The sequence below is a fragment of the Macaca fascicularis genome, chromosome 11 (genome assembly GCF_037993035.2).
Source record: "Macaca fascicularis isolate 582-1 chromosome 11, T2T-MFA8v1.1".
Taxonomy (NCBI): domain Eukaryota; kingdom Metazoa; phylum Chordata; class Mammalia; order Primates; family Cercopithecidae; genus Macaca; species Macaca fascicularis.
In genome coordinates, this window is record NC_088385.1 from 72,962,483 (window position 1) to 73,066,976 (window position 104,494).

Genomic DNA, 104,494 nt, shown 5'->3' on the forward strand with positions numbered 1-104,494 from the left:
GAGGGAGATGGTGAAGCTCAGCTGGTGTAGGGGACAAGTGGCAAAGAATGAGGCTGGAGAGATAGAGATAAGCAAAGGCCAGATCATCCTATGCCAGAAGTAGAATACATTGAAGAGGGCCGTGACCAAAGGCAGAGAAAAGGGGATAAAGTTTTATTACTCTTAAGAGAGAGATGATGGTGGCAAATACAATGAATTAGAGTGAGTATTCATGATATTGTTGTCATTCCAATATAAATAGGTGTAGACATACCCAGAGTAGTGTCATCCTAGGGTCCCTTGGAATTGTTTTGGTGAGTTTACTTTGAGCTACCCAAATTGCCCAGTCCTCACCTTAACCACAACCGAACACTGAGCAAGTGGAATTCAGAACAGTTGTGGAACAGTGTATTCTGAAACTAAATCCTTAAACTTGAAGTCCTCAGAAGGCTTTGCCAAAATAACTAACCTCACTTCCATAATGACAAGAAAAACAAAACAAAAATAAAACTTTATCTTTTATGATTTTACATTTTACAAGCACATCATTTTAATTTGTTTTTGTTGGTTTGTTTTGAGATAGAGTCTCAGTCTGTCACCCAGGCTGGAGTGCAGTGGCACTATCTAGGCTCACAGCAGCCTGGACCTCCTGAGGTCAGGTGACCACACCCGAGTAATTTTTTGTGTTTTTTGTAGTGACGGAATTTCGCCATGTTGCCCATACTGGTCTCGAACTTGGGCTCAGGTGATCCCCCCACCTCGGCCTCCCAAAGTGCTGAGATTATAGATATGAGCCACTGTGTCCAGCCCCTCATTTTAGTTTATTGAATGGATAGGTGAGTGGGATATGGCCTCTATCACTTTAGTCACTCTCCAGGTGAGAGGACTTAAAACGCTTGTTGAGAAAAATCTGAGATAAGTTTCACTTCAGATGACACTGGGAATGTAATCCGTTTTCTCTCCCATCCTAACCTGAAGCCATCCCCTCTTTCTCTGCCCTGCCATAATAATGGAATTTTTTTATAGAAGGCAAACTGGAGCTACATTGGGAACTCACCTTTGTATTGACTAAAAACAGCATCAGCAAAGTTTGATCCTCTACCTCTTACCAATTACAAAAAAAATAAATTCCAGATAGATTGTGGATCTAAATGTGAAAGGCAAAACAATAAAACTTAAAGAAAATGATACAGGAGAATATGATTTGGAGGAAGGCAAAGGTTTCTGAAACCAGATACAAAATAGCACTTAACTTCAAAGGAAAAGATTGACAAATTAAATTATATTAAAATTAGGAATTTCTAGTAATCAAAATATACCATAAGAGAGTGAAAAGGAAGCCATAGAGTAGTGGAAGATATCTGCTATACATATAACCTACATAAGGCTTCTTTTCAGAATATGAAAACAATTGTTACAAATCCAGACCAAAAAAAGAGTCAATAGAAAAATAGACAAAAGATTGGAACAGGAACCTAACACACACACACACGCACACACACACATAGCCAAGTGGCTAATAAATATATGAAAGGTTGATCAGAGAAATGTAAATAAATGCCAAAATGAGATATCTCTAAGCACCCACCAAATGATTAAAATTAAGAGGTTGATAATATCAAGCGTTGGCAAGACTGGATTATCTAGAACTCAAATAAGAGCTGACTTAAAAGGTGTGCAACCTATGCTATTGCACAGAGCCCTGGACTCAGAAGGACCCTGCACTTGGTTTAATGCTCAGCTGTCACCATTTTGAAATACTTAATAATTTTGCCTTCGAACATGTGTTTTGTAAGTGAAGTCTGAAAGTACAATGGAATATGAACATGAATAGAAGAGGTATGCACAATGTGGATGTCCACTGTTTCCTGCCAATCATTTGCATTTAATCATTTATCATGCCCCATGAGCACAGAATTCTGTTAGAGCTGCAATGCATGGGAGTTAAGCTAGACTCAAAGCTAGTAAAAGATAAGCATGTCACACCTGCAACTTAGTAAAGGGAAGAGAAGAGAAGGCACTGACAGCCCCAAGAGGCCTAGCTTTCCTTACTGACAAGAACTTACTTTGAATGCAGAAGGAAAGCAATGCCTTTTTTTTTTTTTTTTTTTTTTTTTTTTTGAGACGGAGTCCTGCTCTGTCACCGAGGCCGGAGTGCAGTGGCCAGATCTCAGCTCACTGCAAGCTCCGCCTCCCGGGTTGCCATTCTCCTGCCTCAGCCTCCCCAGTAGCTGGGACTACAGGCGCCCACCACCTCCCCTGGCTAGTTTTTTGTATTTTGTTAGTAGAGACGGGGTTTCACCGCGTTAGCCAGGATGGTCTCGATCTCCTGGCCTCGTGATCCACCCATCTCGGCCTCCCAAAGTGCTGGGATTATAGGCTTGAGCCACCATGCCCAGCCAGCAATGACGTTTTAAGAAACATGAATGACCAAGGAATCTTTGCACATCTTTTTTTTTCTTTTTCTTTTTTTTTCTGTAATACGGTCTTGTTCTGTCACCCAAGTTGGAGGGCAGTGGTGCAATCATAGCTCACTGCAGCCTCAAACTCCTGGGCTCAATGGCTCCCCCCATCTTAGCCTCCTACTACAGATGCATGCCACCATGCCCAACTCATTTTTTTTTTTTTTTTTTTTTTGAAACGGAGTTTCCCTCTTGTTGCCCAGACTGGAGTGGAATGGCGCAGGTCTCAGCTCACTGCGACCTCTGCCTCCTGGGTTCAAGTGATTCTACTGCCTCTGCCTCCCAAGTAGCTGGGATTACAGGCATCAACCACTACGCCCAGCTAACTTTTTTGTATTTTTTGTAGAGATGGGGTTTCACCATGTTGGCCAGGCGGTCTCAAGTTCCTGACCACAGGTGATCCGCCCACCTCGGCCTCCCAAATGCTGGGATTATAGACGTGAGCGACCATGCCCTAATTTTTTAAATTTTTTGAGACAGTGTCTTTCTGTGTTTCCCAGGCTGGTCTTGAGCTCCTGGCCTCAAGCAATCCTCCAGCCTTGGCCTCCCAAAGCGCTGGGATTACAGGCTGTCACATTCTTTTTTTATCTTTTTTTTTTTTTTTTGAGACAGAATCTCACTCTGTTGCCAGGCTGGAGTGCAGTGGCGCGATCTCAGCTCACTGCAACCTCCGCCTCCTGGGTTCAAGCGATTCCTCTGCCTCAGCCTCCCGAATAGCTGGGACTACAAGCACCCGCTACCATGCCCGGCTAATTTTTTTGTATTTTAGTAGAGACGGGGTTTCACCATATTGGCCAGGATGGTCTCGATCTCCTGACCTCGTTATCCACCCGCCTCGGCTCCCAAAGTGCTGGGATTACAGGCGTGAGCCACCGCACCCGGCCCACATCACTTTTTACTTGTGTGCTTTCCCTGTAAATGTCAACCGCTTACACTCAAAATGAAGACACAGAAGGAAAAGGAAAAATATGGCAATCATAGTTCCTTTTCTTTTCAGGCTATCCTTTGCAATAAGCTAAAGTTAGAGAGTGTTGCTATAGTTTGCATGTATCAGGAAGTGAAATAAAAATAATTGATTTAGTTTTGTGTGACTTTTCCACAGTTCTTATAAGAATGAAATAAATACGTACAAGCCATGAAACACAAATTGTGTCATTTTGGTGATTCCACATATGCATTAACCCCCCTTTTAAATTTGTATTTAAAACTAGCATTGCAAAATATAAAGATCAATGGCAAAATTTGTGCTAATAATTTTAAATGATTTTTTATTTACTACATTAAATAGAAAGTAAAAAGCATCATGGCAAGTCAAGAGATTGCAAAAGAAATGAAAAAGCTTTATATTTAAGTATCTTTAATAGGGCTTTTTCCTGCTTTTTAAACAAGAGGTCCAACATTTTTACTTCTTGCTGAGCCCGACAAATTATGCAGATGAAGCAATTCCTTTGGAAAATTGGCAGTATCTACCAAAGTTGAACATACACTGCAAGTTCTATGACTTGGCAGTTCTACTCCTAAATAAAGTATATGTTCAACAGAAAGGCATGCACATGTTTACAAAAGACATAACCAAGAATATACATAGCCAAGTTATTCTTAATAGCCAAAAACTAGAAACAACTCAAATTGTCCACTATTGGAAAAAATGAATAAATTACAGTATATTCATATAATCACATACCCTATATAATTAAAATGAACAAATTGACATGTTCATGGGATGTAGCTTACAAACATAGTGCTAAGCAAAAGAAATCAAATGTAAAGAATATATAGAATAACATAAAGAATAATGTAAAGCTGAAAAGCAAACAAAAGTAATCTGTGGTCTTACACATCAGGAAATTGTTTATCTTTGGGGAGGAGGAAGGGATAATCATAGGGAGAAGGAACTTAGAAGGAATTCCAGGATTCCAGTAATGTTCTGTTTCCTGGCTGATTACATATGTTCACTTATTGATAATGAGGCAAGCTATTTATACTTAGGATTTGTGTGTATTTTATACTTAAATTTGTATATTATACTTAAATTTTAAAAATTGTCATAGAAAAGTGAAAAATTATTTGCTCCCTCTCAGTTTAGATAAGAAAGCTATCTTATGACAATAAAGCATTTACTTATAGACATGAAATCCAATAACTCAGTAATCTAATGCTTCTCTATTTATTTTAAAGCTACAATTTCAAGGAAAGTGCTTTGTAAATAAAATCACTAATCTAAAGGAAATTTTATTGATTTTTAAAGACCTATCTGCATGCTTCCTCTTCCCTCTAACCATCTCTTCATCATTCTCACCTCCTTTTCACCTGTGTTTGCTCTACAAACCCCAAGCTAAAACATCTTCTGGACTATTCTCAAACTACAATTCTGTCCTTATTTCTGGATTGCCTAGAAAACACAAAACATTTTTGTTTTTGGCTTTTGGATAATAACCTACATTCAACATTAAAGGTCGTGGAGATATAAGTTGCAATTATCTTTAAAATTGTTTTATCTTTAAAATTGTATTTACAGCTCAACTTTAGTGGCCAGAATAGTGGAGATTTATAAGGCTCATAGGTTACTTAAAAAGAGCAAGGGCTTTTACAGCCAAATAAACTAGAATCTGAATCTTAGCTCACTCACCCATTTTCGGGCATCTAAGTAATATCTCTAGGCCTAGGTTTTCTCTACTATAAACTTAAAATTGGAATACCTAAACTGCAGGGTTGTTGGAATATTAAATGAGTCAGTATGTAAAGCACATACTGATAGTAAGTGCTCAATAAAGTTTACTTTTCTCTTTCACTGAACCTTAAAGGATAGGCAAGATTTGACAGCTATTAAGGAATGAGGAATGATTTAGTTTTGCGTGACTTTTCCCTTTTTCTTTTCTTTTTTCTTTCTTTTCTTTTTTTTTTTTTTTTTTTTTTTTTTTTTTTTTTTTGAGATAGGATCTGTCTATATTGCCCAGGCTGGTCTCAAACTCCTGGGCTCAGGCAATCCTCCTGTCTCAGCCTCCCAGAGTGTGCTGGGATTACAGGCATGAGCCACCATGCCCAGCCTCCCACAGTGCTTATAAGAATGAAATAAATATGTTCCTCCCTTAGAAGAAGGGAGGAAAATAATGGAATGGGAATGGCCAGAGGTAGGAATGAACACAACCAACTTGACCTGGACTTTAGAGAGCCTTCAATGATAGGACTCGATTGTGTAATGGAGAGCCACCAAAGATTTTTTTGAGGAAGTAGTATGTTGAAAACTCTGTTTAATGTAGACGAATTTGAAGATAAAATGAATTGAGAGAAAGCTGGGCTAGTGAGATAGCATTATTTTGTGGTTAGGTAGGCCTCAGTTTTCTTATCTGTAAAATGCAGATAGCATTGATACCTACTTCCAGCTGGTGTGTGTGTGGTGTGTGGGTGGTATAATAAAAAATCTATCTGGCCATTGTTCAGGCACAAAGACCAAATACATTTCCTGGCACAGAACTTCAAAAACCTTTGGAATTTCTAGAGCCACAAGAATGTCTTCTATTATTCATAATGAGCCCCTTTCATATTTGAATCTATGCTAACTCAGGAGGTGACCCATGGTGGGCCCTTACATAATTTCAAGGAAGGGGATGGCCATATCAGAAAGACCAAGCACATGACCAGGGGACTGGAGTAACAGCCACCCCATCCTGGAGATTGAGTTTAATCACAATGGTCAATAATTTATTCAATCATGCTTATGTAATGAAACCCCAGATAAAAACTGAAATAATGAGGCTCTGGGAGCTTCGTGGTTGTTGAACACATTGATATTCTGGGAGGGTGGAGCATCTGGAGAGGGAATGGAAGCTGTGTCCTGGGTGCCCTTTCAGACCTTGCCGCCCTATGTATCTCTTTACCTTGCTGTTCATTGGTGTCCTTTATAATAAAATGGTAATAATAAGCATAGCACTTTCCGGAATCCCGTGAGTTGTTCTGGTGAGTTATCCAACTTGGAGGGAATCATGGGGACTCTCAAATTTGTATTTAGCTAGGCAGAGATGCAGATAGCTTGGAGGTACCTGAGTCTGGCAGCTGGCGTCTGAAGTGGGGGCTGTTTCATGGGACTGAGACCTTGTGGGGACTGCATTAACTCTGGGTAGTTAGTGTTAGAAATTATGGACCTTGTCCTTAACTTGTGGAATCTGTACTAAGTCAGTAGTTAGTGTTAGAATTGGGATGAATTGCAGGACACTCAGTTGGTGTTGGAGAATTGTTGTCAGAACATAGCATGTAAAGTAATAACACTGTGCCTAGCAAACGGTGAGTGCTCGCTAAATGGTAGTTGTAATTATTATTGTCTGAAGGCAAGGTCATCACTTCTTTCATTGATTAGACATTTATTGGGAAGTTACTCTCTGCCAAGCAGCATGCCAGGTACACAAAGATGACTGACTCCTTTGCTACACACCAATCCTTCACAAGCCCACGGGAAAACAATACCGAAAAATGAGTTCCGATGGAAAGGAGTACTGAATGTTACAGAACCTAGAAAGAAATGGTTAACTCTGGGGAGATTATAAATGGTTTCATGGAGATTATAAAGTGTTTCAGTTTCCTAGGGTTGCTGTAACCAGTTACCACAAAGAGTGACTTGAAACAACAGACGTTTCTTCTCTCACAGTTCTGGAAGCCAGATTTTGAAATCAAGATGTCTGTGTATAGTTTGTTCCTTCTAAAGGCTCTGAGGAAGAATCTATTCCACACCTCTCCCAGCTTCTGGTGGTTGCCAGCAATCTTTGGAGTTCCTTGGCTGTGGCTGCATCATTGCCATCTCTGCCTCAGTTGTTACATGGCCTTTTCCTCCTCTGTGTCTCCAAGTCCAAACTTCTCTCTTCTTATAAAGTCACTAGTCATTGAATTAGGGGCTACCCTAATCCAATATGAGCTTGTCTTAACTTGATTGCATTTGCAACATCCCTATTTCCAATTAAGGTTACAGTCAGAGGTAGTCAGGGTTAGGACTTAAAGATACATTTTGGGGGTACACAATTCAACCTGCAACACAGAAATGGTGACTTTTCAATTGAGTATTAAAGAATAAGTAGGGGTTCACCAAGTAAGAGATATTGCAAAATCTCAAACATGAAGTAATAGACAAATTAGAAAAGACCCAGACACATATCAAAAATACTATAGAAGAACAAGATTTGGTGACTTATTAGATATAGGTATCTAGCACAAGGTGCCCAGTAAATCTTTCTGAATATAGTGTAAATCAGTCAGTCAAAATTACTCAGAGTTACCTTGGCCCATGTGATCAGAAACAAGGAAGTTTATTTTATAGGAAATAATCAGTTTGGGACATGCTGATTTGATGGAGGCAAGAAATTCAAATGGAATTGTTCAATAAATACAGGAGGTGAGACGAGAATCTTCAGGGCAGGTTAGGGCTGATGACACAAATACCAAAGTAGTCGACTTACAGATTGATAGATGAAGAATGAGAGAGATTATATGAAACCTGTAAGACCCCGAATAAGAGGATCAATAAATTCAGCCTGTGGGTACATTATACAGGTCAGAAGAAGAGCTAGTTAAGGAAACAGAAGAAACAGTGTGTAGGAAAAAAATATATTGAGTGTAATCATGGAGGACAAAAAAGGCAAAATTTCAAGAAAGATGGTATGTAATGAGAGGGTAAATGCTATGGAATTGTCAAAATGAGTCTTGAGGACATTTGATCTGAACAATTACTAAGATTTTTAAACCTAAATATGCCGAGTATTTGCACATACAGACCTTTGTTACTGTCTTCTTTATAAAGGCACCAGATTACATCCAAGCTTTACTCTGCTATAAAATTTCAGAACAATGTAATAAATTCTGTACAAGAACAGAAAGAGGAACCATAACTTCTGTGAAAGACCAGAAGATGTGGATAATGTATGACCAAGTGTTGTTAGGATGTATACTCTGAAACTTGATGATGTAACATTATTTCTTGAAATTACGTACAGTTTGTTACCAGCTGAATGTTTCTGACACCCTGCAAGCCCTATCACCTAACCCAAATTCTTATGTGGAAGCCCAAACCCCTGGAGTGGCTGTGTTTGGAGATGGGACACCTATGGAAGTAATTAAGGTTAAATAAGGTCATAAGGATAGGGCCCTGATCCTATAGGATTAGTGTCTTTATATGAAATGTCTTCATAAGAAGAGACATCAGAGTTAGTTCACACTTGCCACATGCATGCATCAAGGAAAGACCTTGTGAGGGTGTAGCAAGAAGGGGGCCATCTACAAGTCAGAAGGAGAGCCCTCCCCAGAAATTGGACCCTGCCAACACCTTGATTTTAGGGTTTCAGTCTCCAGAACCATGAGAAAATAAATTTGTATTTTTTAGGCCATGCAGTCTGTGGGATTTTGTTATGGCAGCCTGAGACTAAGATAGGGTTTATTTGGCGGATTTGTTCAGTGACAAGGAAAAGAAAGTCAAATACTGTTTTTTTTGTTGTTGTTGTTGTTGTTGCTGTTGTTTGTTTGTTTTTGTTTTTGTTTTTTCAGAGGGACTCTGGCTCTGTTCCCCAGGCTGGAGTGCAGTGGCACAAACTTGGCTCACTGCAACCTCCACCTCCCGGGTTCAAGTGATTCTCCTGTCTCAGCCTCCCAAGTAGCTGGGATTACAGGTGCACGCCATCATGCCTGGCCAATGTTTGTATTTTTAGTAGAGACAGGGTTTCACCATATTGGTCAGGCGGGTCTCAAACTCCTGACCTCAGGTGATCCACCTGCCTCAACCTCCCAAAGTGCTGGGATTACAGGTGTGAGCCACCATGCCTGGACAGAAAGTTGGATCCTTCAGAGGAAAAATACACAAGATTTATGTTCATTATATGCCAAAGAAATTTTGGATATCTTAAACAATATTTTTATTGTGTAAACATTTTTGTAAGTCTTTTTCCAATAAATATTGCACCCAGAGTTCTTATGGCCAGCAGCAGTTGTGTCATTTGTAAACTGTAGGAGTTGGACAAGGACCTCTAAGCCCTTTTCCAGTCTCAAATTGTAAGCAATCCGAGTAAATATCTTAATGAAAGAGAAAATGTTTAGCCATAATCTCAGATTTTTTTTTTTCCCACATGTCTGGGGTTCTTCTAGGGGTAAATAAATGTTTGCTTCAAAAACAAAACTTTAGCTGATATTGAAATTATCATAAAAAGCCCTTGGCTGAAAGTTATTCAAACATGAAAATCAGACTTTTAAAAGTCAGTGGTGACTAGGCAAAAGTTATCACAGCAACATACCTAAACTGAAAAATGCCATGAAAATGGTTTAGAAAGAAAACAATCAAATGGGATTAATCACAAAGTGTTGGAAGAAATTATTTTTTATAGTTGAGGATTTTCTAATCACAGAGATGATACATAATAATTGTAGAAAGTTTTGAAAACACAAAAATCTCAAGTAAGAAAATGAAGTACTGAATACTCCTTTCCACCATCAATCCTAAGAGGATAATTGTTAAAATCTTGGTATATATCATGTTGTGACATAATTGATTTTTAGAAAAAATGTTTTTTACTTATTAAATGGGAAAAAATTGAGTTATAAGCGAACACAAACCTAATGTTATTTTAAAATATTATATATTTTCTGTGATATACTATGTAAATACATATATACACACACGCATATAGAACTGGAGGAATAACAAGCACATGTTCTTTTCTTTTCTTCCTTTTTTTTTAAACAAGGTCTCTCTCTGTTACCCAAGCTGGAGTGCACTGGCTTGATCACGGCTCACTGCAGCCTCAAAGTCCTGGGCTCAAGCAATCCTCCCACCTTAACCTCTGAGGTAGTTGGGACTGCAGGCACACATCATCATGCCTGGCCAATTTTTGTATTTTTTTTGGAGAGGCGGGGTTTTGCCATGTGGCCCAGGCTGGTCACGAACTCCTGTGTTCAAGCGATCCTCCCACCTCAGCCTCCCAAATTGCTGGGATTAGAGATGTGAGCCATGGCTCCTGGCTACATGTTATTTTCATGAGGTCATTTTGATGAAAGCCTAAGAAACATTCAATCTTCATTTTTTTTAATTACTAAGTAGCCAGGTGCAGTGGTTTATGCCTATAATCCCAGCACTTTGTGAGGCTAAGGTAGAAGGATCGCTTGAGCCCAGGAGTTTGAGACCAGCTTGAGCAACATAGCAAGACTCCCATCTCTACCAAAACAATTTTTTAAATAAAATAAAATAACCAAGCAATGTACCACAAATGTCTTCACCCCGTTCCTGATCTTTACTCTATCCCTGAACCCCAACGTATATATAACTCTCTAGGGTAAGGTCGTAGGTTATAGGTAAGGGATGAAGCTCAAATATGGGATAGGTTCTTGATCTTTGTTTTGAAATTACTTCCCAAACCACAAAATATCATCAGTCCCACAAACTTGAGAGTCTTTTGAACATCCATCTCTAGGGGTGGCTGTATAAATAGCTACTACCAAGATACTTGTCTCATATATATTAAGAGCTGTTGTCTGCCTCACCTCTTTTCTCCCTCACCTGTTTCTAGATTTCTGAGGATTTGTGCCTGTGCTTAGCTGGGGCTTGGTCACTGATATTACTCTGTATCTGTGCCATTGTCACCATGGCCTTCAGGGTTTCCTTGGCATCTCCATTTTTTCGTCTTTGCAGTTCACTGTTATCTTCTTTCCAGCTGGGATAAAAATACTTTATTCTTCTGGTATCCAAAACTTGGGGGCAGGGGGATGTTGGAGAGGATCCCACAGCAAAGAGCTATGTCACACAGTTTTGTGACTTAACCATAGTCCTCTTTTTTCCAGATAATATGTATACTGGCAGTGGGAAGGTAGGATGGGGTTGAAGTGTCTGGGTCTACATGGGTTCTAGTCCAGTTTCATGCACTTCTAGAACTTCAGACTGCTTCTGCCCATGCTGCCAGAATCATTCTTTCCCAACGTTTATTTTGTCTCAGGGTCTCAGCTGCCTCTCTCTGCAATCTGGTTTTCATACACATCTCACATCCCACCAGATACAGTGTACACATTTGAACTCCAGGTTTAGACAGGGATTAGTTTTCTTCCCATAGGTTTTATAGGTGCTCAACAAACCAGAGAGTATTACCAAGTGCCTGCTTAGTGCGTCAGCTAGGATGCGTTTGGCTTCAAATAACAAGATTCCTGGCTTAAAAAGGAAATTTATCTCATATAGTTATAAGACCACAAGTAGGACACGCTCCAGGCCTAGAATGAATGAACTGTTCAATGACATTAGCAAGGACTTGGTTTTTCCTCTCACTAGGTTTTTCCTCTCATTATTCCCAGGACTTGTTTCATTCTAATATTGATGTCTATGTGGTTGCAAGATGGTTCCCGTCCATGACCAGAGCTGCTACATGTTCTTATTCTGATCCAGAAGAGATATAGCTGAATGAAATATGATTCCCCAAGTCATACATTATTGGACCAATTTCAGTCATATCTCAGCCCCAATCTGAGTGCACGAACCATGGCAATTTTAATTATGGGGGTCTGAGTAGACCTTAGCCATGTGGGAAGAGCATACCAGGCAAGGGAGTGGCAAGTGCAAAGCCTCCAATGTGGGGCTCTCCCTTTTGTGTTCAAAGACCAGCAACGAGATATTGTGGCTAAAGCAGAATGAACAATGAACAAGGAAACAAAATCAGAGGGCAAAGCAGCAGAATGGGAAGGGGAGAAAGAATGCAGATTATATAAAGAGTTTGACTTTTATTGACTGAAATTAGGAGCCATTGCTGGCTTCTGAACAAAGGGGAGACACAGTTAGATAGGATTTAAAAGAATCAATCTCACTGCAGTGTTGGAAGCCAGAGTGGAAGCTATCCTTAGTTCAGAGGCTACTATAACAATCCAGACAATATGTGATGGTGGCTCAAACCAGAATGGCAGCAGTGGAGGTGAGGAAAATTGATTAGATTCTAGATTTTGAATAGCCTTGACAGGATTTGCTGGTAGATTGAACATGGGATTACACTGGTAGCTGGGAACTGGTAGAGGAGTCAAGGATGACTCTATAGATTTTAGTTTAAGCAACTGTAAGGATGGAGTTGCCGGGGGAGCGTTGTTTGGGGTGTGTGTGTGTGTGTGTGTGTGTGTGTGTGTGTGTGTGTGTTTTGAGACAGGGTCTTACTCTGTCACTTAGGCTGGAGTGCAGCAGCACAATCATGGTTCACTGCAGCTTTGGCTTCCTGGGATCAAGTGATCCTCCCACCTCAGCTTCTCAGGTAGCTGGGACTATGGGTGTGCACCACCACACCCAACTACTAATAATTTATTATTATTATTATTATTATTTTGTAGAGACAGGGTTTTGCCATGTTACCCAGGCTGGTCTTGAGCCCCTGGGCTCAAGCAGCTTGCCTGCCTCAGTCTCCCAAAGTGCTGGTATTACAGGCCTGAGCCATTGTGCCCAGCTGGTGGAGTTGCTGTTAATCTAGACATGGAGGAAGGCAGGAAGAGTAGGTTTAAGAGGCATAATCAAGAATTCAATTTTGGGCCGGGCGCGGTGGCTGGCCGGGCGCGGTGGCTCAAGCCTGTAATCCCAGCACTTTGGGAGGCCGAGGCGGGCGGATCACAAGGTCAGGAGATCGAGACCACAGTGAAACCCCGTCTCTACTAAAAATACAAAAAATTAGCCGGGCGCGGTGGCGGGCGCCTGTAGTCCTAGCTACTCAGGAGGCTGAGGCAGGAGAATGGCGTGAACCCAGGAGGCGGAGCTTGCAGTGAGCCGAGATCGCGCCACTGCACTCCAGCCTGGGCAACAGCGTGAGACTCCGTCTCAAAAAAAAAAAAGAATTCAATTTTGGACATGACTCTAGAATTTAAGAGAGAGGTCTGGACTAAAAATAAATTTGGTAGTCTGTGGTATATAGATGGTACCTAAAGCCTTGAAACTGATTAAGATCAGCAAGGCAGTGGGTGTAGATAGAGAAGAGCCATGGATTGAGTCATGGGTTGCTCCAACATTTAGAATTTAGGGAGAAGAGGAGGAACAGCAAAGGAAGCTGAGGGGTGACCAATGAGGTAAGTGAAAAATATAAGAGAATGTGGTATCCTAAAAATCAAATGAAGAAAGTTTCCAAGAAGGAGGGGGTGATCAACTGTATCAAAAATACCGATGGGTCAAGTAAGTGAGGACTGAAAATTAATTATTTTACTTAGCAATGATGTGGACATGTGTGACCCTGAAGGCAGTAGTTTTAGTGGAGTAAGGTGGGAGGGGTGCCTCTAATTAGAGTTGGTTTAAGAGAAGATACGAAGAGGACATCGGACACAATGAGAATATTCGGCTCTACACTGCAAAGGGGAGCAAAGAATTGGGACCAAAGACAGAAGGGGGAAGTGGCATCAAAAATTTTGGTTTAAGTTGATAGAAACAACATCATATTTGTATGCTGATGGAATTGAGGTGGTAAAGAGTGAAAAACTCACAATGTAACAGGGACCAGGGAAAGCAGGTGCCCTTGATGCCTTTGAATTGGTACTAGAGATAAGATCCAGTGCACAAATGAAGTCTAATGATTTACATAGGCGCCTAGATAATTCATCCATGGAAAACAAGAAGAAAGAGTATGTTGGCACAGATGCTAGTAGATAGTTCGATGTTGTGGTGAGATTCCATGGAAGTTTTTTTTCCTGATGCATCGGTATTCTCAATAAATATTCTCAAGATCATTTGTGGAGGACAGGATGATGGGAGTTGAGAAAAAAGAAAGCATAGCATAGCTTTCAAGGAGACCAGAAGACTGCATTGGCTAAAGGTGCATAGTATGCTTGCCCAGTGACATAAAGGACCCACTTGAGAGTCTTGGCCTTGATTTTAAATTGAGTTCAATTAACAGGATTTTGGTTTTCCACCCTGTTCCCCAGCTACACTCAGGTGCATGGGTGCAGAGCCAACTTAGAAAATTGGATTTAATCAGGATTTTAGACTTGCCAAGAGAGCTCAACAAAGTGGGAGAGGAACAAGGGAATGTAGAGCATATGCAAAGGAGTGAATATATTAATTGACCACAGACCTAATGGAGAAGCAGAAAAGTGAGGACGTCAAGAGGGTGGAGCCAGAAAAGAGGCAGCAAGATTTTGGATTGGATATCTGGTGAAGGGAAAGGATTGTTGGGGTCAGAGTACTAGAGGGAATGCGCTAGAAGGACAGGAGGTATGATCAGAGAGTGGATTCATGAAAGAAAGTATAGATGGGATGCAGCTATTGATAATGACAAATTCTAGGGTAGCTCATGGGATTGAGTGGCTGAAATGGAGCATTGGGTGGAGTACAATGTCACTGGAGGAGAGGAGTCAAGGAAATGAGAGGCCAGGCATTGGAAAGATCACCATCTATTCTACATATATATCTGTGTGTGTGTGTGTGTGTGTGTGTGTGCATTTAATTTTGTTTCATCAGCTTTTAAGTTCCGGGGTACATGTGCAGGATGTGCAGTTTGTTACATAGGTAAACATGTGCCATTGTGGTTTGCTCCACAGATGATCCCACCACCTAGGTATTAAGCCCAGCATCTATCAGCTATTCCTTCTGATTCACTGCCTCCCCTACCCCTTCGCCTGACAGGCCCCAGTGTGCATTGTTCCCCCTCCATGTGTTCATGTGTTCTCATGGTTCAGCTCCCACTTATAAGTGAGAACATGCAGTGTTTGATTTTCTGTTCCTGTGTTAGTTTGCTAAGGATAATGGCCTCCAGCTCCATTCATGTCCCTGGAAAGGACATGATCTCATTCCTTTTTATGATTGCATAGTATTCCACGGTGTATATGTACCACGTTTTCTTTATCCAGTCTGTCGTTGATGGGCATTTGGCTTGATTCCATATCTTTGCTATTGTGAATAGTTATTCTACATATATTTTAAATCACTGAGAACTAAGACAGGATTAGTACTGGAGAGAGCAACAATGGGCCAGGAGCTAGAGAGTCTAAAAATGAGGAGAAGGAATTGGAGTCGGGGTGATCAGCAGTTGACAGCAACCATGATGATATAACCTGATGATATAAAAATCAAAACTCAAAGACAGTTTTAGGAATAGGGAGGGAACATGGTCTGAGAACAACTGCCAACCCTGAAAATACAGGAAATTTCACATACTTTAGCTTTCACATAGGATCCTTGCTTCTTGGTAAATTACAAGATCTGGCAAAGCAGGCTGTTCTGATTGCTTCCCTCATCTGCAGTGATTTCCTGGTTCCTCTGAGTGAGTTTGCCTCCCCTGTAGTAGCAACTCAAGAGCTACCAAATAATTAATGACCTCTTGCCTCTGTTGCTCAGAGTGTTCAGGTAGTCCCTTTAAGAGGTGTAGAGTGGGCTGGGTGCGGTGGCTCATGCCTGTAATCCCAGCACCTTGGGAGGCCGAGGTGGGTGGAACACTTGAACCCAGGAGTTTGAGACCAGATTGAGCAACATGACAAAACCCCATCTCTACAAAAAATACAAAGGTTAGCTGGGCATAGTGGCATGCACCTGTAGTCCCAGCTGTGCTGGAGGATGAAGTGGCAGGATCACTTGAGCCCAGGGGTTGGAGGTTGCAGTGAGCCAAGATCACACCACTGCATCCCAACCTGGGCGACAGAGCGACTAAAACAAAATAGAAAGAAAGAGAGAGAGAGAGAAAGAGAGAAAGAAAGAAAGAAAGAAAGAAAGAAAGAAAGAAAGGAAGGAAGGAAGGAAGGAAGGAAGGAAGGAAGGAAGGAAGGAAGGAAGGAAGGAAGGAAGGGGTGTACAGCGTGTACAGATTGACAATAAAACCTTGAACAACGGCATATCGAAATTCCTGCCCACACAGTATGGGCTTTGCCAGTTTTTAGGTATATTGTTATGGAGTATTTTTGCTGACAAGGACCATTCAGGTAGGGCCATGAAATGCTAGTGTTTCATAACTCCTGATCTCTAGGGGAAGATATTTCTAAGACTACAATCTGAGAGGTTTAAAAACACCTCTGGTGTTTTCACTTGATGGTCACTGCCCACTCTTCCAGTCATTAAGGCTAAGCTTTTTCTCACCACTTTGAAAACAACTTTTTGTCACTGGTAACATGCCTTGTGTGACCTAGAGGATTTCGAAACAACAATTTTACTTAAACTCCGTGAAGATTTCAAAACAATAATTTTACTTAAACTCCATGTTGAAGGCAAAAAGGAAGATTATGTGAAGCACTTTGAGGAAGGAAAAAATGATGGAACGATATTTCATCAGGGAAGCCCATGAGGAAGAGAATTTCTTAAAACCAAGTAGGTGTATGGAGGAGGGGCCGCCTCGTGAAGAAAACGAGCATAATTTTACTCTCATTTGGTGTCTCTTCTGTTTTTCTGTTGTTGATATCTACATTCATCTTTTCCAGTAATAATCCCATATATGCACATTTTTATCTGTTTAAATTCAGTAAAAGTTGGGAGGAAAATGTGTCAAAACTTTTAGAGGGTAATGGGCTGAGTGGGGTTGTGAGTGATTATCTTCTTTTTTCAGTTTTTTTTTTTTGTGGGTTTTCCAAGTGTTCCTCGATGAACATGGATAGCTATTCTGACAGGATAAAAAATAAATAGTCCGGGGACAGTGGCTAATACCACCAGTCCCAGCACTTTGGAAAGTCGGAAGTGGGAGGATCGCTTGAGGCCAGGAGTTTGAAGCCAGTCTGGGCAACATAGCGAGACTCCCTCTCTACGAAGAAAGAAAAAATAATAATTAACTGGGAGTGGTGGCGCGCGCCTGTGGTTCCAGCTACTCAGGAGGCTGAGGTGGGAGGATCCCTTAAGCCCAGGAGGTGGAGGCTCCGGCGAGCTGAGATACAGCCACTGCCCTCCAGCCTGGGCGACACAGCGAGAACCTGACTCAAAACAAAGAAAAAAAGGAAGAAAAGAAAGGAAGGAAAGAAGGAAGGGAGAAACTTTCAGAAACAAACTTTTTAAAGAAGTAATGACATCTCTAGCTATCCACACCAGGAGACCGCCTAGCCATGGGGCACGGTGGGCCCCTGGTAGCTCTGAGCTCTGGGCTTTCTCCAGTTCTCACTCTGCTTGTTTCAGCAGCTCCATCCCCAAAGCAGAGGTGTGAAGGGGCGCAAAGCCAGCGAAGGGAGAACCCGGGTTGGGTAACCCCCCAGGCCAGGCCAAGCGGCCGCACGGGCATCTCGGGCTAGGCGCGCCTTGCGTCACGTGGGCACCGCCCCTGCCGGGGCCGGGGAACTGCGTGTTCCTAGGGCTCTGCCGCCGTCGTGGAAGCAGGATTTCCGCGGTTGTGTAACGGCCTGTCGCGGGCCTGCAGGGGCCTGGGCTCCGCCTCGTTCCCGGGGCTCGGGCCACCGAGCCATGGCGGGGAACTGCGGGGCCCGCGGCGCGCTGTCGGCGCACACCCTGCTGTTCGACCTGCCGCCCGCGCTGCTGGGGGAGCTGTGCGCGGTGCTGGACAGCTGCGACGGCGCGCTGGGCTGGCGCGGCCTGGGTGAGTCGGCCAGGACCGGCCGGGGGCGGCGGGGGAGCGGAGCGCGCCGCGGGGCCAGCTCGGCGTAGGCTCCGCGTCGCCCTGCACGGCTGGGGTCGCTCGCGGGGCTGGCGCGGCCTCCGGGAAGTTCCCGCCGGGGAACCGGCCCCTTCCTTTCCCGGGGAGGACGCAGAGACTCCTTGGGACCCAGAAGCCAGCCCTGCCTTCTCTGTTTCAAAGAATTTTGGGTATCGCAGCAATGTCAAGGGAGCCGAGGCCTGGGAAAGACGGATAACCCGCGTGAAAGCATCTTCTGTTCGTCCGCAATGCCACCCTCACTGGGTTCGCAATGTGTGATGTCTTCTGGCCCTTGTGAAATCATCCCAGAATATCATTTTCGTATTAGGACATTTTTAGAACTTTGAGATATTTATCCTTTGGTGTTTTCAATGCATGCCTAAGCCCCTAACTTAATTCCAAGTGAAATGCTAAAGTAAAATACGATTTGCAATGAACGTGGCTCCTAGTTTTCTTAATTAAATCTTATTTAACCAATTTCGTTGAATGAAGGTTTATGCTCGAGTGGCTTTTTATTTTAGTCTAAAAAAATTGGCTTCAGAACTGTATTTTATGCAGACATTGGAAAGTTGAGCAACTGCCTGTTGGAAGTGTTGAGTGTAGCCAGAGATAATTCAGACAAAAATCTTTGTTTTGTTAAGTATAGGCATTTTTGGTTAGATTTGATATTCCACAATGTCATGTTTAATGTTTATTGAAAAGAATCATGATTATGTCAAAATAACTTAGCTTTAATGGTCTGAAGTAGGATTTTTCTTACCAGGACTAGCAGAAGACCTAAATGGAGAGTTTTCTTTGTTACTGATGAACAGTGTGGTCACAGTCTTTGAATTGTAGCAATGGGCTTCTAGTTATACAAAAAATGTTTATATATTTTAAGCTCTGTAATTTTAAGTTATGCCCCCCCCCAAAAAAAAAAGTCTGATTTCTAGAAAACAGAGACTTCCAGTGTGCATATGAGGGATTTTGAGGAATAAGGTCACTTCCCCATCAGATCTTTTTGAGATGGATTTTGGCGTCGGCAGTATTTATACCCCTGGATTTCCTAGAGTTACTAACTGTGAAAGAAAAGTGTTTTTAGTCCAGTTTAATGTTGGTGAATGGGGCCAGGTGGGTATCATAAATTAGTGAGGCAGATTATTCTCTCTGTTGATAGCACTGAAATCCAGATATTCATGCTTTACATGGCTTGTCTCATATAACCCCTCCAGTTACTCTGTGAGCCATTATCATTGCCAGTGTTTTTTAACAGGTCAGGAAACTGTGGTACAAATTGGTTAAGTAACTTGTTCAGGTTCACCAGCTGGTAGTGGAAGAGCCAGGATCTGAACCATGGCAGTCTGGATCCAAGGCTTATGTCCTTAACCCCAGCCACTCTACACTTCTTCCCTTACTGCTGTGCTCTTTTTGGCCACATCTAACAGCCTCCCTAAAGTACAGACATTTCTGGCATCAAAGAACAATTCAGTGATCCATTTCAAGCATGCAGCCCCATTTCCCTAGTGGTGAAAATAAATGAGGACCACCCAAATGAGAACAAACAAAAGCTAATTTTTCAAAGCAAGGGAGCCAGCCACCATTACTTGTGTTTGGCAGAAACTCAAAAGCAGGCAGAGGACAGAGGAGGGTGGGAGAAGGCTGCAGTTATGTCCTGATTGGAGGCTATTGATACAGGGAAGCTGTAGCTGAGCTACCTAAAAGGGGGGTATGCTGTGTGTTTGTTTAGGGGTATATAATTGACTTTCTCTGATTGGCCCTAAGTTGGAAGTAGGAGCAAAAATTGAGGAAGCTGTCAGTAATTATTCAAGTCCTGGCCATTTGAGGCAGGTTGCTACAGGGTTTCTTGTTTGGCTGCCTGGGCTGGTTGCTACAGTTTAACCCAGTTGCTGATAGTTTAACTTGTTAGATACTGTAGATGGTAGGTTGGTTTCTTGGACTGGTTGATGCACATTGTCTGCAGAATTCTGTTTTTATATATAAGCTGGCCATTGTCCGTTTGTGTATTCATTCTCTCATAGGGCAAGGGTCTAAAATGTTTACTCCATGATACTTCAGCCGTAATTCATTGTGCAGGTGGTCATGCCTACTGACTGCCTGGACTACTGAGCTGGCCCTGACCAGGTGCTGCACAAGCTGTTGGCTCAGCAAGAAGGCAAGGCCAGCTCAGTTCAGGGTGTTGAGGCAACTGCCTGTACTAAACGTGCTGAGTTGTCCTGTGGGCACAGTGAAGGGAGAAAGAGGGGAAGAGGTGCAGGGAGGGAAAACTTAACCTTCGAGAGGGGAAGGAGAGTGATGGAGGACTGAATCAAAGAGGCAGTCCCTTGTATGCTCAGGACAGCTGACAGCCCAAGCTTAAATATAGAAAACAACCGTAATATACTAAGTAAAGCTCTCTCAAGCTGATCATGATTCTTGATGATGGTGAGTGTCAGTCTATGTTTACCAAGGCAGCTCATATAGCAGCCTATATGATATGATCAGTGTGTGCAGGATAAGGTAAGCTAATCATTCACAAACCAAAATCATCTATGCAGTCTTTTAAATACACAGATGCAGGTCTCACTCCTAGAGCTGCTGATTCAGTAAGTCTGGGTTGAGGGTCCAGCTTCTTTCATTTTTTGTCAAACCCCAAGAGTGAGTCTGATGCACAACCTGATTGGGAAGCCATTGCTTAGGCCAAATTCTCTTCTTTAATAGTGTCTTCATATAACAGATATTTTACTACATTCTTTCATTACTTCATTTAATTACTTTTATTTTTAAACATTCTACATATTACTCTTCAAATCACTTTTGTCAAGTATTATTATTACAAATAATGTAATAACAAGATAATATATTCTCTGGTTATCATTGATGACTTTATGGCTTTTAGTGAAAGCAAGAGCCCAAAAGCCCAAATGAAAAATGTTGTTTACATTACAGACATGATAACGTAGTACATATAGAACCTCTGGAGACAACTCATCTGATTACATTACCATAGATTGGTATTTAAATTAAATTGTTTGCAGCAGCTGACACCATAAGACCTCTCAACAATTATGATGCACTGAGAAATGCTTTTTGCAGATGATTTATAATAGGCTGTATTCAATTTTTTTCCTCTCAAGAAAGGAAAGGGAAATTATTATATAAATTATTAATAATTACTTTAAAAATTAAATGTAAAATCACACTAAGTGTGTGTTTGTATATTCAATAAAGATTCAAAATAATAGTAGTAATAATAATAAAGCTACCTCCTATCAAGGCTTACTATTGGCCAGTGTGATAAGCATTTTACATGGATTATCTCATTTGCTTATCACAACAATTCTATGAGGTAGATACTCTTCCTATTTCCATTTTATAGATAGGGGAACTGATTCTCAGAGAATTTAAGTAACTTGCCTTGAGTCACAGTCTTCTAAATGGCACACTAAGATTCTAACCAGATGATCAGACATCATAGTCTATGTTTTTTTTTTTCCTTTTCTTTCGAAATTTTAAATAGATGTGGTTTTTTAATGCTATTATTATTATTTTTTGAGATGGAGTTTCGCTCTTGTTGCCCAGGCTGGAGTGCAATGGCGCAGTCTCAGCTTACCACAACCTCCACCTCCCGGGTTCAAATGATTCTCCTATCTCAGCCTCCCGAGTAGCTGGGATTAAAGACATGCACCATCATGCCTGGCTTAATTTAAAAAAAATTTTTTTTGTATTTTTAGTAGAGACAGGGTTTCTTCATGTTGGTCAGGCTGGTCTAGAACTCCCGACCTTAGATGATCCGCCTGCCTCGGCCTCCTAAAGTGCTGGGATTACAGGCGTGAGCCACTGCGCCTGGCCTAGATGTGTTTTTTTATGAACAGTTTTAAATTTATGGAAAAGTTTAGAAGATAGTAGGAAGAGTTCCCGGATACTCTGCGTCCTTCGCATACTCCGCACCCAGTTTCCCGTTATTAACATCTTGCATGAGTGTGCTGCATTCATTACAATACAATATTGACACATTATTATTAACTAAAGTCCATGCTTTATTCAGACTTCCTTCGCTTTTACTTGATGTCCTTTCTCTGTTCCAGGATCCCATTCAGGATACCATATTACATTTAGTTGTTGTATCTTCTGGCTCCTCTTGGCTGTGATGGTTTCTCAGACTTTCCTTGTTTTTGATGACTTTGACAGTTTTGAGGAATATTGGTTGGAACTTATCCACTATTTTGTAGACTGTTTGTCAATTGCGATTTGTCTGATGTTTTTCTCATGATCAGACTGAGGTTTTGGATTTGGGGGAGGAAAACCATAGAGTACCAACCTGTATCCAGGGTCAGTACTATTTACAGGAGTTATCACTGCTTATGTTAACCATGGCTGAGGTGGCGTCTGTCAGATATCTGCCCTGTAAAATTACTTCACTTCCTTCTCTTTCTGTTTCTTACTTTTTGGAAGGAAGTCACCATATGCAGTAGAGCCTGCTTTTTTTGTGTTGCTGTTGTTGTTTTGGAAACGGGATCTCACTCTGTCATCCAGGGTGAAGTGCAGTGGCACAGTCACAACTCACTGCAGCCTCGACCTCCCAGGCTCAAGTGATCCTTCCCACCTCAGACTCCCAAATAGCTGGGACTGCAGGCATGTGCCACCACACCTGGCAAATCTTTTTGTACAGATGGGGTCAGGCTGGTCTCAAACTCCTAGGCTCTAGCAATCCTCCTGCTTCAGCCTCCCAGAGTGCTGGGATTACCGATGTGAGCCACCGCTCCCGGGTAAGCCTGGTCTTTTGACCACTGTGTTATTTCTCTCACATGTTAGCTAGACAATGCTATGTCTAGCTCTCACTTCTCCTCTAAGCTAACACCTCACTGCTCTGTTCCTCTTTATGGTAAAATTCCTCAAAAGGGCTGTTTATACTCCAGGTCCTCCATTCTTCCTTGAACTCCTCCAATCAGGGCTTCACCTCCCACTGCTCCATTGAAATTCCTCTCATCCCAAGTCACCATAGCTAAATTCAATGGTTGGTTCAAAGTTTTGATCTTATTTGATATAGTTGATCACTCCTTTCTCCTTTCTTCTTGAAGCACTTTTTTCCTTTTCTTTCTAAATTTTAAATAGATGTGTTTTTTTATGTTATTATTTTTTGAGATGGAGTTTTGCTCTTGTTGCCCAGGCTGAGTGTGGTGGTTCACGCCTGTAATCATGCCCCTGCTGGGTGCGGTGGTTCACACCTGTAATCCCAGCACTTTGGGAGGCCAAGGCGGGAGGATTGCTTGAGGTCAGGAGTTCAAGACCAGCCTGGACAGCATGGTGAAACCCTGTCTCTACTAAAAATGCAAAAAATTAGCCAGGCATGGTGGCAGGCGCCTGTAATCCCAGCTACTTGGGAGGCTGAGGCAGGAGAATCCTTGAACCTGGGAGGCCAAGGTTTCAGTGAGCCGGGATCACACCACCATACTCCAGCCTAGGTGACAGAGCGAGACTCCTGTCAGAAAAAAAAAATAATAATAATAAAAATTTTATGCTCCTTAATTTCTTCTCTTCTTATAGATTTATCTTGATGTCTTAGAGTGCCCCTGGGCTTAGTCCATGGACCTCGTCTCTTCTGTTTATCTGCTAAATTTACATAAATTCCATCTATATATTAACTCCCAAATTTCTAGCTGGCCCAAGTCTCCCTGTAGAATGTCATCTTCACTTATCTATTTACCTATTTGACAGACATCTCCAACTTAACAGCTCAGAAATGCTCCCCCTAGCCCTCCCAAAGTTTTCCCATTTCAGTAATGGCTGCTCCATTCTTCATTTGTTCAGGCCAGAAATATTAGCCTTTTGTGACTTGTCACTTTCTCTCACAAACCACATCCTATCTCTCAGTAAATGATGCTGCTGACTGTGCCTTCAGGATCTATCTAATAATCTGACCGCTTCTTACCACTGCCACCACAGCCATCTTGGCACCAACCACCATCAGTTCCCACCTCTACTATTTTCGCAGTTGGCTGACTGGGCTCGGACTCCCTGCTACTGCCCTTGACTTCCTCGAGTGTCTTTGCAGCCCAGCAGTCAGCGAGCCTGTGATGCATGTAAAGCATATGCTATCATTGGCCTATTCAGAACCCTCCAGTGGCTTCCCAGGCCACTCAGAGCAAACCCCGAAGTTCTGCATGGCTTTTCTTCTCCCTCTTGTTTGCTTGACTCCAACCACATTAGCTTTCTTGTTCCTTGAACACGCAATGAACATTCTTCCTGCCAGTAACCTTGTAGGCTTGCTTCTTCACTTCCTTCATGTTTTTGTTTAACTATTACCTACTCTGACCACTTTTTTGTTTTGTTTTGTTTTTTGAGATGGAGTTTTGCTTTTGTTGCACAGCCTGGAGTGCAATGGTGCAATCTTGGCTCACTGCAACCTCCACCTCCCGGGTTCAAGCGATTCTCCTGCCTCAGCCTCTCAAGCGGGATTACAGGTGCCTACCACCACACCTGGCTAATTTTTTGTATTTTTAGCAGAGACAGGTTTAACCATATGGGCCAGGCTGGTCTCAAACTTCTGGCCTTAGGTGGTGCTGGGATTACAGGTGTGAGTCACCATGCCTGGCCGTGACCACTTTTTAAAAATTGATTACCCCCTCTAACACTCCCTTATGCCTCTTCTCCAGTTTATTTTTCTCTATATTATTTATCACCTCTTACATACGTCATGTATGTAAGTATCTCTATGTATATATAAAATAAACTATATACATATGTAAACATATATATGTTTATTTGTTTATTCTTCATCTAGAAATAAGCTTCAAGGGGGCAGGGATATTTCCTTCCTTTGTTTCCTGCTGACTCTCTTAGCATTGAAAATTGTACTTGGCACAGAGCAGGCACTCACTAAATATATGTGTTTTGAATAAATTAATGAATCAACAAATGTCTATTAAACATCCAAAACCTTGTTGAGCAGAATCTTTGGCAAAGCACTGTAAATACAATGTCCTAGTCCCTGCTTGTAAGAATTTTCCAATTTAGTGTAGGCAACAGACCTATAAAAGTTTAACAATGGAAGAATGTGTGGGGAAATAGTATTGATATTCACCTGGGAATGAAATTACATAGCTTCTGACTGAAACCTTGGTGTTGAGGGTGAAATCTCTCCCAGAGGTAGTTAATGTTAGGTTCCTACCTGTGTCTAGGATTAAGAGAGCAGGACAGACAGAGGGGCATCTGAGAAATCGCACACAGCCCTCCCCAGTTATGAGTCCTACTCAGGCATGGGGTAAAACATACACATGAGCTTAAGTATGAATAAGAACTATTTCTTCTAAAATATATTAACTAGTGAGTGTTAATGCTCACAGTCTGGTATGAAGAACAGATCTAACTTATAATTTTGACTTTTGTTTTACTTTTTTGGAATTAAAATATCTTTAACCTTAATAGTTCTTTTAAAAAATTGTCTAATTTTTTGCATGCTTTGTAGAAAGAAAGAAACATCTTTCCTTTTTCCATTACAGTATCTAAAAACAAGCTCTGTGAGAATGGAGTCTTAATTTTACAGGGGTTTTGGCATGTGGTTGTATGCAAATACAAAGATTCCAAATACGGATGTGTTGCGTTATTTGAAAAAACCCCTTCAGAGACATATTTGCATATGGAGACGTGATTTCTGCAACTGAAAACCCCAAAGGTTAACACTACTTAGACAGTCCTGCACTCTTAAAACAGCCTTCAAGGACCTTTGAGCATGTGATTTCTGAACTTCTTAGGTTGACTTTTTGGCTTATGTGACTCCAATATGACTTTCAACAAAAGATTTGTGTTCCGAAAAATGGTTTTCAACAATGCTTAACTAACAGCATGTTTTTCTTAATTTGTATTTTCAGTTTAGAATGCTTTTAACTTTATCAACACAATTAATCATTGAGAACTTTTCTCTATATTTTTATTTGATATGTACTATGAGTAAACAAAGTCCTATATTCTGAAAGGGGACAAGTAAGGGAGAGTTGGAGAAAATGATGAATATTGAAGAATGTAATTAACATGTTGATAGTTTGCATTCCTGTTGTATCAGATTGAAACTATTTTATAGAATTGGATCTAAATGAAGTATGCATTTTATGGATGCTAATAATACTCTTTAGCGATGTTTCTATTCAGAATGCATCATCGTTAGAGAAAAGCTATTAAGGTTGCAGTGTGAATCACCAGTTGGAAAAAGAGAAAACATATTTCACTTCCAGTCCAGAAGCAATCCATACATGCAGGCAGTCTGGATCAGTTTTTCACCATGAACTTCTGCTATTAGAAAAAAATGCCTTTGACTAATCTAGCTTTCCTTAGATTTGGTGCAAACTCAGAACTATAAGCCCCTGGTCAATTTAGAGAACTTAAAACCCCAGCTCATTTGACATCTGTTCATTCATATTCCAGCTGAATCTCAGAAATGTGCTTAAGGGAGAGCATCTGATATTAGCAGTTTCTCAGCCAAGTCACAGGACAGGACAGCACAGAGTCATGGCCTGCTGCACTTTTAAAAGGGTAATCAAGGAATTAAAAACAAAACAAAACAAAAAACAAAGAATGGAATTTATGGAAAGTATGGAATGAAAAGCTGACATTCCCTGGGACTTGAAATGTTAACTGTGGATTTCCTTTACAGCTATCAACTGTGCCTTTCCTTCTGTGGCAATTGTTGTGAGCAATTGAAGGTAGCTTCAACCTCCTGGGCTCAAGCTATCCTCCCACCTCAGCCACCTGAGTAGTTAGGATTACAGATGCATGCACACCACCAAGCCTGGCTAATTTTTAAATTTTTTGTAGAGATGGGGTTTTGCCATGTTGCCCAGTCCTGTCTTAAACTCCTGGGCTCAAGCGATTCTCTTGCCTTGGCCTCCCAAAGTGCTGGGTTTACAGGCGTGAGCCACTGCACCCAGCCTTGATTAATTTTCTAATAGAAAACATAGAAACCTAAACTTTCCCTTTGCTGAAATTTGATATTTAGAGTTCTCTTGTTGGAATGTTCATTTTGAGAGTGGGAAGTGTTTTACAGATTAGAGGTGCTATAATTAATTAACAGGCCAGGGAAGAGCAAGAAGATTTATTATATGTTTTAGGTGGGACTACAAGGACATTTGTGAAGAAGTTTGAGATTGTTCAGTGAGGCTATGTTTTGCCTGGAGTTGTGTCATAGGTCGATGGCAGTGCCACCACTAAATACATACGTTCCTGTACTCTCCCAGAGGCCCACGGGAATGCTTTGTTTTGACTAAGAACCTTTTTTCTTGGAAAGCAGGATAGTCTGTGGGGCTCAGACTCATTCATTTGTCTTGTTTTCAATCTGAAACTCTAGTGATTATTTTTTTCCTCCCCAGGATAGTGTACCCTATCCAATACTTCAAGAATTGGCCTCTCTTTAGAAGTACTCAGTTTTAGACATGGCATGGCTCAGGCTTCAGAAACCACCCCTCCAGAAAGGCTTCCCTGCTGTTCTCATCTTTAGGTAGAGGCCTGTCTTCATAGTCAACCCACGCTTGGTGCATGCAATTACTGTATTGCTGACACATAACAGATACTCAACAAGTGTTTGAACTACACTGATTTGCAGTATTTCTCTTAAGAGCTTTTAGAAATAGCTAAATAAAGTGTTTATTAAAAATGTGCCTCAATGAAATAGGCAGATTACCTCATCAGAAAGAAATACATTAAAATAACATTACAACATTTGGCTAATATTTTTGCTTTTTAAGGCTTCCTTTTAAAAATGATAAGCTATCTAAAACATATATTGGCATGTGGATAGTCTTTGCCTCTTTGTGAAACGTCATCTCTTCAAGGAGATGAGGAATGAATATATTCTTCCCAGAACTTGAAATATGGAGGAAGGGCAAAGACATTCTAACTCAATTATGTCAGACATTTTATTCTAGCTATTTTTCTTTCCTTACAGCCTAAACATGCATTCAAATAGAATGTCTCAACTTTATCTTCCCTTGTTTAATATGTAATTTGCAAAGGCTGCCACTCTGTTTAACTCTGTTCTGGTACAGGTTGTAACAGAGTAACAAAATTCAAGATATGACCTTGTGTATATCAGTCAGGATAGACCAAGTTATGCTGCAGTAACAAGCAGCACCAAAATCTCAGTGGTTTAACATAGCAGAGGTTTACTTTTTGCTCCCAGGAAGAGCTCTGAGAGTCCAGCAAACTCTCCTCCATGTGGTGGCTCAGCATTTCAGGCTGCTTTGGTCTTGAGGCAGCCCCCTGTCAACACGTGGTGAATTGTACCCTGGTTCTTCAGTGTTTCTGGCTGGAAGAGACATAAAGGCGTGCCTAATCTGAAAGGGCAGGGAAATGGAATCCTCTATGATGGGATAGAGGGTTGGAAGTTATTAGCGGCACTAGTAATGTCTACCATGTCAATTTTTAGCTCATAAAAAGAGGGCCAGTAATGGTTTCATATTGTGGAAACTTTCAACTTTCAGGATTTACTCATCGCCTCAGTGGGAGCATAAAGTTGAGGTAAATTGAATATTCCAGCAAAGGCTTGTAGAACCAAAAATTGGGCAGGGGGGGAATGCGATATAAAGGCAGAAGATATCTGCCTTTCTGCTGGCTTGATTTCGAATATAACTGGTGTAGCAACTCCCTAAGAAATGAATGACCTTTGGACTCTAAAACAGACTTTTGTGTGTGTGTGTGTGTGTGTGTGTGTGTGTGTGTGTGTGTGTGTGTGTAAACGGAGTCTCACTCTGTTGCCTAGGCTGGAGTGCAATGGTCTCAGCTCAGCTCACTGCAACCTCCACCTCCTGGATTCAAGTGATTCTCCCACCTCACCCTCCTGTGTAGCTGGGACTACAGGTGCACACCATCACACCTGGCTAAGTTTTGTATTTTTTTAGTCAAGATGGGGTTTCACCATGTTGGCCAGGCTGGTCTCAAACTCCTGACCTCAAGTGATCCTCCTGCCTCAGCCTCCCAAAGTGCTGGAATTACAGGTGTGAGCCACCACGCCTGGTCCCAAAACAGACTTTTAACAGAAGAAAGTTTCACAAGACTTATCATTCTTCTGATATCTGAACAACCATTGCCTTTTAAAAGCACATCTGCCTTTGAAGTATCTCCTTGGTGGAAAGGGGAGTCCTGTCTCCTATGAGATCACATTGGTTCCTGCTGGAGGGCAGCTTCCACATATTGGTATGTGGCAGGATGAAAGGGTGCTGAGCTCCTAAAGCCAGTTATGGTGGCATGTCAGGGGTCCCCCATGACCACCCTCAGATAACAGTAGGATTTGATCCACAGACTTGCATCCAGGATCCTAAATTTTTTAGCTTCTCTGGAAGGTAAAGTTATGAAAGGATGCTGCCATCACCACCAATAACCCAAAAACACTGTTAATTTTAGTGCTCAATATTCCAGGTTGTAAATATTATCATAGGAACGAGACCACCTTTTCTGTCATTTGCTTTCTTTCTCTCCACTTTGCCTCAAAGTACACTTTAAAATTTGGAAGTTGTGCAGAAAGGCAACATAAATTTTCACTTGAAGAAACCTGTTAAATCAGGGCACCACAAAAACTCATATGCTTTCTGCACAGTTTTAAGATGTTTATGCCAAACTTTAATTGAATTATTTAAAGCCTAGTATCCTAGTAAAACATTTCCCTGATTTTACCCAGATACTAGCTTTTAAAATTGCTCAAAAGTGTTCAAGGGGAAGACAGGGGGAACAAAACACCATTTCTCAAACCTTCAACAATTGAATCTAACTGTATTACAAATGAATAATAACCACACTGAAGGGGTGAGGAAGAAAAGAATTAATCTAAGTAAGTTTGGAACACAACATCTTAACTGGATGTGCTTATGCTAAGGACAGAAAGAATTATGTATTCTGATTTTGCTAATGTGTTTCTCACAAGGTTATAGGTTGGCAATTCTGAAAGTACTTTATGTGCATTGTAGAATTAAACAAACAAGTAAATATATTATCAATAATATTATTGTTCAAGAATAAAGTTACAAATGAGGAAGGACTGAAATATACCCTGTGATGCTGGATTAAAATCCGAAGCATCAGAATAAATTCTTGGTATTTAATATATGCGCATACAGGTAGAGGAATAGAGATCCACTGATGAGTGTTCATACCTATATTTCCTTGCTCTGTGTTCTTAGAGGGCCTAGAAGCAATGGAACCTTGGCCACAATGAATAATTCTAGCACCGGGATTGAGCTTCTATACACCATTGTCCAATAAAGAGACCAGAGATCATTAGACAAATAATTGCAGTCCAGGAAAGGGGGAAATACAAAATAAGCCTGGATCACCTTGTAGAGCCATAAAATAAGGAGATACTCACAAAAAGATAGGACTTGTCAAAAGAACATACGAGGCCTGCTGTGGTAGTTCATACATGTAATCCCAGCACTTTGGAAGGCCAAGGCGGGCAGATTGCTTGAGCTTGATCCTAGGAGTTTGAGACCACCTGGGGCAATGTGTCAAAACCCCATCTCTACCAAAAAGGAAAAAACAACCCACCCAAATACAAAAATTTGCTGGGCATGGTGGTGCGGTGCACACCTGAAGTTGCAGCTACTTGGGAGGTTGAGGTGGGAGGATGGCTTGAGCCTGGGAGATGGAGGCTGCAGTGAGCTGAGATTGCCCCACTGCACTCCAACCTGGGTGACAGAGTGAGATCTTGTCTCAAAAATAATAATAATAATAATAAAATTTTAAAAACCAGAAAAAAAGAACACAAGAGTCAACCTACATGGACAAAGCTAGAATAATTTTAGCAACAAAATTATTAATGATAGTACTGGATTTTAACCCGTGGGATAAAATAAATATCCATGAGCCCATAGATATAAATAAACAACTGGATAAATAAATAAATAAACATAGGAGAAAGGACAGCTGTTTCTTACCAAAGAGTTCATGAAGGAAAAAGGGAAAATAGAAAAATCACCATTAAGCGAATACTGTAGTAATAATTGTGATAAATAAGATCCACTGGTGGATGCAAAATATTAGTGGCCCAAATCTGAGGAGAAGCAGAGTATTTTCATAATCTCAAAGTATCTCCCCCTAAATATTTATTAATTACAAAGGGAAAGATAATTTTATAGTAGAGAAACTCTGCAGACACTCCCTTCACTAAGTGATCAGAATAAACATTATTATTGATAAGACATCACTATCGTAAACCTCTTGATATGATGCACTGAGAAGGACAATATCATTTCACTGTCCTGAAAGACAGGAAAGATTGAGGGACCATCATAGATTGGAGGAGATTAAGGAGAAGGAACAATTAAACATAATATGGAAAACTGGATAGGATCTTAGAACAGATAATGGGCATTAGTGGAAAAGCTAGTGAAATTAGAATAAGGTTTGCAGTTATCACTGATTCTGATCTTTGTATTGTGGTTAGTAAGATGTCAACATTAGCAGAAGGCAGGTGAGTATATGCCAAATTAGTTCAAAATAAAAGTTATAAATAAGAGGAAAGTTAAAGTTATAAATAAGAGGAAATAAACATAAGGTACACAAAAACAAGTATTTCAATGAAAGTACAGTAAACAATTCTTTGTTTATATTGCAATTTCCACAGCAGAGAGACTTTCAAGCAGCTGGCTGGATGTTCGTCATATTGAAAAGTATGTAGACCAAGGTAAAAGTGGAACAAGAGAATTACTTTGGTCCTGGGCACAGAAAAACAAGACCATCGGTGACCTTTTACAGGTCCTCCAGGAGATGGGGCATCGTCGAGCTATTCATTTAATTACAAACCATGGTAAATGCTGATTCTTATAATGTGGCTCTTAATCTGTAATAGGAACTGTAGTTTGTAAATTCGAATATTGCATTTTATCCAAGACATTGACTCATGCTGTGTGTCAGTGTTTCCTTACCTGTGGCTTTTATCTGGAAGGGACTTTCCAGCTTCACATTTTCTTGTGACACTTTCTTCCCTTATCACCTAACTTATACAACATATTTCTTTCTACCACTTTATAGTTTTGTTTTGTTTTTTTAATTTACTTTTACTTACAAACTACACTTTTTAAAATGTTTCATTTTTCGCAGTTAATAGAATGGGCTTGCTATCAAAAACTCCGAAACTCTTTGAGTCATAAACGTAATTGGAATCATAGTATTTGAGAAACAGATCATGCTATTCTTTGTTTTACTATATATTACAAGTTGAAAACATAATTGTATTTTCCCCCTATATTTAGTATTTTATATTGCACCTACCTCCAGAATAATCTTGGGATGTTTCTTTTATCTTCACTGCTATTTTTACGCCACAGCGTTTAACCCTGCCTTACTTGTTACTACCCATTCCACAGTAGCCTAATTCTTCCCTTTGTTTATCTTCTCTATTTCTGATGCTGTGTCATGCCTTATATTTAAAACAACCTGATCAATAAAGCTCGTGAAGTTTTCTCCATGTATTCTTTGTCAGTGAAATAATCTAACGTTACCTGTTCTGTTTGTTCCACTCAGATGTATTCATTTCAACAATAATGATCTTGGGGCTTATGTTATAGACCCAAGGCTCTTAGATTGGAAACTCTTTTGAATCAACATCTTTGTTCTTTGGCTCTTTTCATAGATCACATTTTTAGTTTTGTGTATTTGCACACATGTTCTTTGGTAATATATTTAGTGCACATGAGCCCTTCCACACACACACACAAGGAATCCTGAGAGGTTTGTACAAGAAAACTGTAGCTTCACATTGACTTTTATCTTGATCTTTCCTATTAATGGGGTATTAGTTCCTAATAGACTTCCACCATGGTATTATTCATATAACTTGGCTAATTCCCTTTGTCTTTTGCACATTGTTTCTTCACTTAGTTTAGTGCAGCAGAATATTTCACTGTGAAGTTGACTGAGCAAGTGAAATTCAGTGAGTCCCTGGGAACTGTAAATGCAATGCCTTTTCCATTATCTGAGCCTTTCTCAGCCACTGAAACCACCCACATGGCTTGCTGTTCATAATACAAACTTATGCCACTTTTATAGGACACCCAGGTATGTTTTATACGGCAGCGTTCAGTGTTCTGGAATAAATTTTAGAGTATATTTTCACTCTCTATGTTGTTTATTTATGCAACAGAGAATAAGTTGGACTGTAAGTAGACAAAAATTCCACATTCTTGGTTGACTCTTAGTCTGTTGCACATACAACATTTATTTTTCTTTTTTGGATGTGAGATTAGCTGATTGGTAAAAAGACTTTACTACCCTAGTACAAAGAGATAGGCAAATCTGAAGTGAAGAGGAGGATAGCACCTTACTTCTTTACTAAAGAAAATAGCATTATTTAATTGTAATTGATTGAGTTGGTGTTTCAAATTAAGTAACAATTTTGAAAAAGTTAATTATGTAGTTGTTATAAGTGAGATGTGATGATTTGTTGGAAGCATAAGTGTATCTTGCTCAACAGGGGTTTCCTATCATGGCTACTCACTAAATTAGGAGTTGGAGCTCCTAACTGAAGATGGTTAAGACGATTTAGTCTTTCTGTGTTGCTACCATGGACAGATTTATCAGTTATCTAAATAATCAGCTATTGCCCACCTTTCCTTGCAATTTTCTTCTGTTTTGTGGAACTGATTTTATTTTAGAGGAATTTGGGCCTTTTATATTCCAACTTCCAGGCATCACTTTGTAGATTTGGATTTTCCCAGTCTTATAAAAATGGGCCTTTGATTTCCTCCCAGGTACTGTGCCTACAATTCAAGTTGCTGCTGCTCGGTGGTTTCTTCACATCAGTAAAGCATTCTGTCAGATCTCAGGACATACCAAAATTGCTCAAGAAACTAGAATCTCTATTTTTTGTTATTATATTTCTGACATGCATGTCCTTATATATCACTTTTTGCATTTATATTTCAATGATTAGCAGTTGTTTTCCAGTTTTGACACAAAATTCACAGCTTTCTACTGGCTTCTTAAGAGAGCCATTTTCAATTTTCCATTTTATATGCCAATGAAGTATTATCTCTCTTTTCACAAACAGCAAAAGAATAATGACTTTTAGTGCCCCTACAGCCCCCAGATTTCACATTTTTTTTCTACACAAATTCAGTATGTTTGTTATTTTTTCTTCTTGCCTAGTTGCCCTGGCTAGAACCTTTAGCATGTTGAGTAGAAGCGGCAAGACCGGACATCCTTACCTTGTTCCTGATCTTAAGGGGAAAACATTCAGTCTTTCACGGTTAGTGATGATAACTGTCAGTTTTTTATAGATGGCCCTTATCATATTGAGGACATTTTCTTCTGTTGGTAGGGCTTTTATCATGATAGGGTGTTGGATTTTGTCAGCTGCTTTTTTGTCATCTATTGAAATGAACATGTGTTTTTTGTCCTTCATTCTGCTAATGTGGTGTATTACATTGATTGATTTTCAGACATTAAACAAATATTGGATTCCTGGGATACATCCCATTTGGTCATTGTATCTAATCCTTACATGCTTCTGGATTCAGTTTGCCAGTATTTTGTTGAGGATTTTTGCATCTATGTTTGTAATAGGTATTGGTCTGTTGTTTTCTTGTAATGTCTTTATTTGGCATTGGTATCAGAATAATACTGATCTCATAGAATTATTTGGGAATTGTTCTATCCTTTTCTATTCTGGAAGAATTTGTGAAGGACTGGTGTTAATCTTCTTTAAATGTTTGGTAGAATTCACCTGCGAAGCTATCTAAGCCTCGGCTTTTCTTTGTGGGAAGTTTTAAAGTACCAGCTCAAACTCTTGTTATGAGTCCATGTATATTGTTTATTTTTACTTGAGTTAGTTTCAATAGTTGTGTCTTCCTAGAAATCTGTCCATGTGATCTAAGTTATCTAATTTTTGGCATATCATTGTTCATAATATTCCTTTATAATTCTATTTATTTCTGTGAGGTCAGTGTTGACGTCCCTCTTTTTTTTCTTGATTTTAGTAATTTGAGTGTCTTTCTTGGTCAGTTAAGCTAAAAGATTGTCAATTTTATTGATCTTTTCGAAGAAATGATTTTGGTTCTATTGATTTTTCTTTTTAAAAAATCCTCTATTTTGGCCAGGCGAGGTAGCTCCCGCCTGTAATCCTAGCACTTTGGGAGGCTGAGGCAGGCAGATTGCCTGAGCTGAGGAGTTCGAGACCAGCTTGGGCAAAACAGTGAAACCCCATCTCTACTAAAATATAAAAAAATTAGCCGGCATGGCAGCGTGCACCTGTAGTCCCAGCTATTCAGGAGGCTGAGGCAGGAGAATTGCTTGAACCCGGGAGGTGGAGATTGCAGTGAGCCAAGATCGCGCCACTTCACTCCTCACTCCAGCCTGGTTGACAGAGTGAGACTCCATCTTAAACAAACAAACAAACAAACGAATCATCTGTTTCATGTATTTCTAATCTAAAGTATTTCCTTCCTTTTGCTTGCTTCAGTTTAGGTTGTGCTTCTTTTTCTAGTTCCTTAATGTGAAAGTTTAGTTTACTGATTTGATGCATTTCTTCTTTTTTTAAGGTAGGCACTTGCAGCTATAAATTTCCCTCTAAGCATGGCTTTTGCTGCATCTCATAACTTTTGATATGTTGTGTTTTCATTTTCATTTATCTCAAGGTATTTTCTAATTTCTGTCATGACTTCTTTTGTAACTCATTGGTTATTTACGATTTTGTTGTTTAATTTCCAGATACTTGTGAATTTCCCAAATTTCCTTCTGCTGCTGATTTCTGCTTGCATTTCAATGTGATCAGAAAATAGACTTTGTATGATTTTAATCCTTACACATGTATTTGAAGTTCATTTAATTGCCTAAGGTCAGGTCTGTTCTGGAAAATGTTCAATGTACACTTGAGAAATATGTGTATATTTTGGTTTTGGATGGAATGTTCTATAGATGTCTCTTAAGTCTGGTTTATAGTGTTATCAAGGAAATTTGTTATTAATTGGTTATGCTTTCTTGCTAGTTTTCTAAGCAAAATAATTTAAGAAACACTAGAAGATAATCTAGAAAGAAGAAAGCTAGAATATAAAATGAAAGTTTTCTAGTCTGAGACAAAATGTTAGAAATGACAGCAAAATATGGCAGGGTTTTAATCTGTTGTAGGAAGCTACATAAATTACCTCAGTCCAGACAGCACTCTACCAAAGAGAAGTTATAGTCGACATTTGGGGTGGTAAGTATTTGTGATTGATACACACACACACACACGCACACACGCACATGCCACTTCCAATACTTTATGGCACAAGATGATATAAAAAAAATAAACGAACCCAGGAAGATATAATATCATAATTGTAACATTTAAAAATATATGTGCAAAAATGCTGATGACACAGCTGGGCACTGTGGCTCATGCCTGTAATCCCAGCTACTCAGGATGCTGAGGCAGGAGAATCACTTGAACCCAGGAGGCGGAGGTTGCAGTGAGCCAAGATTGTACCACTGCACTCCAGCCTGGGTGACAGAGCAAGACTCTGTCTCAAAAAAAAAGGCCCAGTGTGGTGGTTGGCTCATACCTGTAATCCCAGCATTTTGGGAGGTCGAGGCAGGTGGATCTCTTGAGGCCAGGAGTTCGAGACTAGCCTGGCCAACATGGTGAAGCCCCATCTCTATTAAAAATACAAAAAAAAATTAGCCAGGCATGCTGACGGGTGCCTGTAATCCCGGCTATTTGGGAGGCTGAGGCAGAAGAATCGCTTGAACCTAGGAGGCAGAGATTGCAATGAGCCGAGATCATGCCACTGCCCACCAGCCTGGGCAAGAGTGAGACTCCATCTCAAAAAAACAAAAACAAAAACAAAACCTGATAACAATTTTTTAAAAAAATTTTCTTCTGTGTACTTTAATATTTTTAATGTCTAACAATAATTTATCTTATTTATTACTTATTTATTATTTAATTATTTAAATTATTTAAAGTTATATTAATAATAGATTAAGGCAGCTACTTATGTTTTAAGTGAACAAAAGTATGTTTGTATAACATTTGTTAATTAGAAAACTGTTTCACAACTTCACAAATAATACTTCCACAAATTTATTGTAAGTGTTCGATGGGAATGAAACTTTAGAAATCAACAATGACTAGCAAGACATTTATTTTCAGAGTCTCAGAAAGAAAAAAATCATTAGGGACATAGAATTGTTTTGTATCTACCTTCCCGTATTTCTCTTTCAGGAGCAGTCTTGAGTCCTTCAGAGAAGAGTTATCAGGAAGGTGGATTTCCAAACATATTACTCAAGGTAGAGTATGTGTGCATGGAAAATGAGCCTTGAACTTTGTTGTATGTATAACTGAGCAAAAGGAATGAAGTTAGCAGGCAGAAAAATGCTGGATTTGCCAGCACTTTTAAAAAATCAGAAATGCCCTGGTTCTCTCATTATTCTCTATTTAGTTGAGGATTCAGGAAAGTAGAGATTTATAAATATTTGAGAAATTAAGAGCTTTCTCTTCTCAGTGATCTGTCAGAGATGAGACTGAGAACTACTAAGGATGCTGTGATTTATATATTTGTCTTAACTCAGCTTTTAATTTTCCTTTTTTAGTTGGTGCTTTGCATATCACTGTTAGTTTTTATTACAGCAAACTAGCAGTGATCATTTTTATAGCATTAGAAGTAATTTAAAATTGACTTTAACTGACTGTGGCATTGAAACTTGAGTTTTTACCGTTGGTATGAAAGCCTTAAATATGGCAATGAATGCTATTAAATAAAGTGAAATAACTTTGATTTCTGCTAACTTTATTTTAAATTAGGTTGCACTCTGTTGCACTGCAGAGTCCCCAGGGAGCTTTAGATTTCTGTTGAAGTTCTGTTCTTTCTAGACTTATGAAATGGAATTACTTTAGTATGTATTTTCTTCTCTTAGGAAACAGCCAGTGTCACAGTGGATAATGTTCTTATTCCTGAACATAATGGAAAAGGTAAGAAAAAACAACTTTTTCCAACAATTTTTTTTAAATCATACTTTCATTTAAGTGAATTAAGAAGGAGAAATACCCAATAAACACAATAACCATATAAATTCAGATTCAGTATAAAATGTCATAGATACTAAAATAATTTCAATTTGCTTGACACTTTTAGTTCTAATAGATGACACATTATTATGTTAAGGCTCCATTGGCAAATGAAGAATGCAATTGTCTCTTCACACAGGGGTATGTTTTCGTTTTTTGTTAGTAAAATTTGCTATGTTTGTGTGTCATGGGAAAACATTTTTAAAATTATGTTGAGATTATATAGTTTTAGAAATGCTCACAGCAGTTACAGAAATTTTTCAAGATGATTGTAGAGCAATGCTGAAGGTCAGTATGAAAATCTGGTTATTTTCCATATCAACTTTCCTAGTTCATTAGTAGGAAGAATAATTTAGTTCCGCCTGGAGTCATTCTGATAAATTTTAAAGACTATTTAAGGCTGTGTTGACTAGTCTTTGCCACTAGATCTGATACTTCTTTCATTGAAAAAAAGAATTAGAAAAGTTAGATAAGGCTTTGGTTCTTTAGCAATAAGGTCTAAATCAAACATTAAGTGTCTTCAGAGAGGATTTTGTATTAGCTATGGAAATATAGCCAAAATTGGGTTCTGAAGGACATAGCCAAACTTTTCCTTTTCAATTTGTATTTGATTACTCTTTGCATGTTTTCTCCCAATCTCCACTTTGGGTGAGTTTTTAAAAGGCTGAATCATCTTTCTAATTTACTCTGAGGAAGTAAATTAGGCAGTTAGAGGGTTTGGCACATGAAAAGTGTTTCTATCAGTCATGCTTGGAGAATATTGCTTACTCATGTCAATATTTCCACTTCCATACTTTTTTAGTAGTTTTAGGTTCACAGTGGGTCAACAGCAACACATTGACCTAATGACCAGGAAATTGAATCTTGGAAGAATTTCTTCCGCTAAGCTCTTTGGCTGATCTCTTTTGAGAGGAGGTAAAATCACAATGCTGCTGTTCTAACCCTTTGCTCTGTGGAATGGTGGGAACTAGATCCAAGTCAATGTGCAGAGAGCACATGATGGGCTTCGGCTTTGGTTCCTGGACCTTTCTCTACTGACCTTCCACTGGACTCTGAATTGTTTCTAATATAGAAGTTTTGGTTATAAAGGTGATGTTCATTCTTAGATAACTTATCTTCCCCCTACTTTCCTTCCTAAGGAATACTGCCTAAATCTTCAATCAGCTTTCAAAACATCATAGAAGGAACTAGAAATTTCCACAAAGACTTCCTAATTGGAGAAGGAGAGATTTTTGAGGTATACAGAGTGGAGATTCAAAACCTAACATACGCTGTCAAATTATTTAAACAGGTATGGAAAGAATTATTGTCACAGGACATCAATTCCATTTATTTGCTCATCTTTCATATTTAAAAAAGTCATTTTTCATCGATGTTGAAAGGGGTATTTGAACATAAAATTTTATAAGTGGAAATAAGAGATATGATTTCAGGTGCCTGAAGAAATAAAGACCTGTCTTGCAAGAATGTGGAAGTTAAATGCTTTCCATCCCCAGATGTATAGCATGAAAGACTTTTCCGGGCTGGGCGTGGTGGTTCACGCCTGTAACCCCAGCACTTTGGGAGCCCAAGGTGGGTGGATCACTTGAGGTCAGGAGTTTGAGACCAGCCTGATCAACAGGGTGAAACCCCATCTCTACTAAAAACACACAACTTAGCTGGACATGGTTGTATGCTCCTGTAGTCCCAGCTACTCGGGAGGCTGAGGCAGGAGAATTCCTTGAGCCCAAAAAGAAGAGGCTGCAGTGAGCCAAGATCACGCCACTGCACTCCTGCCTGAGTGATAAAGTGAGACACCACCTCAAAAAAAAAAAAAAAAAAAAAAAAAGGAATTCTGAAAAGTGTCCTGGGACTTTACTAAAGAGGATCAGATTGTGCTAGCCTGCCACGATTTTCCTGAATTTTTTGGATGAGCTGGGTCCTCTCCAGGCAGCTTCACAGGCTAAGCCACAGTTTGGCATTTGGTACTGCTTTATAAGTTGCCTTCTATCACAACTCAGAAGGGTGGAAGGAGGAGGCTTTCAAGTAGGAGCAACAAACCAACATAACAGGATAGGAAGTCAGAAGACAATTGAGTGACTGCAGCCAGTGAAGCAGAAAGGGAATTCCAGGATCAAGCTCAGGAGTCAGTCAGAGACAGGTCCACACACAAACACAGAAGAGCTGCTCTTCATTTTCTTCATAGTTGGTCAACAATAAGTAAACATTTACTAAACTCTTATATGGACTGGGTGCTGAGCATGTAGAGATGAATAAGGCATAGTTCTGTCCTCAAGGAGCTCACAGTCTCTCTGGGGAAATAGCCAGGTAAACAAAACATTAAACTGTTGTGAAAGAAGTACTTTAGCAGAGAATTGTACAAAAGATCACAGGAACACATAAAATATAGAACTCTTGCTGCCATAAAAAAAAAAAAAAATGAGTTCATGTCCTTTGCAGGGACACAGATGAAGCTGGAAACCATCATCCTTAGCAAACTAACACAAGAACAGAAAACCAAACGCTGCATGTTCTCACTTATAAGTGGGAGTTGAACAATAAGAACACATGAACACAGAGGGGAGAGGAACATCACATACCCGGGGGGTTGGGGAAAATGGGAGAAAGAGCATTAGGACAAATACCTAATGCATGCAGGGCTTAAAACTGAGATGATGGGTTGATGGGTGCAGCAAACCACCATGGCACATGTATACGTATGTCACAAACCTGCATGTTCAGCACATGTATCCAGAACTTAAAGTAAAATTAAAAAAGAAAAAAAAAAGGAGAAGAGGTTTAATGGACTCATAGTTTCACATGGCTGGGGAGGCCTCAGTATCATGGCAGAAGGTGAAAGTCATGTCTTACGATGGCAGACAAGAGAGAACTTGTGCAGGGAAGCTCCTGTTTTAAAAACCATCAGATCTCGTGAGACTTATTCACTGTCACGAGAACAGCACTGGGAAGGCCCACCCCCATGATTCATTTAACTCCCACTGAGCCCCTCCCACAACATGTGAGAATTGTGGGAGCTACAATTCAAGATGAATTTGGGTGGGGACACAGCAAAACCATATCAGAAGTCTATCTGAAAAAGTTACATACCATATGATTCCAAATATATGACACTTTGGAAAAGGAAGAACAATTGAGACAGTACAAAAATGATTTCTGGGTGTTTGGTAAGGGGTAGATGAATAGGCAGAGCACAGATGATTTTTAGGGCAGTGAAACTGATACTATACTCTGATTTTAGGGCAGTGAAACTGATACTATACTCTGATACTATAATGGTGGATACATATTATCATGTATTTGTCAAAACCCATAGAATATACCACACTAAGAGTGAACCCTAGTGTAAACTATGGTGATAATATGTCAACATAGGTTCATTAATTTTAACAAATGTACCTCACTGGTGTGAGATGTTAATAATTGGGAAGCTGTGTGCATGTGTGTAGGAACGCCTTACTTTCCTCTCAATTTTTTCTAAATCTAAATCTGCTCTAAAAAATAAAGTCTACTAATTAAAAAAAAAAAAAAAAAAAAAGATAGCAACAACTCTTTCTACCCAGAGAGGGGATGTATCTGGCACCCAGAAGAGTATCTGGCCAAAGTAACCACTCAATAAACAGTTCTCAAAAACAAATGGAAAAACCTTCCAGCTAGATTTTGAAGGATGAGTAGAATTTTGGCAGGCAGTGAAGGAGGGGAAGTACATTCTGAGTGGAACAAATAGCAGTTGCAGAGGCCTGGAGACGTATGTATGAAAACGTAGGTCTTACTCATGAATTCATTCAGCGCAGTGGACTGGCCATAGGGAAGATAGTGAGAAGAGGATGCTGGAAAGATATTAAGTCTGTGGGGTCTGTGTCCCCACCCAAATTCATCTTGAATTGTGGCTCCCACAATTCCCACATATTGTGGGAGGGGCTCAGTGGGAGGTAATTGAATCTTGGGGGTGGGTCTTTCCAGTGCTGTTCTTGTGACAGTGAGTAAGTCTCACAAGATCTGATTTTTAAGTAGGAGAGTGAAAGACTTAGATTTGTGTTGTTAAAATATGACTTTGTTTCTAGGTTAGATAGTAGATTGGAAGTTGTCAGAAGAATTGGGGGAAAGATGGCAAGAGCTAGACTGGAGGCAGGCCGGGCATGGTGACTCATGCCTGTAATCCCAGCACTTTGGGAGGCTGAGGTGGGTAGATCACTTGAGGTCAGGAGTTCGAGACCAGACTGGCCAACATGGTGAAACCCTGTCTCTACCAAGAAATCAAAAAAAAAAAAAAAAAAAAAAAATAGCTGGGTGTGGTGGTGCCTACCTGTAGTTCCAGCTACTCGGGAGGCTGAGGTAAGAGGATTGCTTGAACGCAGAAGACGGAGGTTGCAGTGAGCCGAGATCACACCACTGCATTTCAGTCTGGGCAACAGAATAAGACTTTGTCAAAAAGAAAACAAAACAAAAAACAAAACAAAACCCACAGACTGGAGGCAGAAAGACCTGGTGGAGGGATATTTCAGATGTGCAAACCAAGAAATGGACAGGGTGTAAACCAGTGTTCCCAACCCTGACTATATATTAGAATTATCTAGGGAGCTTTTTTTGAAAATGAGCCTTTAAAAAAATGGGCTTTTAAGAAAATGAGCCTTTAAAAAATGAGCTTTTAAAAAAATGGTAGGCACCAGTGTTTTTTAAAAGATCCCAAGGTGGTTCACATGTGTTGCCACTGTTGAGAGCTAATGCTGTTAGTCTGGGCAAAGTCAGTGAGGATGCAGAGGAGAAAGTATGTCTAAGAGATGAGGTGAAGTGGACCACATCTGATTATCTGTTATAGGACTGGGGAAGTGGGAAGAAGGAGGGTTCCACAGTGATTCCTAGTTTGCAACGTGCATTACAGAACCTTTTAAAAAATTATTTCCCTAATTTCTCCATTTCTCCAAATTGCAGTTAGTACTACTTAATTGTACATAGACATCTCAGAATTCCTGAGAAGATGCTAAAGAAACAACCAACTGGCACAACCATTCAACAAATAGAATGTGGTCGCTCTAGAGGTGGCCAAGCTAAAGCCTGTTTCTTAGTGCCAATGTGTCCCTGGCCCCAATTCGTACACTCTCTTATAGTTGAGCCTCAGGACCCCATCCCCAAAGGGTTTGTCCAGTCTACTTTCCTGTTCTTTCTGCAGCTGCCACCAAATCACACTCCCTTTTGGGAGTTTTCTTTCCATGAGTCTGAATGGGACATCATTGCCTCTAGAACCCCTTCCCTTTCTTTCTTAAAGACAGGTGTTATTTCCTGGATTGTCTCTGACCCCTCCAGTGTGGTTTGGGTGACACTCCTATGTTTAGCAACAGCATCAAAGCATTACATTATTCACCCACCTCTCTCAAAGGACTAGGCAGCTTTCTTTGAAGAGCTCTTATTTGTCTTTGTATCTTAGTGCCTTATTACAGGGCCTGGCCCGTAGCAGTTGCTCAGTAAATGTTTGCTGGATAAATTGAATGAAGCATACATACCTTTTCCAAGAATTTAGTTGCTAGTTGTTAGGAGTAAAAATACCTGAGATTACCAAGGTGTATACAAAGTCTTACTGTCTCTACATACATTTTAACTTTCTCTTAAGGTGGTACATGGAAGTATGGCCAGACTTCACCCTTCTGCTTTTATCTCTGCCCCCTATTTTAACCGAACACACGCGCGCGCGCGCACACACACACACACACACTTATCAGGAAAAAATGAGAACATTTAATGAAGCCTTAGCCACAGAACTTTGTTAAAGAAATGCAGTTTTGTAACATTGTTTATTACCAATTACTTTTCTTAGAGGGACTGAGGTGGGAAATTGTGCTAGGTGTGTTAGATCTGTGCTTCTCTAACTTTAATTACCTGGGAATCATCTTACAATGCAGATTCTGATTCAGCAGATCTGACAGGAGCCCTGGATTTGCCATTTCTCAGCAGCTCCTAGCGAAGCTGAGGTTTTTTTGGTCATAGACCACATTTCAAGCAACAGGGTGTTAGAGTGCTACATTAGCATAAACAAAAAAACCAACTTCTTCATTTTTCAAACTAGAAAACTATGACCTTAGGGAGGTTGAGTGACTGACAAAGAGTCACAAATAGCAAGTGTTAGAGATAGGCGGAAAATCCAACCCATCTGGCTCCCAGGACAATGGTCTCGTAAAATGTAAATTCTGATAAAATGGTCCTTGAAAATGATTTTTTAGTCTGATTTATTGTTTCTGACTTCCTAGTTCAACTTGGAAAATAGTTTCCAAAATTCCTGTTGAATTTCTCTCCCTTTATTCCTGAAGGCAGAGCTCCAAAACTCCACCTTCTCTAGCAATTTGCAAATGATAGAACGTTACAACTGGTGAGACCTAGGAGCAGACTTAATTTAACTCTTTTTTTGGTAGAAGTTGGAAACCTGAGATCCAGAGACATGCAATGACCTAAGATGTATGAAGGCATCAAGAACAGTGCCAGGGACAGAGTAGGTGCTCAGTACATTATTAAACTCATTAAAATATTCATGTGTCAGCCTCTGTGCTATCTTCTAAAGCTTCTTGGAAGTAAAGAGTTATATTTTTATTTGCTTGGTAAGCCCATCTTTTCAAAATGCAAAGGTAAACTTAAACTGACATATCCAAATAACCCAAGTCATAAATACCAAATTAGTGAAATTTTGCAGCAGAATGGAAATAACACAAACTGGATTCTTTGTAAGATCAAGTGGGGGAGGTTCTAGCTGTCATGGGATTGTCTTTGAATACATAGAATGTTTTTGAATTTATGTAAATGTGTACAAAATATGATGAAAGAGTTTAGCAAGGCAATACATTGCATGAAAAACTTTTCATTTAAGAACACTCATTCCAGATCTCTTTTGGGGCTAATGGATTTTTGAAAATCTGGTAAAAGCTAAAGATTATTTCCCCAGAAAAGTGTTCATACGCATTTACACCAAAAAGTTCATCTAATTTAAGGAGACTATAGACCCTGGGTTAAGAATCCTAGAAACAAATCCTTTTCTTAATTTTGTTCTTGTCTTTCTGTCTATGTAGGAGAAAAAAATGCAATGTAAGAAGCATTGGAAGAGTTTTTTATCTGAGCTTGAAGTCTTACTACTGTGAGTATGTTTTCTCTGGAATTTCCTCCTCTTTGTGCCTGGGTTTCATCTCTGTTCATTTTTTATTTTACAGCACAGAGCTTGGTGTGATATGTAATACATTTGATTTGGATGTTAGAACTTTGGATAAATTTTGACATGTGCTTTAGTATATTCCTTAGAGTACATTTTAAAATAGATCATTTACATAATTCCCTTGAACATATTTTAACAGGAAACTGTCACAAGGAAGTGGGTTAAATCATATGTGACTAACATGGCTGAATAGTAACTCTTAGAACATTAGGTCTATATTTCACCATTTCCTCTCTTCCTTAGAGACATTCCAGTCTATAAGCTGTTTCATCAGTATAACTCTATTCAGGAAGAGAGTTTTAGACAAAGAAATCAAGCGATTTTGATGTACATATTATTTTTCGGGAATTCACTCCTGAGTCTGAGAGTCCTTGGAGACAAATTGAAATGACTTCATTTTCATATATATATTCATATCTGCAGCTGTGCAGCCCTCCTCACTGAAAGCCTCTAACCCTGTAGAGTTCACTTGTCACTCTTTACAAATAGGAAACTTTCTTTTCGATATTTTTTTAACCAAGATGTGAAGTCGGGAGGCAGAGAGGAAGGTGAAGAGAGAAGGCATTATACTGAATCCATTTTCTTTTAGACTGAAGACTAGAAATCAGAATAGTAGAGGCTAATCATCAAAGCTTACATATCACTTAGTCAATAAAAAATGAAATCCAAAATTGTAATAGTAAAAAGTTTTTACATGTGATTGTTTTATTTATTTGCTTATGAAAGTAAGGTTCAAACATTGCAAAATTTCAAAAGTGCAAAAGGATAGACCAAGAAAAGATTTTCTCCCACCATTATCATCCAGTCACCCAGCTGATCTTTCTAAGGCAACAGTATTACCAGTTCCTTGTATATCTTTCCAGAGATATTTTGTGTGTAGGCAAATATGTATTTTGTTTTCTTATTTTTCTCCTTTAACACAAGCGGTGACATGAACACATTGTTCACATTGCTTATTTTCATATTCTATTATATTCTGTACTGTAGTTTACGTAACCATTCCCCTGTTGATGGTTTCTTAGATTTGTTCTAATATTTTATTATATGAAAATAATGCTGCAACAAGAAAACCTTGTATTTATGTTATTTCGTACTTATTTGAGTATATCTGTAAAATAAATTCTCATCAAATGGTGGTATTAAATGGTTATGTGCATTTTATCATAACAAATTGTCCTCCAATATAAGTTATAACAATTTACTTTCAAAGAAGTCATATATGAGTGCCTGGTTTTCCATTGTTGCCAACCTGATATTTATTCTTACCTCTTAATTTTTGCCAATCTGTTAGGTGAAAATAGTTTATCAGTGTAGCTTTTGAAAAAATATTTATTGACAAATAAAAATTGTATATATTAATGTGTACAGTGTGATGATTTTATATACAGTATGTACACACTGTCTAATGATTACCACAATCAAATTAATTAATACATCTATCACCACCCATGCTGTACTTTAGATCCCCAGAATGTATTCATTGTACAATGGAAAGGTTGTCTGCTTTGACCAACATCTCTCTATTTTTCCCAACCCCCAGCCCTTGGTAACTATTTTTCTGCTCTGTGCTTCTCTATGTTTGACTTTTTTAGCTTCCACATGTAAGTGAGATCATGCAGTATTTGTCTTCTGTGTCTGGCTTATTTCACTTAGCATAATGTCTTCCAGGTTCATCTATGTTGTTGAAAATGGCAGGATTTTCTTCTTTTTATGGCTGAATAATATTCCATTTTTTTGTGTGTGTATGTGTGTTGTGTGTATCACACTTTCTTTATTGTTTATCCATTCATCTGTCAATGGACATTTAAGTTGTGTCTATGTCTTGGTTACTGTAAATAATGCTGCATTAAACATGAGAGCACAGATATCTCTTTGAGATACTGATTTTATTTCTTTTACATACATACCCTGATATGGTTTGGCTCTGTGTCACCACCCAAATCTCATCGTGAATATGCTCCCATAATTCCCATGTGTTGTGGGAGGGACCTAGTGGGAGATAATTGAGTCAGGGGGGCAGTTTCTCCCATACTGTTTTTGTGATAGTGAATAAGTCTCACAAGACCTGATGGTTTTAAAAAGGGGAGTTTCCCTGCACATGCTCTGTTCTTTTGTCTGCCACCGTGTGAGATGTGCTTTTTACCTTCCACCATGATTGTGGGGCATCCTCAACCATATGGAACTGTAAGCCCATTCAGCCTTTTTCTTTTGTAAATTGCCAGGTCTCGGGTATGTCTTTATCAGCAGCATGAAAACGGACTAATACATACGCAGAAGTGAGATTGTTGGATCTCATGGCAGTTGTATTTTTAGTTTTTTAAGGAACCTCCATTATGGCTGTACCACTTTATATTCCAACCAACAGCATACAAGGACTTCTTTTTCTCCATACCCTCAGCAACTCTCGTATCTTTTTCTCCATACCCTTGGCAACTTTTTGATAATAGCCATCCTAACAAGTGTGAGGTGATATCTCATTGTGGTTTTGATTTGCATTTTTCTGATGATTAGTGATGTTGAGCATCTTTTCATATACCTGTTAGTCATTGGTATGTCTTCTTTGAAAAACCATCTCTTTGGGTCATTTACCCATTTTTATCAGGTTATTTGTTTTTTTGCTATTGAGTTGTATGAATTCCTCACTATTTTGTATCTTAACACCTTATTAGATATATGGTTTGCAAATATTTGCTGCCATTCCATAGGTTTCCTTTTCATTTTGTTGATTGCTTCCTTTGCTGTGCAGAAGCTTTTTAGTTTGATATAGTTCTACTTGCTTATTTTTGCTTTTGTCACCTACACTTTTGGTGTCATAGCCAAAAAATCATTGCCAAGACCAATCTTAAGGAAAATTTTCCCTATGTTTTCTTCCAGATTTGTATGGTTTCAGATCTTACATTTAAATATTTAATCCATTTTGAGATAATTTTTGTATATGGTGTATAAGACAAAGTTCTAGTTTTATTATTTTGTATGTGGGTATTCAGTTTTCCCAACACCATTTATTGAAGATAATTTTCTTTTTCTGTTGTATATACTTGGTGCCCTTTTCAAAGATTAGTTGATGATGTATATGTAGGTTTATTTCTGTTTTGTTTTTTTTTTTTAATTCTATTCCATTGGTCAATGAGTCTGTTTTTATGCCAGTGCTATATTGTTTTTATTACTATAGCTCTGTAATATCGTTTAAAATCAGGAAGTGAATGCCTCTGGCTTTGTTCTTCTTTCTTAAACTCACTTATACTGTTTGGGGTCTTTTGTGGTTCTATATAAATTTTAGCATTCTTCTATTTTTTGAAAAATGTCATTGGAATTTTGATAGAAATTGCATTGAATGTGTAGCTCACTTTTATGGACATTTTAACAATATTAATTATTTCAATTCATGTATGTAATGCATCTTTCCATTTATTTGTGTCTTCTTCAGTTTCTTTCATCAGTGTCTTATAGTTGTTAATGCACAGAATTTTCACCTCCTTGGTTAAATTTATTCCTAAGAGTTTTATTCTTTTTAATGCTGTTGTAAATAGGATCAATTTCTTTAATTTCCTTTTCAGATTGTTCATTGTTAGCATATACACACATAGTTAGTTTTAATACATTGATTTTGTATTCTGCAACTTTTCTGAATTTGTTTATTAGTTTTAACAGTTTTTTTGGTGGAGTCTTTTGGGTTTTCATCATGTCATCTGCAGACAGAGCCCATTAACTTCCACCTTTCCAATTAGGATGCCTTTTATTTCTTTTTCTTACCTAATTGCTCTGGCTAGGACTTCCAGCTTTATGTTGAATAGAAATGGAAAGTATGAGCACCCTTATCTTTTTCCTGAACTTAGAGGAAAAGCATTCAGCTTTTCACTGTTAGGTATGATGTTAACTGTGGGTTTGTCATATATGGCATTTATTATGTTGAGATACATTCCTTCTACACCTAATTTGTTGAGAGGTTCCATCATGAAAGGATGTTGAATTTTATCAAATGCCTTTGCATTTGTTGAGATGGTTTTGTGATTTTTGCAGTGTGTTAATATGGTGTATAATTTATAGATCTGCACATGTTAAACCATTCTTGCTTCTCGGGGATAAGTCCTGTTTGACTATGGTATTTCATCCTATTAATGTTCTGTTGAAGACTGGGAACAATGGCTCACACCTGTAATCTCAGCACTTTGGGAGGCCAGGGAAGGTGGGTCACCTGAGGTCAGGAGTTCAAGACTAGCCTGGCCAACATGATGAAACCCCATCTGTACTAAAAATATAAAAATTAGTCAGGTGTAGTGGCGCATGCTTGCAATCCCAGCTACACAGGAGGCTGAGGCACAAGATTCGCTTGAACCTGGGAGGCAGAGGTTGCAGTGAGCTGAGATCATGCCACTACACTCTAGCCTGGGCAACAAAGCAAGACTCGATATCCAAAAACAAACAAACAAACAAACAAACAAACAAACAATGTGATGTTGAATTTAGCTTGCTAGTATTTTGTTGAAGATTTTTCTATCTATGGCCATCAGGGATATTGGCCTACAACTTTTTCTCATTATGTTCTTATCTGGCTTTGATATGAGGGTAATGCTGTCCTAATAAAATAAGATTTACAGTGTTCCCTCCTCTTTAATTTTTTAAAAGAGTTTGACAAGGATTAGTATTAATTCTTTTTTAAATGCTTGTTAAAATTTTGCCAGAAGCTCTATGGTCCTGGACTTTTCTTTGTTGGAGGTTTTTGATTATTGAATCAATCTCCTTAGTTGTTATTGGTCTGTTTAGGTTTTCTATTTCTTCATGATACAGTCTTGGTGGATGGTATGTTTCTAGGAATCCATCTATTTCTTTTACGTTTTCCAGATTGTTGGCATACGATAGTTCATAATAGTCTCTTACGATCCTTTGTGTTTCTGTGGCATCAGTTGTAATGTCTCCTCTTTCATTTATATTTTATTTATTTGAGGCCTCTCAGAAAAAGAAGTCTCATAGTATCAATTTTTCTGAGTGATATTAATAATCCTTTTTTATTAAGAGATATATTTTATTTTCTATGAAGTAGCTTATAATATTCCTTACCTATTATTATAGATTAGACTGTTGGTCTTTTCTTAATGATTTGAAGGAATATTTTATAATTCCTATTAGAAAATCAGCCTATTTTTATGTTATGAGATGCAAATAATTTTTTACTGTACTGTCATTTCATCTTTGCTTATTATAGTGTTGACATGTAGAAATAGTTTTAATACAGTTAAATTTATCAAGGTTTTCTTTTAGGGATTCTAGATTTTATGTTATAGTTTAAAAGGCCTTTTCCATTAAGAAGTTATATTTAGGTTGGTGTAAAAGTTATTGCAGTTTTGCCATTAAAAGTTATCACGTTTTTTTGCCATTAAAAGTAAACATTACTTTTTTTTTTTTTTTTTGAGACGGAGTCTTGCTCTGTCACCCAGGCTGGAGTGCAGTGGTTCCATTTCAGCTCACTGCAAGCTCTGCCTCCTGGGTTCACACCATTCTTCTGCCTCAGCCTCCCTAGTAGCTGGGCAAAAACCGCAATAATTTTTGCACCAACCTAATAAAATAGTTCTCCTATTTTTTCCAGTACTTTCATGGCTTCATTTTTTACATTTATTTACCTGATCCATTTGTTTATCTGGTGAGATATTTTCTGTGAACTACAACAACAGCTTGTCTAGGCTTCAAAAATTCTGTTGGCATTTTTAATGGAATTTTAATAACTTTATAGATTAATCTGGAGACATTTACAATTTTATAAGGTTGACTATTCCTGGGGTACCATTTTTATTTTGCTAATATTTATTTTGTGTTAGGCCCTATTTCAAGTGCTTTACATGTGTTAATTCATTAATCCTCATGACCATCCAATGAGATAAATTCTCCTGTTATCCCCATTTTGCAGATGAGGAAACTGAGGTACATCCTACCTTTTCTATAAGATTCAAGTTATTTCCTAAATCATCTTCTCAGATGTGACTAAGGCAGATGCAGCTTTCTCCTCTTAGAATGTACTATCAAAAATGGGATTGGGAGAGAAATTCCTAAGTAAACAGACAATTTCAATAAACTAAGTGGTAAGATGAGGAAATACGAGCACAGAGGAGGGAATGATAACTTGGGGGATGAGCAGCAGAATGGGTTTCTTGATAGAAATAATATCTAAGCTGAGACCTGAAGGATGAGGTTTCTTTAGTTTAATATTAAGGGAATTACCTTAAACAGAATTGTAAACTCCATAGAATGTGACTTCTGATTCCTTTTTTCCCTCCTTTCTCAAGGGAAGGGGAAAAAGCTAATAATTTTTGAGGACCTGGCTTTTGGCTTAACCTTTTATTTAATTTTCATAAGAACCTTGGAAATAGATGTTTTAATTACTGATTACGGTTAAAGGAACAGGCTCAGAGCAATTAAATAACTTGCCCAAGTTAACACAGTCGTTAAAAAGACCGGAGATTCAATCCCAGGTTAGTCGTTCAAGTCTGTTTACCACACCATGGGGCTTGCATAATTTTGTCTGAACAAGGCACTCAGAATGTTTGCTGAAGTGATTTTAGAAGGTATCAGATCTGCTAACCTTCTGATGTATATAATCTAAAACCCTACTGATTTAAAAATTTGTAGCAAAAAGTTGGGTGGCATGGGTCCACAGGTACAAAACCAGCAAACTTTCTCCAAGGTATCTCCACGTTCCATACCTTGGTAACCTCTAAAGTATCTGTTTTTCTGTTTGATCAGTAATACTTAAAAATAAGCACATGGTCTTTTCTCCTCTCTGAGCAAGAGAGTAGAGCACCAGGCCATGGCCGTGTCTATCTGATGTCCACTATCTACTGCCTTCCAGAAGATTCGTCTCTCTGAATTATTTTAAGTTGCAGAAGAACCAACCAGGTATACACGGACTGTTAAATACACTACCTCAATTTCCTTTCAATCCATTGCTTTTCATTTTATAGGTATAGTTGGAATCATAATAGGTGTGGGGATCTTGTATCACAGAAGACTTTGATATATTTAAAAATAAAAACTTCTCTGTGTGTGTACATGTATACACACACATACACACACACACACACACACACACACACACACACACACATATGCTTCCTTCCTTGAAGTAAGAAGAAGAAAAGGAATCAGAACCCCCCTCCCCCACCACATATGCACAATATATATAGGATTGTGTGTGTTTATAGGAAAATTTTGCTACTGCAGAAATGAATAATAGGCTTTTATAAATAGAATATTTTTTACAGATTTATTTTAATATCCCCAAGCCTGCCCAGAACATAGTAGGTATCCCATAAGTAATTTTTGAATTAAACTGAGCTCACAGTATGTGTGAATTTCACATTTTATGTTTCCTAGTTGTTACCTGGGCTCATAGTGATAGCACACACTATTGAGGAATATAGTTTTTGTTAATAAGCTAATAAATGATTATTAGGGGAAGAAAAGCCTGAGAAATGTATGCTACACTGACATAGAAATCTGTGATTTAAAATCAGTGATATACTCTCAACATCAAACATTACTAGTCATATGGATTTAGACAACAATGCAAGCTTTGTGAAGACACTGACATCTCTCTTCAGCTGTGTAACTGGTATTTAGCACAGTCCCTGACATAGTAGTGCTCCATAAGTGGATGAATGAAAATGGTATTTATTCTTATGTTTCGGTGGCTTAAACTTATATACTTAAATAAATCAAACTAACAATTTTAGTTGTACTGTTTTTACTTAATAAGTCATGTTGTCTTTCATATTGATAAAAATAAGTTAATATTGAATAGTGCTATCTTTTGTAAAGTTTCCAATATTACAAATCTTTAAAACTCTTTATTTTTTGAAAATTTGTGCCTTATATTTGGATGTTTTATTTATATTTACATGATTACAGTCAATCAAAAACAGTAACTAGTATTTGCTAGAATTTTTTTTTTTTTTTTTTTGAGGTGGAGTCTCACTCTTGTCACCCAGGCTGGAGTGCAGTGACATGATCTAGGTTCACTGCAACCTCTGCCTCCCAGTTGAAGCAATTCTCCTGCCTCAGCCTTCTGAGTAGCTGGAATAACCAGGTGCTCACCACCAGGCCCGGCTAATTTTTGTGTTTTTAGTAGAAATAGGATTTCACCATGTTGGCCAGGCAGGTCTCAAACTCCTGACCTCAAGTGATCTGCCCACCTCGGCCTCCCAAATTGCTGGGATTACAGGTGTGAGCCACCGCGCCCTGCCGTTAGAACTCTTTAGACCAGTTTGGAAAGCAAATCTGTGTCCTGTGCCCAATGTGTCCAGCCAAATTTATATTCTGCTTTAAGCCTATTCTCCATCCCACCTTACTACTCCCACACCGGAGTGTTGTTCATTTCCTGTCTGAATATGCAATTTGATGGCTTTAAAACATCTTTTGTTTCAAGGTTTCACCATCCAAACATACTCGAGTTGACTGCATATTTTACAGAGACTGAGAAGTTCTGTCTGGTTTATCCATACATGAGAAATGGAACACTTTTTGACAGATTGCAGTGTGTAGTAAGTTCTTTCTATTATTCTGTCTGATCCTCTGACCCCCTGAAGTCCTGGGAGAGCTGCTGAAACCATCTGGGAGAGCTGGGAGGCAAGATGTGTTTGCATGAGGGGAAAGCGAAGGATGGGTTTCCCAAGGAAGCAGTACTTCTTGGACTAATTTCTTACTTTTAGGAGGCTGAGCAAATACCTGAGTTAATGTGTTTTGTGCAACATTTTGGCAACCATATTGGGTTCTTACTCATTATATAGTAAGAACCCAGCAAATCTTTTGGCAACCATGTTATATTATATTTGATTCTGTACCTCCAGTGAGTTGCCATCAACTACTCTTATTCCTTAGATAATTTTAATTTGTATAACTTTATATAAAGTATCCTTCAATACAAAGGATTGCCATAACAGTGACACAGACTCTAAAGAGAAAGAGGCAGCCTGGACAACAACATAGCCAGATCTCGCCTCTACTAAAAAAATGAATAGGCTGGGCACGGTGGCTCATGCCTGTAATACCAGCACTTTGGGAGGGCAAGATGGGTGGATCATGAGGTCAGGAATTCGGGACTAGCCTGACCAACATGGTGAAACCCCATCTCCATTAAAAATACAGAAATTAGCTGGGCGTGGTAGTGCGCACCTGTAATCCCAGCTACTCAGGAGGCTGAGGCAGGAGAATCACTTGAACCCAGGAGGCAGAGGTTGCAGCGAGCCGAGATTGTGCCATTGCACTCCAGCCTGGAGATTGTACCATAGCACTCCAGCCTGGGCGACAAAGCAAGACTCTGCCTCAAATAAGTAAGTAAATAAATTGCTGGCCATGGTGGCACATGCCTGTCCCATCTACTTGAGAGGCAGAGGCAGGACAATTGCTTGAGCCCAGGGACATGGAGACTGTAGTGAGCTATGATTGTGCCACTGTACTCCAGCCTGGGTGACATGGAGTGAGACCTTGTCTCAAAAAAAAAAGAAAGAAAAGAGAGAGAGAGAGACAGAGAGAGGGAGAGAGAGAGAAGGAGGTTGAATAAATGCCATGACCCCTCATTAGATGTTTTTGGAGGTTAAGTTTAAAAATTGATTCCAAATAGGTTAAGTTTCAGTGAGGATGAAAATAAAAGCAGATTGTCTCAATTACTCATACTATTATACCACAAGTAACTTAAAAATCTTATTTAATTAACTTTTAAGTAGTGTTACCTTACTAGCTATGTTTTGATTAAGCTAATATTGAGAAGTATGGAGTATTTTCACTGTCTATAAAGAGGCCTAGAACTGTCATCAGTAGCAGAAGGAAACCCATCTGGAATTAAAAATAAGTTCTGGAAAACCAAAACGTTGATTCACCCACCTCACCCCACCTTGCTATCTGCTTCTATTCTGGTGTATGTCTGCATAAGGAATACATAGGTAGTTTTTACTCAGAAAGTGCAACCAAACCAATTGCTGTTGTCGTTTTAGGGTGACACGGCCCCACTCCCTTGGCACGTTCGAATCAGTATATTAATAGGAATATCTAAAGCCATTCACTACCTGCACAACGTTCAACCATGCTCGGTCATCTGTGGCAGTATATCAAGGTAAATGATTCCAGAGCTTTTGGTTATTCCTGAAAGCTTCTTTTATCCTCACACGTGAGTCATACTTCACACTATTCTCTGCTGTAGTTCTCCTGGTATGTGTGTGTGTGTGTGTGTGTGTGTGTGTGAAGAACTGTCATCTAGGTATTTAAAAATCCTATATTTTTATTAATGAAAATGTGTCTACCAAATTTAAAAAGCTATATGTATGTTGCCAAAAAGAGGGTTTGCATTATCTTTGGGAATTATTAATGAACAATGTAGGATAGACAATTCTGTGTACAGATGGTCCCAATTTATGATGATTCAATGAAATGATTTTTTTGGACTTTACAATGGCACAAAAGTGATACGTGTTAAGTAGAAATCATACTTTGAGTATCCCCATACAGTCATTCTGTTTTTCAGTTTCAGTACAGTATTCAATTTATTCTATGAGGTAGTTAACACTTTATTATAAACTAGCCTTTGCACTAGATGATTTTGCCCAACTGTAGGCTAATATAATTGTTCTGAGCACATTTAACATAGACTAGGCTAAGCTAGGATGTTCGGTAGGTTAGGTGTATTAAATGCATTTTCGACTTACCATGAGTTTGTCAGGATGTAACCTCATAAGTTGAGAAGCATCTGTATTTTAGTAATTATTAATGGCACTTTGTGAAATGAACCTGTCTTTATCTACTTTTTTTAAAAACTGAAGCTTAAAGAAAAATTAAGCAACTTAAATGGGGATTCCTAGCAAGCTGGCAGTAGTAAATAGCGATACAAATTGTTTGTCCTTGAGTCTCCAGTGTCTTGCTCATCCTACTGAGCCTGCTGTCTCGTAACTTTATGTATTAACCTACGACAAGCTGAGCAGCAACCCCAGTGTTCATTTTTTGAGACATGAGAAAATTAGAAGCAACATCTCCCACATTTCTTCTTCTAGGCATAAAGAATCATTCGCACAGACTAGATACCCCCTGCCGGTGAATTTTTTTCTATTTGCCCTTTATCTTGAACCTGTTCAAAAGTACATGAATACACGTTTGCTGAATATCAAGGAAGACTGAATTTAAAAGACTGCTGCTGCTTCTGAACCATTTCCCAGTATCTTGAAAAAAAATTTGTAGGATGCTTTTGACTTGGGCAGAAGAGGAGCTGATTACTTACTTGTTTTTTGGATGAAATGAACTCCATAGGAATAGACTTTAGGTTTTACTTAGTTCTAGAGGGGTGGGATGACCTACTGATAGATGTCTGTGCTTGTTGCAGTGTGGCAATCCAGCAAATGCTAGTGGCTTTGTAGAAACTGCATAAAATTAATGCACACTCAAGGGACCTGAATATAGAGGGACCGTGAGGGTCTTGAGTCAGTGGAGTTATCTATTGAATTGCTTTCAAAGGGCTGAGGTGGCCGCCCACAACCTAAAACAATCCCTTCTCCACTCAGCTTGCAACCAACACTGAGCACACTAAGTGCTCAAGTATATGTTTTACTTAGTAAATACATATCTGGAATGTTGCTAAACATATTCTTCCTTTGGTCTAAACTTTAAGTATTAGCTTATTTTAAATCCCCAAGAAGTAATAGATTAATTTTATTAAGTTTCCTTTTGTGTGGCTGAGTTCATCAAATCCTTTCCTGAATGCAGAGTTTGAAGGAGAAAGAAAAGAGAAGGTGTTGGGGTTTTGGCTCTTGATGGGAGACGGGGACAGAGAGTCACTAACTGAAGCAAAGGGAGCATCAGGGCAGGGAGGGAGGCAGAGGCAAGCTCTGCCCATGTCCGGTTATTTTTCACAGCTGAAATTGGGCAAGGTGATTTGGATGTGACAGCGTCTCTCTCCTGGTATTTGGTGAGAGCACAGGCTTTGGGCCCTCATTTCCACTTTCTCGCTGTTGGTCCGTGTCTTCAGGCAGGTTCCCAGGAAGCGGGCTCAGAAGCACAGATTTACCTGCAGGAGATTTTTAAGAGAGGGCTCTCAGGCACAGCAAATGAAGCGAGGAAAGGAAAAAGGCAGGATTGGGCAGCTGGAGAGGTTGAGTTGGGATATTGTTGTCCTAGAGGCCTCAGTCCATGCTATGGGGAAGCACTGAAGCTGGGATGGTCCTTCAAAGACATCCCAGAGGCAGGTAGGATACTCTGGACTTTGCAGCCCTGCATCTGACCAGCCTTCTTGTGGAGCAGTAATGTGGCTGCGTGAGGCAACTCGCTTCTACCAAGACAGTTCCCAGACTGTGGCTCAGCTGTGAGCCATCTTTAGCCAACTCTTCCTGCTGGGGAACCAGAGCCTCCCTGGGACCCAAGGAGGGAGCCAAGTGGGGTGGTAAAGGACGGGGTGGGAAAGGGTGGGGCTGGGGGTGCGTGGAGTCATGTTGGGAGATGGCAGCCACCATAATTATAAAGGAAGATTTGACAGGACAGAGTTCTGAAAAATGTGACCCAAAGATTTTTGTTTTTCACGTACTTTGCTCCCCACCCTCCTCCCATCCTTTTCTCTTAGCTCATTGTCCCCATAATGTTTAAATCAGAGAGACTTTCCACTTAAAATGCGATTCTGAGCAAATTGCTTAATGTCTGCAAGCCTCAATCTTTCCCTCTGCAAAATGCTAGTAGTAGAATAATAGCTTCTATCTCCTAGGGTTAAATGACATAAGGTCCTTGGCACAGAGCATACACATCTTCAGTGGTAACTCCTGTCCTAACTGGTCTAGAAGTGGTGGGAGTGGCACAATGGCAGAGACCAAGTACTGTGGTGGCCAATCAGTCTTTTTACTTAACACTCTTCCCTCTATCGTCAGTTTATAGTGTTTGAAAAGTGGACCCACCGACTAAGCTCTAGTTTAAGAAAAATTACTTCTCTGTTAATATGTTTACTGACCAGGTGTGGTGGCTTACGCTCGTAGTCCCAGCACTTTGGGAGGCCAAAGTGGGTCAATTACGTGAGGCCAGGAGTTTGAGACCAGCCTGGCCAACGTGGTGAAACCCCATTCTCCACTTAAAAAAAAAAGTGTTTATTAAATATCTTGAGAATCCCATTCATCTTATTTCACAAATGTTTATAGAACATCTGTTGTGTACAGATCATTGTGTTAGACCACAGTGGGAGAGACATTGCTGATGATAGTCTTGTCCTTGAAGGTTCAACCTGGTAATCAGAAAGATAACATAAACACAAAATGTGTAGTGCAACGGTAACTATGCCCGCTGAGTGGCTGGTCTGACAAGGCTTCCTCTCGTTAGAGAGTTCCAAGCCAGGTCTTGGAAAAAGTGGGATTGGTTGAAAGAAGGGGAGAGAATATTCCTGGTGGAGGCAATAATTTGTTCAAAGGAACAGAGTAAAGAATTGTCACGTACATGGTAAAAGCAAGAGAAATCAGTTGGTTGGAAAAGAAAGGACAAGGTTGGAGAATAAGGTAAAGTGAGACTAGAGAAGAATAAGGACTGTGGTGAGCAGGGGATGGAATGAGGCTTTAGATGCTGACTAGGCTGAGGAACTAGGTTTGACAAGCTGGGCTCTAGTGAGAGTCTGCAGCTCGTCTAGGATATAGGTGAAAACCAAAAGGTTCTCACAACTTAAAAGGAGGCCAGTTCTTCCAGGTCACTATCCCAGGAACTCGTCTGGATGTACAGAACTCTAAAAATCATTTAAGCAACACTGCTAGACAGAATGCCCAACAGGTAACAAAGATACAGAGTACCCAGAGAGATCTGATCAGAAACAAGAATATTATGGAAGAGACAGGGCTTGAAATGCATCTAGCAATGTATTTTATATTTTACTTGGTGGTGGGGCTGCTGACAATTGTTGCCTTTCTGAGTGTTCCAAAGAGTTCAAGGATTTCAATGTAACCCATTCATAAAATGTGCACACCCAGGCACGTGTCAGGGTATGGAGATCCATGGCTGTGGGCATTTGTTAGAGAACTGTGGTTTCACAAGGGCTCATCAGTGTATCCCTGCCTGTTCCAAAGCAAATCAGTCCCTTCCAGAGTCATTGAACTCTTGGCCTTTCTGCTGAGCCTGCCAGCAAAGATGTTAATTAGTGCCAACTGTAACAGTGGATTTTCCCCTAGTGTTTGGTGGTGTGCACACCTGTTCTCTAGAAGCTGGAATGAGACCAACTCAGTTCATTTGGGACACTGAACACCTGTCAGATGGTAATGACAGTCAGGCCCCAGCAGCCTCGGCCAGATGTGATTGGCTGACCTAGATTACCCTCCTGAATCTCTTTTAAATGAATCCTCTGCTGTGCTCTAAACCTGGGCCTCTCTGAGTCTTGATCCCTCTGTGTATAGGTCAGTGCTTTTAGGACTGAGCTGTCTGAAATCCCTGCCTCTTCTGCCTTTGTCGTATTAATTTTCTAAATCTGTGTAAGGGAGACAGCTTCTAGGAGGGATGCAGTTTTATTGTACAGCTCCAATGATTGGCTCAGAAAAGGACATCTCAAAATCTGTGTTAAACAGTGGCCTTTTCCCTGAGTAATTCGGGGCTCTGTTTTTATTGGAGGAGTGAACAATGGAAGATGCTGTTACCTTTATTTTCTTTTCTGTATTTGGGCTTCAGAGTGATGAGTCACAGAACACTTTATCCTAAATCTTTGATATTATTATGTTTTTAACAGTATGAAATAACATGGAACAATGTATATATGGTGCGATTAAGTGGAAAAGACCAAATTAAAGTAACATATAGTATATAATTATAACTTCGTATAACTACAAATTCATGCATTAAAAAAAATATTAAAAGTAAAACATACCAAAATATCAACAACATTTTATTTGGTTGGAGAAACTATAGCTTATTTTTCAATGGTTTATGTTTTTACTTCTTTATGTTCTTTAGATTGTATTTAAAGAAGTATGTTCTAGTCTAACAATAACATAAAATTTATTAGACAAAAATAACTTGGCATCAGACCTTACTATCTCAAGCCAAATAATTGGAAAAAGTTCCAAAAGACAGTCTCAAGTTACTAAATGAAATCCTTAAGTTATCAGTTCAATCATTCTGTGTAATTAATTTTATCAGTAAAGAAGCTGGATAATCTGTCATTTTTATGGTTTTAAAATAGTTTTTAAAATGAAAGCTGGAAAGTCATTATTCAGCAGCCTGGTGCCCAAAGTGTGAATAACATCTTTTGTCTAAAGCAAAGTGAAATGGTACTCATGTCTTCAGCAGGGAGGAGGGAGGATGAAGATGTGGATGTGGGAAGATCACCAGAAATCTGTGTTCAGGCCAGGTGCGGTGGCTCACACCTATAATCCCAGCACTTTGGGAGACCGAGGTAGGCAGATCACTTGAGGTCAGGAGTTTGAGACCAGCCTGGCCAACATGCTGAAACTCCATCTCTACTAAAAATACACACACACACACACACAAATAAATAAATAAAAATTAACCAGGCATGGTGGCGTGCGCTTGTAGTCCCAGCTACTCTGGAGGCTGAGGCAGGAGAATTGCTTGAACCCAGGAGGTGGAGGTTGCAGTGAGCTGAAATTGCATCACTGCACTACAGCCTGGGTGACAGAGCGAGACTCCGTCTAAAACAAACAAACAAACAAAATAAAAACAAAAACAAAAAGAAGAAAAAGAAATCAGAGTTCAGACCCAGGGCTTGTCTGTCTTTCTGTGGCCAGAGAGCGGCCAAAAGTTTTCACACTTGCACATTCGGAGCCAACCAAGACAGTCTTAAGGTGACCTCTTGTTGCTGTCAATTCTTTGACATTACACCTGCCTATTTTTGTCCTGGGCTCTATACTCACGAGTCTAGGACTGTTACAGGAGAATGTGACCCTGTTATAGACTCAACATTATGCTTAAGTAAACAACATCAGGTGGTCTCCCTGTAAGTGTCAAATGATGTCGTTGGGGCTGTACAGTAGGAATTTTGGAGAAAGGAGGAGCACTGGAATTCAGAGCGGTCAAGTGAAAAGTTCATGGAGGAAGTGAATCTTATGGCTGTGGAGAGGATTCGGATAAAAATAAAGCAGGGGAGAGTGTTTTCAAGATGAGGGGAACAGAATGGACAGAGGCCAAGACAGCAGAAAGCACAATTTGTCCTGACTGCATAGTAAGTACTAATACCTTACGGGTAGCGGATAGACTGCCATCAGATGAGGGAGCTCAATGAGACCAGAGACTTTTCACCTGACATCAGCACCTGCTGAATAACTTGTTAGCAATCCTCCCAGCAAGCCTGAGTTCAGGTGTTATAGTTATTATCTCCATTTGATAGAGGAGAAAGCTGAGGCTTACAGAGATTAGTGGCTGGCCTCTGTCTCATGGCTGTGGAAGGAAAAAGGGAGGTTGCATTCCATGTTTGTGTGAGTCCAATCATCATACACTTTTTAAGGAATTAAAGGTCTGGGATTACTGGAAACATGCTGGTGTCATCGGCAGAGACAGGGCAATTGGGAAGGAGAGGAGAGCATAATTAGTGTGCAGAAATTTGGAAATGCTGACATTGGACTCCTGGGGAAATTGGCAGTAGCAACAGGCATTGAAGGGGACATCGGGCCTGGAAAGCAGTGAGAGTAGATAGCTTTCTAAGGAAGAAGCTGTCAAAGACACAGCTCAGAAACACCCACAGGAGAAGCAATGCCCATGTTTCCAAGGTGCTTTCAACAAGTCTGGGGTTTTATTTAGCTAAAAAATGTCTCAGTAATTTGAACTCTTCAAAGAGAATGTTATAAAAACAAAATCTGCTTCCAGGTGGTGGAATTTGAGAAGGAAAGGATTTAAAGAAAAGAATCTTGAAAAGTTGCAGCCTGTATTCTTGGCAAAGACCCTCACATTTTTATTGGAGAAACAAAGATGTTTTTGACTTACAGGATCACTTAAAAGCATCTGAAAGCAGTAAACTTCCTTGTTATTTCCCTCCTATCCCTTAGTGAGCTTAATTGTTTTCACATTTATGAACTATTTTAAATGGAAATGCATTTTGTCCTCAGCATTTTCCATCCCAGACATTTCATTCCTGCTAATGTTTCCAAAGCAAAGAGATAATATTGGTGAACACTTCTAATGTTTCCTATAAAATCATGTTCTTTAATCAGTATTGCCATTTGTCTCTTGCCAAGTGAAACAGTCTTTCATACAAGGGAAGTGGTCTAGGAAAGAAAGGAAGGAAGAAGCTATTTGCCTCTAAATGGACTTTTTTTTTTTTAATGGAAATTGATCAGAGATGTAAGGTCAGAGTGAGTGAGTGCATGGATAATTTCCTTTCAGAAAGACTAGAAAAACTGAGTGGTTGGGAAGAGGGCATAGGGGGCCACAGGTTGGCCCTTCCCTGCGACCAGGACACCCTTTCCTGAAGACCCAGGCTCCTCCTGCCTTTATCCCCAGACAGGAAAGTTGGAGCCTAGCTCATTGTTTAACAGGCATGTCAAAGCCTATAGGGAATCCAAAGTCTCTTTCTTTGTTTGACTGATAGATTCTTTAATCAGTCTCCTCCCTCTCCCTCTTAACCCCCTCAAAAAGCCTATTTTTATCTTCAGAAAAATTTTAGATATATACAATTCTTTTTCCTCAGATTTTCCTATTTTCCCCTAGTGCCTCCCTTCTTCTAAAATATCCAAATTTGATTTTTTCTAAGGGATGGCAAAACAATTAAGTATGACATAAATTAAAATTTCCCCTATTAATTCTATTTGCCACCACTCTAAGCCCCAACATTCATTTACTTATACACATAGATACATACACGTATGCACAGTACTTGCCAGTTTTTTCTGTCTCTCCATTGTCTTAAAATGTCTGGAAATATGACTTTAGTTATGTTGGCCCAGAACTTCTCTGGAACTATTTGAAACTCAGCCAGTTTATTGACATTAACTGAAGGGTCCTCAGATCTCCAGGGACATCCTACAACCCCCTGTATTTTTGTTCCTTGAGTTGCTGTCTTTGGACTTCTTCTAGAGACATGCAACCAAGCCTTTTGAGATTTTAAGGTAAGGTAATGGACGTAGGATGGACAATGGCCAGCCTATATCCTTTAAAGCATACTTTGAGCCCTCTGTGAGTGTCACTGTCCTTACGTTTTCTCATTTAATACTGGTAAGAACCCCGTGAAGTAAGATCTTTATACCAACAAGGAAACAGGCTGAGGGGGGTTGTTCTAGTTGTGGGTAGAGTCAGAATTTCACAATTAAAGGAGGAACACCCCTTCCTGGGCCTTTGCACCGAGTACCTAGACTCAGAAGGCACCAACAAAGCAAAAACAAGCTTGAATACTGTGTCTCTCAGACCTGCCTAGGTTCAATGGGGATGAAAGAGAAAGCTCCGCAGTCCCACAGGAATAAAGGGTTTCAGACTGTAGCATTCCAGGCAAGATGCAGTGTACACTTAAGTTGGGGTGGGGTGCACAACTGTTTTAGTAGCCTGCAGGTTCTAGGAGAAACTGAGTCTTGCCTCATCTAGTTAGGGGAGGCAGGGCATTTGGTGAGTGGTGTCTCGGTGTTGCAACAGCCATAATACAGACAGCACATGTGTGCTATTGCCTCAGGCTGTCCCAGAGGGGCCGTTGGGTCCTCTTTATATCTGGAGTCAATCTGTGGCTCCCTGCCCCCTCTTCCCTAGATCCTTCTTTGGAGTCCTGGTCTTTCCTGAGAGTTTCCAGGCAACCAGGAGCTGGACTGCTGGGCCCATACATATATATACACACACACTATATACTATATATATGTATATATATATTATATATATCAGTATATATATAATATATATGTGGGTGTTTATATATATTATATATATGTGTGTGTGTGTGTGTGTATATATATATATCTTTAAAAACCAATCATGCTCTTTCATGCCAAATATGGTATTTGCACTTGAACTCAAATCCTGCCTTAAAATTTAGGTGGAGCATCTTGTCTTATGTTTAAGGTCCAAGGGATTGAACTTAATTAGGAGATAAACTAGTGAGCAAAGAAAGCAATTCTCGTTACAAAGTAGCATTTGTTTGGGGAATTCAGGTCCCCCAAAACTTGTCCTAGAGACCCCTACTAATAGAGAAATTAAGTAACATCCTAGAGTCAGGTTACAAACTCATCATCTGTATAGGATTCTCCATACTTCCTCAGTGTACAACCAATGATCATTCTGTTAAAGGAATTATCTGGAGAGGGGATGGCATCTCTGTTAAGGTAAACAGCCTTGTGATAAAGAGTAGAAAAAATAGATTGTAGAAACATGAAATTGAGGATATGGACCATGGATATGGGTCAAAGATATCTTTTATCTATCTCTTTGGTGGCCACAGTTGCTTGCAGGCTGCCCTTTTGCATGACGTTGCCATGATTCTAGTTATTTTAGGTTCTTAATTTTGTTAGTTTATTTTCACCCACGGGATAAACTTACTCAGCTGATCTGCATGGAAGCCGAAGGCACTTTGTGTTTGAACATTCCATTTAAGGTTGAAGCAGGGGAAAAGAATTAAGATAGAAATTGATTGTTGAAGGGCCTTTTGCAATTTCCGCTTTCCTAAAACAGAACATCCTTCTTCCTCAGCTACTGCTAACCTTTATTTAGAACAGAATAAATCACTGGACTCAAAATTTATGTTATACACTAAAGTCAGCTGGAAAACGACTTATCTTTTCACGGATTGTCATTATTCAAACTGTAAATTCAGTACCCTAGAATAATTTCACATCTTGTTGATGGCCTTTCACTGACCCAAAGTCCTCTCTGGGTTTTATGATGTAAGCATTGTTTGTGGTTACTCAACTCCCTTCTGCCCAACTTTCACAGAAGCTGACTCACCATTTGCTGAAAGCATCCCACCAGCTTTGCTATTGGTCAAATAAGTTTATTAGATTGAAGGTTTTGTTGTTGTTATTGTGTCTTTTTTCTCCCTTTTTGTACTTAAAAAAAGATTCAGAGTTTTTTTTTTGTTTTTTTTTTTTTGTTTTTTTGGTGTTTCAAAAATTCAGCTTTTGCATTCTCATGATTCTGGCATTGTCAATTGTAATTCTATGCCTTCTTTTAGAACTGTGGTAGAGGAAGATGTTTAGGTGTTTGACACTGCATATCTGCCATTCAGAACATTCCTGCCCTCCCCCTGTGCTGAAATGAAATGGAGCATGCAGAAGTGACTCCAAAGTTGAAGGGCAGAAGGAGGGGTCCTGGCAATGAAGGCTGAAGAACCTTTTATTCCCACCTTGCCTCCTGGCCCACCGGCAAACTCCTGCATTCAAATGTCCCCAGCACTCTGAAACCCTCAGGGCATCTCCAGGAGCCTCAGACTTGATCTGATCCGTTGAAGAGTCAACCTAGGGAAGAAGTGATTATGAACTGACAGTCTCCTTATCTAGAGCTGGACAGAAGTCAGATCTGATTGTAGTCTGTTCCTCATCTGAGGTATGTCAGGCTAGTCAACAGTTCTCCAAGTGAGAAAGTAAAAGAGTGGGTGAGGAGTGACAGATGGGGGTGTGTGACACTGTGACATTGATGAAATGACAACTGTGCTCATTGATATGAGCCTTGGGAACCAGGCCTCTCTGACTTTCCTTCCATAACTGCTGAGAGCACACAGCTGATAAGAGGCCCTAGAGCTCAGAAGGTGAGCGCTTTGGATTTTACAATTCCCTTGCCACCCTTAGCAGAAGGAGGAGTGAAATAAAGTTTAAAATGTGTCTCTTTATCCTTAAAAGACCACGGAGTCTGGGCGCGGTGGCTCACGCCTGTAATCCCAGCACTTTGGGAGGCCGAGGCGGGTGGATCACCTGAAGTCAGAAATTCAAGACCAGCCTGGTCAACATGGTGAAATTCCGTCTCTACTAAATTACCCGGGTATAGTGGCAGGCGCCTCTAATCCCAGCTACTCGGGAGGCTGAGGCAGGAGAATCGCTTGAACCTGGGAGGCAGAGATTGCAGTGAGCTGTGATCGCACCAATGCGCTCCAGCCTGGGGGACAAGAGCCAAACTTTGTCTCAAAAAAAAAAAAAGACCACTGGAAGTCCCTTTGTTTTTTCTATTGTCAACTCAGCCCTAAACAAAGTCTGGACTAGAATCTTTGAGGCCTTAGCTTCATACATTGAACTGTTTCCCCCAAACTGTCTAAATAGAAGTAGGACTCTGAGTCCTCTGAACAGTAAGAACACCTGCAGTTCAGACCTATGGAACTGGGGTCTGCCCATTAACCTACCTATATAAGGATAGCAAAGACTTCTGGAGCTTTTGTAAGATTCAAAATTTGTTCAGAATTAAGAACTTCTTGATATCCCATGGCTGTTGCTATAGCACCTTTAGTAACAGCCTGTCGTACTACAAATATACCTCTGGGCATTTTGGATGGGCAGGTCTACTATTAGATGCTTTGGTTTCAGGGGATAAAGAGCAAGCTCTGAAGAGCCCTAAGTAAAGCCGGGAAGTGCATGACTTTCTGTTGGCTGCCCCACCTCCTTCTCAATATCCATCTGTTCTCTTAGAATTGATTGCTAATCTTCCTCCTAGCTGCCATTTTTTGAGCATTACCAAATGCTGCGGAGGACACTATGCATTTCGTTTTCCCCCTGCCAGAGTTCTGTTCTCCTCATTTCATATGAGAGGAGAGAGGGCACTGAGGCTTACATAGTGAAGGAAACTGTGGGTGGTCAAGGAGCCAGGGAAAGGCAGAACTCCTGGCTGTATGCAGTGGGAAATGGATCTGTCTCTTGGCTTTGCTTTCCTGTTCCTGCTTTGACAGCCCTTTGAAGGTAAAAGTAAGCCAATGCCTACCCTCAGCCAAAATGTCAGATGATTCTTAAGGTTTTAATGTGACAACTGCTTAACTTGACTATAAGCACTTTGCCTTTGTCTCTGTAAACATTTGTAGTTTAAATAAAACTCAAAGACCGTAAAACCACAGAGATGAAACCATGGGATAGGGCTGCCATGAGGGCAGGGACTACCAAAGAGTCCTCAAATCATTCCAAGTTAGTGGCTCTGTGCTCGTAAGCCAAGCATTTCACAGCACAGCTCTTGCACATAACAGACACATAACCAGCTGATTAAAACTCAGTTCACATTCTCTGTAAGTGTAAGAGAAGCACAAGGAAAGCTGTTTTGGTTAACTTCAGTTTCTCTGAGAAAGCATCAGCTTTATACAGCAACTTCACATATGTATCTTTAAGTTTGAAATGCCCACTGTTCCTCGGTCAGCTTTTTGTTCTAGGTTGCAGATAACACTTGGATTTACACATTAAGAAAAATGAAAGAATGTTCTCTAGTTCATGAAAATTTGTTTGGCTTTATTTTACAGTGTTGTGAATTAACCAGATGTGAAGAAGGTGAGTTTAGTATGTTTGTTTACACTGAAGTGCCCTTATGATATTTTGTCTTGTTTGCCCCTGATTGCAATTTTAGTGCAAACATCCTTTTGGATGATCAGTTTCAACCCAAACTAACTGATTTTGCCATGGCACACTTCCGGTCCCACGTAGAACATCAGAGTTGTACCATAAATATGACCAGCAGCAGCAGTAAACATCTGTGGTACATGCCAGAAGAGTACATCAGACAGGGGAAACTTTCCATTAAAACAGACGTCTACAGCTTTGGAATTGTGAGTACCAACTGCCAGTTAACAAAGGAGGAGAGTTTATTGCCAAGAATGTTCTAGATTCTAAGAATTTTTCAAAGAGTTTTAACGTTTGACTCATTGATTTTCTGTTAGCCCGTCTTATATATTAATTTTTTGTAATCAAGCAATTAATAAAATATAAAGTCATTAATTAGAATGAACTGTATTCATAGTCATGGTTAATAGTTGCAACAAATTGTGTGTATATGTTTAAGATAGCTGACTTTCTATATATCCCTTGTAGGTCATAATGGAAGTTCTGACAGGATGTAGAGTAGTGTTAGATGATCCAAAACATATCCAGCTGGTAAGAATTGTTTTCATCCTGGCACCTATCTCTTGGTCATTTTCCGATCAAGTTCTCTGTGATAAAATTGTCTCCCTCTCTTCCAAGCGGGATCTCCTTATAGAATTGATGGAGAAGAGAGGCCTGGATTCATGTCTCTCATTTCTAGATAAGAAGGTGCCTCCCTGCCCTCGGAATTTCTCCATCAAGCTCTTCTGTTTGGCAGGCCAGTGTGCTGCAACGCGGGCAAAGTTAAGACCATCAATGGATGAAGTGAGTATATACATGGTTTTATTCAAAACTGAGTCCACAGAACCATGGAAAATCTAAACTAGATAAATTGTGTATCTAAGTGAATTATTTGTTAATGAGACAAATCGAGCCTCCAACAGAGAATTCCAGCATAGTAGTTAGTGTTTCCAGGTCAAAAAGCCACATCATTTGGTACTCTGGTAGAGGTCATTTCTAGGTGGAACCAAGACCCCACAAAAAATTTAATGTAAAGACATAAATGAGCAGTTTTCAGGGAATATTTTATTCAATTTTTTTTTTTTTTTTTTTTTTGAGACAGAGTCTCACTCTGTTGCCCAGGCTGGAGTGCAGTGGCACTGTCTCGGCCCACTGCAACCTCCACCTCTGTGATTCTACTGCCTCAGCCTCTCAACTAGCTGGGATTATAGGCACAAGCCACCACGCCTGGCTAATTTTTGTATTTTTAGTAGAGCCAGGGTTTCACATGTTGGCCAGGCTGGTCTCGAACTCCTGATCTCAAGTGATCCACCCTCCTCGGCCTCCTAAAGTGTTTAATCTTCATTAAGAGATCTGGCTCATTATAAATGCAGCATATATTTTCCTTATCCATTTTTAAAAAGTTATTAATCTATCCATAGGCTTAATCACCCATTCACTTATTTATTTGCACAAATAAACAAATAATTGTTTATTTGTTTCACCAACATGGGGAAACCACCATCTCTACTAAAAACACAAAAATTAGCTGGGCATGGTGGCACGTGCCTGTAATACCAGCTACTTGGGAGGCTAAGGCAGGAGGATTGCCCGAACCTGGGAGGTCGGGGTTGCAGTGAGCCGAGATTATGCCACTGCACTGCAGCCTGGGCAACAGAGTGAGACTCCGTCTCAAACAAAACAAAACAAAAACCCAACAACAACAACAAAACAAACTGGCATTTAAGAATTACAGGTTTATTTCCTCATTCCCTTCCAATCCTCCACATATTATGGTTGAAGTAAAAAATGTAGAGACTTGCCCAAGTTCACAAATCTAGTTGGTGGCAAATCTGAGGCTTAAGTCAGGTCTCTTGGTATTTACTTTAGTGTGGTTTCTTTTATACCTTGTTTTAAGTCACTTAATTTACTCCACAAAATAAAGGGGTTTAGCTAATTTTTAAGATCCCTTCTAATTCAAAACTCTATAGTTGAACTAATTTCATGAAAATGAAACAATATTCTTTATAGGTAGAGAGATAAAGGGTAAAAGGAAAGATTATTCAAACTTAGTTTAATGTCTATTTGCTTCTTTGTTAATTAGGTTCTAAATACTCTTGAAAGTACTCAAGCCAGCTTGTATTTTGCTGAAGATCCTCCCACGTCACTAAAGTCCTTCAGGTGTCCTTCTCCTCTATTCCTGGAGAATGTACCAAGTATTCCAGTGGAAGATGATGAAAGCCAGAATAACCATTTACTGCCTTCTGATGAAGGCTTGAGGATAGACAGAATGACTCAGAAAACTCCTTTTGAATGCAGCCAGTCTGAGGTTATGTTTCTGAGCTTGGACAAAAAGCCAGAGAGCAAGAGAAATGAGGAAGCTTGCAACATGCCCAGTTCTTCTCGTGAAGAAAGTTGGTTCCCAAAGTATATAGTTCCATCCCAGGACTTAAGGCCCTTTAAGGTAAATATGGATCCTTCTTCAGAAGCTCCAGGCCATTCTTGCAGGAGCAGGCCAGTGGAGAGCAGCTGTTCCTCCAAATTTTCCTGGGACGAATATGAACAACACAAAAAAGAATAAATTCCTCCAGAAGATAAAGAAAAGAGCAAGTATTGCCTAGGCACCTGAGTATAGGTATGACCTTGGGAAGACATTGGCTCCATAAGCAATGCCAAGATAATGATCAATAGTGAGTTTGGGTGACGCAGATAAACAATCTGGACAATTCCATTCCTTTTTTCCCAAACCCTCAGAGTGACTTAAAAAATCGTTTTATCAGGATAATTGTCTCATGACCAAATCCACACTCAATTAGAGCCATTCAAGATTCCTTAAGATCATGGGTTCTGACTTCAGACAAACAAAACAATCAAAACTTACCAAAAAGGGACTGGATTCTAATGTCTTCTCTATTATCCTCAGTGTGAGTCCCCAGAGCCTCCATCTGCCGAGAACATTCAGTTGGATTCCATCGTTTGGTTTAGCTTGCTTGCAAGGGTTGTAGGAAATGTCTGATTTGTAAATGTTAATAGATACCTTTGGAAAGAATCACCGGTTATTCTGATTGACCCCTCTTGTTTTGCGGTTAATCCCTGACTAGCCTGCTTGTCTGAAAATGAGCCAGGTTTACCTTTGGCTATGGCATGCTCTGTGTTGAAAGGGGATTTCTTCCCAAGATCTATCCTAAACTCTTAGGACAATTTATCCTGTATTGACTAATATTACAGCTTTTTAAAAACATACTTAGTGACCTATTGTATCCTAAGGAGACTATATGAAATGTCCATCAGGTAATTTTTATTCCTGAGAAAATGGCTGATCAAGGGCCTAGGTCAGCTTTTGGTTTAATCTACACCTTCCAACTCTGGGCCTTCACTCCTGCTGTTTCTTGGATCTCCCTCTTTTGAAATCCTACCAATCATCAGAGCTCTACAAAACTGCCATCCTCCTGAAAGCTTCCCTAATCTCTACAACCAGAAGTACTCCCTTTATCAGTATTGCCATAGCAATTTCTTTGTATTTCTATTTTATACTTATCACTTTTTGAATTATATCAAAGCTGCTTGTCTCATCTCTTTTACTAGGTTGTAAACTCCCTATATTAGTTTTCTATTGTTTTTGTAACACATTACCACAAATTTAGTGATCTAAAGTAACATAAATTAATTATTTTGCAGTTCTGGAGGTCAGAATTCCTTAGCATTCCTTCTGGAGGCTGTCGGGGAGAACTCACTGCCTTTCCTTTTCCAGCTTCTAGAGGCCACCTGCCTTCTTTGGCTCATGGTCTTTTCCTCCATCTTCAAAGCCAGCAATGTAACATTTCAGATCTCCCTCTCTCTCTGTCTCACTGTATCTTCACTAACCTCTTCCTCTCATTCTGGCCCTTCTGCCTGTCTTTTGTAAAGACCTTTGTGATTTCACTGGGCCCACTCATAAGCCAGGAAAATCTCTGTGTCTCAGATCCTTAATTTAATTATACCTGCAAAGTCCGTTTTCTCATGTAAAGTAACATATTCACAGGTTTCTGGAATTGGGACATGGACAGCTTTGGGGGACCATTACTCTGTCATACTCCCTGAGTATGTAAGGGCCATCTCTTCAGAACCTAACGTGTCATCCTACACAGAGCAGGTGTTTCCTTATAAATTAAGTTGAATTAAATTACCCCGATGAACCCACATAGTCGATAATTCAGCTATAAGAAACATTGCTGAGTAAATAATGACTCTTTATGATGATGGGTAGACACACTGAAGAAAACCATTTTCAGAGGATTTACTGAATCTTCCTCTCCAAGAAGCTTGTAACAGAAGGGTAAACCTCTAGTTTCTTGTCCAGCAGAGGAATAGGCGCATGTCTTTTGTTTTATTTTATTTAATTTTTTTGGTGAGTCAGTATAGTTGGGTTAATCGTACTCACATTAGATTCCATGTTGAAGAACAACTAATCAAAGAAGAAAATCATCAGGAATCAGGGTGAGATTAACAGACCAAGGTCAGAAACATGGAGTTACAATTCTCCAAAAAGGCACAAAGTGAGATTAAAAACACAGTGAGTCTTAGTCTGATTGACAGGCTTTATGCAGGCCCTGGGTAAGCAGTTGGAAGAGCCCATGCCCACCACTGCTCTGTGGGGTACCTGGCTGCCCAGAGCTCTCTGCTCCATCTGATCACCACACATATGAAAGGGTTGGACTAAACTTCATATGACTTTTATTCCTGTGACCTGTCCTAGTTTGGCAACTCTTGATTACACATGTTAATGAAAGGAAGCAGCAAAAGTCTTTGACATTTGGTTTACATATTGCAAACCATTCTGAGGCCCATTTAGCTTATTTTAGAGATGTAATCTGAGATTATATTGGCTGAATTGGGAAAATTAGCCTGGAATCATTTGAAGTTGCCACTAATAATTCACAAAAAAAGATCATCAAGAATTGACTCTGTGTTAAACTGTTTTTCACTTAGAATATAGACTCCCACCAGTACATTCAATGAAGGGTCGTTAAGGAAGGTCTGATTAACACCAGGCCCATACAATTACTCAGCACATATAATCTGTTGGTATTATGTTGATTTGAACTTGCTTAGCCGACTTAAAGCAGGGTTTCTCAAACTGTAGTATGCATCAGAATGACTTAGAAAGTTGGTTAAAAACACGGATTGCTGGGTCTACCCAGCTTCTGATGCAATAGTTCTGAGGTTAGAAATTTTGCTTTCTAATAAGTTCCCAGGTGATACAGATGCCAATGATGTGAAGCCCACTCTTCGCATCAGTGAAAACCACTGCCTTAAAGTGCTCTTAAATTGTTATAGATTGGTAGATCTTACCTTTCCATCACTGGTATCTTTTTTGAGAAAAGGATCCTTTCTTTTCATTCCATTAGATTCATCCTATTACCTAGAATGTTGGTTAGCACAGAGTGGGAGCTCTAGAAAGATTGTTGACCAATGATCTTATTGACTAGATCATCTTTCTAGAGTATGACTATTTTGGACACCTCAAAGATGAAGTCAGATAAGCTGGAAGTGACCTGATTAATGTTGTGGTAAGCAGATGCCACTGTGGCTGGGAAGTGCCAAATCTTCTGTTGAGTGATTCAGTCTTCCTGACTAGATTTGCCTTCTAGTGGGCTTACTAATAAGCGTTAGTTGATATGAATTAAATGTTGCACCTTTCTATGGGTAGTAAGAGGATACCTTTATGGTTTCATGGTGTGGAGACCAAGATACATAAGAAAGCAAGAGTGAGCCTCCAGGTGTTCCCTCTGATCAGTAAACATGAATTCATAATTTCACTTACTCTCATTTTTGTAATGCACTGTGAGCAATCCTCCAGGCAGATCCTATTTACTAAGCTTCTTCAGGCTTTTGTCCCATTTTATAATGCCCAAACACATGGAGAAAACATTCTGTTGTTTTTGAAAATAGGTATGGGATTTCTGACATAATCAATTTTATTGACTTCTTGAGTTATAATGATCTGTGACTCTCTGCATAATATTGTAGTTTTATAGGGTGGCACATCACCCTGTGTAAAACAACTTTTATGACCTGAGGACTGATGAGTACAGGAAGTGAGGTTTATCATGAGTAGCATTTATTAAGCATCTGCTAGAATCAAAGCACTGCATTTGCTACTAGGGTACCAAATAAGACACAAACAGTTTAGTAAGGAAGATAGGGCATCTACCCAAGTCAACAGTTCAGTGACATCTGTTATTTGAACCACACATCAATGGAACTGAAAGTAATTGCTGAAAGGGTGAGAAGAAGGAATAGATTACTATGCATTTTTGAGAAGGTGAAGAAGGCTTCTTGGGGAAGGTGTCTAAAAAGAGATAAGGAATTAAGAGAAATAGAAAAGAGCACTGATGAAGCATTCAGGATGGTTATTCAGGGAATTGGGGGTCCACAGCAGCTGTGCACAACCATCCCTGACACCATAAAAATGGGGTAAGGATAAAAGGAACTGGGTCTAGAGCTTTGCATGTTTTTTTCTGGTTAACCCTCAGAGTCACCATGAAGATGTGAATCCCATCTTATAGGTGAGGACACTGAGTCAGGAAACTAACTTGCTGAAATCAAGTCCTCCCAGTCCTCCCATCAGGTCCTCCCAGATCTGGAGGAGCCAGGGTTTGAATTCACATTTGTCTGACTTCAAAATCCATGCTTTTTCTTGTGTTCCACATTGCACAATGGAGCCACTGCCAGTTCAAGCTCCTACGAAGAGGGATGGATGTGAAAAGTCATTTGCTGATTCCACAGACTTTTAGTAGGTACCATGTCTCCTGCCTTTTTCACTATCCTACTCCTCTGCTACAACTTCTCTGCTACAGGCACCCACTCTGCAGTTACTTGATATAAGTTAAATGAATCCATCCATCCAAATGTCCTTTCACTGAATAAGTACTTATCAATGGCTTCCTTTGTATCAGGCACTATTCTAGGAGCTGGGGCTACAGTGCGGATGGAAACCAGCAAATCTCGCTGCCCTCATGGAGCTTACATGTGAGTGAATAAATCTCACAGAGTTCTCCTGTCATAAGTTCTGGCTCCTCTGCCAGCTCTTCCAAATAGGTTCAGAGAGGTTTTCTCCTTGTCCTGTTGTGTGACTGATAATCCCATGGTGGCCCTCACTTTGCTATTCATATGCACTAAGTAGTTTATAGTGTGCTTTGTGATTGGCAATTGTGACAGATTCTATTCTTCTATTGGTATGTGGTTTCTTTGGGGCATTTGTTTGGATACTGATGGCATCTTCTAGGAAGTCTGAGGCACCTACACAAACCTCAGGTCACTATCACGTGATACTGGAGTTGCCTGTTAAATTATATTTCTTCTTCCACAAAACTGCAGCAAGGTCTACATCCTGCTCATTTTTGGATCCCTAATAGTTGGCACAGTACCTGGTGCATAATATGGTTCAACAAATATTTGTAAAATGAATGAATCAAATAGTCCTTCAAAGCATCTTCAAAAGCATTAATAAATCTGGATTGCACCTGAAGTTTATCTTTCTAGTATTCAGAATATAAGCAAATCCTTGCTTAAATTATTCCATTTTACCATTCTTGAATAAAAGCTATTAATTTTAAATACTAATATCTGAGATATCTTTGAAAAGAAGATTAGTCATTGTATATGTTGCTTGTAAATTTTCTCTATTGTGGAAAATATTCCAAAACCATGTCTAAGCAATGATAAACCAGTGTTCTGGCAGGGAAAAAACTGATGTTTGTTGTGTTTTGTATCTGTCTTCCTGTTCCAAATCATTTATATATACTTGATGGTCTATGGAATTGACTTGCAAGTATTTTCCTGGGAGGCATTTTTATTCCAAAGACCTGTATTGCCTGCCAAACCTTCATTTAAGAAACTCATTATGGATGTCATCTGCATCATTGCAAACTGTTTCTGGTCATCTCTTTAAAAAGCAAGATAATATTTACAGAGGTTTACATTGGCTCTTGAATATTACAATATTCTCATAGACAAACATTAATTGGAATGGAGGTAAGGTGGTAGGAATTGCTTACTTGCGGAAATGCAGGCTCATTGTTGTGTCTAGCAGGTGCTAGGTGCATTCACACATCTCTTAAGCTTTAAACAACCTATTGAGCCGGTTGCCACTTCCTTGATCTATTAGATCAAAGAAAATGAGGCTTAAAGGAGTTGGCTCTTGCCATAAGTCACACTACTGATGGAATGAGAATACAAACCAAAAACACTTTATTCAAGTCCAGGAAATATCTGCCTTGAAAAAGGGTAACTTAAAAATTCAAAGTATCCCCAATTTGAATATGAAAACAGTTAATAAAGATACGTGTGTTTTTATTTTATTATTATTTATCTTGTCCTCCCATATTGGCAAAGATTGAAGCAATTGAAAGAAATGACATTCTTGTTCACTACTGGCAGGAGTGAAAATTGGTAGAACCTTTGTAGAAGGCAATTTGGCAACATATATCAAAAACCTAAATGTTGATACACTTTTACCAAGCAGTTTGTTTAGGAATTTATCCTAACAAATAAAAGTTGTCCAAGTCTTTAAACATGAGCCTGAACATATACTTCATGATGTTTATGATATTAAAACATTGGAAACAACTGAAATATCCTTCAGTAGAAGATGGATTAAATAAATTCCATGCAGTTGTCATTTAAAAATATTTAGATGTATGTTTATTGCTATGGATATATGTTCCCAAAATATTATTGAATCAAAAAGCAGAGTACAGAATATACATTTAATATGAGCTCATTTATAACATTGAATGTTTTAAGATAATACATGTTTCATAGAGAAATCTTTCACCAAATGTTAACGATGGTTTTTTTCCGGGTGGTGGTATTTGGCTGATCTTTACGTTCTTCAGACTCTTATGTATTTGAAACTTTTATAATGAACATATATCATTTTTATTAGAAAAGAATAAAGTTTTTGTTAAAAAAACAGTCATTTTCTACATTTCTACATTTACTTGGCTCTTTGCTTGGTTGTGCCCTTGGTGGCCACTAGCAACTAGTAATAATGCTTCTATTCCACTGCTCTTTATTATTTTTATCTTCCTACCTTAGTAACCGAAGCTACGAAATAGATTTATCTGGTATCCTTTGAGTAACGAGTTTTGAGAGGGCATGTGACAAAGCAATGCAAGAGGCAAAAACCAGATAAGCTGAAATACAGAAAAGCAGAGTACAGATCACAGGACACAACTGAGAGTCTTTTGTAATTACATATTAGTTGATTTTGCTAAAATCTTTTAAAAATTACCCGTAAGATTTATACTTACAAATTCCTACTTCAAGGAGTTATCTACAGTTAAATGAGAAGATCTTCGTGGAGATAAATTTTCCACTACGAAGTATGCGTTCTCTAGACTTGTACTCCACTGTCCATTTTTAGTTTACATAAAATTTTTACCTTGCTGTAGTTTTAGTTGGAAATAAAACTTGCAGCAGTGCAGAGGAAATGTGACTGAATACGGTGTTTTTCTATAGCAGGTAGAGATGGAACCTATATAACGATGCTAATGGGATTCACAATGCATTAATTATAAAGGGAAATAGCAAAGGATACTCCAGGGTAAAATAGCAACTCTAATGAGTTCTAGCTGGGAGGACTGTTTTGTGCACATAACTAAGTTACAAAAGTGTGTAAGTATGATTTAAAAACATACTTCCTAGGCAGATCCATCTAAAAGATAAATGAGTGCTGGTTTTTAAGAGCATAAAAGAGGCACAATTTTTTTTATGATACCAAATTAATGTTTCCATGCTACTTTGTGTTTTCTAGAAGGAAAATGCCAACTGATACAACTGTACCCTCACTGCAAAGAGTTCAGCAAAAGAGAATTTAGGAAATCTAATACACATAGTGTAAAATGGGATCATTTCTAAATAGCACATTAGAGTGAGGTTACTCTAGTGATCTTCTTAATGTTCTTAATAACATTATTCACTAATTATAATTTCATGTCGTTCTAAATGTGTATAGGCTAATTACAGTGCAGTTGCTGGACCATTAAACACTCGGTCTTATGATATTACTTTTTCTTTTGATTATAACCCAGGATTTTATAAAAGACCTACAATGACTTCAGCCAAGAGTAAATATGAATATATGACTTTTTATTGTTTTTATTTTGTATGTCTTAGAGGAAAATTTAAGATTCTAGCATGCTTACATAGTCAAAAATGCATGTTTATATTAACTCACTGCTGGCAGCTCTAAGGCTATTACTTGAGACAGCAGGCAGAGCAATCTCTGACATTTTCATTATGCATTTGTCTAGCAGCTTGAAGAGGGGAAATAATTCATGTGATTATGAATAGCCTATCTTGGTCATTAAAATGTATTTCCCTAATAAAAAAATGATCACTGTATTTTACAAGAAATATTCTGACATGTCCCCATCTTTCTTTCTATCTCATATCCTAGCATTATCATTCCTAATTTCAAAAGCAGCTGAACAAACCAAGTAGCATTACCGCCTCCTGTTTAAAAGGTCTCATCAATTACAGTGAAACTACACCTTCATTTCACTTTAGTCTCTATTTCCAAGGACACACTCTAGACCCTATCACCACCTGCAACTGCTACATATCAGGAATCATAATATTTTTCCATAAACAAAAATGGTATGTTTTGTGACCTCATGAAGATCCTATTATCTGATCTGTCAGTGTTCTCCAAAGAAACAGAGTCAATAGGATATATGTAGATGGGTAAGAGGAGACTTATTATGGGAATTGGCTCCCATGATTATAGAGGCTAAGAAGTTTCATAATCTGCCATCTGCACACTGAAGAGCCAGGAAAGTCAGTGGGGTAATTCTGTCCAAGTCCAAAGGTCTGAGAAGGGGGTATTGGGGCACTGGTTTCAGAGTCCAGAGGCCTGAGATCAAGATCTCTGATGTCCAAGGGCAGGAGAAGATGGATGCTCCAGCTTAAGATAGAAAGTGAATTATCCCTTCCTCTGTCTTTTTGTTCTATCTGGGCCCTCAAGAGCTGGGGTGACGGCCACCTGCATGATGAGGGCTTCTTTACTCAGTGCACCAATTCAAATGCTAATCTCTTCCAGGGGTGCCCTCATGGAAACACCCAGAAATGATGGTTTACCTACTACCCAAGTCAAGTTGATATATAAAATTAACCATCACAGTTGTTTAGGCTTCCTTCCCTGATGGCAGGCACCACACCTCCATTCCTGAAGGGTCTAAGTCCTTAGTGATCCTGCCTTTTTTGGAGTATTATGATTTTACATCAACATTCACTCCTGGATGCGGAACCATTAGCACCCAGAAGTCCCTGGATTCCAGACTTAAGCCTCCCTGCTCTCATTGTGTTCATGAATCTGATTTCCTCTTGATAACTGCAATCAATACCCAGGGCCATAGAATGACGTCTTTCTTTCTTGGTTCAGTGGCATGAAGAACACAAAATGACAGTGTCTCCACTCCCTGGTGCGTAAGCCCTGTTGTGTCCACATGGAATCATTTCTCACTTGAGCTCCAAGACCTTTCAATTAGCAGAACTCAGAGTTGAAGAGATAGAAAGCCAAAAACAGAAAACAAAAACAAAACATGAGTGGGTACCTAGAAGTAAAAGTGAGAAGAGCCATTTCGACTTCACCCTTTGGTTGCCAGACCTCTGTATTCTGGCTGTGAATGAAATAGCACCATGGATCAGTCTTTGATTTAAAGCCTGTGGTCATCCAGCCTCACAGAGTGTTGTCCTCCAGCTGACAGCATAGCTGAGCTCTCAGTAGGCCATTTCAAAGTTCTATAAAGCCAACTGCTTTATGAAGTACACAGTAAGACCAGCAGAATTCCACGAGTGCAAGCCCCATTGCCTTATTATTTTACTTTATAATTTAATTTTTTATTTTTTTCTGAGACAGGGTCTCACTCTGTCACCCAGGCTAGAGTGCAGTGATGTGATCTCAGCTCACTGCAACCTCTGCCTCCTTGGTTCACGTGATCCTCCCACCTTAGCCTCCTGGGTAGCTGGGACTACAGGCACATGCCACCATGCCCAGCTAATTTTTCATTTTTTCATTTTTTACTTTTTTGCAGAGACAGGAGTCTCACTCTTGCCCAGGCTGGTCTCAAACTCCTGGGCTCAAGCAATTCACCTGCTTTGGCCTCTCAAAATGCTGGGATTACAAGGGTGAGCCACCAAGCCCAGCTGCCTCACTTATTTTACTATAAAATGAGTTCTGCATCAGAGCTGTGTTTAAGGAGATACTATAAACCTACCAACCAAGGTCCTGACAGAGGCCCTGTGGGCAGGAAAGGCAAATCCATATCCAGACTAAGCATCAAATCTGGTGAGGACAAATCACTGCTCCTTCCATGCTAGAAGGGCCCACTGCAGTCAACCTGTCACCAAATAACTAGTAGGCCAGTTCCCCTGAGGAATGATGCCAAGTTAAAGCTCAGCATTGACTTCTGCTGTTGGCAGTTCAGGCACTTGGCTGCAGTGATAACCACATCAGCTTCAATGCAGAGAAACCCACACATAACTTTCATTCCTGTTGCCATGGCCACATAATACCCCCTACACCAGACTTAATGCTTCTGGCACTGAATCTGGAACCAAGTTGTTTTGAAAAATATTGTCTTGTACGCCTTCGTATTTCTTACGGCTCTTGGGAGGGGTCTATGAACACAAAGCAATCAATAGGTATTACATTGCTGGCATAAAGGATGGAAAGAAAGGCAAGGGAAATTCCAAGTAGACTGTGGCAGAATGGAACAGCATAGAAACCACAGACGAGCATGTAAATGAGCCTGAACTGATGGAGAGCAGTTAGAAAATAGTACAGAATAATTTGAAGAAGTAAAATCTGGTATTTCACAGAGCCCTTTGAATAACAGGTTGAATAATTTGCACTTTATCTGAGAGGAAGGCCTTAAGCATTTTAATCAATTAAATAAAATATTAGGAATTGATAGGCACATAAAAGTAACCTTGCACACCTTTTGATGAAAGCAGATATCCTCTCTAGAAGGCCTTTTGATGAATTCTCATCCAGGGTGTGCTGTAAAAAATCCCAGGGAGAGCATTATTTTGAGAAGAGAGGAAGAAATCATTTTTCCGCTTTCCTGCAGTTTCTTTCCTACTTTTATAAGGAGGGGTGGCGTGACCTCATGGTGAGAAGGTGAAGACCTGCCATTTCAGGGACTGGGTTAGTACCAGGATACTGATGAGGCAGGGCCAGGGCACAGGTAGGCTCTGAGACTCTCTCCAGGGGATCACTTGCCCCTCACTTCCTGCTGCCTCCTCGCCTGCGTAGAAAGCGTAGAAAGCACAGCCTGGACAGGAGGGGAGGTTGTTGGAAGCTCCCCTCCTGTCTAGGTATGGGTCCCTGCTGAGCTCATTGCTCTCCTTTATCAGCAGTGTGGTAGACTTTCTTCCTGGCTCTCCCAATTATCTTTTGCTTTGAAATCTAAGCAGGTGGATGAGATGTGATTACCTTTCCCAGTCAGCCCACTGCATTAACAGCTATTTCTACCTGGCTGAGAGTTCTCTCAGACTGGACTTAATCTGCTTCCACTCCTAGGCATTCAGAATAAGCCTAATTTTACTCCTGTGTATATTCCTACAATGATTTTAAAAGGTTGTTATTTCTATTTTTCTCTATCCTGAGAAAATAGCGGGAAAATTTTTAATTTTAATTCATCAGTAACCCTCTTAACATTTGTCATCCTAAATCCAATGTAAAACCTTAAATATGCCAGATGAAAAAAATCCTCATTTATTATGTTATTTAATTTGGGTAGGGCTCTGTTAATTTAGTCTAAGGTTGTGTAAGTGTAGATGCATGCACGCATGCACATGTGTGTATATGTGTGTTGAAGTCATCATTCCATACTAGTTCTGACCTTGTGGATCTACCAAGGCCTTGGGGTCCTTTTCACATAAACTGCCAGTTTATGTGAAAACATCTCCTTCAACCATTCCTTGTGCAATTGATTTTTATACACTAAAACAGAGCTCTTACGTTTTTATTGTTTTAATACTACTCAATTATTTTTAAGCGATTTTATCTGCATCATAGTTCAGTTCTATCTTGTTTGTTTTCACTCATTGATCCAACTCGAGTTGGATAACTCTCCATTTCCTACCACTTTCCTCTTGACCAGTCAGCTCCATCCACACTCACCTTCTCGCAGGCCAAGCTTGTTCCCATCTCAGGACGTTTGTGCTTGCTGGTCCCCTGCCTGGAATTCTCTTCCCACAGAATGTCTCCCTCTGCTATTACTCTCTATTGTCTTTTTCATTATGGCGATTTCCTTCACTTCTTTTGTCACGACATGACATTATATTAGATATTTATTTGCTTATTTTTCATCAGCCTTCTTCCTTAGAATATAAAACCTGTGAAGTCAAGGACTTTAACTTTTCACCACTGGATCTCCAGAACTTGGAAAGTTTCCTGAAACATAATAGATGCTTAATAATCATTGTTTGAGTACATGAATTAAATAGTCATTTAAATTCTTAATTTGATCAGCAAAACTTTTTTTTGGCTCCTTCTTCCAGATTGTATCATTGACCACTTGGGAAAAGCTGCTTTCACCATCCACAAAATTGCTGATTAAAAAGTGCTGTACAGGATAAAGGTAATTTCAGAACCACATGGTCCTCTACCAAATAGTCTCTATTAGGTTTACATCTTTTCAATTATTAGAAAATCTTTGGAAATAAATTCAAGCAACTCTGATTTCATCTCATTTTCCAACATATATTTCTCTATCCTTAATATAAAACATGATCAAAATTCCTTTAAATCACATAAAGGACCTTCAAAAACTGGTCCCAAACAATCTTTCCAACATTTATATTTCATCACTACCACCTTTCTACTTCCTTCCCACAGACTTCGTGTCTTTTGTTCTAGTCTCACTAAATGTGTTATGATTCTTAAAGCATGCCATGGTCCTCATCTCCATGCCTTATATAGGAGCCGCCAGCAGCACCTGGGCTGTGGACCAGTACCAGTCCATGGCCTGTAGGAACTGGGCTGTATTTATTACCCAGTCTGTGTCATTTTGTTACAGCAGGAAGTAAGCAGCTAGTGAGCGAGCATGACCGCCTAAGCTCTGCCTCCTATCAGATCAGTGGCTTCATTAGATTCTCATAGGAGTGCAAACCCTATTGTGAGCTGCACACACGAGGAACCTAGGCTGTGTGCTCATGAGAATCTAATGCCTGATGACCTGAGGTGGAACAGTTTCATCCCGAAACCATACCACTCACTTCTTGGTCTGTGGAAGGATTGTCTTCCACGAAACTGTTTCCTGGTGTGAAAAAGTTTGGGGACCACTGCCTTAGCATACCTGTTCCAGTTACCTAGAATGCCTCCTCTCCCCACCCTCACCTCCAGACAGATGGATCTATCCTTGATGTAGCAAAAATGCCACTTCCTCCATGAATCCTTCCCAAACTTCCCCAAGTGATTAATCATGCCCTCTCTTGTTCTCGCTCAGTAATTTTGATGATTCTTCAGTATTTAGCCTGTAGTTTCATTATTGCTACCATATTATTTATGGGTCTCTTTCCAGGGATAAAAGTTTTATCTCTTCCAGGCTATGGACTTAGATACCCATTAATATCCATTGAATAAAGTGGAAAACATGATGAAATATTTTGTTCATTGTTTGCTATAGTTTCATGAAAGCAGGCCACACCCAATGGTACTGACTGACATCCCAGACTGGCTTCTATCAAGGTGGCATTCACCTAGATGAGTTTCGTGGGGTCCATCTTACACTTGCTATCTCAGAAGCCAGAATTCCTGTTTCACTGGAATGAGATCACCTCTCAATGGTAGATTTGCATTGACCAGATTCACGTAGATGGGTAAAAACCAGAATACCTGTTGTCTACTGCTATGGTTTGAATGTTTGTGTCGCCCCTAAAATTCACATTGAAACCCTACTACAATAGTATTAAGAGGTGGGGTCTTTAGGATGTGATTAAGTATGACGGCTCCAACCTCATGAATGGGATGAGGTGCCCTTATCAAAGGGCTCCAGGAAGCTAGCTAGCCTTTTTGCTCTTCCACCTTTCACCATGTGAGGACAGAGCAACAAGATGCCATCTTGGAAGCAGAGAGTAGTCTGCACCAGACACTGAATCTGCTGGTGCCTTGGCTGTGGACTTTGCAGGCTCTAGAACTGTGAGAAATTAATTTTTATTATTTATATATTACCCAGTCTGTGGTATTTTGTTATAGCAGCACAAATGGACTAACACTTCTGCTTTCCAATGATAAATATAACTATTCAGACAACTGAAATTCTCAAGTCAATCTACTAGTGCATTATTTCCCTGTAGGCAAGCTATTATATCAAGTGATATGCTATGAGACAGAAGAATTACTTGATCTTAAGTATTTCTCAATAAAGGGAGCATGAGACCACCTCCTGCATTAGAGAAATAAGCCCTCCAAGGAAACCATAATGTTTGAGGTTGCTTAGCCAAGACTACCATTCCGTGGACAGGTCCTAGAGGATCACCTTCAACTTGGTTGCTCACACTCCATTTCCTGTGTAGTTGTGGTCAACCAACATCTCTCTGCCCAACCAGGATCCAAAGAAATGTCACTAAATATCTAGTGATTGTTATATTCATATTTAAATTCCCATTATTCCCATTCATATATTCATGGACACTCTCCTGGTTTGTTTCTAGTCACATTTATTGTGTAAGAATTTGACTAATTTAACTCCAAGAACAATTACATTTACACCTCATTGTCAACCTTAATTAATGACAAGGCTGAAAGGGGCTGAGTGACTAATCAACTTGTCCTGGTCTTATGTCCATTACACTGTTCTACATGGAAATGCTTAATAATTATTCAAACTAGTTCTTCACTTTTTCTATCTGTTTAAAATTATTTTTTTCAAAAGGCTTAAAAACTTTGATACCCTAATGACATTTCTATGAATCTATCCTGTGAAAGTTATCATAGAGGTATAAAAGTTTATAGCTAGATAGATGTCCATTGCTGCATTATGATAGTAAATAGTTTTTTTTTTTTAAAACCTAAAGGTCTAACAACAGGAAATTTGTTAAATAAATTATAACTAAAATCAGTCACTGACATGATGTTACACAACATTGTTTATCATACATTGTTAAGTGGTAAAAGGCAGATTAATCAACACTGTAAAATAGGATTCTACTTTTTGCAGACAGAAAGTTTATGGGTACATAATCACAGAAAAAAGACTAGAAAAAAATAAAAATATCTAAAAGAAAGTGGTGTTAGGATTATAGAGATGTCTTCCTTTTTTTTCTTTTTCTTCTTTCTTTCTCTTTCTTTCTTTTCTTTCTTTCTTTCCTTCCTTCCTTCTTTCCTTCCTTCCTTCCTTTCTTCCTTCCTTCCTTTTTTCTTCTTTCTTCTTTCCTTTCTTTCTTTCTTTCTTTCGTTCTTTCTTTCTTTCTCTCTCTCTCTCTCTCTTTCTCTCTTTTTCTCCTTCTCTCTTTCTTTCTTTCTTTCTTGAGACTAGGTCTTTCTCTGTCACCCAGGCTGGAGTGCAGTAATGTGATCATGGCTCACTGCAGCCACGACATGCTGGACTCAAGGGATCCTCTCACCTCAGCCTCTCAAGTAGCTGGGACTACAGGCATGCACCGCCATGCCAGGCTATTTTTTTTTTTCTGAAGTTTCTGCAATGAACATGTATTTATTTAATCGTTTAATGGTTACTATTATTAGTATGATGAAAAATTAATTTTGTAATCTTATTTAATGGTATTTTAATAGGAAACAAAAACTATATGCAACAATATATCAGTATTTTCATTATGTAGCTCTGTATAAGGAAGTTGTTTTATCTCTACTTTACATGTTATCAATTTCCTGTAGTAATATTCTACTGCTGGAGTTCTTTAAACTTATAAATCACCTGTATTTCTATTCATATAAAGGCAGACAAGCCTTTTGTTGTTGTTTTTTGGGAGAGATGATTACAAGATATTGAAGATAATGACCGCCATGCAAATATTCAAGGGACTAAGCTTAATCTGTACTACTGTAATGTGATATCAATTATAATTTTGTTTCCCATGTGGAAGAACAGGCAGTGTGCTAAAGCTACAGAAGCTACCTCTTCATAGTCCATCCTCTCCTAATGTTGCATTGATTGGAACAGAGACCACAGGAGAACAAGGGTAGATTAGCATGAAATGTCCTTCTCCTGGTCAATCAGTAACCCTGTGCTTGTATGTGAAGTGCAGGAACAGTTAGATCAAGGAATGTTAACATTTAATTAAAGTTCAATTAATTGTTAATTTAATTTCTAAGTTCAAGGAATTTAAAGCCACTGTGATTAAAAGTAATGAAATATAAAGTTCACTGGTTCTGTGTATGATCTCCTATTCTTATCCTCATGTACATCTCTTCCCTTTGGAGTTCATTCATTCACTGCTGACCTCCCTCCCAGACCCTTTTACTCTGTCCAGTGGAATGTTCTCTTGCTTGTAAAGAAACTCCACATCATTCTCAAGCTGTTTAAAGGCAATTTTATGGCCGAGCACAATGACTCATGCCTGTAATCCCAGCACTTTGGGAGGCCGAGGCAGGCAGATCACCTGAGGTCAGGAGTTCGAGACCAGCCTGGCCAACATGGCTAAACTCCATCCCTAGTAAAAATATAAAAATTGACCAGTTCATGTTGGTGCCTGCCTGTAATCCCAGCTACTTGGGAGAATGAGGCAGGAGAATCACTTGAACCTGAGAGGCCGAGGTTGCAGTAAGCAGAGATCACACCACTGTACTCCACCCTTGGCAATAGGGCCAGACTCCATTTCAAAACAAACAAACAAACAAAAAGAACAACAGCATTTACACTTTCTGTTGTCTTAACAAAACCTGACTTTCATCCAAGGATACCGCCTGGCTTCCTTTACCACCCTGCCCAGCAAAGGGTGCTCATTCTTCCATGAGCCCAACACCTCTAGGTCTGGGAGGAGTGGGCCAGATCCTCCTAGTTCCACACTGTTGCTCCTGCATCACTGATCTCACAGTGCCGGCCTCATGGGCATGCGTCCAGTGCAGTTACACAGGGCCTCATGCACAGATGCCCCATGCTTGGGGTTTCATACTTTGCAGTTGCCATCTTGAAACTCTTAACAATTGTTATAGGCTGATTCATGTCTCCTTCAAAATTCTTATAAGGTCCTAACCCTCAGTACCTCAGAATACAGTGACTTAACTTGAAGAGTGGGCCTTTAGAGAGGCAATTAAGGTTAAATAAGGTCATTGGGGTGGGTCCTGATCCAATAGGATTGATATCCTTATAAGAAAAGATTAAGACACAGACAAACACAGTTAAGACCATGTAAAGACAGATGGAGATGGCCATTTACAAACCAAGGATAGAGGCCTCAGGAGAAACAAAACCTTGATCTCGGACGTCTAGCCTCCGGAAATAGATTTCTGCTGTTTAAGTCACCCAGCCTGTGGTACTTTGTTATGATGGCCCTAGAATATGAATACAACAATTTTACCTTTTATTTTGTGTTTTATCAGTGAAGTCTGATGGGACTCTGGAGCATTCACCAGGGGCTCGAAGCCTTGGCTCATGTGGCGTTCTGCCCCTTGCTGCCTCCCCACCTCTCCAGGTCAGGTTCTTGGCCTCCTGTTCCCTGTCCCCTGGGTCCTGTCCAGCCTGCCTCTTTCTGTCAGATCCTCAGGCAGTGACCAGGTCATGTCGGTGTTCCACCATTGCCCTCTGTGTTCCACCATTGCCCTCTGTGTTCCACCATTGCCCTCTGCTCCTGGTGGAGCAGAGGTTAAGTGAGCATCTTTGGTGGTATCTTCGGGTGGGGCATGGCAGCACCATCTCCCCTCCAGGATGGCAGTACCACAGTGCGTTTGTGGGCTACTTGTCAGGGCTCAGTGTAGTGAGTGCTTGTAACTTTATATTGCCTCAGCATCCATTATTAAATACAAGTTTAACTTTTTCATTCCAGAAGTAGGGCTCAGTCATGCTTGACACAGTTTCCAATACTATTTCTCACCCAAATGGCTCCAGCTGGTGGCCAGAGATAAGAACTTGGAAGAATCTCTCACCCAGCAAGCTAGGCTCCTAGCTTTCCCACTGCTTTCTTTAAACAAAACATTCATTCTGTTTTTTGTTGATACATAATATTTTACATTTTATGGAATACATGTATACAATGTGTGATGATTCATTGTATATATATAGTTCAAATATTCACACATTGTATACATGTATTTCAAATATTCTCTATTGAATATTTCAAATATTCCACATTCTCGATTTTCTTGCTATTTTGAAATATACAATATATTGTTGTTACCCTACTGTGATATTGAACACCAGAACTCATTCCTTCCATCTAACTCTATGTTTGTACCCATTAACCAATTTTTCTTTATTCCTCTACTCTGTTCCCCACATGCACCCCCTTCCCAGACTCTGGGAACCATCATTCTACTCTCTACCTCCATGAGATCAACTATTTTAGCTCCCACATATAAGTGAGAACATGCAATATTTGTCATTCTGTGTCTGGCTTATTTCGCTTAACGTAATGATTTCCAGTTCTATTCATGTTCCTGCAAATGACAGACCATTCAGACATTGGCCCTCAAACTCAAAGTGATCACCTTTCAATCACAGTGTGACTTCCTGGAACTGGTACCTGCTTGCTTTAAACCCACCAATTAAAACTCCCTGCAGGAAATCTGTTTGGATAACACCCTGGACCCAGTAAAGGTGTTGGCCCCTGGGTCCCTTCTCTCTCTGCCTGAGCTTGCTGACCGCATGTGTGTGTGTGTGTGTGTGTGTGTGTGTGTGTGTGTTTGTGTCTGTGTGCATCCTCCAGGTATGCTGTGTACGCCCCAGGGTCTGTATGCACTAAAAACTCTTAACCTTTCATGTGGTGGTTGTGTCATTGAAACTTGCCTGCAACCCTTGATGGTGAGCCCGAGGAGATACATGCAGGTGGATCCCCTACTGATGTGCTGCTGTCTGGTCCGCTGATGGCTGCTAAAAACAGTATCTACCAACCAAGTTGCTAGAAAAACTCAAAAACACTTCATTCAAAACAGACAGACTCTTGCCATCCCTGATCCAGGTCCTAAGGGCATCCTGATGTGGAGGTTGCCATTCCTTGGTTCTTCCCCTTCTGCTGTGGTGGACTGTGGGAATGGGGAGGTGGATCTCCCTGTCTCCAGCCACGGTGCAGCCCTTCAGGGGAGGTAGAACTCAGAAGCCAGTGGGCCATGCACTGAGTTGGGGGACAGAGCCCCCACTGGGTGTCTCTAGGGGGTCTGCACTGCCTCTGCAAGTATCCCCATGTCTGAGCGAACAAGAAATGAAATATCAAATAAAAACACCATGACAGGTCAAGAGAGAGAAAGACTGCAGAAACATTTTCATATTTCAGTACCTTTAATGACACTATATTTAGACCCCCCATTTTCGTTTTGCACTGTGCCCATCGAATGACATAGGCAGTCCTGCCCAGCCCCATACAAAACGGTCACCACTTTTAGGGCTCATACAATTTGGCGATTTCACCCTCTGTATCTCTGCTCAGTACCCTTGCTTCTGGACATACAATCTACTCTCTTGGCTAGTGTCTTTATACCCACTCACAGCTGCCATAGTTTACTCATCCATTATCAGCGTGCCAGCACATGTACAAAACTAGTTCTCTAAAAACAAAACAAAGTAAAACAAGCAAAAAAAAACACCAAAAAACAACAAACAAACAAACAAAAATCAAGCAAACAAACAAACAAACTAGCTCTCTGTTTCACTGACCTTGAAATCTACTCTGGAAGAACAATTCTCTCTCGTAAGCCACCCTTATCCTTTTCATCACCCAACAGCTCCACCTCTCACCCTTAGCGCTGGAAGGAAATGTGAAGGTTTTGGGAAAATCAACCAGCTGTGTGATACCACACAAGTTAGCTGCTGTATTGGAGCTTCAGTTTCTTCATCTGTAAAGTAAGGAGAATAATACTAACTTCATAGGTTTTCTGTAAGGATTAAATAAAATTCTATGGATGATGTGCTTAGCATGGTGCCAGGCACATAAGATGTTCTTAACAGATGGCTAGTGCTTTCCTCTTCAATCACAAACTCCTGTCTCTGGGCTCTCAGTCTCTTGCCCTCATCAGAAGTGACCTCCAACACCAAGACCCCCAGACCTTTCATGTCTCCATTTTCTGTTAGTTTATCATTACACCATCCTCACCTCCACCCTCAGGCTTTATGTCCCTAAATTTTTAGTTTGTTTTTTAATTTTAGCAGCATCGTATTTCTTTTCTGCCTTATCTGATCTGCAAAATGCTGGCCCTGGGATCTGCTTTTTGTGTTTCTGTGCCTGAGCGCTGTTAAAGTCACTGCAGCACTCAGCAGATGCATGCCACTACATATTCATGGGTTCCCCTTGGGTTAGTTTCTTTCTGCTGCTTAGGGGTCTTTTTGCTTGTCCCAGGCCATCCATCACCCCTTACTCCACAGCAGTTGTTAGAAGGCTTCTCTTCAATCCTCCTTGCCTTTTCTATCCCTCTGGCTCTCAGACACTGCCTCTGCTTTCAACTGCAGAGAAACAAAATAGCAAGTATTGGGCTTAACTCTTCACTCCTGCTTTTGCTTATAGACAGATCAACAGAACACGCATTCCTCCCTCCTGCCTCCCGTCCTTATCTTCTTGCCTAATCCAAATGTTTTCTTCTATGCTCTTGATCCCTTTTCTGTCCTTTATTCAATCAATCATCTTTCCTACTTAATTTTCAGCCACTTATTTTTCATGTCTGCTTCTCCTAAACACATAAACATAGCTTTTTCAATATTTAGGAGGAAACCCCCTTCTTTCATCATACATCTTCATCTAACTTCTGCTTCTTCTTAGCCAGGCTCTTTGATAAAGCAAGCGCTGGCTTGCTCCTTCTTTCACTTCCTGTTTGTTCCTCAGTTCCTACATAAAGGGTTTGCCCTCCACCCCATTACCATTTCTGTCTCTCAGAAAATCCATGGCCTCCTGGCTGCCAATCATAATGATCAAAATTTAGGCTTCGCCTCACCTGATTTCTCTGTGGCATCTGATATTGTTGAATACTTTCTGGAAAGTCTCTCTCTCTCCCTCTCCTTCCAGGAGGTGGCTCTCCCTTGGTTCTATTTCTACCACTTTGTCCCTTCCCCCTCTACCTTCTTCATTTCTTCCTCCTCTGTTTTGTCAGAGGCTGCCATTCTCTGGGCTTCTATTAGGTTGGTGCAGAAGTAATTGTGATTTTTTGCCGTTAAGGTAATGGGTTTTACCACATTACCTAAAAGATAAGGTAATAACAAAAACCGCAATTACTTTTACACCAACCGAATAGCTCCGCTCCCTCCTCTTCTCATCTTCACGGCCTCCCTTGATGAACTCACTCACTCTGGTGCCTTTAACCACCCTCTGTTTTCTTATGACTCCCAAAAGGCTGGGCTCCTGGCCCACTGAACTGGAGTCACAGGGTGGGTTCAGCGTGGATCAGCCACACCACCTGCCAACAGAGTGAACTTTGGAAACTCAGTGAAACCTCATAAGTCTCAGTTTCCTCTCCTGTCTAGTGGGACTAATATTGATGGGCTTTGGGGGAAGATGAAAATAGTACAGAGAAAGCACACTCCTGGCACATACAGATGACTCAATAAATGGCAGGGATGCTGCCGCTGCTGCCAACAGAGGTGCTATTTAAAGGTAACTGCCACTCCAGCCCTGCTGGGTATTCGTAAGATCTCAACCACACATGCTACATCCCATCAGCTGGGAGTATTTGCTGTAAAGATGTTTGGGCCCACTGGCTCTTCTTTCTATCCATAATCACAACATTTTAAACTGTTGCTTATTCTCTAGTTCCTCTCATGTCTAAGCCATTTCCCAGTTCTATCTTTGTTCCCTGACTTAAAAAATCTTCTAGTCTATCTGACGTGATCTTTCAGAGGACTGCAAATAGTTAAAGAAGTCCATTTTTAAACAGTCTCTTGGATCTATGTGAGGCCTGGTTCATACTAGCATTCTGAATGTGGTTTGGGCAGTATTTGTTACCTCCATTAATATCCAAGGAACAGTGTTTGGGGGACAATATCCAATAGATTAAAGGCCAGACCCTGTCGCGTGTCATGGCTTGGTCCTTGCCTACTTTTCTAACCCTATCCATTCTCCTGGAAGTGCTCATTCCTCACCAAATGAAACCACTGGCAGTTTCCAGGAGGCACCAAGCTGCTCGAGTTCTCTGTGTGAATGGCCTTTCTCACTTCTAGCCTCCTCTGTCCACTGCCCTAACTACCTCTCCTTCAGCCCATTGCCAAGTTAACTACTTCCACTCTCTCACTCGCAGCTCTGATCAATCTTTTCTACAAATGCTTGCTTCTCAACTACCACCCTAAACTTCACTTTCAATCATATCTTTGTCCCCAGAGCCCAGTCAGGCAGCATCTCTCGATTGGCTAAATAAGTGAACAATGCTGGAGAAATGCTTCATCAGAATTCCACTAGGGGTCACTTTCTCTACATTCCAGGAAGAAATAGCGCAGGCACTTAGCAAATCAACGCTCTGAAAAATTCAGCTTTGTTTAATTTTTAAAGTAATTTGTTGTTTATTTAATGGAAACTGAAATTCTCCATGTTGTACAAGCCTCGAAGCACCATATGATTGCAAGGTCTTTCTGGTTTTATGGATAATGTCAATATTCATGTTGGTGTAAAAAACTGAAATTGAACATGGCATTTAATTTTGCATATTAATAATTCAGATCACTGAATTTATATGAAAGGTACTTTTCTATTTTTAGCTTAATAGCTTTAGATAAGGTTAATATTTAATTAGTTCATTTCAAACATGGTTCTAAATTATCCCAAATATCTGTTCTAAACTTTTATTTCTTCTCTACTTATTCTCATTTAATTTCAGTTGCAAAATTAATGATGTATTCTTACTGATCATCTTGATCTGCCTTATATCACAGAGATTTTAATAAGGGGAGCTGAAGAGAGGGAAAGTGATTTTACTGGTAATTAATAGCCACTAAAATGCAATACAAAGACATTTAGCACAGACATAATGCTCTGATATTTTGGTTACTTCCTTAAATGCAAGATTCTTCTTGACTGGCCTCCAAAGCAGCCAAGGTATTAAGTTTCTGTTTTTAAGGAAAAACATTGTTCTTAGCAACATTGAACATAGTAAATGGTTAAACACTAAGCTATATTTCCTGTCAAACTTTTAAGACACACAGAGATATCAACAAATGATGAACTACCATGAGATAAGTGTATGGACAGAACATGCAACAGGTGCCGTTGGAGCACAGGGAGGAATTACGTAAGGATGGTTTCCTGGCAGAATGGGCTGCAAGGGATATTTCCTATAAACTTTGGGCAAACATAACAGAAGCCTCCGTTTCTAATGACTGTGTATAGGCATGGGCCATTTCTCCAGAGTATGTCAGGGAAACTCCATCTACATTAAGTGAACCCAATGTGTGTGAGCATACTGCATAGAGATTCTGGTATTAGAGATACTCTTACTACTTTGGCACAACCTCAACATTCACTAAACTGGAGGAGGGCCTTCCTTCTTAACCTTGGTTTTATTTTATTTTATTATTTTTCCTGAGATGGAGTTTCACTCTGTCACCCAGGCTGGAATGCAGTGGCTTGATCTCCACTCACTGCAACCTCCACCTCCCAAGTTCAAGCGATTCTCCTGCCTCAGCCTCTCAAGTAGCTGGGATTACAGGCGCCTACCACCACACCCAGCTAAGTTTTGCATTTTTAGCAGAGAGGAGGTTTCACCATGTTGGCCAGGCTGGTCTCGAACTCCTGACCTCAGGTGATGGGCCCACCTTGGCCTCCCGGAGTGCTGGGATTACAGGTGTGAGCCACCATGCTCAGCCTTTACCTTGGTTTTCTGCCCATATCTGTGCCAATTCTGGAAAGAATTCTTGGAACAATCATGGTCTGCATGAGTTGTACGATGAATCCCTAAAGCATGGATTTTCTCACGTAGTTGGAAGCCATTTCTGTGTCCTCTATCTGGAATGCTCTACCTGCCCACAATGCACCGAACTCTTCCTCTTTTCTGGACATTAACAGAAGGGTGACTACAGGTTTGGGCTCTAGCCTTTCCTCCGAGAAAACTTTCTTTGACCTCCCAGATTAGGTTAAAGCTCTGTTTTAGGTGCTCTTTTAGCTCTAGACACTTCCCCTTTGTAGCGTTTATCACTGTTGGACTTTGCATTGCGTTTCTGGTTATCATTGAATAAAAAGCTCCAAGAGAGCTCCAGGTGTGTCTCTACTCACCTGTACCTAGCAGAGTGTCAGGCATGAAATAAGCATTCAATAAAGATTTGTTGAATAAATAAATGAAGATATGATATGAATGTCCTAAAGGATGAATAAATAATTATTTGAGCTGCCACACCAATGGGTTGTTAGGGCAAAAGAGAGAACAAACGTATGCCAGCCTTTCTTCCCAATGAGACTTATGGCGAAGGTGAGCAGAGCTCCGCTGACTTTGAGTTCTGCTTTGAGAAAAAACTCTATCTTCAGTTTCTATTAAATCTTTTTTTTTTTTTTTTTTTTTTTTTTGAAGTGGAGTTTTGCTCTTATTGCCCAGGCTAGAGTGCAATGACATGATCTCAGCTCACTGCAACCTCTGCCTCCTGGGTTCAAGCGATTCTCCTGCCTCAGCCTCCTGAGTAGCTGGGATTACATGTGTGCATCACCAGACCCAGCTAATTTTTTGTGTATTTTTAATAGAGGAAGGGTTTCACCATGTTGGCCAGGCTGGTCTTGAACTCCTGAACTCAGATGATCCGCCTGCCTTGGCCTCCCAAAGTGCTGGGATTACAGGCAGGAGCCACTGTGCTCAGCCAGTTTCTATTAAATCTTTCAAGGCAGAGCTCTAGGGTCTAGAGTCTAGGGTTTTTTGTTTGTTTTTTTAGACAGAGTCTCACTCCTATTGCAAAGGCTGGAGTGCAGTGGCATGATTTTGGCTCACTGCAGCCTTGACCTCCCAGGCTCAGGTGATCCTCCTACCTCAGCCTCCCAAGTAGGTGGGATTACAGGTACATGCCACCATGCCTGGCTAATTTTCTGTATTTTTAGTAGAGACAGGGTTTTTCCATGTTGCCCAGGCTGGTCTGGAACTCCTGAGCTCAAGTGATCCACCTGCCTTGGACTCCCAAGGTTCTGGGATTACAGGTGTGAGTCACTGTGCCTGGCCCAGGGTTCTGTATTTAGGAAAGTTTTGGAACGGTAAGAGAAGGTCCTGGATTATGCTGGATTGATGGGATTGAGCAAAGGGTAGCCAAAATGTTCTGCATAATAAAGAAACAGGAATGTTAGCTATTTTCCTTTGCAGGCCAAGAAACTTGTGATTTAGAATTCTAGATGCAGGGAAGAGAATAGATGAGAAAATGGACTCCGTGGGAAGGAATGGGCCTCTAGAATATATCACCAAGTGAGAGATCTAATGCTATTACTCATTTTCCTTCTTCTACTACTACTGGCATCATTTACTACATCAACAGGCATTCTGTGTTCAAATACACTATTTATGTGATCCTCAGAGGAAACCCAGGAAGCACATTTAGGATTATCACCATTTTACAGAAGAGGAAACCAAGACTAATCAGTCAAGTAACTCACTCAAGGAGGCACATCCAGTAAGGGGCTACTCATATGCTATCCTGCATTGAGGAAGGAAAAGGCATTTTAATGGTAGTGTTCCCTGATGGTAATTTAAATAGTTTCTTGTTTTGAGCTTCTTTGACCCATTATCCCCAAGTCTTTGATAAAGCCTTAGGTACCATCAGATGGAGCAGGTTTACATTATCAGTGCTTTGAGAAAGAGGGTGAGCTGTGCCTTAGCTTAGGGTCAAGAGAAAGGACAGTAGCAGACAAGAAGCAAGACAGCTGCGGGGATGGAGAATTGAGCACAGTAGGAGGTGATGAGCACTAAAGACAAAGCTTTCCCCTCTCCCTGTACCCTGATAAACATTGTAGAGATACTGGACTTTCTGCAATTGTACGAGAGGGAGGACTGAGTTATTTTATTTGGATCTTACCAGATAGGTCAATCTCCGAAGGCCCAAGGATTTGGGAACACCTACTTCTCCTGTTGTCTCAGAGGTAGATGCATGCCCATTGGTGCTTGACTGCCGGCCCTAATCTGGTCTCTCTTTGGTCTCAACTGAAAAGGCTCTACACCTATACCCACCAGAGACAGTTCTTCCTTGTCCCCATTTTGCTGCCTTCCTGACAGTGTCCAAGCTTACCTGAACTTGATTTTTCTAACATTCCTCCATGTTACTGAGCCTTTCTTTGTGCCACCCTGACCGGGGAGGTTCACCTCGTGCCCAGAAAATGGACATTTTCTGAGATAACTTTTTACATTTTTAGATCATGTCAAAAGCCTATAATGTTCTGGGCAAAAAGGAAGTTGGTTTCTAACAACTATAGGTTCAGCCTATTACACAGACATAATAGGGTCCCTGTTTAATGGGAGAAGAAACTGAGGCTTTCAGAGGTTGGTTGCCTTGCCCAGTTCACGCCACCGGTAAATGGCAGACACGTAATGACAAAATAAAATCATTAACCCACTCCTTTAGATTTGTTTTAAATTTAAATTTTTTTAAAGTCAGTATTTTTGGTATACTTTTATAAATTTTTTCTTATGAAATAAACATATATACAGAAGCTGCATTAAGCATGAAGGTACAGCTTAAATTATCACATACAAAAAACCACCCATGTAACTACCATTCAGATCCCAAAATAACATGTTGTTAACATCTGAGAAGTCCCACAAGTCCCTTTCTAATCAAAATCTCCAGATTCACCCCAAAGGAAAACATTACATGACTCTTATTATAACCAATTTCTTTTTTAAAAAAGAAAAAACTCAATTTTTAGCAGCTTTATTGAGATACAATTCATACACTAGACAATTCACTAAAGTTTACAATTCAATGCTTTCTAGTATAAATATTAAGCTCTTTTAAAAAGAGCTTAAATAATATTCATCTGTGCTAGGTGTTGTGGCTATGAGGGTGCGCAAGACAGAGAGTCCCTGTCTTCTCTACACTATAATAATGGCATTAGATAATCAAGAGAGCAATTTAAATGAAATGTTATGAGAACTTTGATAGAAAAACTATATAGGAGCATTTATCTGTTATTACATGTGAAGAGCTCAGAGTAGTGCCTGGCTTGCAGTGGGCACTATAATTTTTATCATCATTATTCTTATTAAGAGAAGTTTCTCTACAGAACGTAAAACTTTTCCTCTCAAAGGATTAGGGAAGGGTCCTTAGAGAAATTTGTACCTGTAAAAGACCCGAAGGCAAGAAGGAACCCAACATATGAGGTAAACCACACCAGGTCAGTAGAGCTGGAGCTTAGCATGATGTGAAAGAGGGCAGTGGCCAGAGAGAAGAGAAACTCAGGAGTTAGGCACAAGCCAGCTCAGAAAGGACCTTTTCATAATGTTTTCTGCTACGGGCCATGAGAAACCATTGATGGGATTAATTTTTAGGATGACTCTTGGCTGCACTGTGAAGAATGGGTCGGAAAAGCACAAGAAGGGAATCGGCAAGACCTTTTAGGAGGCTGTTCGGGAAGTAGCCATGGCAGCCTAAACTGGGATAGTCCAGGAGATGGAGGGAAGTGCACAGAACAAGCATATTTTTCATACGTAGAATTTGTAGAAGTATAAATCCTGTAAAGGAATCGAAGGGGCAGGTGGGGAAGAGAGAGGTAGGAATTGAGGTTGCCTCTAAGTTTCTAGCCTGAGCAATCAGGTGGAGGAGAGTATGATTCAAGGGGCTAATGAACTCTGTTGGAGGGACTGGTGCCACACATAGGTCATAAGGTTTCTTCATGACTCCAGCAGTTGACATGGATCATGCCTTTCTCTGATCTCAATTAGTATGTCATTTATATTTCTGTCATAATACATAGTAGGGCCGTGGACTGTTGGAGTTGCATGGGATCTCAAAGATTAGCAACAACTTCACTTCATAGGATCTTCAAGAGTCATGAAATTCTCCAGCCTTCTGTGGTCCCCCTAAACAAAATATCTCAGGAACATACAGTGTGTAATTACAGGAAATACAATCAAGTCCCAGCTATTTTTGAGTGTTGCAAGGAGGATGTTTTCACAGCCAGTTGTCACCTATAAACCACCAGCACTCCTGTTACTTAACCCTCTGCCCATTACCTCCTTGCCTCTCCATGACTTTGGGAATACTTTCATAACTTCGGGAGCTCTCTCTGGGCTATTTCACTCTTCCCAAAAGCTACCTCTCCAAGATAAATTCTGCTGCATTTTTCCAATAGTATTTTTTTCTTCCTGACATCTATCCTTTATTTTGATGAGAGGCTAGAAATCCCCAAAACTTAAGTGACTTCAACGTTGCATAGCTTGTTTGTGAAAGATTTTAGACCAGAATGTTTTTTCTGGGACTTCTGACTTCTAGTCCAGTATACGTTCTGTACAAGTCTCTCTTGTCTTCTAGCCTGGGAGCTTCTTGAGAACATGGAATGTTCGCTAGCTCATCACATAACCCGGAATATGGACTATGCCCCATGAATGTTTGCTGGATGGGCATACTTTATCCGTAATCCTTCAACATTATTTTAAGCCCAAGCTGTTGGGCTTTTCTCTCCAGCGCCAGTGACCAACCATGACCAGCAGAGGACAGCAGAGGTGCAAAAGCACTGGCTCTGGAGGGGCTAGATGAAGTGTTGGAACCAAGCCAAAGAAGGAAACATCAAAAATAGAGACATAGAATACAAAACATAGGGTGCTAGGTTTAGCAAATAAAAATGCAGGATGCTCTGGGACAGACTTATATTAAAAATTATTCATTGTTATTTGAAATTCAAATCATCTGAGTGTCTTATATTTTACCTGCAACTCTGACAAGTACTACTGCGCCTGAACCTGATACTCAAGAAGTGGCAATGGTCCTTATCAGAAACATATTGGAAGGAAATTGATAAGGAAGGTGCGTGGCAAGCTTACAAAAATCAAATGTGAGTGTTTATCACACAGGAAACTGGCTGACTTAAGTTCAGCCAATATCAAAGGCTGCCCTGGGGAAAAAGACTTTGCAGTGGAACCTGGAGTGATCAGGATGACATCTCCTTCCTCTCTTATTTCCTATATGAGATGTGGTCCTTCATGCAAACAATGCAACAGATGAAAACAGATGAAAGAGGCTGGGCAAAATCTCAACACGTGATCATAGATTGAGTAATAATTGTTTAACTCCACACCCTGACTGTTATAACTTCAGTGATAACTTGGATCAATCTTTCTTCCTTTTTTTAAAACAAAACAAAACACAACAACAACAACAACAACAACAAAACAGGATCTCACTCTGTCCCCCAGGCTGGAGTGCAGTGGTGCAACCAGCTGGGACTATAGGCGCATGCTACCATGCCTGGCTTATTTTTTAAATTTATTTTTGTTGAGATAGGTTTCCCTATGTTGCCCAGCATGGTCCTGTACTCCTAACTTCAAGTGATCCTCCCTTCTCAACCTCCCAAAAAGCTGGGATCACAGACATGAGCCACTGTGCCCAACCCAACTTCCTTTCCTTGATCTTGGGGTCTTTCAACTTACATAACAATTCTCTTCCATTCCAGAATCTACCATTTCCACATAATTTTCAATAACATTTTCTCTCCCTTAAGGTTCTTGTTAACAGACCTCCTGCAATTCTACATCTTAAATGGACTTTAATTAATTGGAGGCCTCCATTCTTAATCCAATGGATAAACATGAACATTGAATAATGTGAGACATAAATTTATTTGAATGCCCATTTACTGAGTACCTACTGTGTCAAAGAAAGGCTTCACCATTAAGTAACTCATAATCTGGTTAATAAATTATTAGAAACCAGAGGGAAGATCCTCTGTCTTAGAAGCACATTAATCCAGGTTGCCAGAAAACAACTGGTCCCTTCATAAATCATGGGAATTCCTATGAATTCCTTCAGAAGTCACCTCAGGGTGAGAAAAGTCATGAACGTGTTGCAATTGGTCTATGAAATTGGGAAAGTTACCTCTGGGGCATTTTTAAAATTCCTTCCTCTTTCAGAGCACACTTGGCTGCTTCCTTTTTGGATGCAAACTGAGCTGACTCAGTCTAGCCTCAGTCACATGCTGTGTGTAGAAGCCACAGAAACACAAACAGAAGCCAGGCATGGTGGATTTCACCTGTAATTCCAGCACTTGGGAGGCCAAGGTGGGTGGATCACTTGAGGTCAGGAGTTCGAGACCATCCTGGGCAACATGGTGAAAAACATATATAAAAAATTACAAAAAATTAGCTGGGCAGGGCCGTGCACACCTGTAGTCCCAGCTAGTTGGGAGGCTGACATAGAGGAGCCTGGAAAGTCAAGGCTGCAGTGAGCTGTAATCATGCCACTGCAGTCCTGCACTCCAGCCTGGGCAACAGGATGAGACCTTGTCAGAAAAAAAAAAAAAAAAAAGAAGAAAGAAAGAAAGAAAAAAGAAACACACAGACCCACTTGCAGCAGCATGGCTGCAGGAAGAATGAATGGTCATAACTGGTGAGGAGGGCAGGTTTCTAAGAATTCTAAAATGTTAACACTTGAAAGACCTTAGTTTACCAATCACCTGGACCAACCTCCTCATTTATGGATGTGGTGTATGAGCCCAGAATTAAAAGGACTTGCGTAAAGTCTCACACTAAGCTTGTGATAGGACTGGGATGTGAATCTGAGACTTTTTAATATATGTCTCAGATTAGATTCTGAAGGACTAAATATAATCCTCTGTGACATTTAGCTAGTGTATTAGTCAATTTTCATACTGCTATGAAGAAATATCTGAGACTGGGTGATTTATAAAGAAAAAGAGGTTCAATGGACTCACAGTACCAAATAGTTGGGAAGGCCTCACAATCATGGTGGAAAATGAAGAAGGAGCAAAGGCATGTCTTACATGGCAGCAGGCAAGAGAGCATGTGCAGAGGAACTGCCCTTTATAAAACCATCAGATCTCATGAGACTTATTCACTATCATGAGAACAGCATGGGAAAAACTCACCCCCATTATTCAGTTACCTCCCACGGGGTTCCTCCCATGACACATGGGGATTATGGAAGCTACAATTCAAGATGAGATTTGGGTGGGGACACAGACAAACCATATCAGCGAGTGACCATTTTGTCCTGGAAAACTCTTTAGGTCCTTGACTTCTATGACCTTTTCCCCTCCAGCTGTACCCTGCTCCTCCTGAATGTTCCTTCTGTCTTCTTTGCTAGTGTCTTCCCCTATTCTACCCTTAAAAAGGAATGTTCCTTAAAGTTCACACTCTTTCTCACTCTCCCTGCACAATCTCATTAATTATTATTGTTTTAGTTACCATAAAAACTACATCTTTGACTTCAAAATCTTTGTCTTTAGTTCTGATCATTTTTCTAAGATCTACATAGTCAACTGTTATCTAGATGTCTCTTTCCAGATGTTCCACAGCTACCTTAAGCTGTCTGCACCTGAGCTATGATCTTGCCCATCTTTCCTCCAAACTAGTTTCCCTTCTTGTATTTTATGTCTTAGTAGTGACATCATGATCCATTCAAATTACCTTGACCCTATCCCCATTATGCAGTTGGCCATCAAACCCTCTCAACTCTGTCCTTCAACATTCCTTGAACCCATCACCTCCTCACCATGCCACAACCTCTGCTTTAGTTTAGGCCTGTAGTCATAGATTCATGGAAAACAAGGAAGACAGGACATGTGTCATTAACAGGGAGCAGTTATGACTAGGACCAATTAAAAGACAATAGACCTTATTTAAAGGGAGCACAGAGTACTTAGTTTAAACAGACTCTCTCCTGAGAGAATAAAGGCCAAGTATTGCCAGATATTTTAAATTTAAAAGAATCCTATGTTTTTAATGTGAAATCTTCTGATTTGTAAATGGGGTAAGTAGTTCAAATTTTTAAATAACTTATATATAGAACAGGAAACAAACATACCCTGTCCCTACCTCCAACACACATACATAATGAGTGTGGGCTAGGTTCTGTCCTTGGGCTGCCAGTTTGCAGTTTCTGTGTAGGTTCTCATTTTCTCTTGCATGGACTATTGCAAGTGTTTCCTAAGTAGTCTTCCTCACTCCACTCTATTGGCAGAGTAATCATCCTACAGACGTAATGACATAATGATGTTGATCATTATAATCATGGTTTGAGAACTCACTATGTGTCAGTTACCATGACATATTTATCTCATTTAATCCTTCAAAGAGCCCCATGAGATACTATCATGATCGCCATTTTGCAGGGTAGGAAATTGGTTAAGCCCTGCTGATATTCCAACTCCAGAGCCTATGCTCTTAATGACTGTTTTCGACTCTGTTCCTTTCCTATGACCTCCCATTTTCTAATCCAGTGGTTTTTAATCTTTTGTAGAGCCTCTATCCCCTAATAAATACTGCAGACCTCAGAAAAATCCATACCTAATTCTTGTAAATTTTATATGCAGTATCTGGGGGAATCATAAACCCACATGAAGCTCTTCCATGGTCTCAAAGGTCCATGGATCCTGAGTTTAAAATCCACTGGTCTATAGTACAAAGTTAATACCCCTTAATATGACATTTGAGAGCCTCCATAATCCAGGTGCTACCTGACTCTCCAACTTCCTCTTCCCAACTACTTGTAGCTGCTAAAATCATACTTTCTTCTTCTTTCTCTGTATCTGCTATTCCCTCTATTTGGAAAGCTCTTTCCTCTACCTTGTCAGCTGACTTAGTTTCTACAGATTCAGCTAATAGAAAGCATTGTGTATCTGTAACCTAACCTAGTGCCTCTAACAGTTCCTTGCACTTGTTTACAAGGCTGTTCCCCCATTAGACTATGAGCTCCTTCTTGAGGGCAAGGACCATGCTTTATCCATCTGTAGCTCTACATCTAGCACAGTGCCTGAGACATAGCATGTGATCAACAAATACTCAAATGAATAAAAGTGGACTGATAAAGTCATAGGAAGCAAGCTAGATGCCAAGGTCAGAAAGGCTAAATGAGTATAGACATAGGGCATGATAATATGGGAAGTTTTAACCAGTGAACTTTCTGTGCTTTCCAATTCTTTGACTTTTTTCACTCAGTCAGTGCCCTGAGACCTACTCCCCTTCGACAAACCAGGCAGCTGATGTTAAATATCAAATTCTTAGCTTTTGTTTGAAAAAAAAAATCAGTGTAGAAAGATATGAGAAAGCCTGCTGACCAAGCTCCCCCACCACTCTGCAGTGCCCCTTATACAATGTTCCAACACTAGAAAATAGTCTTTTTAGTGGGAGAGAGGGGTAGAAGACGAGAAAGAAAGCAAGCAATTGAGTTAGGCATTGGCGGAACTTCCTAGAAGGAAGGCAGGGCTCACCCCCATGATCTTAGCTCTAAGACAGGGTGGGAGGGTGGCCCTCAGAAAAGTCTGAGGATTTGAGAAGGGAGGACTTGTAGCCTGCTTTCTGTCTGGGATGCTGGAAGGCAACAGCCTCAGGAGAGTTCTCTGTAGCACCGTGGTGCAAGAGAACTCAGGCTGTGGATGGCTGGATGATGTGCCAATGGCAAGATGCCTTGAGGTAGCCCTATCACTTTTCCTGCAGCCTTGAGAATGTGCAAATTTCCCTGAGTACCCAAGAAAAGACACAATGTTTGTTCGAGACAAGGACATGGGCCCTGAAATTGGCATGCTGTTGTGACATGGAAGCACCATAGTGAAAAATGGTGGGGACCCTGTAGCCCTGGACCAGATAGGGCCATGGAGCCCTCAGTGGGTAACAGAGGAGAGGCAACCATGCTCAGGGTTGGATAAGACTTGTACACCTCAGCAAATGCTGGCACAGGGAAAAGGACAATTGCAGATATTTCCTACAGGGCCATGAATCCCTAGAACATGGATGCTACCCCAGAATGAACGAGCAGGAATAAGAAAATCCTGATAGATATTAAACCTGACATGGAAAAAAAAACCCACTTTAAACTTACTGAGTTATTTGAATTGTCTAGATTTGTTCTTTTAATCAGGAAGAATAGGAGCTTGATACAAAACTCAAGTTCAGCCTTACAAAGTAAAGAAAATCATATTTTTGCACACTGAGTGTGTGCAAGCCTATAAAATATTACCTTTACAACAGAAACAGTTCTGGCTAGAGCTGAGGAATGGGGGTGAGGGGTAAAGGATGGAGACAGCAGGGATAAGGAAGGAAGATTAGATGATTATCTTCAATATAAGCTGAAGAGGAATGTTTCCTTGAATTTCCGAGAGAGTTGATTCCTATAGTAGGTGAGCACCAAGGTACAAAAATCTGTAGATACAACCAGAGTTTAGTGTAAAATAAAGGCAAATAGAAGAGTAGCCTGACTCTCATTTATCAGGTAGGATTCTTCTCAGCAACCACTGGTGAGAAGACAAAAAAAAAAAGGTCTGATATATTATTAAAATATGTTAAAATCATTATTTAAACTAAATAATTAATTATAATTACTGAATTATGTGCATATTAATGAAGAAAACAATAAAATTATTTTACAAAAAAGTTAATTATTTCCTACTTTATTCTATTCTATTCTCATATCGTGTTGGTGACTGATATTGACAGCTTAGTGTGTATCCAGTTATACTTCTTCCATGGTCTTAAAAGAGTTATGCAGACTTTTGTTTTGCCGTTGTTTTCCAAAAAGCTAATAATACTTTACACGTTACTCTGCAATGTGCCATTTTACTTAATTAGACAGCACTGACATCCTTAAGCTTCTAACTTAATTCCTTTTAATTGCTATATAATGTGTTTAAATATGATTTGCCACAATAAATTCAATAATTTTTCTATTGATGAGCAATCAGATTGT

At 39.9% G+C, this 104,494-nt stretch overlaps 1 protein-coding gene across 3 annotated transcripts; it reads left to right on the forward strand.

Moving 5' to 3' along the window:
- Positions 1–17,664: 17,664 nt before the first annotated feature.
- Positions 17,665–70,123, forward strand: IRAK3 (interleukin 1 receptor associated kinase 3). 3 transcript variants are annotated; one of them, XM_005571462.4, is made up of 12 exons: positions 17,665–17,908; positions 31,548–31,730; positions 37,125–37,189; positions 37,817–37,871; positions 39,107–39,258; positions 45,017–45,081; positions 53,573–53,687; positions 55,137–55,255; positions 67,591–67,789; positions 68,052–68,114; positions 68,202–68,366; positions 69,646–70,123. In XM_005571462.4, exons 1-12 carry the CDS (start codon positions 17,776–17,778, stop codon positions 70,120–70,122), a joined length of 1,791 nt encoding a protein of 596 aa, XP_005571519.1. In that variant the 5' UTR covers positions 17,665–17,775; the 3' UTR covers position 70,123. The 3 variants fall into 3 exon arrangements, with proteins under 3 accessions (XP_005571519.1, XP_005571520.1, XP_073863459.1); XM_005571463.4 differs by lacking the exon at positions 31,548–31,730; XM_074007358.1 differs by lacking the exons at positions 67,591–67,789; positions 68,052–68,114; positions 68,202–68,366; positions 69,646–70,123 and adding an exon at positions 65,234–67,436.
- The last annotated feature ends 34,371 nt before the right edge of the window (positions 70,124–104,494 follow it).

Excerpts from the sequence above, each read along its gene's own strand:
- IRAK3 (XM_005571462.4), top strand. The coding sequence starts at position 17,776 with ATGGCGGGGAACTGCGGGGCCCGCGGCGCGCTGTCGGCGCACACCCTG. Across the intron at positions 37,872-39,106 it reads TCCTGAACATAATGGAAAAG|GAATACTGCCTAAATCTTCA; the intron begins GTAAGAAAAAAC and ends TTCCTTCCTAAG. Across the intron at positions 53,688-55,136 it reads TTGACAGATTGCAGTGTGTA|GGTGACACGGCCCCACTCCC; the intron begins GTAAGTTCTTTC and ends TTGTCGTTTTAG.